Source organism: Glandiceps talaboti, chromosome 13 (genome assembly GCF_964340395.1).
Source record: "Glandiceps talaboti chromosome 13, keGlaTala1.1, whole genome shotgun sequence".
Classification (NCBI taxonomy): domain Eukaryota; kingdom Metazoa; phylum Hemichordata; class Enteropneusta; family Spengelidae; genus Glandiceps; species Glandiceps talaboti.
Window position 1 is genome coordinate 9,858,374 of NC_135561.1, and position 135,358 is coordinate 9,993,731.

Consider the following 135,358-nt stretch of genomic DNA (forward strand, 5'->3'; position numbering starts at 1 on the left):
CGATTTATGCTACACATTTATGTCTGAAATAGTGTTCACGCACTTGAGATAACATCGCATACCATATCTCTCTGTCTGTCTGCCTGTGTCCATCCAACCACCTTTCTCTGTCTCACTCACTCACTCACTCACTCACTCACTCACATATCTATCCCCACCCCACCCCTCTCTCTCACTCAAATACACACACACACGCACAATAAGCCAATCTAAGAGAAACAAATAAGAGAATGGACAGTAATCATTTTTTTAAATTTTATTATAAAATAATAAAATAAAGAAAATGTAATGACCCAGTCTAGACTATAATTATCTTATCTATTCTGCCATCGTTTTTGCACATTTTTCAATCTCTGGTAATTTTTCTGGTTCACATTGCGGGCAAAGTGCCATTGGGTACACATCCATCAATCACATACTGTTATAAGATATGTGCACATACTAGTAGCGTCATACGACCGTTTTACGATCATACTGAAACTTTGAGGTTTCACATGATAAAGTTTAGAGAGATTAATGAGTCTTTGTTCTTATGGGAAGTTGGATCTCGAGGCATGTTCGTCAAGGTTAGGGTTAGGCATATCTCCACATACATATTTAAAAGGAATACGTCACTACACAATATTGAGTGCATCTATGTTTATTGATTCCTTCTCCTGCATATAAGAAACTATATAAGCTGAAAATTTTTTCAAAAAACCCCAAAACTACTATCTACTGCTACACATATGCTAGGCCAGTATCATGCACGTCTGCATATTTACTCTGAATTTAGTAGCCTGGCTTAATTGGTGAAATGCTTGCCGAATAGCGGAAGTGGCCGATGATCTGCTTGGTGGGTGGGTATAACTCTCCACCCCATCCATACACGTACACATATATGCTAGCATGTTCGCTGTCTGTGGTATCGATGGTGACAGTATTGCTGGGCAGTTGTCTTCCATTGGCGCCGATGTGCTCAGTGCCTGCGTTGCAGTCGGGAACATCACAGACGTACTGGGCGAAGGAGCTTAAGATGTCAGTACTGAATACAGTAGACACGATCTCGTATGAAGAAGTGGTTTCCTCGTCGGGACAGAACGAGACATTTAGTAGTACTCCTGTGTGGTACACTAATGATTGTTCAGAGGAAACCAATGCCACCTGCTTCAAAATGACAATGTCATCCTTCAAATTATATCCGAATGTAATCATTGGGTCTCGTGGTTTCAGCTGGCGCTTTAGATCCTAAAATATTCAATGATTTGGTAATTAGGAAAAATATCATTTCAAAACCATAGCATTTCACTTAGTATTGAAGTCACGGTCATCATACACGTATCACTCTGGCCACGTTTTTCCAGGACTGTTTCTGTATCACAGACAACGATGAGGGCACCGTATTGGACAAAAAATGTGGAATGTTAGAAGTTTAAGTCACTGATACAAAGTTTTAGAGTTGTAAAACCGTGCAGGGAACACAAAATGTATTTTACATAACGAGCCTGCTCCTGATGTATGGTAAAACAATAATAGAATCAAACAGTGTACACAAATAATCAAAATACAACATACGTCTTTTAATCGAAGTTTCTTGTCTAACAAACGCACAACTCGTGGTAGGGGTCACGGTGTGAGGTTCCAACACTTCATGTGGGGGTCAATTAAAGGCAAATCCTATAATGAAAATTGAAATTGAGAGTACATTACATGTACCAGTATGAATTCTTGTCGAATTGATAACTTACCGATTCATTCGGTTTGAAAACGACGTTCACCGTTAAAGATATGGCTTCGACACTCCCAGCGGTTATAAACACAAACAAGTCGTTGGTCGAACTCCAAGAAGGCACAGTACAGTATGGTACAGCCTCCCCATCGGTTTCATGATTGTGACAAAGGGCGTCGGTTGCGTCCTGAAATAAAATTATAGTATCATGTAACACATACATACATACATACATACATACATACATACATACATACATACATACATACATACATATGCACACGTACGTACGTGCGTGCATACATGCATACATACATACATACATACATACATACATACATACATACATACCAATGTACATACATACATACACACACATACATACATACATACATACATACATACATACATACATACATACATACATACATACATACAGACATACATACACACATACACACATACATACATACATACATACATACATACATACATACATACATATATGCATACATGCATGCATATACGCACGCACGCACACACACACATACATACATACATACATACATGCATACATACATACATACATACATACATACATACATACATACATACATACATACATACACACATACATACATACATGCATACACATACACATACACATACACATACATACACACATACATACATACATGCATACACATACACATACACATACACATACATACATACATACATACATACATACATACATACATACATACATACATACATACATACATACATACAGACATACATACATACATACATACATACATACATACATACATACATACATACATACATACATACACATACACATACACATACATACATACTTTACATACCTTACTCTTAGCATCTGCCACATAGAAGTAAACAACACCTTTATTAGGGTCCCAAAGTGGGTTGTTATTGAGTATAACAGAGATATTAACAGCCTCACCAATGTGCGACTGACAAGTACTCGCTAAAAGTACACAATAGTTTGATCAGCTGTCAGTGTGTGTACTTCAGTTGTCATATATCGGATTTGCACCAGTGAATCATGAGGACTTCCTTTTGGCGGAGTAGCTGGAAAATAGTGATACAATTGTGGTAACATTTTAAGTATCCCTACATTTGTATTTTCTTTCAGTTTGGTTTCAGATGTACTCGCAATAGTCAACTATTGGTCACTCCTCATGGGCCACGGGGGGGGGGGACGACGACGAGGTATTACCTTGGGGAAAATTGAGGTTTAGAGTCGAGCCATATCACTAGATAATAATAATAATAATAATAATAATAATAATAATAATAATAATAATAATAATAATAATAATAATAATGTACACCATCATCATGTTGTTCAACGTACGTTGACACATTATTTTACCTCTATACTGTACCGCGGAAAATAATAAGTAACGACACCAGTGGAAAAATAACCAACAAGGCGGAGCCAGTGTGCCTGTTACGAGTAGATTAACTTGTATTGGTACTAATGTAGTGTATTGCATTACATGCTAGAAATGTGGGTTTTTATATATAGGTTCGACTGTACGTCGTCTTGGTGATCGTTTCGTGGAACATCTCCGTCTGGCCAAAAAAAAGAAAGACTCGTAACTATCCCGTATCTATGCATTTTATTACCAACGATCACAGTCTATCAGATATGTCCATTTCAGGAATTTGTAAGGTTTCTGGTGATGAGAAAGTATTGAGGTTGAAGGAAGAGGAAATCATTTTCCTTCTCGTACACTGGAACCCCTTGGAATTAATAGATTATTCACGTCATTTCCGGTCAAATCAGTTGTATTAGAACTTTTCACACGTATAACCGTTAATCACGCGCGGTTGTCGCTCTGTTCCATAACATTCAGATATATTCAGGTATTTACCTAATATGCCTGAAGCTTGCTGATAAATACCTTGATAAAGAATTTTTATTCAACACGTCGGATTTTACATCTATTTATACGGACTGATTTACAAGTTCCATATGTATTTCTATGTATGTATGTATGTATGTATGTATGTATGTATGTAGTTGGATGTGTACAACACCAAGGTTGCCGTGCAGCTTCCCTATATCAACCACGGTATTCTCCACGTCGTAGCAACTGTCGCCTGAATATTGCGATAACTGAACCAATATGAACAAACTTCAGAAAGATGGCAAAAATTGTGATCAGCTGCACATTCTCCAACATCAGAACCGTGTCCGCCATGTGCACTGATCGTCTGGCAAAGAAGCAGAAGTGCTATCGACAGGAGTTTGGACGCCAACATCACTGCACTGATGTTTCAATTGGTGAAATAGTGACGATAATATCTAGAGGAGTTGGTGTGGAGGGAAAATTGATTATTATTCACTTTAATGCAATGGAATTAATATTACGTTTTTGACACATGTACACTTCTTTTCTTACTATGTGCATGAGATGCTAAAATAGTGTGTGAATCAGGGTAAACACTAGAGTTTTTGTTTGAGATCACACCAGGAAGACCATCAGGTGATCTTGATAACAATGATAGTTAATAATAGGAAAAAATCAATATGTATGTATGTATGTATGTATGTATGTATGTATGTATGTATGTATGTATTTGGATGTTTACAAAACCAAGGTTGAGGTGTAGCTTGCTAATATCAACCACGGCATTCTCCATGTCGGAGCAAATGTCTCCTGAATGTCACGATAACTGGAACATATACGAACAAACGTCAGACCGATGGCAAAAATTGATCGTCTTACAAAGAAGGAGAAGTGCTATCGACAGGGGATTGGACGCCAACATCACTACACTGATGTTTAAGTTGGTGAAATAGTGACACTAATATCTAGAGGAGTTGGTGTGGAGGGAGCATTGATTGTTATTCATTTGAATGCAATGGAATTAATATTACGGTTTTTTAACACGTCTACACTTCCGTTCCTTATCTGATATGTTACAATAGTTCGTGAGTGAGGGTAAACTTTGGAGTTTTTGTGAGAAATCACACTAGGGACAGACCATCAGTTGATCTTGATAACAATGATAGTTACTAATGCAGAAGAAATGAATATGGCATTATTTATGGAGGTCGGTAAGTAAGTAGGTAGGTAGGTACAAATGTATGTATGTATGTATGTATGTATGTATGTATGTATGTATGTATGTATGTGTGGTGTGTATGTATGTATGTATGTATGTATGTATGTATGTATGTATGTATGTAGTTGGATGTTTACAACACAAATAAATGTTGCCGTGTAGCTTGCTAATATCAACCACGGTATTCTCCACGTCGGAGCAACTGCCGCCTGAATATCGCGATAATAGGAACATATATGAAGAAACGTCAGCGCGATGGCAAACATTGTGATGAGCTGCACATTCTCCAACGTGAGAACCGTGTCCATCATGTGTACTGATCGTCTGGAAAAGAAGCAGAAGTACTATGGACAGGAGATTGGACGCCAACATCATATCGATGCGAGTCATAGTAACAAATTACACGTACAGATTTTGAGATGAGATTAAAGGATAACTTGTTTTTCCTTTTCGTTAACTGTGTATAACTCTGTTCTTAACAGCAATTCTTTTTGTTTTAAACATACAATATATAATTAATTAATCCTCCAAAGCATTGCAATGTTATCATCACCTTTGAATTAAGTTGAACCAAACAAAGGACCTCTGAAGTAGATGTTGGTATAAAACAAACCCAGATGTTCCATTTAAAGTTTGGCTATGAGCATCATACATAAAGATGATAGATCATGGAATATAGTAGCAGCAAAATGGCTGAAATTATTGTGAAGAGAAAGCTATAACAAACAAGAATCAACTTATGTTTTACAGTCAAAATTAAAATAGACGTTAATGATGACATCATTGTATTGAGATCCAAAACCTGTGAGCATTATCAACAAAACGTGTCATTAGTATCTATCCTTCACCAGTACAATGTGCTTTGCATATATTATTTCTATATATATATATTTTTTATTTCGCTGTACTTATTCTCCATATCTGATATTTTCTAAGTATATGCATAATATGAACAGTTGTCGCTTAAATTGTTTGGCTAATTGTTGTACATTTGGTAATGAGGCTGAACTCCATTAGTTGCTAAATGCAACTATTTTCAGTCTTGTCTCTTTTCAACTTTGTACATTGAGTGTATTGTTATAATTTATTGATACGAATTATTCATATGATTTCTGAGATTAAATTATTACGTATACTCTCCCGGTATTCCGAATGAGTGCTACGTCATCGAGGACGAATGATTCCCCTCATGTCGGCTGTATCCCTCCGGGCCGATAGGGGAATCATGAGTCCGAGATGACGTAGCACGAATGAGAAATACCGGGAGATTGTCTATTTATTATATACATAGACCCACTATTCTCAAACTTACACTGAACGCGCATTAATATTATGAAGTGATGGGGCTACAGCGCTCAGCTGTTATGTTCATTCAGTTTTCGGGCGACAGCTGCCGTCTCTACTACAACTAACGTATATGTTTCGATCAGTAAAATTACACCATGGACTTTCTGGTAGGGAACATTTTGCCAACGACGGTATGTTTGTCAAGAGCAATGATTAACTCTTTGACAAAATATAGACACTTCGGAAAAAAATGAGACATATCAAGAGACTGACTAACGAACGTACGGATGTCTACACCGGTTATGCAAAGAACTTGGTTCAGAGTCATACGCTAAAAGCATGAACACTGGCAAGTTAAAACGTCGAAAACATTGTGAAATTTTCAAAAACACGTTGTCAAAAGTCATTCAAAAATTCTATCAATAATTGAATTTAACGGACAACGATTTCACTGCGTTGCGCAACTATCACAACAGGAAGTTTTTACGATGTTGATGTTAGCATGTCTACGTACGTTACTGGCTGTACGAAAGGCGACAGATGTGTCCAAAAGAGGTGTATTTGTTCACTGTTTACACTGATGATGGTCGATGTTCGGCAATCCATGAATAGCAAGGAAACCATATTTTCAAACAACAACGTCGTAACTGTACAGGTTGATGATGTTTACAAATAATTCAAAGTAGTTCCAACCATATTACCGTGATATGACGTCAAAGTATAGTAATATGACATGTATGGATTTCATATTACTATACTTTGACGTCACACCCTGTGAATATAAGGGTCGATGTGTATAATAATAATAAATAATTATTATTATTACCATTATAACTTGAGAGATAAAACAATACTGAGCATGAAATTCAAACGGCCCAATACCAGGAACCATGAACATCTAACAACTTACATTGCACATAAAGATATTACATTTGTAAAATGACACAACCCACTTTAGTATTATATTGATCACATATCACCAAAACATGCTGTGATTGTTTAATCGCAATGAAGTGGGTTGTTAATTTTGATTAATGTTGGTCAATACTACTTGTGATGTGGTTTTAAATTTGACATACAGTCTATTTCACAATACCATGCAGCTTTCTTGCAGAAACCAATAAGAAACTGCACGTTATACTTTAAGATAGCAAGATTGATTGAATACAGTTTCTTGCTACATTTTGTCAATGAAATGAACTACACATGCCACCATACATTCATCAAATGAACACAGTAAATAACACTTTATGCACCCTTCATCGGGTGTTTGATACCAATGTATTCAATACAATTCAATGGGTAATTTCATTTAAACTAAATGTAGCAGAATATGCGATCTTGCGATTGAAGTGTGTGGCATATGCAGATCCTTGTTGGTTTCTGTGTGGTTGTATCAAACAGAAAGGCTGCATAGTATCGTGAAAAAGACTGTAATTGGTCATTAAATCCCAACAAAATACTTTTGCATCAATTTTTCACACTTAAGACGTTGTATTGGTGATGGCTTTGTCTCATTTTTTAATTGTTTGGGTGTTGGTTGCCATATCAATATAGGCATTAACATTCAAACGTGGAAAGCTTTGTTTATCAGTATATGTGGCATTGTAGTATGTTTAGAAGCACACACACACAACTTTTAGTTTTACGCAAACAAATCCCCACTCTAGTTCTGTAATATCTATAAAATAGCTACAACCACATGTAACCCTAAGTTCGATAGTTTAATGTACCTATGAACAGGTGGTAATGTTACCCTAATGTAAATAAGTTTGCATCAATTAACAGGTGACTCTTTGATATCAATCACATATACACAGAGATTTGTGACCCCTGAGGTCAATGTGCTGCTACCACTCACCACGCCATACTTTATAAACCATCAAATAGATACCAGGATATGTGATTACTGGCACCAATCAACTGTAAATACCAGGATAGACATATCTTACATCTAGGCTTCTACTGAGAGTGCCTCTTGCATATGTTAAGGCCTAATAAAAAATATTGTATGGTTTCGATTACGCTCAGCAATTTTAGAGTAAGTGGGGTAGGTAGATGTTTTTAAATTTCATTTTATTATATATATATTTTTTTCTGTATGAGAGTCTAAGGTTTTCCAAATGGTCTCTGCGTTGTTTATTTCTTCTTATCAGAAACAGCCATTGCGGATTGGGAAGAACAGTTTTATTTTGTCTTTTTTTAAGTTGATGACAGTTTCCACATGCACTATTTCTCGTGAGACTTTTTGAGATTTTATTATTTAACTCTCGAATACGTAATATAAAGTTCAGGGTCGGCAGTGAAAAGCTAGGTGGGGTCGGATAACCGGAACCAAATAAATTATTTTTTTTTAGGTCTATTTACGTTCGTTAACTCTTATATATTGTCACTATAGACGCCTAGTGAACTCAAGTTTCTTTATGCCTAAATTGTTTAAAGAGTGGATTTTGTGTTTTATTTCATGTTTTTCTTTGTTTTTGTATACACCCAACATATGAATTCCTTCCATATTAAAGAAATTGAAGGTTTGTGTAGAAACATTTCAAACACTCCGACGTGCCATGCGACGTTGAACAACTACAAATGCCAACATTAATGAGTTTAATAAGGTATTCGTGAGTATGTTGTTGTCGTATTTTTCCTGTTACAGCCACATACAATTGATAGAACAAAAAAGGTAATTTGTGTTTTACTTTTAAATGTTAATAATTCGTAACATCCAAAGTCATCAAATTCTGCCACGACAACTTAAAGCTTTAAAGAAAAAGCACATATCATAAAAATGATAATTGTGAAATCTGTCTGTCTGTCTGTCTGTCTGTCTGTCTGTCTGTCTGTCTGTCTGTCTGTCTGTCTGACTGTATAACCGTCCGTCTGTCGTTCTGATCTCATAATTGAGATCTGTCTGTCTTGAATTGATAGACATGTCTGTCTGTCTGTCTGTCTGTCTGTCTGTCTGTCTGTCTGTCTGTCTGTCTGTGTCTGTGTTCACAACTTTCATATATACAATAGTACACAATCCAACAGTTTGTTAATAACACTAAAAGCGTTCTTGAATATTGTAAGTCTTCACTGCAAAGATAAAACTATCTTACATGAAACACACATATTAGTTGCAGGTCATTCTTTGTAGTTATGTAATAGTTGGAACGTTGTCTGAAAGTTTTGTCCTGAAGGTATCAACTATATTTCTGAGTAAACAAATTCTGCAAGTACCAACTCTTTTAAAAGAATATAGTTCTATTATAAGAAGAGAAATGTGTAATTGCATGCATATAAAAAGAGATGTAGCGGGTATAAAAATCGGTATCATTTGTAAATCTGTGAACTTCTATTTTATAATTTGATAGCTTAGTTTTAGCAATTAGCTTAATAACTTAAACTGCTATAACAATTTAAACCAAAATTTCAAACTCAAGACTACAGCAACACCACAGACAAGTAGTATTATGAGTACTGTTGCTATAGTGATTTTCACACACTCGCCACTGGATGATTGATCATTATCTTGGTCTATACCGACGAGGGCGTGGCTTCTGATAGGTGGACTTTGAAATGCATGGTATGTGTACATCATACTGACACGTTCTGAGGAGGCATTCGTTAGTCGTCTTTCCTTTTCTTCAAGGTGATTTTCATGGGAGAGTTTCTTGAGGTCGTTGATAACCAATTGACTTGCTGTGATGACGGACTCACTTGATGCATCCTGATTGGATAGGAGAGGTAACACATCACCATGAAAATCTATGCTGTTCTTTCCTGTCAATAAAATTGAAAGTAATTAATTTTTAAATTCTTTTTCTAAGTCATTTTTTTCATATGTCAGTGTCTAGTTCAGGTAATGATGTTGTTTTACGTTGTTTTCCATATGATATGGTATCTGTGCAATTGGTCTTTTCCCATCAGATGTACAGCCAATATAAATTAAAGGATTAAAATAGAATAGTTTTATGCTATCTTTTTAAGTTGATGTCAGTTTCCAAATCCACGGTTTCTCGCGAGACTTCAGATTTGTCGCGATCTTATTGTATTTTTCTCGAATTGGTAAGAAAATGCTTAGGGTCAGCAGTCAACAACTAGGTGTGGTCGGGTAACTAAACTAAACAACCATCTCTTTAGGCCTCAGCCGGGGGGGGGGGACCTGATATTGCACACGGACAAGAGGTAAATGAATTGATAAAAGGTTAATATTGTATAACTTTAGGAGATGTACAGTTCACACTGAATGAACGGACATTTTGTATTATGTTATTTTTTCGGACCTAATTTTCAAATTTGTACCAAAGTTTACGGGATGGCACACACAAATTGTCAGGTGATTTCCATACAATATAGTGACATCATCGTCCGGAGGACTTTCAGTTCTTTCAGCAACTTCTTCTACGTTTTTGTGTACATAAGTTAATACATATGTCTGTCGCCATGCTAGATGCAGTACGATTGTGTCTACTTTAGTATCCGGTACGATGAAAAGGTCAGAAGGTATCAAACTATAGCCAAAGTAAATCTGGACACATGTCATGACCCAAAGCTAATTAGAGCTGATACGTATCACGGCGTATCATACAGATCACCCCTACACTTAATTAGTCGATGCTGTTTTATTTGTGTGTCTCTCGTTCAAACAGGAGACAATAAATTGTCAATGCTTGCAGGATATATGTCAGCCATTTAATTTATTAAACAGTGGTTTAAGCTGCTGTATACTATATTGTTCATGACGCCACTCATTTGATAATATCAATTCGGGAATTTTAAACTGAATGATTGCTCCCTACTACTATCACATTTTAAAACAAAATCAGTGAATCAATTATGTGATAATAACTGTTACTACATATACTGGCGGCTTTTTGTTAATATAAGCGTATTTATGATTACTGTAATGAACAGTATTTTGTAACCTTATTTGGATTGGATTGGAATGAACTGTGTATGTATGCATGTATGCATGTATGTATGTATGTATGTATGTATGTATGTATGTATGTATGTATGTATGTATGTATGTATGTATGTGTGTGTGTGTGTGTGTGTGTGTGTGTGTGCGTGCGTGCGTGCGTGCGTGCGTGCGTGCGTATGTATGTATGTATGTATGTATGTATGTACGTACGTACGTACGTACGTACGTACGTACGTATGTATGTATGTATGTATGTATGTATGTATGTATGTATGTGCATGTCTGTCTGTCTGTCTGTCTGTCTGTCTGTCTGTCTGTATGTATGTATATATGCATGTGTGTGTGCGTGCGTGCTCGCGTGTATGTATGTATGTATGTATGTATGTATGTATGTGTGTGTGTGTGTGTGTATGTATGTATGTATGTATGTATGTATGTATGTATGTATGTATGTATGAATGAATGAGGGTGGGTAGGTAGGTAGGTAGGTCAGTAAATGTTGTCTCTATTGGTATGCTTTATATACATATTTCCTCACTCAGAGCTCTGTGTACTAAATGGTTACATTCTATTCCCATCAATTCATTATCATTGTGATGAAATACTTACCTAATTCCGTCCTTATATAATCTGCTATTCTGTTTCTGTCATCACAAATCAGTTGAAAACACACCTTACAGTGCACGATGAGTAAAGCACGATCAATAGATGGTACTTCAACTGTATCCTTCGAGCAGCAAGGACTGCACCAGTAACGCGACTTGTAATTAATTATCTTATGGCCTGCAAGAATTCCTGATGAAATGAATTCATCAAGAATGTTGTCATTCTCACATATTTTCACTGGTCCGATGTGGTCGTCATAAATGATACAAATAGATGGTGCTCTTTTCTGTGGTTCATTGAAGCCCCGATATCGGTATACTGTATTATAAGGCAGGGTCTCCTGTTGTTCCTTGTTAAGTTCCAGAAAAGGGTGTTTGTTCATACAGGCGTACACGCCGGCCCTTCCTTCTTTGCAGCCAAGAAGCAGTGTATTCATACGTAGATTATTTTCGGGAAGAAGAGGAACTATGTCGAAAAAATCGCGAATCCTTTCCTCCTGTGTTTCGTTGAATTTATTGTAAATACTCAAAATTAGTCCACGCTGAGCCCAAGAGTATGCATTTACGTCATTAAACTTCCAAATTGTCAACCAATTATTCGTTATTAGACCTTCTGCCAAGTCTTCTGATTTTTCGTCTCCATAAATGATTATCAAAACTGAACCTGAAAAGAAAACAAATTTAAACTAGAAGATAATCCTTTTTGATGTAAAATTGCTTTTAAAATGTAAGTTAACAGGTAGGTCGGTAGTTAGGTCGCTGGGTATTATATATAAAGGGGTATGTATGTATATGTATGTATGTATGTATGTATGTATGTATGTATGTATGTATGTATGTATGTATGTATGTATGTATGTAGGTAGGTAGGTAGGTAGGTAGGTGGGTAGGTAGGTAGGTAGGTAGGTATGTAGGTGTGTGTGTATGTATGATAATGTGTGTATGTATGTATGTATGTATGTATGTATGTATGTATGTATGTATGTATGTGTGTGTGTGTGTGTGTGTGTATGTATGTATGTATGTATGTATATGTATGTATGGAAGGATGGATGGATGTATGTATGTATGTATGTATGTATGTATGTATGTATGTATGTATGTATGTATGTATGTATGTATGTATGTATGTATTTAGGTGGGTGGGTTAGTGAATGGGTGGGTATGTAAGGTAGACGGTAGGTTGGTGGGTATGTGGGCGGGTAATTAGATAGGTAGGTCCCTTTGTGGGTTGGTGGGTAGGTAGGTAACATGGTGCGCTTGAGGTAAGTGGCTTTTGTATTGAATTTGGAGAGACAGATAAAAAAGGTAAAGCTTAAACACAAAAAAGACACACGATATTGCATCACAAAATAACGGTTAAAAAATGTAAGTACCCTGAGATCAAGGGCATGAGGCAACAATTTTGGTGTCTATAACAATACTGACAAGTTTCGTCAAGTTCTTGTTTATCATTATTTCAGTATCCCGAATCGCTAATTAATATCTAATTATAATACACAGAGAAATACATATATTTAACTCGGTCGAATCGCACTGGAATACAAATAGAATATATACGGGACTCTGCTGCGGAGAGTACCGATTGAATAGCGCCCCCAACGGTCGCCAACGGTCGTAGAATTTATTTCTCTGTCTTGTCGCGAGATCGAATGATTAATGATTCGAATCTTGGAATTTGAAAATTCAACCTCCACGAGCTCTACATTTGCTGAATTTGCTCATTTGCTAAAAAAAAGGAGGGGTAGGACATCTTTTTTTTCGTTGTATGCGTGAAACCACATCGCCCTCGTTCACGGACTCTTTCTGATTCGGGCAAACTTACGAGTATTTGTTTACTCAGTCAAAAGATATGTTGTTACGTTTTCTCTTTCATTCAAAGTGTATATTTTGAAGAGACACAGATATGACGACTAATGTTTTATGATTATTTTTACGTATTTTTATGAAAATAATATAGACCGGAATCGACTGTGTGTTCGAGCCTACCGCAACTCTACGGCACCAAATATCCATTAAACCAAGATATTATCAATTGTGTTTTTGTTTATATCCCTCGCAAAGACGCACCGTTTCGGAGCTTCAGTTCATATAATATGCTGTTTCGGCAATCTGTTTTACTGTCCCGCAAACGCCATAATGTACTGAAACATGCGAAATATATATCTCACCACAAGAGGGCAGCAGGTGGTATCAAGCTTCGAGAGAAAATTCATGGGTCACATGTTCGATTTGAAGCGTCCTGATTGGTTTATTCGATGCCGCGTCCTACCCCTCTGTATATTGCACATGCTGCAAGTTTAAGCAACGAATGCGTTTGAGCTCGAGCACGCCAAGCAGCGCAGCTCGTCAGCTGTCGCGAGCGCACTAAGCATCGATTTTGCACCATGTCTATCCGTATACTTTCTTTTTCATTTTTTTTAAAAGACCATTATCATTTTCGGGTTTCACCAGAATTGTTGCCTCATGCCCCTGCCCTGACATTGTTCAATAAATAAGTTACCTGGTGGTTTTGTGACCTTTGAGGTCAACATGTCAAGCTCATTCCAATGGTCCACGTTTGGGTCTCTTCGTTCCGGAGTTATTAGCGTTCGAGTTTGCCTTGCATCGATGACCACAACAGCAGTCATTGCTACAAAGTGCACGTCTTTCACTTTACTTGGTGTTGTGAAATTCTCAATTATCACACCAGTCTGACCCAACACTCTTCTAAGAAGTTCAGTGACATGTTCTTCAGCCTTCTTGAAGGAATGCAACTTTGCGAATGTGTACACTTTTTGCTCCATACCTATATAAAGGGAAAATCTGACAATCATCGAATTATATGAACTGACAGTAAACAGTATAATTATTGCAGAACAAATAATCCCCAGAAATGAAACCTCGTTTATTCGGATACTGAATATGTTACTTCTCATAATTGACACTAAACTAATCTGAAAAGATTTATTGGCATTACTAGTGCTAGCAATGATATCATGTCTAGTTGTGCAGTTACTATTCTCTGCCTGAAGTAACACACACACACACACACACACACACACACACACACACACATACATACATACATACATACATACATACATACATACATACATACATACATACAGACAGACATACATACATACATACATACATACATACATACATACATACATACAGGCAGACAGAGACACACATGCATACATACATACATACATACATACATACATACATACATACATACATACATACATACATAAATGCATGTATATATATATATATATATATATATATATATATATATATATATATATATATATATATATATATATATATATATATATATATATATAGTTTTGGTAGTACTGGAACTCTTTCTTGGGTGTAACTCGGAGTTTCACGCATATTGCAATCATCAGACACACTCTCTCTCTCTCTCTCTCTCTCTCTCTATATATATATATATATATATATATATATATATATATATATATATATATATATATATACATAAATACATACATGCTATGATACCTACCCACCTACTCTACGTACGTGTTCAAAAGGGGGTTTTACCTCGCAGCACTAGGTGGATGAATGGACGAACAACTCGTAAGTTTCACGTTCTAAAAACGGTCGATAAGAATAGGACCCTTTGGATAAGAATAAAACCCTTTGTGAATTGTTGAATAAAACATGCATTATGTCTATTAAGTTATAGATATGTCTAGCACATACTACATGTATATCATTCAACTGAACGCTGGGAGTGTCAGGGCGGTTTGACATGTTAAGTATTAGCAATGCAATACCAACCCTACTAATAAATTAATTTTGACATAAATAGTATATAGCTTATGTCTGATAAATATTCTATGAAAATACTCACCTCGACTCCAGAAGTTCTGTCTTCAATGTCAACAAACACCCTGACCTGGCAATAGTGGCAATAAATGGTGTATGACTATGTTGTATATGACCAGCTAAGTCGTCATGTGATTGTCGATGTACGTATGCACTTTGAACTCAGTTCAGGTCATGACCTTATTGTATTGTAAAACGAGTAAACAAGGTAATATTCATGCGCAGTGCAGTGGAAGACAAATCTGGCCGCCTTCTGATATATTAACACTAACAGGCGGGTTCAAAGGAGGTGGATGTCATTACTCTAGTCTAGTGTTTTAGAAACACCGAATACGTCATAATCATCTTGGAAATGAGTTTGAAATTTTATCATTTATAGTGAGGGATGAATTCTTGACGCTGTCAACTCCTCAGCCTCGGAGAAAATAATGGCGCTTTACCAAACAGTGTCCAATTATTTTCAGTTACTGGCCGAGAACTTATAACTATCAGATAGAAACAGTGATTTAGTATTCTTAGACACCATTTATTATCTTTAAAATTGCGGCGATGTGAAGCTATTACAAGGTTGCCACTGATTGGATAACATACATATACTTTATCACTCATTAACAATACAGCCAATAGATGTACTTGTTTCCTTTGTTTTCTAGCCAATCAGAATGAACCTTATCAAACGCTTTACATTACCTGGTAAGATCATAAACATGAATACCATAAATGAAAAAAAGAAGAAGAAACAACAGACATCTGCAAAATGATGTGATTGGTTGGAATTGAATAATTCAAAATAGCCGAAGTATTTTATTTTAAAAAAATTAATAAAAATAACTGTGAATTGCAAACCACAAACTTGAATAACTTGTTACGAACTAGGTCAAACTATAGAAGCAAAAGTAATACCTAATAATTCGACTCGCTTTTTCTGATTGTGTCAATTAAAAAAATATATCCAATGTGTTCTTCTTGTGGAATACAATCATAGTGATACAGTCTTAGATAAGATAATGACTGAAATGGAAACTATAAAGAAATACGTACAAACTTATAAAATTTGATGTACAACTGATAACATATATTATATGCAAATTGTGGTGTGAAAAGTAAATAATATAGCTAAAGTATTAAACTAACACAACTACAGTACTTTAAAGTAACTATATAACGAACAATGGTAGAAATAAAACTATATAGCTAAAATTTACCATTATTATGAGCTTAGCACTTGAAAATATATAATGTAGCGAACACTGTAGAAGTAAAACATATAGCAACACTATAGTAAACTTCCACGTCTAAAGTATAAGAAAAGCCGGAGTGTACAGCTGAAATATAAAATTGCCATGTCAACAGTTGTGAAATAACAATAGCTTAATCATCGTAATTAAACAAAAAACACAAATATCTGAAAAAACTAACGTAGAAAACGTCAAATGACGGTTAACCTAAATCATTATTCACATGATTTCGAGGAAATGAAATATCATCTAAGATGTTTGTTAAAGAAAAGAACCAAGGTAGAAAGATGATTGGTATGAATGGTTAGACACGTAACGACTTCGATGTGGTTGTTATTGTCATCAATGGTCGTATATCACTGTATTCTGGTCATAGGTCATTGGTAGGATAAAATGATTTATCGATAATAATTTGAAGTGCTTGCCCTCCAAAATAACAACATCACATGCAGTATTCGTTTTCTGACAATTGGTGGGACTGCGTGTGTACGTCTGTCATGTGTGTATGTATGTATGTATGTATGTATGTATGTATGTATGTATGTATGTATGTATGTGTGTGTGTGTGTGTGCGTGCGTGTGCGTGCGTGCGTGCGTATGTATGCATGCATGCATGCATGCATGGATGGATGGATGGATGGATGGATAGATGAATGCATGTATGAAATAGTAATGATTATTGTTTTTCAACGATTTGACTTGTTTTGAGCCCCGCAGAACGAATGACGTCGACACGCTTTGTTATGACTTGAAACGACCAGGGTAAAAAACTCCCATATGTTTTGCCTTCAATTTGGCTGGCGTGTGGTATATTCTAAATAGGTAAAGATATATACACGTTGTATCTTTGATCTTATGAAAGTAACACCCAGCTTTCATCTATGATTATGATCTAAATATTGACATCTTTATAAGCTGAGATATCGCAAACGATCATGTTAAATTATAACCTACACTTCTGCATTTTGATGCAAATATATTTCCAGCCTCTGCCAGAATTGTCGACGCTCGTCAACTTTGTCTTCTTCCGCCCCGGGCCACGACAGATAGATGTTTGTATTTAGTAAATACTTGATGAAATCTGGGACCTTTTTACGCGGAAGGTCTTCCAACAACACGAATAAAACAAAGTCAGTGTCTTTGTTTTCAATTAATAACTGTGTGGCAAACTGTACTTCGAATTTACACCACTTACTCGCTAGAAAATGTTTCGAAACTACAAACAAAACTTTCCCGCTCTGTCTCATTGCATCTCTAATACTTGCAATAAGTGATTTGCCGATAATAAAATCTCTGTAACATACACATAGTTTGTGTCGAGATTCCGGGCCTTCCAAGGTCGACAAAAAGACTTCATCCACCCAATCTTGGTCGTTCTTGTTAAACGAAATATACGCATCGTATTGTAATTCTGTAACATTACGTTCTATTGGTTGGTATTGTCGGCGTCGAAGTTTGTACAAAAACCAACGATAGCGTAGAGGCCATCTGAATTTATAGATGACTCGCGCCACACTTGCCAGGACGATAGTGACAAATGTTGCAACCCCTACTGCGATATAAATCTTAATTTGAATTCGATCCGAAAAATCAACCATCATAACTGGCTTTCCAGCCACTGACCTAGGGGCCTCACAAATATACGTTTGCCATGGCAACGTGTTATCTCTCACAAAGGAAATATTAACGTATTTTGCGATGAACTTCTGCAATTCATGGAAATTCTTATTACACAAAAATGGGTTACCTTCAAGGTATATCTCCTCCAGGGTAGGAGTATTGTGAAATATGTAAGGATCTATGTATTGAAAATTATTGAAGCTCAAATCAAGCCCTTTCAACTTTGAACTATTTAGGAATAAATCGCTAGGTATATAGGATAGGTTGTTGTGAGAAACATCCAAATATTCCAACAGATTGAGCTTAGAAAAATATTTGGAACAAAGAACTGATATGCGACAATATGAGATATCCAGGGTTCCAACATTTGTGAAATTCTCGAAAAACATACTTGGGGAATCTTCACATGACACAATTTCAAGTTCAATGTTGATAGTGTTTCCACCAAGTCCCAGAATTTGGATGTTTGGAGCTTCTACTGACGATATATACTTTGAGTAATCGTTAAGTTTGATTCTGGAGGAGTAAATATATAACTGTATTGCTTTCGGTAAAACAAATGCGATTGGTAGTGTACTTATGACATCCATTTTTAGTATACGGACATGTGAAAACAAAACTGGTTTCCTGGTGAAGAAATCTGTCCGAATAAATTCGATGGAGCATAAAGAATCATATGAATTAAAAACATCTATATCTGTATCGTGGCATACCAAAAGATTCTGCCCTAAGTTAAGAGTTTCTATTGATGAGTTAGAGAGTTCTTTAAAAGCCATGAAAACCTCGTGAATTCTATTATATTCTAAGTTTAATTCTAACAAGTTATTCAATCCTGAAAAGGCAGTGTCTGCTATTTTCGAAATTTGGTTGTTATACATGGATAAGTACTTCAGGTTACCGAGACCAACAAAGGCCGCGCTATATAGGACCTTAATGTTGTTGTTTGATAGAGATAGTGTTTCTAGTTTACCTAGAGAACTAAATGAGTAAGCTAGAATCTCTTGAAGTGAGTTAAAACTCATGTCAAGTGTAATTAAACTTACCGTGCTATTGAAAGTGTTAGAGTTAATGGATCGAATGTTATTATGAGATAGATCAATCAATTCAACCAGTGTTAGGTTCTGGAAGGTGTAATCTTCGATAATTACAAGCAAATTGTCACTAACATATAATCTTTGTAAGTATCGAAGCTTCTGGAAAGCAAACTTGTTGATTGAAGCAATATAACTATGGTCCATTCTTATTACTTTGAGGTCTTGAAAACACGAAAATGTATCTTCGGTTATAGCGAATGCCCTTGACTGCATAGAGATCAGTGCTGATGTTGACATGGTCTGGATGGTGTTGATTGAGAAATTAATATGTTCCATTTCCATACAAATTGAATTTATATACTCAACATCAAATAAAACCAAGGATTGTACTGCAGAATGCTTTAAAAGAGATCTCACAAACTGGACAACGTCGCATCCTACTTCAAGACACCGGAGATTAAGGGATTGTACGCTGGTGAACACATTGAACGATGGGATATCGATTGCACGCTGGTCGACGAAGTGTACCGAGAGCTTGTTTATAGGTAGAGCAGTCAGGTGTGCATCAGTGACAACTTCCAAGCGAAATAATTCTGGTGAACCAAGAAAAATATCTAAACATTGAAGGTTAAATGCGCTTATGTTCAATGCAATATAGTGAATCGGACCTCCAAGAGATAATGACTGCAAATGTTTGAGTTTTTGGAGGGGTGTTGCCCAAACATGAGTCAAGTCATTACTTTTGATACTAAGGTTCACTAGTTTGTGTAACCCAATAAATGCTTCGTCATCAATATATTTTACTTTACTCCCAGATATATCAAGAATTCTTAAATTCTGCAGGTACTTGAACATACCTGCTGTCATGTTTGAGAATTCATTGTAACCTATGTATAGGCTTTCTAAGTTGTCCAAGCCACCGAATACAGGGGAAATAAAGTGCCTGTTGCTTAGGCCATTGTTACTTAGGTCTAGGTATTTTAGCCTTTCCAACCCATTCCATGCACAATTGCTGATGTTTAGGCTACCTATAGGTTGCGGTCCAGTTGTAGGGTTACTCAAGTCCAGTATTTCCATTGCTGTCATACTGCCAAATGAATTACACGGTACGTGGTGCAGTGCATTAGCAGATAAATTAAGTTCTCGAATGCTCTGCAGACTAAGAAAGTTATCTGGAGAGATGGTAGTAATCTTGTTATTTGACAGGGTGAGTTTTTTGATGTTGGGTACATGGATGAAAGGGTCATGACCAAGATTCCCAATGACGTTAGTGTCGAGGTTTAACTCTACAATAGCTGACGGTAGAAAACTTGGTATTGTGTTCATCTGCATTGACGAGCAGTCAAATCCGGTGCCATCGTACAGTGAAGTTACCGACCGACAGTACTTGAATATCTCTTCACTTCTTATCAAACCATGGTTTGCCGAGGTGCACGTGAGCATAATATCCATTGTTAGAAATATGCCAAAGAGACATACTGCTTCAGCGATACGTTTCCCAAAGCACCCCATCTCTAATGTAGTCTTTGAGTGTTTGTTGCTCAACCTAATCAAAAGAATAAGGTAAGAATATCATACTCAAAGATCTATTGAAAGTTAGAAAACAACGACCCATAAGAGATTATCTCTGTACTAGAGACAAGTCTCTACAATGAGAAACAAGTTCGGGTTATACCAATATCAAAGGCTGGCCATCCGCGGATGAAAATAAAAACCAGAGTAATATATAATACCATTAAACATGACATGTCATAACTATGTCAGTCATCCACAGAAATTCGGAAGGATCTTCTGTCCTTTGCCTTTAACTGAATTGAAAGTCATAATCGGTGTGTCATAAAACTGCACCAAGCGGACCAACGGATTGTGGGTTAATCATTTCTTTTCACTTGCGCTTTCGCCTTAAAGCTCATAGTCTCAAGGGGAATTGAGGCATACAACTTCAATAGATGTCACAGTGCTTTATCACAAAGTATACAGGACCATGCAGATTCTGAAAAATCGTTTACTTTGTTCAGGTCCGTCACCAAAATGAAATGCATGCAACCTTATTGTTGTTTCGTTTCCTCTTTTAAGATACAGAGCTCTTTTTCTATCGTAACTCTACACTTTAATATATTGGACATAAACATCAATACCTTATATTTCTTTCCATTAGATTGCACTATTTTAGCAAATAGCTGCCAAAATCTTATACAGTGTAACAATGTACCATGTTTATTAATAACAATAACACCTCAAGGATTCATTTGCACCTGTTGTACATACATATCTTTATATAAACAGGAGAAAAATTACAGCAATGTTTATAATTAGAGTTTTACCAAGTCAAGCAATACATGTGGCAATGTAAGTAGGATTTTCATTTAGCCAATTAAAATGTTACAATGTTAGTGGGATTTGTACCAGAACGACGCACTGGATCAGGTTAACTGGCTGGTATTGTAACTTGTAGAAAAAGTTAATTAAAACATCTACACTCTAGACATGTATACATTAACAAAGCTTCTGTTGTGACGCCATTACGGAAAATGTATTAATCATTTACGTTAAACCAAACTGTGAAGTATTTCATTAACATCCACTGATCGTAGGACATGTGAAGCAGGTCTCAATGAAGGCAGTATTTGTGTTTACGTTGATAAACGATATACATGCACTGAAAGTAGAATAAGGCAGATGCCACTTCTCCCTGACTTTTCGTCGCAACATGCTGGGGACAAAAACATGAAATAATAGAATTAACACCCTGAGTACACCTGTACATTTTTTGTGCTCTCCATATTTTTGATTAAAACCATCTGGAGCATAATCTTCCTGGAAGTTCAAAAAACTTATATTGTACCTCATTCCATACCTGATATATGATATAGTTGCTTGTATGTCACAGGAAAGGTTGGCGATGAAGTAGCAATACTGCGATGTTACATTCAGTGTACCTACACGTTGTGCAAGCGACTCAAACACACACTAACAATCTGATGAAATTAGTAATGTATTGTTAAGTATTAACCATATACAAACACTGTATTTCCTAATACGTACCCATGGTTCTGAACATATATAAAGCAGGTAAATTCTTTTTCAAGTATGTGACCTCACACAGGAGGGGCAGTTAACAGAGCTGTACTATGGCAATGGAATAGTCCGTCTGGCTTGTGAAACGATGCAACAAACCAGAAGAGTTTTGTTAACATGTTTAATAATACATATTGCATCTGTAAAAATACCCTTGACATTTAATGACTATGGATATTTTAAAAACCAATAATGCTCAATGTATACATTACATACAATACATCAACTTAAAATGCAATATAATTTTGGAAAAATCCATAGTGAACATCTCATACATCAAAGGAAACAACAAGTTTCATCATTCTGATAACATATCCGTGTTACAGCCTTTCTCCGATAATATCAGTCTAGATACTTGAATATGAATGAATTTGAATATCAAGGTTTGTGCATATAAGTAGTGCTGTATCAGCAAGTATACCTATGATGTTATAGGTGTAGGCACTTGAATCTTGTCCCTATGTATATAATTTCAAAGACAATCACAAAAGTACTCTTTCCCGGTCAAAGGTCAGTGTCTAAGCTGCAAGATTACTTCTTTAACAATTTGGTATTGGTGCATGAATAGTGCTAGGGTTCGAGATACAAACTTCTGAAATTATTGAGAAAATTGTTATTTCATCTTGGACATGGTCATATCAGAGATAAGTGGCTTACCTGTATATTTAAATATGTGCAAACTTTTGAATAGTGTTTCTGGGTCATATTTGGAGCGTGTAAAGTATAACTGAGTTACTTGTTTTAAATTCAAAGTAAAGGTTATCGTCAACAACCAGAGTCTGATTACTGGAAAGCATACTTATGTAAACATAGCTGCAAGCATATTCAAGACTTGCGTCTCTAGGTGTAAAGCTGCCAGTTGCTACCTCCACACTGAGAGCGATATAAAACATAATATTGAGAGAAGCTAACGATTACGCCTGCTCTATGACTCAACTGAGATTGAAGATAAAAATCATTTCCTACTTGTTTTCTTCTTTTGTGACCACTTCAGAACCAAGTATTCCAAGAATTCTTTTGAGCTGACGTGAACGTTAATTCCTTAATCTATTGACATCTGATGACATTGTTAGTTTTTAATTTATTTCATGCAATGAAACTGCATAAAGAAGTGCACGAACATATTTGATCATCGTACATTTAATTTTTTTTTTGTCAATGGGTTTAAACTTTTGTGTACCTTGTGTTATGGGCAATACTGTTAACTATTACCTACAGATATAATATGGCAACTGACCAGTCATACTTATCAAAGTAACATGCATATGTACCATATTGTCTTTGTCAATTGTGCCAGGTTTGGTTGAAACTGAGTTTTTTGGTATCTGAAATATGGCTATCCATGAAAACACACACAAACGGATATGGGTAATTTCTGTAGCCCTTTCTGCAGTGGGGCAACATTATAGGAAGTTATCTTATTACAACTTAATTGGTATTTGAATATAATGTCAACTCCTCTGTTTAAGAGAACAGATATGTGGACTGGTGGACAAATTGAGCACATTTTCGGGTTCAAATAAGATTTCAACAAGTTTGTTTTTCAACAATATGTTACTTTACTTGCTAAAGCTGTTTGATTACAGTAAAATTGATTAAACACTACGATTTAGTATAAAAAGAACCGAATTACATTGGGAAGGTTAATTTAGTAATATAATATCACTTTAAATGCAATTAAAACAAAATAATATATGTGAACAATTATCACATAGGACAAACTGTTCTAGTTTGTAAAGGAATGATTCTACTGACCATATTCTTGATAACATTAATAATCATTTTGCATAGACACAATATTGAATATTTTTAAAGGTCTAAAAAGAAGCCATCCACAATAAACTGATCAACCACCATAATGATTTCTGATAAAAAAAATTAAATTGAAAAAAAAAATATATAGCTACAATATATCATTTTTATAAAATATTAAATAGATAACAACCTCTGAGTAACATAAATCCTAAGAATAAGTTAAGCTTCTTTTAAAAATGAATATTTTACATTTACTTGTAATACAGACACAGATAACTTTGAGATATTTTTAAAGAAAAATATATTAAATGAACACTGAATGAGTGAAATAGAAGATATTTGGTATAATAAAAAGATAAGGGTACTGGAAGGTGACTTAAGTAATTTGTGTAGATTAAAATATTCCATTTTAAAGTAAAAATTCAACTTTGTATGAAACAGAACTTTCTCTAAAATACTATAGTTCTCAGTACACACAGGGTAACTTACATAGTTTGTCCTACTATGAACATACTTCTAATATTGGAGTGGCACCTGTCACGTGTTATTAGACCACCTTTCTGCGGTGGAATCTGCAAACATTGTATAACTCAGATTGCAAGGTTCACCTGCCAAAGAGCCCCTCTGGCAACTGGCATATATAAATTGTGTAGATTTGAACAGGCACTGCCTATGTTGTAACAAATTTTGTCAATAAAATGCTCAATAACATATACTGAGAAACGAAACCCAAATTCGTTCAGAATGGTTGTCAAAGCTGGTTGACTTGAAAGTTGGTTGGTTGGGGGAGGGGTGACCCATTGTCTTATATGCACTCTGCATAACGGCTATGTACCAAACATTTGATATCTGGTACCAACTCATCAATTCCTGGCCTACTATTTGCATCAACAAATATCAGATTTATAACATCTACAACTTGATCATCAGAGATATCATCCAATGATGGATACTTCCCTGCAAGTATATTCACCATAATTTCTTGAATTCCTAAACCAAACCACATCATCTTTCTGGAATATATCTCATACAAGATGCAACCATAGCTGTAGACATCAACACATGATTTTAATTTCATTCTGCTTCCTTGCAAACTCTCCTTTGCAGAGTATGTCAGGGTACCTTTAAGACCGTCAGTTGAGCTTGATGATGTTGAAGTAGAAGCCAATGTGTCTCTCTGCTCTGCCAACCCAAAGTCACAGATGAATGTCCTTCTGGTTTTTGTCTCCACCTACATAAAAAATTAATAAATCAAAAGGTTATTTATTTTCATAGCTTTTAAATTAAATTACATTTTTTATTCAATATATCACTAAAATTTCAAATAAAAGTACTAAGGATAAGTACAACAAAAATCATAAACCCAGAAACAAAACGTCGCCTGGCTTGACAAAAATCTCACTTACATTTACAAGAAATGAATTACAATTGTTACATTTTAGTCAATTGACTGTCTCAAAGATGTCAAGGAATGCGGCAATGTTAGGTCTACTAGGGACATACAAATTTGGTAATGGTCTCCTAAGAAAATGGTAGGTCAAGCAGAGAAAGTGTAGCAATATTGGTAAAGATGTTTGTCGAGCCAGACGATAAAATGGTAATGAGATTTTTGTCGAGCCATGCGATGTTTTGTATCATGGTTTATGATTTTGGTTGTATTTCTTATAACAAATGTATTACCTGAGTCATGGATGCTATGTAGGTAAGGAGAATCAACAATTAAGATTGTACAGCAAAAGTACCCAACTTTAGGGAGAGCCTTTGAGTCATACTACCAAACCCATGCAAGGCTTTTATCATGTACCCTATGTTGTGTTAAGGAACATAATTTAAAATACATTTGCCAGGTTAATTGATAGTGAAACATTATAAACTTGAAGATATTTATAAAAAACAGAAAAATGAAAACTGAGCGAACAGATATCGATGAGCATGACAAGCGTGTCAGGGCGTGATACAGAAAATATTACACGGATGTGATGCCCTCACTTTCTATTGAATTACATAGGGAGAGATAGTAAGTATATTATACTTTTTATATATACTCTACTCACCAGAATGTTGGAAGGCTTCAAATCTCTGTGTATTATCTTTTTGGAGTGTAGATACTGTAATCCCAATCCTACCTGATAGGCAACATACCCATTAGCATTGTTGTTTAGCTGCAAGTCAAAAACACAATCCAAAATTAATATTTCATTCATGTATATATGTAGTCTGTAGCCTAGCAGTTGGCTCATTGGCCTCTCACCACTGCAGTTTGTGGTCACACACAGTTATTTAAGAGTTTAATGAATTAGCTTTGTCTGTATCTAAAATTGGTGTGGTTCAGTTTGATGATTGACCTGTCTTTGGTTAACAATAAATGAGGCTTTTAAATATACATTCAACTACTTTCTAATCCTCGGTAATTGACCAAAACACTGTAGCAGTATCATAAGAGATGACTAATCAGCCGCTGTGAGATATATTCCAGCATATCAAAGGGCCATCATTTATGCATACATAAATGGACATAGTAAACAAATTATACCAGAAATGTTCAAGAATTGACCTAACAATCATTTGAGTTTCTATTATCTCTGATTTCATGATAACAACAGTAAATTTAACTTGAAGGATGTTTAAAACATTATTTTAGAAAAGTTGTAATAATTCCCAATCTTACCTGTTCTGATTTTGGTTTGTAATGTAACAACTGAGCCAGGTCATCTCCCTTGATGTACTGATTCACAATGTAAAATTTTACATTGGTGATGACTGCACCAATCAATGTTATCACATTAGGATGTCTTAATTTTCTGACAAGAGTAAATGAAATAAAGAAAGTCAATATAATATATGAAGTTTATTATTGAATGTCATCAGCAGACTAAAACTTAATGAGACAATACATACATGTAAACATACAAGGGAACATTCAACACAAATGTATCATAGTGATCGTTGATCACCATTGGTGATATCTGTGGTACTGAGCAAAATTGTTTTCATTGAATCTCATTTTATTGTGTGTGTGTGTGTGTGTGTGTGTGTGTTTGTGTATGCATGCATGCATGAATACATATGTATGTATGCATGCATCTATATATGTATGTATTTGTGTGTGTGTGTATGTATGTATGTGTGTATGCATGCATGCATGTATGTGTGTGTATGTATGTATGTATGTATGTATGTATGTATGTATGCATGCATGCATGCATGCATGCATGCATGTATGTATGTATGTATGTATGTATCATGTATGTATGTATGTATGTATGTATGTAGTTATGTATGTATATATGTATGTATGTATGTATGTATGTATATGTATGTATGTATGTATGTATGTATGTATGTATGTATGTAAGTATTTATGTATGTATGTATGTATGCAGTTATGTATGTATGTATGTATGTATGTATGTAAGTATGTATGTAAAGGAACAAACATTATGTTATACATACCAATGTACATATAGAATCACACAAACAAGTGCATGACACATGATAATGAATTGGTTCTAAGACAAAATTTCAAAACTTACCGGCTAACTTCCACTTCGTGTGGAATCCTATCCAGTTTCAAGTGTACCTCCTTTATAGAAACTGGGGCACCTTTCCATTTCCCCTTCCAGATTGTTCCAAAGCTGCCTGCTCCAATCTCTTCATCAAATGTAAGATCCTCCTTATTCAATTTAATATCAGCTGTTTGAACAAAAAAAGATTGAAACAAATAGACGTAAAAATACTTAATCACACACTTAATTGGTATAATTAGAATTTTATATGGTTTATAATTTTTAAGTAAAGTTGATCACAAATTGTCCTCTTGGTCTATATAATTTTCCTGTGACAAATATTCATTGTAAAAAGTTGGCAAAAGTCACAAGTTTCCAAGAAACCTTTCAGGGACTCAGACTGCTTACTAAAGAAGCTTCATTGGTGTTATCTATCTCTGACCCTCTTCTTACATAATGCTAGGAGAATACAAACTTATTTACCATTTGTTTTCACTATGCTTATGATATTGACATCTGCTGAATCTTGCAAAACACCATTGAACTCCACTGTACAGCTGTAACAGCCTTCTTCCGAGACATGTATAATTGATAGATCTTTGCCTCTGTCTAACTCCTCACCATCCAAAAACCAGGTGTATACTACACCCTTACCATGGTTTAATACCACACAACCAATCAGATATTCACCAGTCTTTTCATCTCTTCCACCTTGTCTGGACCATAAAGAATTTCCTCTAAGAATCAAAGTACACGTTTAAAAGTATACAATTACACATGCTCGTCATAAATATCCTGAGGTGACCCTAATTTTAGGAGAGATAGAAAAAATGAATATGGAAATGCAGAAACTTTGCCACAATTCTGAATAACTGTCATTACTGAAATGAACAAAACTTTACATTTTTTGCTACAGAAAATGTTACTCGCATGAAGAACAAAGTTAAAAGTCACATCAGTGCGAGTGTGGCATACTGACTGTATTTACACTAGTGCTTTCAGCGTTCTCTGAGGCCATTCACTCACAAGCATCAAGTGAATGAAATATCTGCAGAAAACACTGTAAGTACTTGTGAATATACCCATACACATTAACACCACTAATGCAGCAGGGTTATGTTACTATCACACATATTTATGTGGGACTGGAAGTTACTGTGAAAATCATAGTGAGATCACACAATTTTGTTTAAAATTTAACACTCTTGCCCTCATTTGCATACAGGAATGCAATACTACTTTGGTGCATTGCAAATACAGTATCTACTAGTATTGGTAAAGGAAGTGGTCTGTAGTGGAGAAGCTTAAAAGTAATATAGTTCCTATGCTAATAAAAATTTGGAGAGATGCTATTTGAAAATTCACATTGAATGTTATTTTATTAAGAAATGGCTACTTACCACCTTTCAAAAGTTTCTTTCCAAAATTTGGGAATGTTACTTTTCCCTTATCTTCTGAACTCAACTGAAGAAGAACTTCATCTGCAAAATCAAGTTTGAATATCTATTGGCATGTATTGTAGTTGATTAGGGAGGGATTAATTCCAAGGCAATGGAGTACTATATATGTATATGTTTGAAACTCAACAATTATGTGTATCTGATGTTTTCTTCAGAATTAGCACAACCCCTTACAGTTGAAATATTTTAAAATTATCACAAGCAGCCATTATACACATATATATCAAACATGTATTGGTTACTAAACCACTTTACACCCTTAAAGTGTAATGCACGAGTGTCGCAATGGTAACAAAAAATGATTAAAATTGTTTCCATGGATATTAAAAGCATAATGGTATAGGAAGTGTAGTCAAACAAAACAAGTAAAAAACTAATGTATAAGGAACTTGTGAGACAGTCTGAATAAATAGATGTAAAATCCAACGTTTCGAATAAAAATTCTTTTTCAAGGTATTTAAAGGCAAAAAACTAGTTTCTCCTGAGTATATATTACCAAAGCAGAACTGTCTAAAATAGCTGAGAATAAATAACACCATGACTTTTATTTCAAATAATGAGAAAGAAATGTGTCGAGTGACCTGATAGCACTAAAGGAGTCCTGTCCCTTGCTTTCAACCAGTGCTTCTAGTGGTCCTAATTATAATATATTGATATATTATTTCATTTATACTCTTGAAGAATGACAAATCTATAGTGATCTACTGAGAACACTGATTGATATGTCTTACTGGTGAAATTGTTGATGTTACACCTTAAAGGTGACTGTGTCTCACTAATGATACTAGCAGTAACACTGTTACATTGAACCGCGCAAGTACAAAAGATATCAGCAACCTGAAGGAAAAGTTTTTTCAGATTTATTTCTGTGTGAATTAATTACTGCTTTAAATTTGAATAATTATGATTTTTGCTGATAAAATAGCACCTTGGTAACTTACTCAAGTTTGAAATCTTACAAAGATGTTCTGCTGTATTTGACACGTGCTTGTGTTTGGGAACTTCCTGTATAGGTTTATGGAATAACCTCCTGTTAAGATTCAACTCTTTTTGTTTTTACACTCTTACTGTTAAGACAAAGAGTTTAGGATATTCATGGTGTCAGTTCATGAGGTTTCTCCATAAACCTTTGCAGGAAATCTCAAAATGGTCGAACGCATGTCAATTACACAGTTCAATGCTGAGTGTATTACCAAGGTATGATCGGATGGAAGTTGATAGCAGTAATCAATGCAAGGATACTAAAGGCAGAAATAAACCTGACTGTAATTGTTCCTTAAGAAACCTACTCCCTTACAAATTAACAAACAAACAAACAGAAAACAAATTTGAACCTTACCTCCAACTTGTATTTGTACAACCTGCCATCCCATTTTGACAGGTTCATAGTCACTCCCAGATATAATAGCATTTAGGTGTTTTCTGTCATATTTCAAACAAGAAGCCTTTCCTTGCAAAAAAATCTTTGTCCCACTATGCTTTCTGCTGTACCAAAGTCGAATATATTCTGAAAGTTGAAAAATACAATTGTTCATATAAAAATATGTACTTATTTTTAATATAGAGATTTGAAAAAATAGATGTAATGTCAAATTCAATAACTATACCTATTATAAGGATGGCTAATTTAAATTCCTTGCTATACATATGTAGAATACCTGTGTAAAGTTTTCAAATATTCAGTTCATGTAAAGATATTGAAAATAACAGATACTTATCCAATGCAGTGAACATAAGAGAAAATCAAAGAGTTACTAAACACTACAACATGAATACTGTCTTTTCAAACAGTGCAGGCACAAGTGTATGTAGTATGTACGTACTGATTTAAATAATTATTTATTAATAGTGAGATGGTATACTGATCTCCTCATATCCCAAAGCTTTATATGTGATGAATATGCAAGTTAGAACAAAAGGGTGTCATCAGCAGTAACATCAATTCTACCATTATGATCATAAATATGTTACTGTGTTATTTACCTGACTCGCCATCCTTCTTTATCAGTTCTAATTTTTCTTGTTCATCCTGGAATTTGAAAAAGACAATAAAAAACCACAATGAACTCAACATATGGAAAGATACAGTTCTACTAATCTGATTTCCTCCTTTGTTACCGCACTACTCAAAACTTTACATACCATTTATTGTTTATCATCAAAATACTAATGTTTTAGAGATTTTTTCATGGAAAAAAAAACGATCCTAATATTTGCCTTCCCTGTATCACCTGATGTTGCATCTGCGATTTCCTTACAGTTCCATTTGCAGTTAATCAGCTTTTGCTATGCAGATAGACTAATGTAAGAAAGTTGCCTGCCAAGCTAATAAGTTTTCCATCAGTCAACATCTCTTTTACTTACATCAATCTCTGTTTCCCTGTGTTCATGTGGGCTCTCTGTATCTTTACCTTTGGGTTCAATGTTGAAATCCTTGACTGTAAGGCCCATTTTAGATAAGGAATAAAAAGAAAAGAAAGAAAGTTGAGAGTCTTTAGGATTTGCAGATGTTGCAACTGGAATACCATCTTCTTTTTGTTGATAGTATTGTTTGGGTTCGATGTGGAAATCCTTGACTGTAGCTGTTGAGAAAAACAAGATGTACAGTCTAAAAAGGCCAGGGTTTAGTATTACCTTATCAGTAGATCTATAAGGGTTACAGAGGAACCTCACTTTATTGTCGACCGAGTCACTCTATAGCTCTTGTAAGACAACTGTTTTTCACACATAAATTTTATTCCTTATCTAAAATGGGCCTTCCAGTTTCCATCATGATACAGCGTATGAAATGGTACAAAGATGTATATTTCTCTATGAATATTCACCTTATGGACAATTTAGTTATTACAAAGAATGATGGATGGGTAGCAACTTATTAACTGAAAAATGAAATAATAATATAATTACATTTTAAGACAATGACATCATATCCTCCACACAATGCATTGCACTCTATGTGAATACAATATTGACACTAGCAACTAATGATGAAGGGTGGGCAATAGGGAACTTGCAATCCAGACTGAGCATGCACTAGTAGAAAAAATAGTACAGTTTACGACACTTTCCGTACTATAGTTCAGATTGAGTTCAATTCTGTACTTTTATGCTGATGAGGTGGACGTTTCTGTACTTTCCCATTAGCGCCTGTCTAATCGGATTATACTCGATCTGAAAAATAGTTCAGATTGCGAGTCGGAAGTGATTTGAATACATTTGCATTTAGTTCAGAATATATTCATGAGTTCACCCCCATAACCGGGCAGTAAACAAATGAATATTCAAATCTACCGTGCTTGCAATCAATACGTACATAAACGCTATACGTGTAGCTAGTGTATTCGATACATATGTATGTATATAAGCAGGCTTATGATATGAACTACATGGTTAGGACGTACGTAGATTGTAATATCACAGGGCTCATTTTGAAATAAATGTTCGTAGTACGCCTTTTCATTATGCACTACATACCGCCACCACTAAACGTGTTTCACATTTCTACGCGTTTGATGCATAGTAATACAGATTTAGATGACATGACAATCGTTTCCAATAATAGTTTAAAATTGGGCCACAAATATTGCTAGTGTATGGAGCTTCTTAACAAACCTGACCGGCCAATAGCGTCAACAAACTCACAGTAGAGACGTGCTGACAGATTTGAGTCTGTGGACATTATTTCTAGCTAAGTAAAATTGAGTGACTATTGGGAATATTATATGGCATCCATGTCGTCCATGTCGTCTATAGTTTCTGACTGACCGTGTTATGTACAACGTAACGCTGAACGAAATACGGTCCATCAGGAATTAACTAGACTAACCTCTATGGGAATAGTATTCTTGTCCATGTGTCGTTTATAGAACAATTAAGTGTTAGGGTGTGATCTTCACAGTAATAAACAAGCCTTTAGAAGAACAACAGGTATTCACGCCTCAAATATCTTGGGCATCATCCAAATTACGATCATGAGCACCAAAGTAAAGGAAATACTTAATGACGTTCGGCATGCAGAACCCCCCCCCCCCCCCGGGCCCGTACCTATGGGTACATGCCCGGCATCCATGTAACTGTTATATCACTCTACGTGACGATTCTGAGGGCCCTCATCTCTTATTCTCTTGTTTTATTTCAATTATACTCATAACTCCTGTTTTTATAGTATAACTGTACAATTGGCTTCGAACAGTGCATTCCAGATTTTCATGAGTCATGAGTGCACATTGCACAGATATCTGCAGAATACTTAAAAGGATTATGGGTAATGTATGCATATGCGGGAAAAACAAACTGCTGTAAGGAGCATAGTCTCGCTGCCAGACTCGAGACTATCGTCCCTAATCTGTTTACCGAGCGGCGCAGCCGCGAGAATAGAGGGGGACTGGTCCCGCTCTTCTCGCGGCTGCGCCGCTCGGTAAACAGATTAGGGACGATAGTCTCGAGTCTGGCAGCGAGACTATAAGGAGCACTGACTTTGCCCTCATATCTTCATCCCATTTTGCACTGAAGAAGTTTCACATGGCTCTCATATTTCATATATACTCTTTCTAAATATATGGTGATGCAACATGAGTAAAAATAACTGGGGTTAACTAAGTTTGGTAGTCAATATAGCAGGTTTACCATCAAACTGACGCAAAATTTGTTTCAAATTTGTCTAGTAAAAACCGTTGGCCCAGTTGTCGATTAGGCTTACAAGTTACACAAAGCATGATAAGACACTGTGAATGGTGCAAATAAACAACGTGCGAAATGCCAAATACCAAATGCAAACAATACAAGCGAACAAAAGGGCCTGTATGCACTCTAATAGCCCGATATTTTGCCTAAAATCAGGCTCACATGTGCGAACGGTGTGTTTTTGACGTACCTAGTAGGCAGTGATGTAGATAATAGCCGGTTACCGGTCACAACGCCCAGCTATAACTTATAAGTATAACAGTTGTGGGACCGGCTTAGGAAAGTACTCAAACCTGACGATCATTGAACAAATTCTAAGGTTGGAAAATTAAATATGAGTTGCCCGGGAGTTCTAATAGCAAGTAAAATACCCAAAGTGTAAACAAAAAGATAAATTAATTCATAATTATTTGGAAAACATTAGACGATTACGCAGTAAAACAAGACTGGCCACGCTATCGCTAGCGAAAGCCTTCGAACTAGTTTCATAACGACCGGACGTTGAAGGAAGCGCGAAGCGAAGTGTGAGGTCAATGTGACGTCTCATGATGATGTATGATGCATCAACATGACGTTTACGTAGAGTTGCACTAAATGTTTTCTAAACTTCAGTGGAAAGAATTTTTGTCGATCAGACACTGACTATGTTTAAATTCTTAAAACATCTGAGAAAACTGAAGAGGGGAAGCAAAATGTGACACTGACAGACAAGCCAGACGTACGGCACATGTACAGAAGGCGAGGCACACCCTCTGATGCAAACTGGACAATTATCGTGCGTGTCACGTATAAGGCATCAGATGTAATACATGTAGCTAACCAAATATTCTTGTACTGCAGTCTTTCTTGTAACAGGTATTGGAAATTGTCAGAAACCTGATGATTTTATGACTGAATAAGTTTCGATACGGAGACGAGAGAGAGGGGGAGACGGGAGAGAGAGAGAGAGAGAGAGAGAGAGAGAGAGAGAGAGAGAGAGAGAGAGAGAGAGAGAGAGAGAGAGAGAGAGAGAGAGAGAGAGAGAGAGAGAGCGGAGACCAAACTAGAGTCGGTACTCACCCCACCACGACATATGCATTTTTGTGATTTTGAAACGATAAAGAATGTTAATATGGATATTGGGACGATTGGAAATCGGACGATGTGAATCGTAATCGAATATCTCAGACCATCCACAATATATGTCGTGTTGACTTAGGCGATCCCAGAAACCATTCTTAGTTTACCCCTTTCACATATATTATCAACCATGCTAATGTTTTGAAACAAATCTCGATTAACAGGTAATTTAGCGCTTGAAAGATGGCGACGTCCATACCCCCCCCCCCGGCTGCACATATTTTAATATGCAATTATACATTACCCCCTCCCCATACACGTCAGAGAAGTACAGTATGGTACACTATATGACACACTGTAAGCTAACAGTGGAAATCAACTTCAGTGTCCATACATATCAGACATAGAGATTTCTTTACAAATGGATGTGGGCTCATTGGGCTGTAACCTGTACTTGGAAAAACTTAACCAGCAGAGTTTTCTTTTTGAATCCTATGTCTTGACAGAAACGGCACCCCCCTTCGATAACTAGTGGGGAGGGTGTGTCCCCCTCCCACAGTAGGCAATTGTTTGAAAAATAAGGACATGTAGGAGGCCATTTAGCGGCATAATATTTCAAACCATACACATTATTGGAAGCCATAAAGTACTTGAAAATTGTCTTCAATACCCAAATTGTACTCTCATTAAATTATTTTACAACTGTATTACCTACGCTTTAACTAATACATAGATATTTTGGCAGACACACACATTCGTTTGGCCATTGGCTGCCTAATAATTAAATGTGTGGTAGGTAAATGAAGTGAACAATTTTGCAAAGTACAAGGTAAACGATTGCTCCTGTGGTTTGAATGTTCAACAAAGTCTCCACACAGAGAGATAGAGCAAGAGAGAAGGAGACATGCGGCGACGAGAGAGAGAGAGAGAGAGAGAGAGAGAGAGAGAGAGAGAGAGAGAGAGAGAGAGAGAGAGAGAGAGAGGCATACACTTATACAAATGTAAATTTACTTGGTAAACAACTGCTCCTGAGGTTTAATTTTGGTTCAAATCATGAGCAGAATATTCGGGGGCCCTTTCAGACCATCACAATTGTCATGCCCCCCTCCCTTTGAACCTCAATTTTGTTCATGCCCCCCCCCCCCCCGTAAATTCTGACTCCAGCATAATTTCAAGTTTATTCCGAGCTCGGTATTACAGGCATTCGACTAGAGTCTTTATACCTCAAAGATATACAACAGTCCATTTCTGTACAAGGCATATCAGAAACCAAACATTTGCAGTGTGGAGTGTCACAAAACCCTGTGCTTGGTCCACTCTTACACGCGTATGCTGTCTATACACATCACCACTTGGAAAGCTAATCCGACATCAAAATCTCAATATGCAACAACATGCAGACGACAACCAGATTTACCAATATATTTCCCCAATCACATACGTCAACTACAGTAACTAAGATGGAAACTGTTGCACATGATATTAAACGACCCAAAATAAGCTAGTTTAATGATGGCAAAACCGAGGTCCTCCTTATCACGTCTCAGTTCAACAGGCTTCCTCGTCTCATGAACCACATCAACATGGGATCGTCTTCTGTGCAGTTAGTGGATTCAGCATGTACCATTTGTGTAACAATTGATGACCGTTATAACCTCAAGAAGCACATCTCGTTGACATGTAGATCAGTTCTTTTTCACCCCCGAACAATAGGTCGCATCATTGACAGTGGAGGGGGCCCCTCCACTGTCTATGGTCGCATACGCCAGTATCTTACAAACGGAGTTTGTCAGAACCTTGGTCATGCACTTATATCATCGATACCCGACTACTGAATGGCCCTTCTGTATGGGCTGCCAGCTAAAAACATTGTCCCTCTTGAACATGCCCAAAATACAGCAGCTAGGATTGTGTCAGGTACAAAGAAAACAGATGACGTCACATCGGTTCTTTCAATAACACAGTTTAGTTAGAAATCACACTGGCGTCAAGTGCAGTTACATAATATACCAGTAGGTAGGGCCTACATGTGCATGTAGTCTCAGGTCACTACATTGTGGTCTGAGATGTAGTTTACACCACTATGACCTAAGAACTTGAACCAGGGCTGAGGAGAAGTGGTCTGAGGTTAAAGTTTTGCAGCTCTCGTTCAGCAATCTCAAAACATTTCAGCCTACTTCCCGTAATGAACACTTGTCAAGCATTTTTGTAGCTCCCATACTCAAAGACTACATATATGTTTATATACGACTCAAAATATAACACTGAAATTTACTTTGAACACGTTCAGTTTCAGTAGACCTATTAAAACCCAAAATCTCCACTGTATAATTTAATATCGGTAATAGTTTACAGTCAAAAACTTTTAAATTTAGTTTTGACTAGGAGGTCCCCAAGTTTTGCAAGTTGACTCATGACCGCAATCATTGCTTTACTCGCTTGAGCTGCAAGCGCTAAATACCATAGACCACTGCTTGACATAATCACGCCTAGATATTCATAAAAAGCGAACAACGTCGAGTTTATGACCACCAATAACCACTTTTCAATTTTCTTAAGAATTTCATCTCTTAGTAAATACAATAATTTTAGTTTTGACATACATGTAATTTACTTTCAAAAGACAATGTTAGAAACCCCTACCCCATTGATTCCTGTGGGAACATGCCTTTCGTGAAGAAAAAATGGTTACATAACATGTCTACAAGAATTGTTGGAGAATGTCTATGTAGAATGCCACACTGATCCCATATCCACACCTTGAGTTTTATTTTTATTGTTCTTCAATGATCTCCTTCAAAGTAATAGTCTGGATGCCAATATGGTTTCTAACTAAACCACGTCTAGCCAAAAGCCCCTCAAATAGCACAAAAAGTTGTTCACCCAATCAGTGAAACCTAAATGTTTTGGTGATGTAAACAGTATATAAGTAGCATCATGGGCTGACAAATATACCTCATTTGAACATTACTGTCCCAATAAACACTAACTTTATGAGGGACTGTGTTATTGGTTAGAGTTTTGTGATTTATTAACAAAGACATGATGTTAATGACTGTGTGGGTGGCTGTAAATGAATTTTAAATTGCATCTCATGCATTTCAAGACTTCTAGAGTAACGACTCTGACTATACTTTGAGTGGAGGTATAAATGGTAATGATACAGTATAGGAACTAGACTATCAAAGTAATTACCTTGTCCAAAAGACTACAGTCGGATATTAATCTCACCATTAATGCCTGAATTTATGTCTATCAAGGTGGATCTGATAAGATCATGGAAATCGAGAAACTTTCATCACTTTGGACTTGAGCATTGAATACATTTGTGAAGTACTCAGACCATGATTCATGTTTTTTTTTTAGAGATTAATTCCACTAGATCGTCCACTAAATCGTCCACGAAAACAAATACATTCTATCATTCCACCATGTCACTCAACAACGCGCATCGAATTCTATCACTTGAATTTCCGTTATTTAGTCGTCTGAAGATCGTAACGGCCTCCGTACCATAACTTGTGTACTTTGTGTAAATACAGCTCTACTTCTCAGTATTGAGCACTTTTCCTTCAGTTTATGACTTACCTCTTATATATATATATATATATACTGATCTGATATATATATATATATATATATATATATATATATATATATATATATATATATATATATATATATATATATATATATATATATATTACCATTGCTCGGTTGACGGCAACGCGGTCAAAGATATCGGGTTCTTTGCACAATACACGTGTATATAGAAATGATGTCCCTTAAATTTCCCCTCTTTTCATTCTTGCTCTTTTCAACTACAATATAGATTTTGATAATTTCCATAGGTCTCACGAGATATACTCTTCAAGGAAAAACAAGTTCGTGTCGGAGTTTGACACGAGAATAGTCTGTGCTTGGAGTAATTATACTGTCAGTATAATTTCTCAAAGGTATGTGTTATCGTGGAAGTTTAAACATTATTTATACTTTAATGGCGTTATAGATTTTGACCCAAGCTATGCATGCCACGGTCACAAGCTATATTGCGTCAGATCGATTTGCCAAACAAGTTTGCCAGAATTAACGCATCCCATCAAACCATGGACCCTCCACAAAGGTGGAGTGTCTATGGTCAAACAAATGACAGGTCGCAGAAACTATGGTCATGGAAGTATGAACGTCGTTTATACTTGTACGCCGTGACATACAATGAGCGCAGTGCCATGATTGACCGGATTATTCAGTGTCGACAATCCCAGTTAATATAATCCCAAAGGCAAACTTGTTTTATTTACCACCTTGCCAAGCAACACAGGGTGGTGGCGAGGCGAAGTTGTAATGTACTGTCGCTTTGATATTCACGATTTTGGAAAGGAAATAGATAACATCGGGTTAGATCTTGAGAGTAAATAAGAAGAAAAGAAGAGTTAATTTGAAATCAGTGATAAACGAGTTGTCTATTTTTAAGAAACTAAATATAAGGAAAGCTATGGGTCCTGATAACATATGTGGTAGGTTACTGAATGTCTATGCATCGCAGTTAGCTAGTGTTTCCAGTAGATTGTTCAATTGGTCGTACAATGATCATACGATATCAACCATTTGGAAAACATCTACCATCTGTCCGGTCCCTAAAAACTTCCAAGGCATCGTCCTGTAGCACTGACTTCCATTGTGATGAAATGCTTCGAGCGTATTTTACTTTGTCAAAACCCACAAAAACATTCACACCTTGACCCATACCAATTTACATATTAAAGTAATAGAGGTACTGATAATGCAACTCTCACATTACTTCACGATGCGTATACACATCTTGAAAAACCAAGTTCATTTGTAAGACTATTGGTTATTGATTTTTCATCAGTCGTTAACAGAAGTCAACCAAACATGATGGCTCATAAACTTAGTTATTTAAACGTTAACCCCAAACTCATCCTCTGGATAATGGATTTTCTTGTCAACCTTTCCCAGTTTGTTCGCTACCAAAAATTAAGTTCAGCCTTCCATTCAACATTTAGGGGTGCCTCACAGAGCACGATACTCTCACACAAACTATTTACACTTTACACAAATGACTGCTCATCAGGTACCGATACAAATCCACTTATCAAATATTCTGATAACTCTGCATTAGTTGACCTGTCAAATTCTGACCGTACTTATTTCGATGAAGTTGATAGGTTTGTTACTTGGTGTAAAGAAAACTACTTGGACGAAAGGTCGACTTTAGGAAGAACCCTAAAGTAGTGCCCGACCTTTTTATTGACAATGTTAAAGTTGAACAGGTGACTAAATATATATATATATATATATATATATATATATATATATATATATATATATATATATATATATATATATATATATATATATATATATATAGGAACAGTCTTGGATAATAAATCAAATGTTAAGGCCAACACAGATTTCATTAACAAGAAATGTCAATCTAGAGTTTACTGTCTACAACAATTGAGGGGCCTAAAATTTTGTAAATGCCAAGGTATTACAGACATTCTATCGGAGTTTTGAGTCGGTTTAACATTTTCTTTTTTGTGCTGGTTTGGTAGTCTAGGGACTAGCTACAAGAGTGTCTTGAACAAAATTGTAAATGTGTTTAGTAAAGTATTGAGTGAAAAGTAGACTAATTTGAATGAAATGTTTACATCTCGTGTACAAAACAAAGCTGGGAAAATGGTAAATGACAAAGGCCACATTATGTCCCAACACTTTGAACTCCTGCCATCAGGGAGACGATTTCGTGTCCCTAAATTCAGAACAGTCAGAACCAAATCAAGTTTTGTGCCCACTTCAACTAAATTTTAAACCAAACTAAATAATTCTATTTCAAAGACATCTGCTCTGCATTCCAGATTGGAAGAACCGCGTTTTTTTATTGTCTTTTTTAAGTTGATGACCATTTCTGGCAAGACTTCACTCACAATTTTCTCGATTTTACTGATTTTTCTTCTTTATTAAAAAGGTTTAGGGTCGGCACCGGATTTCTAGAATGGAAGCGTTTGGGGAGTTATGTGTGATTTATTTGTTGAGAAAGGTTCAAAGACAATAAATATCGCCATAAGGTGGCACTTGCCGTTCCAGTGAGGAACGACTAGTGCCACCACGGTAGTACTCGACAATTCGATGGACCACGGCCAAGTCCGCCATTCACAATTTTCAAATCACTTGAAATAAAGCAATCTGGCAAAACTCGCCCATGTGCATTTACAATCTTGTCGCAACTAATTCTAGTAGGTAAAACCATAGACCCTCCACCCTGTCTATGGTAAAACCTAGTCGCATTCATAACTTTCATCGAGGGTAAGGTAATTTTAGTCATCAACTTCTATAAAGTCCAAAATGAAACGATAAAACATGTACATTTTGGAAATTATCCCATGTATAATGCCAGATTATAAAGTGACAAAGAGTGGTTCATCTGAGTGGATAGCTTAACCTCTTGACGATTTATAAACAATGGGAAATAGGCAGCTATCTTGATGTTCATTTTAACCTATTTTCCCGGAGAATATTTTCAGAACTGGTATCCAAATTACCAAGATCACGTTTTTCATATTTACTGATATGCCGCTTTAGTTATGGCCGGTTTTGTGGGATGTTTTGCGTGCACAATGTAAACCACAGACAAGGCATGTAAACTTCTACTTGCCGCACAACCCGTCTATTTCAGGCTTGGCCTCTTACCACTCTTGGAGGAATTGTACTGACTCCTCCAAGACCACGTCTGACACAGTGGCCTGAAACCCATAGTCTATCGCGAGTATATTGTCTACCCTTCAAGAGACACACATTCTCTGCCAGTCACCCTTTTAAAAATACGCTTGTTAAACGTCTGCTCCTGGAGTTAAATTTGGTTCAACTCATGAGCAAAATATTTGTACGTGACTCCGGGCCCCTTTCAGACAATCCGAATTTTCACGCACGTCCCAATTCGTTTTTTTCCCGTGACAACAATTTTTCTCCTGAGCCTCCCCCTACCCTAATCTAGTTCCTGACGACCGTATTCCAATTTTACACTACATCTTTACATATTACGTATAGTCAATGTCATTACTCTCGTTGCCGATGTGTTGGCAATTATATACATGTATATATATAATATCCATAATCACAACATATTTCCTGCTCAAAGAAGAACTGTTTCAGCTTATTCCATTTCGATATAAACAGACAGAGAGTCCAGGGATAAAATACCCATGTACTACTCCTTATATTACTGGCTAGGTAATGTCAACCGTAAAATAATCCAAGCACCAGCGTCCCTAAAATCCGTGAAACAGTGTCGATATTACAGTATTTTGCTGACACTTATTACTTTCTGTAACTGGTCTATATTTGTGATATCATGGTAAATATGCTTGGAATTTATGGCCTAACAAACCAGACATTACGTAGATTTGAATATTGAAGAAAATCAAAAACAAAAACAAGGCCATGGCCATGGCCGGTCAGGTACTGATATTAGTACTTTAGACATCAGTGGGGGTCACACTTGGTCATTGAAACTATATTGACCGACCAAAATTCTAAACATCACGGATAAATAATTTCATATCGAAATGTATGTACGGAGATTCAGGTTTTTAGACCACGTGGCTTTGACATGACATCATCAGCTAAATTTGCAATACGAAAGTAACGTAAAACATGGATGTATCTAGTAGGGAGCAAAGTCCGCATGTCTGTATGGATGTTTGAAGATTTACTATCGGTATATGGGAGGCATAGAGGGAAATATTTGAATAGCGTTATTTAACGTTACATAATTCATAACTGACTACTAAACTACCGTCAAGAGGATTGTTTTTGCTTCCATTTATCTGTATTAATTTTTTTTAAAGGCAGTGATGTTGACTGCCAATGCCGGTAGTGAAAATATGGCCCGCACATTCTGAAGATTTTTGTATCATACAAGTTCAATGTTGTAGCTGAGAATGTGATTTATATTTATAACTCAGTAGAATGGGTACCGGTACTGATGCGAGGGATGTGAACCAACCTTTGTGTTGCGTGCTTTTTAATATCACCGTGTGTGTGTGTGTGTTGTTTGTTTGTTTGTTTGTAATGTAGATTCGTCGTTGATATACTGCTACTAGATCAGACCGTGGGTTATACTTCCATGATCAGAACATGACCAGACACAACTCTCCACGGCACCATTTTGGTTTTACAACTTTGATTACTTTGTTTTGAATAGCTTTTGTCAAGTTCTTGACTTTCCTGATATGACAATAAAGCAAGGGCGGTGAAATATTATTATAGTAGTCCTTCAAAAAACAAGACAATTTTGAAACTTTTAGTGGAAAATGTTAGTGAAGACACAGTTTACCCGCATAAATTAACTAACAAAAGACAAAAGAAATGTACACATGGTTCATTTTCTAGGTGTCGACCTCATGAATATGCACCAAGATTTAGAACCGAGTCAGCTTTAAATGCGTTCACACCTCCAAATCTGGTCTGGACAATATTGTCTGGGCTTAGTCACCCTTTTATGCGGACTACAGAGCGGCCCTGGTGCGGACTATTTCTGCCACCTATTAATGCCTGAAAGTCAAGTGGCATATGCTGAGGTTGTGTACAACCAGCAACCCATAACATTTTAGCAATCTACAGTTCTACCTCAGTATGGTTATTAGCCATGCTAGGTAGTTACTATAATGATTAATATAATGGTTGTCTTGGTAAAAGTTGTCGACCCCCCCCCCCAAAAAAAAAAGGAAGAAAAAAAAAAAGAAAAAAAGAAAAAAAAAATCAACAAAACATTCTATGATATTGAAAGCGCTCCTGGCATGTAATTCCATAGAACAGTTTCCTGTAGGGAATGGCAGCGATTTCATTCAAACTCAAAGACAGAGATGTTGCTAACCAACGTGAACAGCCATAAAAAATTGTATGTGAATGAGTATGACTCTGAGATCCCGCTAACGGTTTCATTGTTGTCGGTCTAACCAGAGACACTGGAGAACTTCACTGTCTATGATCTAATCGTATTGCTCAGTGTGAAAACCGTGCAAAGCGTTACTATTTTGGCGTTGTATTTTCGCACATTTTTGGTTCACAAGGGTCCAATAATTTAAGCTTGAGTTAGGAAATAGGCCTATTAAAAAAATTGTGTTGTTCCGATTAGGCAAAATAAATAAATAGGTGGGGTAGGTAGATTTATTTTTATTCATGTGCGAGTGTCTAATTCTGGTTTTCCATTTTTTCCAAATGATCTCTGTGTTATTGGCTTCTTTCCATTAGATGTACAACCATTACAGATTGGAGGAACAGTTTTATATTGTCTTTTTAAGTTGATGTCAGTTTCTGCATCCACTATGTCTCGTGAGACTTCACAATTGTTGCGATTTTGTTAGTTTTTCAAGAACACGTAAAAAAAAAGTTAAGGGTCGGCAGTGAAAAACTAGGTGGGTCGGGTAACAGAAACCAAACAGTTATTTTTTAGGCCTAAGGCATAACGTAGCATATAAATCTACCCAACCTGCGCGAGCAAGATCTGCATCGGTCAATGTAATATTTACATGGTCTATTACAATTTGGTAAAGTGTACCATTGTATATGCTTGTGCGAGACGTAAAAAACATCATGCCGTCTAATTGTACGAAACGATTTAGTCACTATGGTTTTGAAGTCAGTGAGATAATGTTTGTGAAGTACCCGGTATCGTGATGTTATCGCTTGTATAGAAAAACCATCACTGAGGCAAAATCTCACTTTTATCATCATTCATTTTTTAAAGTCTTCAATCATGCCAATTAAAAATATGGATACTGCAGTCATTTATGTGACTTTTTTTCCAAAAATGTTTATCGTGCATCTCGATTATATTTTTTTTCGTCTTCGTAACATCTTTTTTTTTATTGTGCCAAAAGTAGTAGCTACCACATATAGAACAGTGGAAAAATACCGAATGAGACTCAGAAATGTAAAATCATTTACTTCAATGTCCAAATCAAATGCGGACATCAGAAAATGATGCATGCACGTTGTGATGGACTCGTGATTAGCTCTAGTCCAGATGCCAATTGGTATCTAACTAAACCATAGACAATAGAGAGGGTCCTCTCTATTTTCTATGACTAAACCAAGTTTAGTGAGTGGAGGTGTAAATGGTAACGATACTGTTTAGGAACACGGTGATAGGAACTAGACGAGATTAGCACTGACAACACACGCTCCGCGAACTCCAGCAAAGAGGCCTGGTGGGGTATATAGAGACTTGTCAGAGTTGTCGGAGCTACTGTTCATGTACATATAAGTTCCACGTATTCTCAATTTATTTCGTGCTGGATAGAAAACAGTCAGTATAGTCCTTGTGTTCTCCAGTGTATAGCCGATGGATTGGATAGTGAGAGTCATGATATGTGTGATACATTGTAGTTTATACACCAGAACTGAATTTTAGACTGATCCCGTCGGCATCTTCAGAGAAAGCATCAAGCGGGTACCACAATAAACTGAAAACGTAACGACTATAAGCATAACTATAAGTTTTAATTTACATGGAACTACGGTCATATTTGATAAGCTTATCCCCCACTTCCACATATGGTCTCATACCCCTTGGTCAGCGAAAAGCCAATCATGTTCATGTCCGGACATACGAGTTATAAATGGGGCGGTCATATGGGTTAAGTTAGGGTGGAATATAATATATGGAAAAAGTCTGATTGATGCTGGCTGTGATGGGTAGTAGAGCATTTTTTAATTGTCAAAAACAGGGTTGGGGGCCGAATGATATGATTCAAAACGTCATGACTTTCTGGTATATCTTTGTTGTCATGGTGTGTTTCCAGTTGAGGATGGCTGTCTTTGACTGGCTACAACAGTAAGTGACTGATTTTGAAAGCAAAGAAAGTGGAAGAACATTGGTGTTAGTTAAAAAACTATTGTTATTAAAGATATACAAGTAAACGCAGCAAAACAATTGAGAGTCGGTACGGAAAGGAACAGATGACCACAGGAAGGTGTTCAGCTGTTCTTCATTGTTCTTTGCAATTTGACGACCGGGCGATCACATACTAGTAGTTGTCAGTGTTTTCGCTAAAGCAAAATACACGGAGATGGTTCAAAATCACTTGACTATCATTTCACTCTTATTTAAATCTACAAATATCTCATTAATATTTTCTCCCAGCTTACTTCAAACTATATGACATTTTCCATGAAAAAAAGGTGCGTATCTGGAGCAAAGAAGTGTTTCAGATATCAGAGTGTTCACGTTTGCGTGACCAAGACATAGACATAGACTGGCAAGCGACGCCATGAATTGTGATCGAATCCCAGGGTCGGATCGGTTGTAGATCAGTGTTCATGATAATTCATTTGCGTGTTCAATTACTAAGTCATCGATGTAGGGTTATAAATTCAGTGACTACACCATCAACAAAGTTACTTCTTACTATAAATCATGTTGAAAAAGACCCTAGGAAAATGTCTAAGCAACAATGACGGGTGTTACTTTTTTGCAGTGTTTATCCAAATAGTAATCGTCGAATAACGTGACCCTGGCTGAAAACTGCGACAGTGAGTGTACCATAAATTCCCAAAACAGACTGACCAGAACAGACATATTGACACACAAAAAGTGTGCAAGTTTACATCTTGTGACAGGTTTGGTTGGGGTCACCTCCATCGGCTAATGGTCGAAATCGTCATTGTAAAATATTTTTAATTACCCTCAACTACAAATCAGCGTATCGTTGACGATCATTTCAATCGTAAGTGTTTAGAACTGATTCAGAAGTAAAACGTAGAATTATTAATGACAATGGTATGCAAAGTTTTGTTGTTTAACAATCATCAGCGATTTGGCATGTTTGCACAAACCACAGATACTTGTTAGTGCATACACTTTTGATACTTCTATTCTATAAGGTAAAGGCTAAATTTAAAAAGACATGATCCCAGTATTAACTTTTTTGTTGCGGCTATATTTCCTAAGTGAGGTGTGCCAAAGAAAGTTTTCCCATGATACTTTGCGCCAGTGCGACTTTTTGACATTGTACGTTCGATGTTCCCAATGAGTAAATGGAATTTTATCGAGAAGTCTATTCATATTTGTTTATGACAGCAAGATATTTTCAATTTTCTGTTTTTGGTCATTTTTGGGGTCAAAAACTGTCATTTGTTTTGTAAATAAAAGAATTCAAAGTAAAAATGAATGACAGCCGCAAAACTAATCGATTGAATGGGCTGACATTTGGTGTGCAGGTATGTTAGAGTATCTGGATGAAGAATTCTTCAAGAAAATTTGAAGATGACATTGATATGCAAATACGTCTAAAACGTGCTGTGTAGTATCATATTATAGCCATGTTATTTTACAATACTCGTGAGAAAGTAGAATTTATTGGTGAAGTAAAGTTGCTCATACACCTAAGAAAATTTGACTACACTTGAATACATAATGAGCAAATGAAATGATCACAACAATCACATATCTTTGTAATGTTATGACTATACAAGATCTAATACAGGGACGAATGGGGTACTTATCAAATAATGCCCTCCGGAACTCAGAAATAAATGTAGATGCGCTGTACCATGCAGTTACGATCAGCGGTTTTGAACTATGGAGGTAGGAAGGAAGGAGGTAGGAAGGATTATAGTCCTACCACCATTTCTGAACAAAATCGTTGTCCTTGAATTGGATGGTATGCTTTTAATACAAAAGTTGCACAAACATATGTTCTTGCTTTCAACAGTTTTAGAATTAACACCATGATTTCACCGTCGCCCATACTGAGGTTTTCCTGCATCTATTGCTATGGATTTTGTTGGTGGGACTTTGCTGTACTGTATGAACACTTGTTCAGACTCAGGCCACTAAAACACAATTGCAAAAAAAAACCGTAAAGACACGAAGTATCGTTTTGCACAACGTTCGGCTTGAAGCAGGTTTGAAGGGTAACCATGCACGACAGAGAAGATGGGTTTAGAGCCCCATTTACACCTAAAACAAAAAGCGATTCTAGTCTGTTCCTATTATAGTGGTCTGAGGTTCAGATCAAAGTGCCGCATTCATCCACAACATAAAAAATCATAGACCCTACACGACTGGCGTTTGTAAAAGTCAGTTTTAAACCATAATTACTACACCTCTTTATCTTCTCGGCAAGAACATGCAGTGCTGCAATCCAACGTGAGGACCTCTCACCAACTTTCAGATCACTTCACATTGGGAACGTTGGTGAGAGTTCTACTAATATAATTCAGACTGAGGCAAAAAATATAGCCTTTCTGAGTTGAAATCCGAGGTTTAAATCCTGATATCTGAAAATTCCCAATCAACCCAGATTACATTGAATAAAAAATAAGTCTAACAAACAATTTATGATTTTTCAGTCCCGAAACTTGCTATTATCCATACACTGTATACAAAGCTAAATACACGGTGATTGGTGTATCGCACTCCTTGACTGAGTGGGTCGGAAAAAAAATAGGTAGACTCACTTGTCATAAATCGATTTATAAATCCACAAAGGCACTGTGACAACTAAAGCAGTCCCTTTACAGACCATTTTTCTTTAGAAATAAATAGGCTAAAACAATACTGAATGACAGGCAGTCCAAGGTATGCGAAACCATAAGCGAGCGCGTACTCACGATGCTAGATTAACACACTATTTTACCTGCGCATTGAAGACGCACAGTAAAAAGACCAGTTTTCAACATTAATGCAGGAAATACAAAGCTAACAATTCAAAATTGTATAAAATGTAAGAAAACAAAAAACAGGCGACAGTCAGAGCATGCATGAACTTCGATTTACAATACCATTATTAAGTTCTTGCATTTTGGGGCTAATGAAGTCATAGAGACTAGAGTGGGCGAGTTTCATCACAGTTAGTATAATCAATGGCACCGTGATAATTCTGACTTTCACTTGAAACTGGACCAGAACAGTCTAGGTCGGACGAGTCGTCATCATCAATTCAAAGGCGACGTAACCAAATATACACCGTGAATTCATCTTAGATCGCACCGAGTTGAACAATCATGTCTGTCATTGTAGAATGTAGACCTTTACGCTGTTTGACCGACTATTGAAGTATAACCCACATAGGTGATATTTCATTGACCTACATGGAAATGCTTGTAAATACTTTTTGCAAGTAGTAGTAGCTCAGACCACTCTAGTATTTTAGTGGTCTGAGGTAGTAGTAAGAGTTTTTGCTAACGTTTACATGCTAGCGTAGTTGTACATGTACGTATACATGTCAGTTCGTATGTACATGTACATTAAATGTAGCTCTCATCATATCATACACTGTACATGTGTGTAACCCTTTTCTTTTGCACCCTCCCCCTCCGCCTTCATGTGGTCAAACACAGACAACTAACTAACTAAATAGTGTTACTGTTAGTTTTCTGTGGGTCAAACAATTAGTGTACACGCCTTGAATCACATGCAGGCGAGATAGATTTGAATATTCATTTGTTTACTGCCCGGTTATGGGGGTGAACTCATGAATATATTCTGAACTAAATGCAAATGTATTCAAATCACTTCCGACTCGCAATCTGAACTATTTTTCAGATCGAGTATAATCCGATTAGACAGGCGCTAATGGGAAAGTACAGAAACGTCCACCTCATCAGCATAAAAGTACAGAATTGAACTCAATCTGAACTATAGTACGGAAAGTGTCGTAAACTGTACTATTTTTTCTACTAGTGATGCTCAGACGCAAAGGACTATGGGATTATCTGTGGTCATCGTAATATCTTATCTGGAGCTACTGGTCAGGGTAAATATGAGTTGATTATTGGTGGTTATAAGCAATGTAAAAATATTGTTTATAATACTATTTGATTAGTATTTCTTATCACATTTCCCATGATGCAACATTCAACATGGCGGGTTTGCAATTTCCCTATTAACATGAAATCTTTTTTCTTTATACCTTCCAATGATGGTATTGAGTGAAAGGAAGCTTGTGAGCATAGAAATAGTATCTCCTGTACCTTCAGGTAGAAGCTGTCTCTGAATATCACGATATGGGGCAGGGTCTTTTTGTGGTTTTGAAGGAGTTACAAATATATCTTTGACAGGCTTGGGTGGTTGTGGTTGCGTGACAGCTTCTTTGTTGATCTTGAGTCTCATGTCAGGTGTACCATCCACATTGCAACCAGGTGCCAGGCAGGCCCTCCGGTTTACTGCAGACCTCATATCAGGTGTACCATCTTTTTTAGTTGGACTATGGAATGTTGATGGATTCGAAGGACTGTACGTCTTAGTAGGTGCATAATTGTTAACTCGATTGGCTGTATACCTCATATCTGGGGTACCACTCATATTGCAACCAGGTGTTAGGTAGGCACTCCGGTTTACTGCATACCTCATGTCTGGTGTACCATCACCTTTCAATGGTCCGCGAGACATTATGATCTAGCTGAACCAAAACATAACAAAACATACAGGTTATACACAGTTAGAATGAATAAATCATAGAATAATACCTTTACTAGATTTAGAGGTGATCAACATACAGCCAGGTGCTTCTAGTTTTGAAACATTATGAAACCCAAATTTTGCATTTATGTATTTCTCTTTAGATCTGTTTATGACGAAAAAGTAATAAAACACCCCCCCCAATGACGACGACAACAACAACAACAACAACAACAACAACAACCTTGTGTGACATGCATTGGTTTGTTTGTGATCAGCATTATGTAAGCAAAGCTACCAACAAAAGTTCATAGTATCCACCAGTATAAAGATATGTAATTCTATAATTCTAATCTCCATATGGTCCTTGATGTATAAATATTATTTTATATTTACACATTATGACTACACAACATTATATTTAGACTTTACATTTTTTCTGTATTTTGATTTCTGGTTACTGTTACATTGTATGTATTCATGATATGTTTTGGGCCAAAACCAGGCATATCACAAACAATAATCTGGACATACAAAACTGACATATGTCAGACAGCGAACATTAAATTTCAGGGGCAAAATTGCTTATTATCTATTTTTAATTTATTTTCATATTCATTTGTTTATCAAAAATCAAATTTGAATTAATTTTGCATGCATGCCTGACAGTCCTGCTTTGAATAATTCAGTTATATAGACTTCTTGGAGGTGAATTCCATATAATTATTTACACCAGAGCTATTGTAATCCCAGTATTTATCCTACAGAGGAAACTGAAAAACTCAAAATAATTCTATAAATAAATAAATAAAAAAATAAATAAAAATAAATAAATAAATAAAATAGAAAAATAATAATAATAATAATAATAATAATAATAATAATAATAATAATAATAATAATAAATAAAATTGAAATATGAATTAGTTTATAAATGGTTTAAATCTGATCTGCTGAACATGGCTTGATTTTTTTTTATTAACCTCTGTTCTCTAAGTATTTATTGTCATTTATTTTCAACTTTATTTTTCGGGGGATTGATTGCTCCCTACATTATAACAAACTGTAAAAAATGTTTAATGTTCAAAATGTTTTTAAAATGTTTAAGCTATTGTGTTATAAACACAGACTTGGTCTATGTTGTTCCACATTGATTTTTCAAGTAGGAAGCCATGATAAAATTGTTTTATAAATATTGAAAATTACATATAATATCCCATCCTCATCCACATGGACACTAACATCTACAGATCAAAGTTATTTAAGGTTGAGAGTTGAATTACAACACAGCTAATTTTTTGACTTGTTATTTGAAATTTCTAATTCAAAAGCTATGCCATTGATGATTGAACAAAATGAAAGTGAAAATGGAAACTTCCGGGTTAGTTCTTGGTAGGCAAGTGTTGGCATGGATGACATAAGCTATATTTTGTATTTCAATTAATTTGACATTTTTGCAATAAAGGCAGGGGATGATCATGATTTGCTGTCAGTGTTCGCGACCGTAATGAAGAGACGATGAAGATGTGGGTCATTGACCAAGGCTCGTGGACGCGTCTTGTTGACCAGTAATTTATGATATCATCCTAATCGCGAGGTATCGATTATCGTACGTACGATCATGTTGTACCGGGGCCGTTATATATAATATTACTGTAGTCATACCTATGTACTGTTGATAATTATATTAGAACTGAACAAATAACCACATCAAAGTATGTATACAAGTTACGAAGGTGACGAACTACTAGTAGTAGTAGTACTACTACTTTGTTATGTTATGTTATGTTATGTTTATTTATTAAAGTGTCATGTGTGGACTTACCCATAGCCACACCCAGCCCCTAGGGCTTACAAGACACTATAAAAGTAATACAAATCTTTAACTTATGAATAAGTAAGCGTACATATTTAAACATTGTACATAAATTCCTTTCTCTTACAAAAAGCATCGCTAACAAAATTTGCTAGGTCAAATGGCATGTTTGTCATTAAAAATTCTAGGTTTTCGACAACGTCTCTTGTGTCAAAGTGAGGAGATATTTCCCTAGCTTTTGAAAACAGAAACTCTCGAAACTACTATAGAATTTGCACAAGAAAACCCCCGGGAGAAAACCCTGCATATATGTATGTAAATATATGAACAACGTAACAGTAAATTCCTAATACTTACGTGTATATGTACGCTGTACACTTCTCTGTCGCGGTGGTAAATTGTTACGAATTGAAATCTTGAAGTTGTTTGTGATCTGTGTCGTAAACAACCGCGTGCGACTATATATATCGTGTCAGTGTACGTGTAGGATGTTTCCGCACTGGACTAGTTTACCCACTCCCAGGGTTTTTAGCGGGGAAAACCCATACTCACAGCGCAATGGCTTATGGGAGTACTAGGTAAACAAACAAGTGCTTTGGCATTGTACATGTATACATAGCCGTCGGTTGTCACGATAGGCTTTGTATAATATAAGAAAACCTGTACATATAATTACAATATATTAACAACGGAAAAGATAATAAATACTACCCACGCTCCACATTGATACACTTCTCCGTCACGATCAATGTATGATACGGTGTACTACTAGTTGACTAGCGCGGCGCGGCGTGGTTCTCAGGAAACCCCAAGCTATAGCTAGCAATGAGTAACATGGTGCCTCTGCAGGGTACTAACTAACTACTACTACAACTACAACAACAACAACAACAACAACAACAACAACAACAACAACAACAACAGAAAGACTATACAGAGGTTCCAGGCGGCACATGTAATAATTGAATAAGCCTTAATTGTAGCGTTAGCCTTGAATTTGAGTTATTGGGGTATTTTTTGTTACCTTTAAAAACGTTGGGAAGGGGGTGGGTGTTAAACTCAAACTAAACGTTTACAGTTCCAGCTGGGCAAGTAACCTCAAATAGGTGGCTGCCAAGCAGAAAGTAGAACACGAATATATATTGCCCAGGACCGTTATGGGTCACTAGTCTATGCAGCCTGACACAATATTTAAGCCAATCACTGAAAACTGCTTGAAATTAGTAAATTGCCGTTGCTATTGTGGTATTGTTTATTTGTTCTTTTTTAAAGTCAAACAATTAAAATACTAGGCTAGTAAATTGATGGGGTTAATGTTGGGCGTTTTAAATCGGGAGCACCTATGAACAAATTATCTCTCATATGGAGTTTATGTATCAGGATTTATATAGAATCAAGAATAACTAGTTATCAAATTATTTGAGGCTGCCATTCGTAATGTATCTAGGAAATACTTTCTGAAGAATTATGCCCTCAGTAGGAGATATAGACTAGCAGTTAAATATTTAACAGCCGATGTAGACAGCTAGGGGATTCCCCGAACGTGGATAAAATCATCCACCTTTGGGGAATCTCATGGTAGTCTACATCGGCTTATATTACAACTGTTGTTATTTACATTTAATTGTTGTTATTTACATAACGTGAAGCTAACGTGTTCTACTACCGAACATTGTAAGTATTATCTTGCGTTTAACTAGTTTTACTGTTCACTTGTGAATGACATAATCATTCAACTTTATAGAAATTTACAAGTTAACGTAAATTGTTTTTGAAAATAATATTAAAATTGATTATATATAACTATAGTGTTTGGATTTGAAAGAAGCTGTTGTTTACTTCTGTGAAATTCCAAAAATTGTCCCCTGCTCTAGTAACAAATCCATGTTAAAAACACCCAGTAGTTACTTTAATTTGATATGAATTTTATACATTAAGGTTTAACAGTGTAAATATTTTTGGATGTGGACGACTATGTCATTGTAAGAGACAGCGATAGGAATGAGGAAAGGTTCCTCCGGACAAAAGCTACTCCTAGACTGATATACTGAGCATTCAACCTTACAAATATCCCAAACAAAATAAGGTATATCATAGGGGATAGAACTGGCATGCTGTATGCTAGAAATAAATTCACCCCTTTCGATGGTATTTAACCTAGCATGATAATCGTTCTTAACGGAGAACAGTCTATTCGTAAAAGGTTAGCAGTGTTGTATATTATACATTGATTATGTGGATCATTTTAATATTGTTTTCTAGAAACACACGCACTCTAACCATTCATCCATCATGACTGCAAACCCCATCATGCACACAAACACACACACACACGCATAGCATGAATGATTTGCATACATAAATACATAGTATACATACATAGTATATATACATACATACATACATACATACATACATACATACATACACACACACACACACACACACATACATACATACATACATACATACATACATACATACATACATACATACATACATACATGCATGGTATGAGAGGAAACTGTAAGGTTTTACAATTCATAATTATTGATACCATGCTTACAATGAATTAAGAGCCAGTCATGTGTCACATTTAATGTATGTTCAAATAAACATTCACAAATTACACTCGTAATCATCTGCTGATGACACCCTATGTAATGTGTGGAAATTTGTTTTTAAAGCTTTCAAGCTCCAGCTAAATTAAATTTCGTCAATCACAAGTGTTATGCAATATCAGAGTTTTCCAAAAGTTCAAGATCAGTAGTGAATTACTTTGTAAATAATATGACCTTTGTGTATTATATATAAGTTTTAAAACACCGATCTGTAAACTAGTATTGTATATTTTTGTCTTTGTTTTTGATTCTGGTTTTCGAACCTTTTACACATGGCTTCGCAATACAATGAAACAATACAGTACATTACTCAAAACAATTTTACATCCCGAAATAAACTAACATAAATATGCAGCCACTAGTCGACTCAATGGAATTGACTGCCTAACCTCATAAAGACCAATCTCACATAATGAGATATCCATGTATGATTTTTATAACAATTTAGTATCTTTTATAATTCAACCTGTTAATATTATTGTTAGTATCATCATATCATATTAATTAGTCTATTTATTTCCACCACTACTGTTGGCATTATTATTTGATGTTTTATGCAGTTATGTATTTGCATTTGTTTCTTGTGTATATTTATTTTGTCTGGGTAACGTACTAGACTAGTTCAGGTCATTCATATCTGGTGCCCTTACATGATCCCATAATATAATGTCTTTCAGTCTTTAATATATACCTATATCTTTTAATGTCTGATGGAATAATTGAGTCAATAATTCCTAGTCAAGTAACTAGAAACGTTGTTAGAGCATTTGTAGTCTAACAAATGCTAATCAAGTTTACATGCTACATGTGTCCATGCTCAAGGCCATATCAATGTTTGCATAATCAAACATCTTGCTGTAAGTATAGTTTTACAACAACGTTAAAAGTTCGCTACATCTATTGCTGTATATATTCATCACTGTTAAATGTGTAATGTATTGTACTAGCTGCTCTTCTTCGAAAAAGTCGAATAAAAGTTAACGAAAATGTCCTCCTCAGATTTATATGTGATAAAGTATTTCCCATATTGTTGATTCCCTGTGACGCCCGCTATTGAACAGACTTTCGATGTTTCCATTCCTATATTAATGAGAGAAATAAAAAGTTCAGATTAATGTTTATGGCAGCCAGTTGTCAGTATGAACACAATGTATTTCAGTATTTTGTTCATACATTTATTGTGTGGCTATGAGTCGTCTATTATCACGAGAGCTGTGACGTAGCCAATATTTCAGCCGAGGGATATAGTTTATATAATGAACAACTCGTATTAACGTATACCGTGAACAGTATGGCATCAATTGTGAATAGACGTATATTTGTGGCTGTATATACGATAAATCAAATGGAAATTATTTTGGGGGTTCGCACCAAAAATCAGCGCCCTCAATGGCGATCATGATTTCAACCTGTTTCTGTACTACTTATGGACCACTTGTTAGTGTACAATGCCTAATCATTGGTATGTTAACAATGTTCAATTTTTCAATTTTACCCCAGTTACACCAGTACAGTTTCAATATGGTGACAGATTCAAAATGATGCTTTCGCGCAAGATTTAGACCAGTACTATGCAACCTACAGATTATTTTGACCGCTAATTAACAGAAATAATGTCGTTTTATAAATAACTGACCAAATTCAGTGACTATATCTTTGGTTATTTGATGAAGAAAATATCCCATTTGTAGCTAGTGCGAGTTTAAGTTCTAAAACCATGCTCTTGTTTTTGCATTGATCAAGCGTAGTCGTCAGGAATGAATGCTAATACTACTTACGGTTTTCTTGTGTGTAGATTTAGCTAAACTTAGTAATGAATGAATGTATGGTTGTTCTCCATCCTCCACCTTTGGCCTTCTTTATGGTTTCGTCGCAAGTTTTCACTTGGCGCTGCAAATTTTTTTTTTTATTCTCCACCTGTAGATGTAAAATAGTACCGCAAAAAATCACAAAATTGAACAACCCCAGGAAATTTTAAAATATCTCGACGCATGAATAATAAATTAAATTTTCATGTCACAGTGTTCGATTTTGTGAGAAGAAGTTTGTTTAATGGACTTAAGTGCGTTTTTTTAAATGTTAAAACCAGAAGAGTATCAATTTAGCTTACCACTAAAAAGTAGAACAGAAAGTGATGCATGGATTTTGACAACCAAAATTAACAATCATTATAACGTTGTCCAAAACAAGATCGATAGCTAAAACGCCGTACGTACACACACACAATAATGTTGTCCAAAACAAGATCGATAGCTAAAACTCTGTACGTACACACACGCACGCACGCATATGCACACTCCTCCAAACGGCGCGGGAAACTATATAAAGTTTAGCAGGGAAAATAAAAGAGAACAATACTACCATAGTAAGACAAATCTGTTGTGTTTAAATATAATCTTTATTAACTGGATACCGTTGTCAGCTATCCACAGATTCCATCATTTTTGAAACCTCAACTCATTTTATTAAGACTCGGTTTTTTTTGCTGAATATTTGAACAGTCCTTCTCTTTCTTGCCAATGGATGGAACTTTGTTTGATTTATTGGACAGTTCAATTTTGCAGCCTTTAATGTTGTTTACTTCAATTTTGATTCACTATTTACGCAGTGTGATCTACATGTATGTGCCTCTCGAAGTGTCGACAAGCTTTTCTAATCTGTGGCAGCCAGAATACAGAAAAGTGGTGTTCCCTACCTTTTGAATTTGATGCGCTATGCTTTCTTCATCTCCTTTTTCGCGGTCACGGTCTCCAATAAAAAGAAAAGAAAAGAGAAGATACAGGATAAGTTTTAGTCTGCAAGGATAAAAGGGTCACAATATGAGTTTATTTATATTTGAGTGTAGTTATTGATATATATATATATATATATATATATATATATATATATATATATATATATATATATATTGAGTAATTATTTTAATATATATATATATATATATATATGTTTTGAGAAATTATTGAGATATATATATATATATATATATATATATATATATATATCAATAATTACTCAAATATAAATAAACTCATATTGTGAAATTCTAACCTTGTAGACTATATAGATAATGTAATATTCTACCTAATGAAGCATACCTAATCACCACTCGCAATTGACTGAACTCAAAGTTACAGTATTAAGATATAACTCATAAACGATCTGATGACGTGATATTTCATATGTGTCCATAAATGTTCAGGAAATTCCGACTATTGCAATCAGCTGTTACAACAATGCGACAAAAAACTATCGTAGTGTTATAGAACAAAAGCATTAGCTTTGACATTACACCGGAGAGTGCTTTTATTTACTAAGCATTTTAACTTGATGAGTAAAAGGCTTATAAACTCAGCCTGTGCAACTTTTAAGTGAGTATGCCATATTTTAATCAGTTGCCAGTTCATGATACTTTCACCCACCTGTACGTGTATATAAATCGTATTCAAGTACAAGAAAGACAACATAGAGCGTTATTAATTAATTAATTGCAATTAATTGTATTACTTTTTATATTTTTATATATCATTAGACGGAATGATATATAAATCGTCCGAATGTTACTAAATAATAGTAACTATTGTTACAGTAATATCAGTTTTCCACACACAGGCAAGTGAGAAGAAAAATAATGGTAAGATGACTTCATTTGAAAGGGAAATGCATAGTTTTCATTGGTAGAGCAAACATTCGTGTTATAATCTTAGACACAAATAGAACCTGCTTAATACATACCAAGCAATGCGGGTATTTGAAGTATATGATAGATGTACATTGTAAGCATTGTCCTGCGAGTAGCCCCCTCCACTAATTTCAGTCTTTGTGTTGGGCAAATTCTATTAAACAATAGCTGATCATCAATAGGTTGTTCCATGTCGCCATCATTGTTATGTTGGTTTGCCAGGTGTTCATCATTTGTGACGACAGGGAACACATCACCCAAGAAGGGGACTCCGTTCTTTCCTGTAAATTTGAAGAAAAACAAACAAACTTTATCTTAACGCTTTGTAATACGTTACAGTTCAATGGTCGTCTAGTACGCATGTCCGGATTTTGTTTATTGACAAATACAATGCATCTTGTCGTGATCACTGTAGCAGTAGGTAAGCACTATCCCATCCAAACTACTGACCGTCACCCTCGATTTTGTATTGTATTCAGCAATTATACGACTGTCATAATTGAGGCTATACAGACACAAACTAAGACTAGTAATAGACACAAACTAAAACTAGTGATGTTCGGTGTGGTTCATTACTCAAGTGAGTGACAGTGGTTCGCCTGTTGTTCCAATGAAATTATTATTATTATTTATCATTTGACTTTATTTAAACTCGATAAATTGTTGAGCCAAAGGCTCTTCTCACACAATGTCGAGCATCTTTAAAATATTTACAATATATACACTGTGATTAAGATATCATAAACATCTGAAGTTCAAAAGCAGTACACTGTAGGTTTATGAAACGTGCTGCTAGAAAGCCGCCCTTCTGAGACTATAATTAAATCAACGTCCATTCAATAACTTGTGACTATATATGGTATAAACATATTCTGACAGTAGTTATACTTAGCGTCTATCTTAGTAAACGGAAGCCTCGATTACCAGGTTAGTAAATATTTACTAAATTGTACCATGCAACCATTGCTCTTTGCATACATGCATGTACGGTTATGTTGTACTGTATAGCTCTAAACATTTACGTTTGCAGAATTGTATGGAGAGCACCAATAAGTTACCATTTCCTTTCGCGATATTTTGCTTTATCTTTGGTTTGACTTTTGTTTTTACGATTTTGTTTTTTGTCTATCTAAGTTGTTTTGTTTTTCATTCACAGTGTTTTGTTTTATGTCACAAACGTTACTCACTTAATTTAGCTCCAATGAAATCACATATGGCGACCAATTCTTTAGAAGCAAGATATAAACACTTTTCACAGTGACAGGCAAATATGACTCGATTAATCTTATTCAGGTACGAAGTAACACCGGACTCGGATTCCTGGTTTATTAGAATTTCGGTGGAAACTACTTTTTCCAACTCTTGTTTCAGCTCACTTCCACTACAAAGGTGCAATACGCCACTCTTTCGATACTGTATGAATATTGATGGCATATTAGTTGGGGGAAATTTTCCACGATAGCGTACAAACGTTTCATCGTCGACCTTAGCCTCAGTGAGGACTGGGTGTCTCTCCAACTGTCCTCTCAATGCTTGGAAAGTACTTTCGACCCCTAGATATAGAATGTTGACGTCACTCCTGAAGATTGGGAGTAGTGGGACTTCGGCAAGATATCTTTTTATTCTCTCCTTTTGTGAATCGTTGAACACCTTGTCAATAGAGAGACATAAGCCTTTTAATGCACATGCGTATGCCCATGGGTCATTGAACTGCCAAGCTGTCAGCCATTGAGGGGACACCATCTTTTTTCCTGTTAGATTTCTGGACTTGTCGTCTCCGTAAATCACAACCAATACAGAACCTAGAGGCGATAAACGGATACGAAGAAGTGAATTAAATGCTATATCACAAAATATTGCACAATATTTTCTTGCATACATACATACATACATACATACATACATACATACATACATACATACATACATACATGCATACATACATACATACATGCATGCGTGCATGCATACATGTATCGGTGAATGTATACATACATACATACATACATACATACATACATACATACATACATACATACACAAACACATACATACATACATACATACATACATACATACATACATACATACATACATACGATCAAATCTGTAGGTACGCACGCATGCATGCAGCCCAGCCCCCCCCCCCCCCCCCCCGTCATAGATACTTAAATACGTATACTCTATGAGGAAGGGTGAATTCCCTACCTTGCTGACTAACAGATGGACTAGAAAGCATATCCAATTCTTCCCAATGGTCGACAGCTGGATCTTTACGTGCAGGTGTAATCAATGTTCTTGTCGGATTGCTGTCGATAACAACAACAGTCGTCACCACTTCATTCTTGGTTTTGACTTTCAGCTTTTCTTTCTTCATTTTTTCTGTAGCAGTGGATGATTTGCCATGTTCCGGATTCTCATCGATTGGAAACATCTCTACTTCAAAGATATCAGAGTCCAACATTTCTGTGAGTATTTTTTTCACTTCTAACGCTGCACTCTGGAACGATTGAAGCTTTGCGAAAACATACACTGTGTGCTTCATTGTGAAAAAGTATAGCCCTGAAAACAAATATAAAGATTTAAAAATGTCGTTCTAATGGTGTATTGTTCTTCCAAATTAAATTCCATAGGAAATGTTAGGAAGAATTCGCATACGAATAGCCTATGACAGATCTTCAGTATGCATACATGTAACTAACTTGATGTCTACACCTGACAGTCACACAAACTGCTCTCATAGTCAGAAGAATATAGCCCCTCCCCATCCCCACGGACAACTGGATAATTCTGCTGGTGGAGTAGATGCAACCGTGGAAACGTTGCGGCTTTAAAGAGTTTCTGATGACAAACTTGCCACCCTTGTGTCAGAAGGGATTGGGAATAAACATCTTAATTATTAAAGTAGTAATCTTGTGTAGAATCATGTGTTGTTTTCTTAACTATCTTCACTGGTGTGAAATGGTAACCCTACGGCGACATGTACCATATACGTTTTATGCAAATCATGCAATGGTGGAAATGATGTGGTGTGTTACAAAACACATGTTGACTGATCGTACTCGTGCAATATCATATGTCAGTATCCCTTGGGCCTATGGGTCACCCCAACACACACTGTTACTCTTCGGCTTCGTCCTCGGGCAAGTCTTTGTTGGGGCGACCCACTGTCCATGTATGGTGTTGCCCTCGTGATCACTGAACATGTATCTATATAGTTGTGTTTCTTTACAAATCACACTCAATACATGGATGAGTAGCATCATAATTTTTTACTTCCATATATCCATAAATACACAGGAACCATCGTCGTACGTAAACGATTGTCCCACTTAAAGCAATTCTAATGACGAGGACGTACTCCCGGCCTGCCAGATTACTCGCTAACTGGCCAATTTATTTAAAATGTTCTGTTCATATTTTATTGATTTGAATAGGATTTCCAAATCTGGTGTATTTTATCATCAGTGGTTATATATAAATTAAAATATCGTGTACAGGTATTTCTGTTATAAATTGGATGAATTCCAGGACAATGAGTGTGAAGTTGCTATATGACGGCAATAGTAAGGATTACGACAGCATTTGTGTATGTTATTTGTTGTTCGCGCGATCAAGCATGTTCTATTGGAGGCGCTGTTCTGTACACCTCTAAATGTTAACCCTGCAGCTAATAACTGACCCCATTACATATAACACTTCCTGGTGAACATAAATGAATAATCTCCTCTGTTTTTCACCATGAAAAGGAAACCATACTGATACTACATAGTGCATATTAATCATTTTACTGATTATTGTGGTGATTTATAAATAGCTATACATAATTCTTAGAAAAGTATGCGTCATTGTGTGGTCGATGGTGTACAAATTCATGAGTCATTTTCGCTTTGAATATATGGGACATGTACTAAGCTATATACGCAAATGAATGACTGAATCTTTGTGTAGTGATTTTGTACCGGCATAATGGCATACCAAAGTCAAAATACTGTAGTGTTTAGGGATACTAACCTTCAAATGCAGGAACGTTGCTTTACTGTGTTTGACTGATTGGAGTAACTATGTCACTGATCTGACATCATCACTTGCTCACATGTTTGGTCGTCAATAGCGCCCTCTTGACATAAACAACAGACGAGTGCAGCACCCAAATAATATCAACAAACAAACAAACAATAAACATCGAAAGAGTTTGATGAATAGAGACAGACAGAAAGACAGACAAACAGACAGACAGACCGAAAGATGAGGAGCCTCAGACTGTTAGGCAAAAAATAACACGATACGATAGTGACATAGCAACTGTTTAATATTACAATTCTTGGCATTCAGTTCGGTATCATGTTTCCATACTTATTATCTCGACACCCAATCTGATGATAATCTGATCATGATGTAGGAAAATTGGCGGCGAGATGATTTAACCCCGTTTTCTACCTTTAGTGTCATTTGTTCTTTTTTGTTCTGCAAGTGCCTTGTAGCTACAACGTACAAGATACCCGCAGAACAAAAATATATTTTTTTTAAAACGACAACAAAACTAGGAGGTAAATCAAGAAATCGTGCGAAGTTCCCAAAATCATATTTTTATCAGATTGGTAGACACACATCCATGTAGGTGTCTTTGGCAGAAGCCGAGCTGACTGTTGCTATCGACGAACTGATTGTTATAGACATAATCATGGAGGACACGGTCCTGATTGCTAGATGTATTTCTAGAATGTTCGTACACATGACTACTGAAACAGCTGACTCATGGTTTGAAGCTTGACCAAGGTACTAGTAACAGTTCTTTTGACACTTTGGCCAGCAGCACTTTGACTTAATATATCCAGCCAACCAGATTCTTCTTCACAGATCACGAATTAACATACCGGATGACTTAGATTATGTATGTAAAAATCTCAATATACAAACGATATCTGGTTCAACGAAGGCCGAGCTAATCCCGCTCGGTTGATTTTAATTCATTTTATCTATAGTATTAAAATCCTTGGCCAATGCAGCCTAATATACATTTCCAAGATTACATTTTATTCTAAGGCCAAAAAAAATGTTTGGTTCTGGCTACCCGACCCCAGAAAAAAATAATAAAATCACAAAAACTGTGGAGTCTCACAAGAAATAGTGGATGCGGACCGGAAACTGACATCAACTTAAAAAGACGATATAAAACTGTTCTTCCAATTTGTAATGGCTGAACTAGACACTCGCACGAGAAAATAAAATAAAATAAAATAAAAAATCTACCTACTGCCGACACTCGTTCGTGCCTTTTTTGCTACGTTTCATCTAAAACTAAAGTCGCCCCCTTGCTCCGATCCGGAGCATGCTAGCAATACTAATATGACCGTGTACTAGTGATAGCGAGGGTCGTTGGTACGAGCTCGGGCCTACGGCCCTCACTATCAGTAGTATGCGGTTATAGTAGTATTGCTCAAGATCGGAGCGAGGCGACGACTTTAGTTTTAGATAAAACGTAGCAAAAAGGCACGAACGACTGTCGACAGTCTATACCTACCCCATCTATTCTAAACTTGAAGGTTGCCGGAACTACACAACATTTTTTATTAGACTTTAGAGTAACTAAAATCTTAGATCTTCCAAAACAAACGCAAGATAAACTTCGTACATTTAGTATATACAAATGTAAAAGTAATGTTATTTAACTTTTCGATGTCATATTTGCCACCTTACCAAATCTCTAAATAGAATGGCTATATTGTATTCTGAAACTGTACATTGTTAAATGAAGTCGCTGAGTATAAATTCCGAGAAAACACCACAAGATGTCAATGAACCATGGTGTTTTGCACCATTATGGATCCAAGACTCGTTACAATACGCATAATAGTCTTCAACTGTATGACGTCCCTGCTGCAACATAAATCACTGACATCTCTAATCGTGAACCAGAATTTTCTTCTCCCAATTTTTAGACAAAAAATAAAATAAAGTATATGAAATATGTAAAGCTACAGTAGCAATCAATTCAATTTAAGAAAAAATATTTGATAAGGCAATAATGTCGAACAAAAGTGGAAATTGTTCACTCAATCGAATTAATACAATATGAAAATCAATCAAAAAGTTAAAATACAAAAATATACTTGTTGACGCACGTATCTTCAGAAATAAATGTCTCGAGGTTATGCTATAAACTTAATTAAAACAATGTAACCCTTCATAATTCAACATTACACATAGACAAATAAGAGATCGTCATGCAATACATTTACACAGGTAAAACCCCATAACATACCTCAAAATGGCTACCAAACACAAATCCAATTATATCCTGTGGTAAAAGTAATGGTGTGATGAATTTATTGAAAACAAGTATTGGCTGAATCACTTGAAGATTTAAATACATCCAAGCATGATTGCGACTGTAAGTAAGATGGCACAGTCTCACTACAATATGGCCTAAATGACAAATTTTGACAGTTAATTACATATTGAACAAACACTGGCGTATAGAATCTCAAACTCCTGACCTGATTTGACAAGGTGTTTCACATACTTCAGAACACGAAATGCGAATGATGTTGATAAAGAGAATTTTACCTGGACTAAACCCCACATGATCACATTTACATCTTAAAATTATTTTTTTTTGTTCCTTGATTATTCAAGGATCCTTCACTAGACCCGCCACTTGCTTGATTTTGTCGGTATAAATTAAAACACCCAATTGTTTTATACCTACCCACCGTGTCTGATGACGTCAGGATAAACTTCGTACATTTAGTATATACACATATAAATGTTATTTAACTTTTCGATGTCATATTTGCCACCTTAGCAAATCTCTCAATAGAATGGCCATATTGTATTCCGATACTGTACATTGTAAATGAAGTCGCTGAGTATAAATTCCGAGAAAACGTCACAAGATGTCAATGAATCATGGTGTTTTGCAGTCAGTCATTCTCAGAATGACACTGTGTTATACGAAAGCGGTTGAAATGAAACTGCCACATTTTATGAATTTTCAAGGGAAATGGCCGAAAATGCCAGGAAAAATAACATGGGTCCAAGACTCGTTACAATACGCGTAATAGTCTTCAACTGTATGACGTCCCTGCTGCAACATAAATCACTGACATCTCTAATCGTGAACCAGAATTTTCTTCTCCCAATTATTTAGACAAAAAATTAAATAAAGTATATAAAATATGTAAAGCTACAGTAGCAATCAATTCAATTTAAGAAAATATATTTGATAAGTCAATATTGTCGAACCACAGTGGAAATTGTTCACTCAATCGAGTTAATACAACATGGAAATCAATCAAAGATTAAAATACAAAAATATACTTGTTGACGCACGTATCTTCAGAAATAAATGTCTCGACGTTATGCTATAAACTTAATTACAACAATGTAACCCTTCATAATTCAACATTACACATAGCCAAATAAGAGATCGTCATGCAATACATTTACACAGGTAAAACCCCATAACATACCTCAAAATGGCTACCAAACACAAATCCAATTATATCCTGTGGTAAAAGTAATGGTGTGATGAATTTATTGAAAACAAGTATTGGCTGAATCACTTGAAGATTTAATTACATCCACGCATGATTGCGACTGTAAGTAAGATGGCACAGTCTCACTACAATATGGCCTAAATGACAAATTTTGACAGTTAATTACATATTGAACAAACACTGGCGTATAGAATCTCAAACTCCTGACCTGATTTGACAAGGTGTTTCACATACTTCAGAACACGAAATGCGAATGATGTTGATAAAGAGAATTTTACCTGGACTAAACCCCACATGATCACATTTACATCTTAAAATTATTTTTTTTTGTTCCTTGATTATTCAAGGATCCTTCACTAGACCCGCCACTTGCTTGATTTTGTCGGTATGAATTAAAACACCAAATTGTTTTATACCTACCCACCGTGTCTGATGACGTCAGGATAAACTTCGTACATTTAGTATATACACATATAAATGTTATTTAACTTTTCGATGTCATATTTGCCACCTTAGCAAATCTCTAAATAGCATGGTCATATTGTATTCTGAAACTGTACATTGTAAATGAAGTCACTGAGTATAAATTCCGAGTAAACACCACAAGATGTCAATGAATCATGGTGTTTTGCAGTCAGTCATTCTCAGAATGACACTGTGTTATACGAAAACGGTTGAAATAAAACTGACACATTTTATTAATTTTCAAGGGAAATGGCCGAAAATGCCTGGAAAAATATTATGGGTCCAAGACTCGTTACAATACGCGTAGTAGTCTTCAACTGTATGACGTCCCTGCTGCAACATAAATCACTGACATCTCTAATCGTGAACCAGAATTTTCTTCTCCCAATTATTTAGACAAAAAATAAAATAAAGTATATGAAATATGTAAAGCTACAGTAGCAATCAATTCAATTTAAGAAAATATATTTGATAAGTCAATAATGTTGAACCACAGTGGAAATTGTTCACTCAATCGAGTTAATACAACATGAAAATCAATCAAAGATTAAAATACAAAAATATACTTGTTGACGCACGTAGCTTCAGAAATAAATGTCTCGAGGTTATGCTATAAACATAATTAAAACAATGAAACCCTTCATAATTCAACATTACACAGAGACAAATAAGAGATCGTCATGCAATACATTTACACAGGTAAAACCCCATAACATACCTCAAAATGGCTACAAAACACAGATCAAATTATATCCTGTGGTAAAAGTAATAATGGAATGATGATTTTATTGAAAAGAAGTATTGGCTCAGAATGATTCAAATACGTCCTCGCGTGTATGCGACTGTAAGTATGATGGCACAGTCTCACTGCAATATGGCCAAAGTGACATATATTGACAATTAATTACATATTGAACAAATACTGGCGTATAGAATCTCAAACTCTTGACTTGATGTTGACAAGGTGTTTCACATACTTCAGAACACGACATGTGAATGATGTTGATAAAGAGAATTTTACCTGCAGATTAACCCCAACATGATCACATAAATTTACATCTTAAAATCATTTTCTGGTTCCTTGATTATTCAAGGATCCTTCACTTGACACGTCACTTGCTTGTTTTTGTCTGTATGAATTAAAAAAAAATTGTTTTATACCTACCCACCGTGTCTGATGATGTCAGGACCATCGCCATGTGGCATCAAGGGAGTAGAGCTGTTGGGTATCAACATGTAGTCGGTACACAGGGTCAGCCATAATAACCAAGACAAATAGTTTGAGACGGACTTAGGCGTATCTAACTTGGATGAGCTGTTCTTAAGTGAAATAATGTTAGGTGTGAGTACAGAACTGTTGGGTAAATGGCTTAGCTAATGTAGAGAGCTTGGACATATCTGGACCTAACCACGTGAAGGGTATGTGCTATTAAACGTTGATTAAATTTTGACGATTAGCAGTCACGTAGCTAGGCTATAAACTTGGGTCATTTCGTGTTACTCTTTTGAAAATGATATTTGTATATTTTATTGTGAATATTAAATAAGTTAAATATAACTTGAAAAACAAAACAACACAGGTCCTTACATAACTTGACATGAACTACCACTGCTTTTTGCTTCGCGTCTTTCACCTCTTTCTACTTCGCTTTTGTACATTTTAGCAGATGATAAAATTTGTAACAACATTTCTCGTATGTAATTTTCTCTCTGAGGATCTTCTATGTTATACTGGTGCATGTGATCATAGTTTGCTATACAAAAAGTTACACTTGGAGTTAGGCCAGCTAATTGTGCGAATTCTTTCTTTTTGCGATCCATGCCAGCTGCATCCAACTGATGTTGTGCAATCAATATGTCTGCATGTGTCATGATTAGGAAAACTGGAACACTACGACCTGTTGAAAGTGTGAAAATGGACGATTAGACTATTCAATATTACTAAAACTTAAAATTACGGAGAAATAAAGCTGAGACTAATTTCATTCTATCTACGTTTACATACATACATACATACATACATACTTGTACTCCGGTGTGGGCGTTAAATTTCGACTGACAGTTACATATGAGGGTATTGACCAATCAGGGAAAAGCGTGAAGACCGGTGTATCAGAAGAGTAACAAATTTATCTCATGTTGGTGGCGGGAGTGTATTTTCTGTGTATGAGATCCAATTAATGTCATCTGGGGAAGAGTGATTAGACACAGCCAAGCATAACACAAACATGACCCCTGACTGTGACTCAACAGATAAGACTTCCGTTCACATGTTGAACACTATTTTGGTAATAATAAACATTACCTCACAGTGTACTACAACTTGTAAGTGATAGACGGTATAGTGGCAGGGAGAAAGCAACATTTCGTAATAATTGAAGTCTGTATTTTTGTAGTTTGATGACGGACTTATGACATATCAAGTGTTATTGTGTTTCAGCTTGATGTACACTATATTGCTTCGTAATACACGACATTTGAAAAGTTTGAAGGTGTAGGCTATTTTCGTCACAACGAAGCGATATATGTGTGTCACATCGAATGTTGACACAGGCGTGTATCCACTTTGTTGACACATGTCGGCTTAAGCGTCAGTCTTCTTACCAAAAATCAAAACATAGACGAAGAGTGTAGGGGATTCTTTCTGGGAAGAATATGACAAAAGGGACTAAATAGCCGGAGTACAAGACAAATGCCATCCAGGCAATACACGCCTCCTACGTCGGCGTGTATTTACCCGGACGGCATTTATTACTTGTATACATACATACATACATACATACATAGCATACATACATACATACATACATACATACATACATACATACATACATTTATTTCAGGCGTGTTCTATTGGGTTCTATTTGGTGCGTGGGAATTTTAGAACTTTTCACACCTATAATCGTTATTAGATATTAGGGACAATGTAAATAATGTCTTAATTCCGTTGGGTTCAAGCATTACGACATGGAAAATGATATCCTCCTCATTCAACTTCAATAGATTCGCATCGCCAGACACCTTGTAAATTCCTGAAATAGACCTATCTGATACACTATAATCGTTGGTAATAAAATGCATAGATGCGGGATAATTACGAGTCTTCTGTCTGGTAGGATGGAGATGTTGCACAAAATGATCACCAAGATGACGTACAGTCGAACCTATATACAAAAATCCATCCACATTTCTGGCATGTAATGCAATGCACTATGTTCGTACTGATACAAGTAAAACTACTCGTGACACCCACACTTTTCTTAGGGCCAAAAACATCTCAAAACAAGGGCCTTTCTCATTATCTCGAGAAGTTAACTCGAGATAATGAGATACTTTCTCGAGATATGACATAACCTTTTGTTTTCTGAAAGCAAAAAAAAAATATATCCAGATCTCGATATAGTTTCTCGAGATAACGAGAAATTATTTTGAGATAACGAGATAGTTTCTTGAGATCTCAAGATAGTTTCTCGAGATAACAAGCTAACTTCTCGAGATAATGAGAAAGTATCATATTATCTTGGGATAATATTTTTTTTTGATTCGGTGAATGTCCCTAATGGGCTTTCATACTATTCAATAACATTTAGTTATATAGTCGGGTGGTAACCTGCTATATATTGTGCCTTGACATATGTTACAAACAATTGTGATTCGAAACGTTGAATTGTGTTTATTTATTCGGACTCTATAACTCGTTCCCTATGCATTTCTTTGTACTCTCGTCCTACCAGCTTCTCTTTTTATTATTCTACTACATACACACACATACATACATACATACATACATACATACATACATACATACATACATACATACATACATACATACATGCATACACAGATACATAGATACATACATACATACATACATACACACATACATACATACATACATACATACATACATACATACATACATACATACATACATACATACATACATACATACATACATACGTGCGTACATACACATACATACATACATACATACATACATACATACATACATACTTGCGTGACTGAATACATATCAAGTGCAGATTTGCAAGTTTTGTAAACGTAATGATATCTTAATGATGTCACCCAAAATCATCTTTATGTTCAAGGCTGTAATCAACACAAATATTCTGTAGACAGAGCGGAGAATTTGAAACATTCCCGGCAAGCACGTCATAATTTAGAAAAAAAGTTGTTTTAAATATAAATAATTTTCCTTGTGTACTTAAGGTGACACAAGCTGCATTTACCTATTTTTCACTGAGTGAAAGTAGTAAAAGTAATTCTATAGTCCAGTATATTGTCAATGTTAATGCATGCCTTCTATGATATGGTATTGTTAGAACAGTTGCATTCATAGTAGGGATTTCTAGGATATTTTAGTATTATTCATTAGTCAGAGGAGAGTTCAGCCGATTGGAAGTGGTGATTAAGTGTGCTTCAGTTTGAACTCCTTTAATTTCCTCTCTACATGAGATACAGTTTACAAATTCGACCCCACAAAGGAAAATAAAGACCTATTAAAAGTTACATCAAGTTCGAAGCTGATTTCGACAACTTACCATCTTGTCTCAATACTGCATCAATGACGACTCTATGCAAACCGTCTATCTCTGCGGTTGCATCTTGTACACAAACGACTGCATGGATTCTTTCGTCCCGTTTTGTACGTCTAATATCGGTGTCAATAGGCTTATTAGCAGGCTGGCAACCGTTCACAATGTTCTTGATTATTTTCTTCTTCAATTCTTCAGGTCCTCCAGTTAATGACTGTCCAGGTACGTCCCATAGAGTAAAGGACAAGCGATGTTCATCAATGTGATATCTTGTATATACCATTGTTCCTGCCACACTTCCTAGAATTGTCGTAGCAATTGGCCCCCTGTATCCTAATGACTGTAAGTCCAAAAGAAAAGAAACATTGCCCTTTATTAGTCTTATACACTTCTAAAACAAACAACTCCTTCCATATAGTGGTAACCTTGTAACATTTATGGCCGCATAAATAACACCATAGACGTTTGAGACGTCTATATGGTAGCACTTGGACATCACAAACATACTACATTTTAATTACTGTCGTTTATGATAAAATATTCCAGGCTCTCCCCATAACAATAAATAGGCAATACTATATATACCCCAAGTTAGTTAGCTTTCCATTTTGTAGATTGGTTTTAAACTTCAGAAAAGTAACAAACACGTCAGTTGATATTTAGCAAAATGTAAAAACTACATTTTTTCCCTACATCACATCTGTGAACTTGTTACATGTTTTCGGTTGTCACGTGACTCAGTATTGGAATCTAATATTATTCCTGCTTATCATGTGACCTTGGCACACAGTTGAAAGTGTGGTACTTGGACGCTGGTATTCTGTTTACAAACTGATGAATGGACCACATTTTTATTTCACTACAACAGTTTTCATCTCTGCGTCGACATATCACTGAGTAGCACTTAACAGGTATCGATTGAAAGTTCAAAATTTTGATTGTTTTGACTAACGATCAACACTTATGTGAAGGACATTTCTTACCTTTGCAATTTAATTGATGGTCGAGGACTTGCCATGTCCAATAGGTCCAAAAAAGGCAATGTTCTGATTACAGCTGATTTTCTCAAATTTTCCTAATATGTCAATTTACAGATATTTACATATAAGTTCGCTCAGAAATATATAAACACTGGTTATTATATTTAATTCTAGCCCATTTTTCTGAATAACAAGAACAGTGTAAAGTTGAATTGATCAATTTTCCTTTATTGTGAATCAAAGAGTTACAGCGAAGGAATTGGTAAAACAACGCCTAGCTACGTAGTTTACCTAAGTACTCCAAATGTACTGCTCAGATCCCCTAGCACACATGCCTTCATCAGGCCCTTTCATCCAGCTTGTCATTGAAAAAAGTCTAACAATTGTATATTTACTATTTTGTTTACTGACATTAAAAATAGGTAATAATTCTAATTCATATTTTCGATAATGCGATTGGTCACAGAACATTCTCTTCTTATCGGATTCTAGAAACTGTCCTTAACAGCTTTGAGAAACTGATTTTCTAAAGCCTTGTATTCTGTGGTTTAAAACATGACAACATACTTATTAAGGTTCCAAATGAGTGCATCGTAATATAAAAAATTGCAACACAGATGTTACACCCTATACGACGAGATTCGCTTCATCATGAATATACTTACTTAGGTCTGGGTCTGCACCTCTGACATGATAAACAAAGTTCTTTCTTTCATACATCGATAGTAAGTTATTGTTTTCAAGCATAGGACTAATTGATCCTTTGATTACTGCACGCTCGAAAATCATGATTTCGTCATCATCATCCATTTTTTTTTCTTCCTTTACTTTTGTTATCAGGTCATAAACATTACTACCATTATCGAATTTATAGGGTTTTGCAGTGACCGTATCAACTTTGTCTAAATTCACTTGCAATCCTGGAACAAAAAAGTAATGCGATTATAATTAAATGATGCATGTATTCGTGTAGTTTAACTGGCTTGGATAGTAATACGAATTAGCTTTTGGTTAAATATATATATTTATCTTGCCCGATGGGCTATATCGCCTGAAGATCGTGCAACAATTCTTCGTTAACAACCTTCTAAAGCCTTGAAGTTATTTTGAACTTGGTACCTAGAATGTTTACCAGGAGAGTGCGTTACATGGACTGTAAAATGACTGTTCTACTTTTAGTCCGAGACTCATGTCATGCATTCTACAAGGATGGGCAGGAGGTTATTTTGCCAAAAATCCTTATTGACTATATAAGCATGAAAAAGTGAAACATTAGATCATCTTGACTACAACAAGGATATGCAATGTATGAAAGTGAAAGCAAATCCTGCCCTGTATGTTATATCGCGAAATATATTATAAATACATAGATACACTCAATGTATCATACATTTAATGGGAAGCAATTTATTGTAACAGTATCAATGGCTGCGTAGATTTGGATGATGAGTAAAAATATTTTTTTATGAAACTGAAATATTTAATCTTGAATCAGACAGGTTTTGTTGTACTATTAAGAAAAGCAGGTCACCATCCAGAAGATCTCGGCCTGTCTACACTGAAATGGCAACCTAGATAAAGATGTCATAGGTTAACGGCATCACTATAATAACATAATGATGATAATATTAATGTGAATTTATAATGCGCCTTTCCTCCTGGGAGCTCAAGGCGCTCACAATTATTACCCCTGGCACGGATCAATGGCAGCACAACGGGCCTTTATACTTCCTCAACTCTCTGGGGAGCATACAATCAATTGCAGCCTCTATAAGCGCATAGGACTGAGCATTCACATAACATCTATCCTACCAGGTTCCCAATTATACAGCTGGGTTGACTAAGGCACATTCATGGTTCAAATCTTGCCAAAGGACTTTAGCCTTTCAGAAACAAACGGCAGTGATGAGCCTCGTTGCACAACCGAAATGTTTTAGGAGGGTGTGCTAATTCCTATGCATACAGAACCCCTAACAGCACAACTTGACATGTATGTGAAATTGGGGGTTATATATGGGACGTGTCTAATACTATGCGTACGATAGCTATAGTAACAACAAAAGGTGAAAAGGGAAAGAATAAGGTGAAACATTTCGAGTTCATGTACATACAACATATTCTTACAGTTCACTTGATATTACCTAGGTGTTTTACCCATGGGACATGACGGTTAGTTTTGTATAGAGATTTCGACATTTCCGACTATTAATAACAAAGGCACCACACAACACCTCTCATAGCAGGATCATTCCCGTATAATCCCATTAAAAGTGATACGCATATCCATTATTTTACTGTAACAGTGCAGTAGAACCAGACTAGTGTGAAAGTGATGTCACTTAAACTTGATGTTTACTATCCGACTGCTAAACAACACGAATATCTGCGTCTACACCCCTGCCAACTGTAAGTGGCACCGTTGCTATTGTGCATTGTGTATTGTACATTGTGCGGGTGAAAGAGCTTGTGTTTATGTGGCTGCAAAAAAACATACCATATCTCACGAGAAAAACACCAAAATAACCAATATTACACTTTAAGTAGTACTAGCAATAATATCACTAATATGTGTACTTACTGTTGGCCATTGCTACACCAGCATTTACAGGTAAAATATTCGGTACTGTGCTTGCACTGGTGGTCCTTGTTATACCTTAGTACCAAGTGGCAGTTCGTTCTCGTTCTCAGGTCGTAATGTCTCTGCCGTCTTTATATTCTGGTTGGTAATTTCCCATCATCCACAGGGGCAGATAGAATAGCAATGTTACAGAATTACATACAGTTCAACATCCAGTTTATATATGCTCACTAGTTGATATTATTTTCCACAATATCCACCAGTTCAGCGTCCAGTTTATATATACTCACCATTTGTTTTTTCCACAATATCGATCACGTTATGAACATGTGTTTATATCAGTTCTGTATAGGTACACACGTATAGACCTTCATTGACCGTTTGACAACAATGGCAGTATATTTTAGCAGAACACTATGTTGTATGTCAATATGAATAAAGCCGAATATTGTAATTTCTTTCCTTCTAGAGGCAGCAGTGATACATCATTATGTGTAAGTAGTGTTTTGGTGTTTTCTTAAGTATGACTGGTAGGAGACAGTTGCCGCTCCGTGAGAAATTGATATTTGGGGAGACCATAACTATACTCTTCTGGACACTGTGTTTTAATTACCCCACAAACACAAGGATTCATGGGGGTTTCAAAATATAGACATTTAGGTTTTTTTCAATATCGAAATTAGATTTAGTAAAAACTGTCTCCAAGAAAACCAAACTTCCAATGCTATTTTTCCATAGTTGTTTTGCAGTCATCTTATAGCATTGCTACGGAACAACAATATGTTTGTCACTGTATGTACCGAGTGTGAACCATATTACCTTAAGCCATTTTCATACCGATAAATTATTTTTGACCGCTGTTGACATAGAGTTGTCAATAGATTTGATTACTGCAGAGTGCCTCTATTTGTGTTTACATAATTACACAATTTAGTTAGATATAGTTAGATTATTTTGGCCAGGTGCTTGAAATCGAACTGAAATTATATATTTATTATTTTCATATTATAAAATCTAGTATGGCTTGTACTTTCACTTTTCCTCCCCTGTTATTGTCATGTATGTATGTATGTATGTATGTATGTATGTATGTATGTATGTATGTATGTATGTATGTATGTATGTATGTATGTATGTATGTGTGTGTGTATGTATGTATGTATGTATGTATGTATGTATACGTATGTAGGTATATATGTATATATATATGTGTGTATGTAGTAAATAGTATCAAACTCGTAGAATAGAGTGCTCGATGCTTGGGTAAGCAGGGCTGGAATAATCAAAGTGTCCGAGTTTCACGCTCAATGCGTTCATCAGACATTGTCTGATGAACGCATTGAGCGTGAAACTCGGAGTTACAACTTAGCACCTCAAGTTCCAACCAACTCACTTTGATTATGTGTGTATGTATGTATGTATGTATGTATGTATGTATGTATGTATGTATGTATGTATGTATGTATGTATGTATGTATGCATTAACTTTGTCGTTCCGTGACAATGCTATCTATATACTCCTGTGGTTGATGGGAAATTACCGACCAGAATGTCACGACAAGGCAGAGATACCACCACCGAAGGACGACGACGAACTGCTACTCGGTATTCAGGTATCACAAGGACCAACGGAAAGTAAAAGCACAAGCTGTCCCGGATATTATATCACTGCTGATATGATAAATAGATAGATACACTAAATCAATCAAATTTTGGATTGAAAATAATTAATCATAATCATCTCTGCATAGATTTGGATAATTAATAAAATATGTTTTCATGAAACTGTAAAATATATTATTTTGAATGTAAATCAGAAAGGTCGCCTTTGTAGTATTATGAAAATCACGTCGCCATCCCTGGGATTGATGGCCATCTAAATTGAAATGGCAACCTAGATGAAGAGGTCACACCTTAACTACATCTGTATGCTAACGTTCTGTACTTAAAGCATTCATTTACGTTGTCAATGTATCTGTTTGTCGTAACGTCCAAAATCTCGGAGTTTCGATGACGACATATTATTGCAGACCTCAGACTGTCACCTGTACAGAAACAGACGACTGAATACTGTGAATGACTAACGTATAGAGAGGTTAGAGGTGGAAACTGATCTTGATGTATTGTCCGCTCCCTAGGCTGACATGGCAGCATTATACTTTTCACAAACAGGGATAACATGGCTTTTCACAGTAGCCAGGGATGTGGGACAGCTAACAAACATCGAAGGGTACTTCTATAGCTTTCTTTTTTTAAACTCAAATTAAAACAACTGGAGTAGAATAACGACATGCATAGTAATTATGTAGTTATAACAGACATAACCAATAATACTACGACGAAAGTGAAAGTATAATATGCTCTAGATTTTATGTCGCGAACAAAGCGATAGACAGAAATTCATATCTTTCATGCACTCGGTCGAAATAAGTCCAACATTCTTAAGGAAAGTGAGCGTTACAGACAAATTTAGTTACAGTTTATATCGTCATACTATCCCTCATCCATCAACAGAAACCTCACCCACCATTTATTGCACTGCCACAGTGATAACCAGTAGCTGCTTTGCTAGCTGCCATATTGTTTGTACACATTTGTAGCGTGGACAGTGACTTGACAATAATGCACAACACTTGCTTATTTTGTTCGGGTTTCACTGATGCAGTAGTAGAAACCGACCGACCAGAATGCAACGACGGCAGAGATACCATCACCTAAAGACGAGGACGAACTGCCATTCGGTATTCAGGTATTACAAGGACCAATGGAAAGTAAAAGTACAACCTGTCCTGGATTTTATATCACTACTGATATGATAAATATATAGATACATTAAATCTATCAAATATTTGATTGAAAATAATTAGTCATAAACATATCTGCATAGCTAGATTTGGACAATTAACAAAATATGTTTTTATGAAACTTTAAAATATATTATTTTGAATGTAAATCAGAAAGGTCGCCTTTGTAGTATTATGAAAATCACATCGCCATCCCTGGGATTGATGGCCATCTAAATTGAAATGGCAACCTAGATAATGAGGTCACACCTTAACTACAACTGTATCGTAACGTCCTGTACTTAAAGCATTCAATATATCTGTTTGTACTAACGTCCAAAACCCCGGAGTTTCGATGACGACATATTATTGCAGGCCTCAAACAGTCACCTGTAGAGAAACAGAATGACAACGTATAGAGAGGTCAGAGGTGGAAACTGATCTTGATGTATTGTCCGCTGCTTAGGCTGACATGGCAGGGATTATATTGTTCACAAACAGGGACAACATGGCTTTTCACAGTAGCCATGGATGTGGGACAGCTAACCAACATCGAAGGGTAGTTTTGTAGCTTTCTTTTTTTAAATCTCAAATTTAAAACAACTGGAGTAGAATAACGACATGCATAGTACTTATGTAGTTAAAACAGACATATATAACCAATAATACTACGACGAAAGTGAAAGTACAATATGCTCAAGATTTTATATCGCGAACAATGCGATAGACAGAAAATTCATTTCTTTCATGCACTCGGTCGAAATAAGTCCAACATTCTTAAGTTAGCTACAGACAAATATAGTTACTGTTTATATCGTAATTCTATCCCTCATCCATCAACAGAAACCTCACCCACCATTTATTGCACTGCCACAGTGATAACCAGTAGCTGCATTGCTAGCTGCCATATTGTTTGTACACATATGTAGCGTGTACAGTGACTAGACAATAATGCACAACACTTGCTTATTTTGTTCGGGTTTCACTGATGCAGTAGTAGAAACATCACTAATTCTACTATTTATCAGTGTTTTGTCGACAAAAGATATAATTTTGAACTTAATAAAAATGCCACCAATTCATTCGAATAAGGGTTACGTCACATTGCCAACTGGGTTGAAGTTCATCAATATCTGAATTCGTAAATGATGATGAGGTATGTTTAAATAATATTCTTAATGTTGCTTGGTACTGATAGGGGAGGGTGACTTAAGGATGGAGGAGGGGGTTACCGGAAGCAAGGTATTCCATTCTGAGTCATTTGATGTCAATTTCAAAGTAATAAGAAAAAATCAGTCTCTTCTATTAATAAAATGATGGCCATGGTAAGTCCAGTGTGAAATGGCTGATTGACAAACGGTTAAGCGACAAGTTTAAAATACAATGTGGCCCTTTTTAATTCCGATAAAATAATTCAAGAACTAGCATTCGTTCATTTTTGAGTAAAAATCCAAAATAAGCCAAATGACAATGGTATATTGAGTTAAAGTTTTTTATTTTAATAATTGTACAATGAAATTATTACTTTCATCAATTTTAGTATATGTTTTTTCCTCCTGCTGGAATAAAATTCAATAAAGAAGTCAAGTTTACTTGAGTGTATTTCGGATATACCCTGGCAATAGAATTGTATCCTTGACTGAATTCTGTCTATACTACATGTGACGTGTGGATGGTAGCAAATCAATTCTTTGAAATTACATGAAAAAACACATCAATATGTTCTGCATATAAGGCATAAATACAGTTTAGCGTTAACTGAAACCATCGAGGGAAACATGGTTTCTTTGTTGTACCTGCTTTTTGTAACAGTTTAAATCCACGGAAATGAAAATTGAAGATTAACTAAAATTATAAATGTTTTATTATTCGTGATATAAAATCTATCACTGCTACATAAATCATTAACGCATTTTCTTCTCCAAGTTATTTAGAAAAAAAGAAAGTATATGGAATATTTAGAAAGTGAAAACATTTGATTAGCCAGCGTTATTGCAGTATTGTCTAACCAAACTGGAAATTGTTCACTCAGTTCAACATGAAATTTAAAACCAATCAAACATGAAAACACAAAAGTAATTACGTGATGGCGCACCTAACTTCTTAAATAAAAGTCTCGAAGGTTTGCTAATACTGAATTCAAATAAAAACTATATCCCTTCGTTATTGAACATCACCAAGATAAATAAGAGATTGTCATGCAATATGTAAAAAAATCATGCTATACCTCACATTGGTTACCAAACATAGATTTAATTATATCATGTTGAAAAATATTTGAGTAAAGATTGTATTGAAAAAGTCTTGTTTTATTCACTTGAGTGATTTAAAAACGTATGAACTTTCTTTTCGTAAAATTTGTATGATTTGAGCTACTTTGAATTGTTCCTCAAATTTAGCATCTTTACTGATCTTATGTTTTCGACTATCAGTAAGATGGCACTGGCTCACTACTATATGGCCAAAATGACATATTACATTTGACATAGTAAATAAACACCCTATGTATAATCCCAAACGTTTGACCTGATGTTTCACATACGAAATGTGTATGCTGGTGGTAAAAACAACTTTAACCGAAGACTAACATCCACACATGAACCATATAAATTGACATCTTAAAATTGTGGGTCATTTTTGTTCCTTGGTCATGCAGCCTACACCCTTCACTTACGCGATTTTGTCAGTGTCAAAGTCTCAATGTTTTGTATCTCTAGCCGCCGTATCTGATGGCGTCAGTTAGTGTCTTCAAATGGGATCTGAATAAATGATGAGAGTGGAACTTTAGAAGAATTAGCCAATCCCCAAGGGACATATTTTGAGATAGACTTTAAAGTATTGAACTTGGGTGAGCCATTGTTATTTTGATAATCTGATTTTAGATGTGAGACAGAACCAGTCGGCAAATGGCTAAGCTAATGTACATTGAGCACTCGCAAACTAATAAAGTCACTTGTGTTACATATCTTTTGAAAATGATTTACATTTCTATCGTTGTGCATATTGTGCTAAAATATAACTTTATTCGAAAAGATAAAAAAGGGTGTTTTACATAATTTGACAGCTACTATCGCTGCTTTCTAATTCGCCCTTGTACATTTTCGCCGAGGATAAAATGGCCAACAACATTTCTCGCATGTATTGTTCTCTTTGCGGATCTTCTATGTTAGATTGGTGCATGGAATCATAGTTTGCTAAACAAAAAGTAACACATGCATCTAGGCCAACTAATCGTGCGAAATCGTCCTTTCTGCGATCCATGCCATCTGCATCCAATTGATGTTGTGCAATCAATTCGTCTGCATGTGTCATGATTAGGAAAATTGGGACACTACGACCTGTTGATAGAGGGATAAGGCAGATGATTATATTTTTATATTCAATAAATTACAACAGTTACTAAACATAATGGTTTCAAATTAAAAAGAAATAAAGCTGAGACTGATCGTATTGTAGCCGATATTTTCAATACATACATACATACATACATACATACATACATACATACATACATACATACATACATGCATACATGCATGCATGCATGCATGCATGCATACATACATACATACATACATACATACATACATACACTTACACACATACACATGCATACACACATACGTACGTACGTACGTACGTACATACATACATACATACATACATAAATGTATTTCGAAGGTTTTTATTAAGTCATCACAGGAGTTTTTCTCCTTAATTCTTGCAGGATGTGACAAAATAAGTCTGAACACAGGTTTCCAAAAAAATATTTATTTGTATTTCCTCGACGTTCTCATGTACTGAAAAGGCTAAGCTCTTTTGACAACGTCACCACTATCGAGCATTTTGTCTATATTTGTTGGAATCAAACAGGTTACCGTAGTTGGTATTATTAAAATTTAGAATGAATGCACCACTGACCTGGCAACCTAGTGACCTTACATTGATGTAAGTATTGTTTGGATATGAAGCAAAAATAAAGACCTAATGTTACATCCAGTTCGAGATGATTTCGATAACTTACCGTCTGGTCTCACGGCTGTATTAACGATGACACTATGCATGACGTCTACATCGGTGGTTGCCTTTTGTACACAGACGACTGCATGGATTCTTTCATCACGTTTAGTACGTCTGATACTGGTGCCAATACGCTTATCAGCAGGCTGGCGACCATTCAGAATATCCTGGACTCTTGTCGCCAATTGTAGTGGTCCTGCAGTTAATGATTGTCCAGGTACGTCCCACAGAGTAAAGGACAAGTGATGCTTATCAATGTGATATCTTGTATATACTCTTGTTCCTGATGCAGTTCCTCGAAATGTCGTAGCAATTGGTCCCCCGTATCCTAATGACTGTAAGTCCAAACGAAAAGAAACATTGCCCTTTATTAGTCTAACGCTTCTAAAACAAACAACTCGTTCCATATATTGGTAACCTTGTAACATTTATGACCGCATAAATAACACCATAGACATTTGAGACGTCGATGGTAGCACTTTGGCATCACAAACATATTACATTGTAATTACTGTCGTCTATGACAAAATATTCCAGGCTCTTCCCATTACAGTAAATAGGCAATACTATATATACCCCAAGATACTTAGCTTTCCCTTTTGTAAATTGGCTTTAAACTTGAGAAAAGTAACAAACACGTCAGTTGATATGTAGCAAAATGTAAAAACTACATGTTTTCCTACATCACATCTGTGAACTTGTTAGATGTTTTTGGTTGGTCACACGACTCAGTATTGGAATCGTGCGACAAAAATAGAATCCAACATGAGTTAAAGTTTACAGCGACAGCGTGCATGTTGAAATCTGGTTTCCGATAATTTCCTATTCACCACGCTTAAACCAACGTTTCCTAGTAAGCTAATATTATTCCCGTTTTCATATGACACAGCTAAAAGTGTGGTACTCTGGTATTCTGTTTACAAACTGATAAATGAACCAATTTTTTATTTCACTACAACAGTTTTCATCTCTGCGTCAACATATCACTGAGTAGCACTGAATAGGTATCGACTGAATGCTCAAAATTTTGATTGTTTTGACTGACGATTAACAATTAAGTCAAGGACATTTCTTACCTTTGCAATTGAATTGATGGCCGAGGACTTGCCATGTCCAGGAGGTCCAAAAAAGGCAATGTTCTGATTACAGCTGATTTTCTCAAGGTCGCCTAATATGTCAATATACAGATATTTACACATACAGTGTAAAGTTGAATTGATCAATTTTTAATTATTGTCATTCAAAGAGTTACAGCGAAGCAATTGGGAAAACAACACCTTGCTACATAGTTTACCTAAGTACTCCAAATGTACTGCTCAGATCCCCCAGGACCCATGCCTTCAACACGCCCTTTCAATCAGCTTGTAATTGCAAATAGTCTAACAATTGTATATTTACTATTTTGTTTACTGACATTAAAATAGGTAATAATTCTAATTCATATTTTCGATAATGCGATTGGTCACAGAACATTCTCTTCCTATCGGATTCTAGCAGCCGTACTTAACAGCTTTGAGAAACTGATTTTCTAAAGCCTTGTATTTTGTGGTTTAAAACATGAAAACATACTTATTAAGGTTTCAAATGAGTGCATCGTAAAATAAAAAAATGTAATAAAGATGTTACAACCTTTTCGACGAGAATCACTTGATTATGAATATACTTACTTAGGTCTGGGGCGACACCTCTGACATGATAAACAAAGTTCTGCCTTTGATACGTCGATAGTAAGTTATTGTTTTCAAGCATAGGACTAATTGATCCTTTGATTACTGCACGCTCGAAAATCATGATTTCGTCATCATCATCCAGGTCATTTTCTTCCTTTACTTTTGTTATTAGGTCATAAACATTACTCATATTATTGGGTTTATAGAGTTTTGCAGTGACCGTATCAACTTTGTATAAATTCAATTGCAACCCTGGAACAAAAAAAAATGCGATTATAACTAAATATATTGATGATGCATGTTATTTCATTCGTGTATATTCTCTGGCTTTGATAGTAATACGAATTAGCTATTGGCTAAATATATATATATATTTATCTTGCACGATGGGCTATAGTGACTGAAGATCGTGAAACAACTCTCCGTTAACAACCCTTCTAAAGCCTTGAAGTTATATTGAACTTGGTACCTAGAACCTGGAGAGTGTACTGTAAAATGACTGTTCTACTTTTAGTCTGAGACTCATGTCATGCATTCTACAAGGATGGGTTAGAGGTTATTTTGCCAAAAATCCTGATTGGCTATATAACCATGCAAAAGTGAAAAATTAGATCATATTTACTACAACAAGGATATGCATTGTATGAAAGTGAAAGTAAAACCTGCCCTGTATGTTATATCGCGAAAAATATTATAAATACATAGATACACTCAATGTATCATACATTTAATGGGAAGCAATTTATTGTAACAATATCAATGGCTGCGTAGATTTGGATAATGAGCAAAAATATTTTTTTATGAAACTGAAATATTTGATCTTAAATCAGACAGGATTTGTTGTACTTTTAAGGAAAACAGATCACCATCCAGAAGAATTTGGACTGTCTACACTGACATGGCAACCTAGATAAAGATGTCACAGGTTAACGGCATCACTGTAGTAACATAATGATGATAATATTAATGTGAAATCATAATGTGCCTTTCCTCGTGAGAGCTCAAGGCGCTCACACTTAGTACCCCTGGCACGGATCAATGGCAGCACAACGGCCCTTTATACTTCCTCAACTCTCGGGGGAGCATACAATCCATTGCAGCCTCTAAAAGCGCATACCAACATATATCCTACGAGGTCCCCTATTATACAGCTGGGTTGACTAAGGCATAGTCATGGTTCAAATCTTGCCCAAGGAATTTAGCCTTTCAGAAACAAACGGCAGTGACGGGCCTCGTTGCACAGCTGAAACGCTTTGTGAGGGTGTGCTACTTCCTATGCATAAGGAACCCCTATAACGACTTGACATGTATGTGAAATTGGGGGATTTATATGGGAAGTTTTCGAGTTCCTATAGAGACAACATAGTTCACTCGGTATTACCTGGATGTTTTACCCATGGGACATGACGGTTAATTTTGTATAGAGATAGCCACATTTCCGACTAATAATAACAGAGACACCACACAACACCTCATACAGCAGGATCATTTGTATAAACCCATTAAAAAGTGATACGCATATCCATTATTTTACTGTAACAGTGCAGTTGAAGCAAGCTAGTGTGAAAGTGATGTCACATAAACTTGATGTTTACTATCCGACTGCTAAACAACATGAATATCTGCGTCTAAACCCCTACCAACTGTAAGCGGCACCGCTGCTATTGTACATTGTGCAGATGAAAGAGCTTGTATTTATGTGGCTGTAAAACATACCATATCCCATGAGAAAACCACCAAAATAACCAAGATTACACTTTAGGTAGTACAAGCAATAATATCACTATAATGTGTACTTACTGTTGGCCATTGCTACACCAGCATTTACAGGTAAACTATTTGGTATTGTGCTTGCACTGGTGGTCCTTGCTATACCTAAGTACCAAGTGGCAGTTCGTCCTCGTTCTTATGTGGTGCTGTCTCTGCCATCTATATATTCTGGTTGGTAATTTCCCATCATCCACAGGGGCAGATTGAATGTCAATATTACACAATTATATACAGTTCAACATCCTGTTTATATACAATGTATGCTCACTAGTTGATCTTATTTTCCACAATATCCACCAGTCCAGTTTATATATGCTCACTATTTGATGTTTTTTTCCCACAATATCGATCACATTATGAACATTTGTTTATATCCGTAAAGGTACACACATATAGACCTTCATTGACCGTTTGACACCAATATGGCCGTACATTCTTTCCAGAATACGCTGTCGTTTGTCCATATGGATAAATCCGGATTTTGTAATTTCTTTTCTTCTAGAGGCAGCAGATTTTAAGTGACAAATCATTATGTGCAAGTAGTGTTTTGGTGTTTTCTCAAGTATGACTGGGCTGGTAGGAGAGAGTTGCAGCTCCGTGAGAAATTAATAATTGGGGATATCAGAACTATACTATACACTGTGTTTTAATTATCCCCCAACCCGTACACCCCACAATCTCTATGATTAATGGGGTTTCACAATGTAGACATTTACGGATTTTTTTTCAATATCGAAATTAGATTTAGTAAAAACTCTCTCAAAGAGAACCAAACTTTCCATGCTAATTTTCGACAGTTGTTTTGCAGGTTTTTTTATAGCATTGTTACTGAACAACAATATGTTTGTCACGGTCTGTACCAAGTGTGAATCATATGACCTGAACCCGTTTCATGGCGATAAATCATTTTTGACCGCTGTTGACATAGAGTCGTCATTAGAATTGATTACTTCACAGTGCCTCTATTTGTGTTTGCATAATTTCACAATTAATTTAGATATGGTTAAAATATTGTGACCTAGTACTTCATAGAAAACTGAACTTATATATCTATTATTTTCATATCATAAAATCTAGGACGGCTTGTACTTTCGCTTCTCCTACTATGTTATTGTAATGTATGTATGTATGTATGTATGTATGTATGTATGTATGTATGTATGTATGTATGTATGTATGTATGTATGTGTGTGTGTGTGTGTATGTATGTATGTATGTATGTATGTATGTATCAACTTTGTCGTTCCGTGACAATGCTATCTATATACCCCTGTGGTTGATGGGAAATTACCGACCAGAATGTCACGACAAGGCAGAGATACCACCACCGAAGGACGAGGACGAACTGCCACTCGGTATTCAGGTATCACAAGGACCAACGGAAAGTAAAAGCACAACCTGTCCCGGATATTATATTACTGCTGATATGATAAATAGATAGATACACAAAATCTATCAAATATTTGATTGAAAATAATTAATCATAATCATCTCTGCATAGATTTGGATAATTAATAAAATATGTTTTCATGAAACTGTAAAATATATTATTTTGAATGTAAATCAGAAAGGTTACCTTTGTAGTATTATGAAAATCACGTCGCCATCCCTGGGATTGATGGCCATCTAAATTGAAATGGCAACCTAGATGAAGAGGTCACACCTTAACTACATCTGTATGCTAACGTTCTGTACTTAAAGCATTCAATATATCTGTTTGTACTAACGTCCAAAACCCCGGAGTTTCGATGACGACATATTATTGCAGGCCTCAAACAGTCACCTGTAGAGAAACAGAATGACAACGTATAGAGAGGTCAGAGGTGGAAACTGATCTTGATGTATTGTCCGCTGCTTAGGCTGACATGGCAGGTATTATACTGTTCACAAACAGGGACAACATGGCTTTTCACAGTAGCCATGGATGTGGGACAGCTAACCAACATCGAAGGGTAGTTTTGTAGCTTTCTTTTTTTAAATCTCAAATTTAAAACAACTGGAGTAGAATAACGACATGCATAGTACTTATGTAGTTAAAACAGACATATATAACCAATAATACTACGACGAAAGTGAAAGTACAATATGCTCAAGATTTTATATCGCGAACAATGCGATAGACAGAAAATTCATTTCTTTCAAGCACTCGGTAGAAATAAGTCCAACATTCTTAAGGGAAGTGAGCGCTACAGACAAATATAGTTACTGTTTATATCGTCATACTATCCCTCATCCATCAACAGAAACCTCACCCACCATTTATTGCACTGCCACAGTGATAACCAGTAGCTGCTTTGCTAGCTGCCATATTGTTTGTACACATTTGTAGCATGTACAGTGACTTGGCAATAATGCACAACACTTGCTTATTTTGTTCGGGTTTCACTGATGCAGTAGTAGAAACCGTCCGACCAGAATGCAACGACGGCAGAGATACCATCACCTAAAGACGAGGACGAACTGCCACTCGATATTCAGGTATTACAAGGACCAATGGAAAGTAAAAGTACAACCTGTCCTGGATTTTATATCACTACTGATATGATAAATATATAGATACATTAAATCTATCAAATATTTGATTGACAATAATTAGTCATAAACATATCTGCATAGCTAGATTTGGACAATTAACAAAATATACATATGTTTTTATGAAACTGTAAAATATATTATTTTGAATGTAAATCAGAAAGGTCGCCTTTGTAGTGTTAAGAAAATCACGTCGCCATCCCTGCGATTGATGGCCATCTAAATTGAAATGGCAACCTAGATAATGAGGTCACACCTTAACTACAACTGTATCGTAACGTCCTGTACTTAAAGCATTCAATATATCTGTTTGTACTAACGTCCAAAACCTCGGAGTTTCGATGACGACATATTATTGCAGGCCTCAAACAGTCACCTGTAGAGAAACAGAATGACAACGTATAGAGAGGTCAGAGGTGGAAACTGATCTTGATGTATTGTCCGCTGCTTAGGCTGACATGGCAGGTATTATACTGTTCACAAACAGGGACAACATGGCTTTTCACAGTAGCCATGGATGTGGGACAGCTAACCAACATCGAAGGGTAGTTTTGTAGCTTTCTTTTTTTAAATCTCAAATTTAAAACAACTGGAGTAGAATAACGACATGCATAGTACTTATGTAGTTAAAACAGACATATATAACCAATAATACTACGACGAAAGTGAAAGTACAATATGCTCAAGATTTTATATCGCGAACAATGCGATAGACAGAAAATTCATTTCTTTCATGCACTCGGTCGAAATAAGTCCAACATTCTTAAGTTAGCTACAGACAAATATAGTTACTGTTTATATCGTAATTCTATCCCTCATCCATCAACAGAAACGTCACCCACCATTTATTGCACTGCCACAGTGATAACCAGTAGCTGCATTGCTAGCTGCCATATTGTTTGTACACATATGTAGCGTGTACAGTGACTAGACAATAATGCACAACACTTGCTTATTTTGTTCGGGTTTCACTGATGCAGTAGTAGAAACATCACTAATTCTACTATTTATCAGTGTTTTGTCGACAAAAGATATAATTTTGAACTTAATAAAAATGCCACCAATTCATTCGAATAAGGGTTACGTCACATTGCCAACTGGGTTGAAGTTCATCAATATCTGAATTCGTAAATGATGATGAGGTATGTTTAAATAATATTCTTAATGTTGCTTGGTACTGATAGGGGAGGGTGACTTAAGGATGGAGGAGGGGGTTACCGGAAGCAAGGTATTCCATTCTGAGTCATTTGATGTCAATTTCAAAGTAATAAGAAAAAATCAGTCTCTTCTATTAATAAAATGATGGCCATGGTAAGTCCAGTGTGAAATGGCTGATTGACAAACGGTTAAGCGACAAGTTTAAAATACAATGTGGCCCTTTTTAATTCCGATAAAATAATTCAAGAACTAGCATTCGTTCATTTTTGAGTAAAAATCCAAAATAAGCCAAATGACAATGGTATATTGAGTTAAAGTTTTTTATTTTAATAATTGTACAATGAAATTATTACTTTCATCAATTTTAGTATATGTTTTTTCCTCCTGCTGGAATAAAATTCAATAAAGAAGTCAAGTTTACTTGAGTGTATTTCGGATATACCGTGGCAATAGAATTGTATCCTTGACTGAATTCTGTCTATACTACATGTGACGTGTGGATGGTAGCAAATCAATTCTTTGAAATTACATGAAAAAACACATCAATATGTTCTGCATATAAGGCATAAATACAGTTTAGCGTTAACTGAAACCATCGAGGGAAACATGGTTTCTTTGTTGTACCTGCTTTTTGTAACAGTTTAAATCCACGGAAATGAAAATTGAAGATTAACTAAAATTATAAATGTTTTATTATTCGTGATATAAAATCTATCACTGCTACATAAATCATTAACGCATTTTCTTCTCCAAGTTATTTAGAAAAAAAGAAAGTATATGGAATATTTAGAAAGTGAAAACATTTGATTAGCCAGCGTTATTGCAGTAATGTCTAACCAAACTGGAAATTGTTCACTCAGTTCAACATGAAATTTAAAACCAATCAAACATGAAAACACAAAAGTAATTACGTGATGGCGCACCTAACTTCTTAAATAAAAGTCTCGAAGGTTTGCTAATACTGAATTCAAATAAAAACTATATCCCTTCGTTATTGAACATCACCAAGATAAATAAGAGATTGTCATGCAATATGTAAAAAAATCATGCTATACCTCACATTGGTTACCAAACATAGATTTAATTATATCATGTTGAAAAATATTTGAGTAAAGATTGTATTGAAAAAGTCTTGTTTTATTCACTTGAGTGATTTAAAAACGTATGAACTTTCTTTTCGTAAAATTTGTATGATTTGAGCTACTTTGAATTGTTCCTCAAATTTAGCATCTTTACTGATCTTATGTTTTCGACTATCAGTAAGATGGCACTGGCTCACTACTATATGGCCTAAATGACATATTACATTTGACATAGTAAATAAACACCCTATGTATAATCCCAAACGTTTGACCTGATGTTTCACATACGAAATGTGTATGCTGGTGGTAAAAACAACTTTAACCGAAGACTAACATCCACACATGAACCATATAAATTGACATCTTAAAATTGTGGGTCATTTTTGTTCCTTGGTCATGCAGCCTACACCCTTCACTTACGCGATTTTGTCAGTGTCAAAGTCTCAATGTTTTGTATCTCTAGCCGCCGTATCTGATGGCGTCAGTTAGTGTCTTCAAATGGGATCTGAATAAATGATGAGAGTGGTACTTTAGAAGAATTAGCCAATCCCCAAGGGACATATTTTGAGATAGACTTTAAAGTATTGAACTTGGGTGAGCCATTGTTATTTTGATAATCTGATTTTAGATGTGAGACAGAACCAGTCGGCAAATGGCTAAGCTAATGTACATTGAGCACTCGCAAACTAATAAAGTCACTTGTGTTACATATCTTTTGAAAATGATTTACATTTCTATCGTTGTGCATATTGTGCTAAAATATAACTTTATTCGAAAAGATAAAAAGGGTGTTTTACATAATTTGACAGCTACTATCGCTGCTTTCTAATTCGCCCTTGTACATTTTCGCCGAGGATAAAATGGCCAACAACATTTCTCGCATGTATTGTTCTCTTTGCGGATCTTCTATGTTAGATTGGTGCATGGAATCATAGTTTGCTAAACAAAAAGTAACACATGCATCTAGGCCAACTAATCGTGCGAAATCGTCCTTTCTGCGATCCATGCCATCTGCATCCAATTGATGTTGTGCAATCAATTCGTCTGCATGTGTCATGATTAGGAAAATTGGGACACTACGACCTGTTGATAGAGGGATAAGGCAGATGATTATATTTTTATATTCAATAAATTACAACAGTTACTAAACATAATGGTTTCAAATTAAAAAGAAATAAAGCTGAGACTGATCGTATTGTAGCCGATATTTTCAATACATACATACATACATACATACATACATACATACATACATGCATACATGCATGCATGCATGCATGCATGCATACATACATACATACATACATACATACATACATACATACATACATACATACATACATACATACACTTACACACATACACATGCATACACACATACGTACGTACGTACGTACGTACATACATACATACATACATAAATGTATTTCGAAGGTTTTTATTAAGTCATCACAGGAGTTTTTCTCCTTAATTCTTGCAGGATGTGACAAAATAAGTCTGAACACAGGTTTCCAAAAAAATATTTATTTGTATTTCCTCGACGTTCTCATGTACTGAAAAGGCTAAGCTCTTTTGACAACGTCACCACTATCGAGCATTTTGTCTATATTTGTTGGAATCAAACAGGTTACCGTAGTTGGTATTATTAAAATTTAGAATGAATGCACCACTGACCTGGCAACCTAGTGACCTTACATTGATGTAAGTATTGTTTGGATATGAAGCAAAAATAAAGACCTAATGTTACATCCAGTTCGAGATGATTTCGATAACTTACCGTCTGGTCTCACGGCTGTATTAACGATGACACTATGCATGACGTCTACATCGGTGGTTGCCTTTTGTACACAGACGACTGTATGGATTCTTTCATCACGTTTAGTACGTCTGATACTGGTGCCAATACGCTTATTAGCAGGCTGGCGACCATTCAGAATATCCTGGACTCTTGTCGCCAATTGTACTGGTCCTGCAGTTAATGATTGTCCAGGTACGTCCCACAGAGTGAAGGACAAATAATGCTTACCAATGTGATATCTTGTATATACCCTTGTTCCTGGTGCAGTTCCTCGAAATGTTGTAGCAATTTGCCCCCGGTATCCTAATGACTGTAAGTCCAAAAGAAAAGAAACATTGCCATTTATTAGTCTAACGCTTCTAAAACAAACAACTCGTTCCTTATATTGGTAACCTTGTAACATTTATGGCCGCATAAATAACACCATAGACATTTGAGACGTCGATGGTAGCACTTTGGCATCACAAACATACTACATTGTAATTACTGTCGTCTATAACAAAATATTCCAGGCTCTTCCCATAACAATAAATAGGCAATACTATATATACCCCAAGATACTTAGCTTTCCCTTTTGTAAATTGGCTTTAAACTTCAGAAAAGTAACAAACACGTCAGTTGATATGTAGCAAACTGTAAAAACTACATGTTTTCCTACATCACATCTTTGAACCTATTAATTGTTTTTGGTTGGTCACATGACTCAGTATTATAATCGTGCGACAAAAATGGAATCCAATATGAGTTAAAGTTTACACCGACAGCGTTCAGGTTGAAATCAGGTTTCCGATAATTTCCTATTCACAACGCTTAAACCAACGTTTCCTAGTAAGCTAATATTATTCCCGTTTTCATGTGACCTTGGCATACAGCTAAAAGTGTGGTACTTGAACGCTGGTATTCTGTTTACAAACTGATAAATGAACCAATTTTTTATTTCACTACAACAGTTTTCATCTCTGCGTCAACATATCACTGAATAGCACTGAATAGGTATCGACTGAATGCTCAAAATTTTGATTGCTTTGACTGACGATTAACAATTAAGTCAAGGACATTTCTTACCTTTGCAATTGAATTGATGGCCGAGGACTTGCCATGTCCAGGAGGTCCAAAAAAGGCAATGTTCTGATTACAGCTGATTTTCTCAAGGTCGCCTAATATGTCAATATACAGATATTTACATATAAGTTCGCTTAGAAATATATAAACACTGGTTATTATATTGAATTTTCGTCCATTTTGCTGAATAGCAAGAACAGTGTAAAGTTGAATTGATCAATTTTTAATTATTGTCATTCAAAGAGTTACAGCGAAGCAATTGGGAAAACAACACCTTGCTACATAGTTTACCTAAGTACTCCAAATGTACTGCTCAGATCCCCCAGGACCCATGCCTTCAACACGCCCTTTCAATCAGCTTGTAATTGCAAATAGTCTAACAATTGTATATTTACTATTTTGTTTACTGACATTAAAAATAGGTAATAATTCTAATTCATATTTTCGATAATGCGATTGGTCACAGAACATTCTCTTCCTATCGGATTCTAGCAGCCGTACTTAACAGCTTTGAGAAACTGATTTTCTAAAGCCTTGTATTTTGTGGTTTAAAACATGAAAACATACTTATTAAGGTTCCAAATGAGTGCATCGTAAAATAAAAAATTGTAATAAAGATGTTACAACCTTTTCGACGAGAATCACTTCATTATGAATATACTTACTTAGGTCTGGGGAGACACCTCTGACATGATAAACAAAGTTCTGCCTTTGATACGTCGATAGTAAGTTATTGTTTTCAAGCATAGGACTAATTGATCCTTTGATTACTGCACGCTCGAAAATCATGATTTCGTCATCATCATCCAGGTCATTTTCTTCCTTTACTTTTGTTATTAGGTCATAAACAATACTCATATTATTGAGTTTATAGAGTTTTGCAGTGACCGTATCAACTTTGTATAAATTCAATTGCAACCCTGGAACAAAAAAAATGCGATTATAACTAAATATATTGATGATGCATGTTATTTTATTCGTGTATATTCTCTGGCTTTGATAGTAGTACGAATTAGCTATTGGCTAAATATATATATATTTATCTTGCACGATGGGCTATAGTGACTGAAGATCGTGAAACAACTCTCCGCAACCCTTCTAAAGCCTTGAAGTTATATTGAACTTGGTACCTAGAATCTTTACCTGGAGAGTGTACTGTAAAATGACTGTTCTACTTTTAGTCTGAGACTCATGTCATGCATTCTAGACGGATGGGCAAGAGGTTATTTTGCCAAAAATCCTGATTGGCTATATAACCATGCAAAAGTGAAACATTAGATCATCTTTACTACAACAAGGATATGCATTGTATGAAAGTGAAAGTAAAACCTGCCCTGTATGTTATATCGCGAAAAATATTATAAATACATAGATACACTCAATGTATCATACATTTAATGGGAAGCAATTTATTGTAACAATATCAATGGCTGCGTAGATTTGGATAATGAGCAAAAATATTTTTTTTGAAACTGTGAAATATTTGATCTTAAATCAGACAGGATTTGTAGTACTTTTAAGAAAAACAGGTCACCATCCAGAAGAATTTGGACTGTCTACACTGACATGGCAACCTAGATAAAGATGTCACAGGTTAACGGCATCACTGTAGTAACATAATGATGATAATATTAATGTGAAATCATAATGTGCCTTTCCTCGCGAGAGCTCAAGGCGCTCACAATTAGTACCCCTGGCACGGATCAATGGCAGCACAACGGCCCTTTATACTTCCTCAACTCTCGGGGGAGCATACAATCCATTGCAGCCTCTAAAAGCGCATACCTACATCTATCCTACGAGGTCCCCAATTATACAGCTGGGTTGACTAAGGCATAGTCATGGTTCAAATCTTGCCCAAGGAATTTAGCCTTTCAGAAACAAACGGCAGTGACGGGCCTCGTTGCACAGCTGAAACGCTTTGTGAGGGTGTGCTACTTCCTATGCATAAGGAACCCCTATAACGACTTGACATGTATGTGAAATTGGGGGATTTATATGGGAAGTTTTCGAGTTCCTATAGAGACAACATAGTTCACTCGGTATTACCTGGATGTTTTACCCATGGGACATGACGGTTAATTTTGTATAGAGATAGCCACATTTCCGACTAATAATAACAGAGACACCACACAACACCTCATACAGCAGGATCATTTGTATAAATCCATTAAAAAGTGATACGCATATCCATTATTTTACTGTAACAGTGCAGTAGAAGCAAGCTAGTGTGAAAGTGATGTCACATAAACTTTATGTTTACTATCCGACTGCTAAACAACATGAATATCTGCGTCTAAACCCCTACCAACTGTAAGCGGCACCGCTGCTATTGTACATTGTGCAGATGAAAGAGCTTGTATTTATGTGGCTGTAAAACATACCATATCCCATGAGAAAACCACCAAAATAACCAAGATTACACTTTAGGTAGTACAAGCAATAATATCACTATAATGTGTACTTACTGTTGGCCATTGCTACACCAGCATTTACAGGTAAACTATTTGGTATTGTGCTTGCACTGGTGGTCCTTGCTATACCTAAGTACCAAGTGGCAGTTCGTCCTCGTTCTTATGTGGTGCTGTCTCTGCCATCTATATATTCTGGTTGGTAATTTCCCATCATCCACAGGGGCAGATTGAATGTCAATATTACACAATTATATACAGTTCAACATCCTGTTTATATACAATGTATGCTCACTAGTTGATCTTATTTTCCACAATATCCACCAGTCCAGTTTATATATGCTCACTATTTGATGTTTTTTTCCCACAATATCGATCACATTATGAACATTTGTTTATATCCGTAAAGGTACACACATATAGACCTTCATTGACCGTTTGACACCAATATGGCCGTACATTCTTTCCAGAATACGCTGTCGTTTGTCCATATGGATAAATCCGGATTTTGTAATTTCTTTTCTTCTAGAGGCAGCAGATTTTAAGTGACAAATCATTATGTGCAAGTAGTGTTTTGGTGTTTTCTCAAGTATGACTGGGCTGGTAGGAGAGAGTTGCAGCTCCGTGAGAAATTAATAATTGGGGATATCAGAACTATACTATACACTGTGTTTTAATTATCCCCCAACCCGTACACCCCACAATCTCTATGATTAATGGGGTTTCACAATGTAGACATTTACGGATTTTTTTTCAATATCGAAATTAGATTTAGTAAAAACTCTCTCAAAGAGAACCAAACTTTCCATGCTAATTTTCGACAGTTGTTTTGCAGGTTTTTTTATAGCATTGTTACTGAACAACAATATGTTTGTCACGGTCTGTACCAAGTGTGAATCATATGACCTGAACCCGTTTCATGGCGATAAATCATTTTTGACCGCTGTTGACATAGAGTCGTCATTAGAATTGATTACTTCACAGTGCCTCTATTTGTGTTTGCATAATTTCACAATTAATTTAGATATGGTTAAAATATTGTGACCTAGTACTTCATAGAAAACTGAACTTATATATCTATTATTTTCATATCATAAAATCTAGGACGGCTTGTACTTTCGCTTCTCCTACTATGTTATTGTAATGTATGTATGTATGTATGTATGTATGTATGTATGTATGTATGTATGTATGTATGTATGTATGTATGTATGTATGTATCAACTTTGTCGTTCCGTGACAATGCTATCTATATACCCCTGTGGTTGATGGGAAATTACCGACCAGAATGTCCCGACAAGGTAGAGATACCACCACCGAAGGACGAGGACGAACTGCTACTCGGTATTCAGGTATCACAAGGACCAACGGAAAGAAAAAGCACAACCTGTCCTGGATATTATATCACTGCTGATATGTTAAATAGATAGATACACTAAATCTATCAAATATTTGATTGAAAATAATTAATCATAATCATCTTTGCATAGATTTGCATAATTAAAAAAACATGTTTTTATGAAACTGAAATGTATCATTTTGAATATAAATCAGAAAGGTTACCTTTGTAGTATTATGAAAATCACGTCGCCATCCCTGGGATTGATGGCTATCTAAATTGAAATGGCAACCTAGATGAAGAGGTCACACCTTAACTACACCTGTATGCTAACGTTCTTTACTTAAAGCATTCATTTACGTTGTCAATGTATCTGTTTGTCCTAACGTCCAAAACCTCGGAGTTTCGATGACGACATATTATTGCAGACCTCAGACTGTAACCTATACAGATACAGATGACTGAATACTGTGAATGACATAGTAAAGAGAGGTCAGAGGTGGATACTGATATTGGTGTATTGTCTGCTGCCTAGGCTGACATGGCAGGCATTATACTGTTCACAAACAGGGACAACATGGCTTTTCTTAGTAGCCAGCGACGTGAGAAAGCTAACATCGAAGGGTAGTTTTGTAGCTTTCATTTTTAAACTCAAAATTAAAACAAATGGAGTAGAATAACGACGTGCATAGTACTTATGTAGTTAAAACAGACATATATAACCAATAATACTACGACGAAAGTGAAAGTACAATATGCTCAAGATTTTATATCGCGAACAATGCGATAGACAGAAACTCATATCTTTCATGCACTCGGTCGAAATAAGTCCAACATTCTTAAGGAAAGTGAGCGTTACAGACAAATTTAGTTTCTGTTTATATCGTCATACTATCCCTCATCCATCAACAGAAACCTCACCCACCATTTATTGCACTGCCACAGTGATAACCAGTAGCTGCTTTGCTAGCTGCCATATTGTTTGTACACATTTGTAGCATGTACAGTGACTTGGCAATAATGCACAACACTTGCTTATATTGTTCGGGTTTCACTGATGCAGTAGTAGAAACCGACCGACCAGAATGCAACGACGGCAGAGATACCATCACCTAAAGACGAGGACGAACTGCCACTCGATATTCAGGTATTACAAGGACCAATGGAAAGTAAAAGTACAACCTGTCCTGGATTTTATATCACTACTGATATGATAAATACATAGATACATTAAATCTATCAAATATTTGATTGACAATAATTAGTCATAAACATATCTGCATAGCTAGATTTGGACAATTAACAAAATATACATGTTTTTATGAAACTGTAAAATATATTATTTTGAATGTAAATCAGAAAGGTCGCCTTTGTAGTGTTAAGAAAATCACGTCGCCATCCCTGGGATTGATGGCCATCTAAATTGAAATGGCAACCTAGATAATGAGGTCACACCTTAACTACAACTGTATCGTAACGTCCTGTACTTAAAGCATTCAATATATCTGTTTGTACTAACGTCCAAAACCTCGGAGTTTCGATGACGACATATTATTGCAGGCCTCAAACAGTCACCTGTAGAGAAACAGAATGACAACGTATAGAGAGGTCAGAGGTGGAAACTGATCTTTATGTATTGTCCGCTGCTTAGGCTGACATGGCAGGTATTATACTGTTCACAAACAGGGACAACATGGCTTTTCACAGTAGCCATGGATGTGGGACAGCTAACCAACATCGAAGGGTAGTTTTGTAGCTTTCTTTTTTTAAATCTCAAATTTAAAACAACTGGAGTAGAATAACGACATGCATAGTACTTATGTAGTTAAAACAGACATATATAACCAATAATACTACGACGAAAGTGAAAGTACAATATGCTCAAGATTTTATATCGCGAACAATGCGATAGACAGAAATTCATATCTTTCATGCACTCGGTCGAAATATGTCCAACATTCTTAAGGGAAGTGAGCGCTACAGACAAATATAGTTACTGTTTATATCGTAATTCTATCCCTCATCCATCAACAGAAACCTCACCCACCATTTATTGCACTGCCACAGTGATAACCAGTAGCTGCATTGCTAGCTGCCATATTGTTTGTACACATATGTAGCGTGTACAGTGACTAGACAATAATGCACAACACTTGCTTATTTTGTTCGGGTTTCACTGATGCAGTAGTAGAAACATCACTAATTCTACTATTTATCAGTGTTTTGTCGACAAAAGATATAATTTTGAACTTAATAAAAATGCCACCAATTCATTCGAATAAGGGTTACGTCACATTGCCAACTGGGTTGAAGTTCATCAATATCTGAATTCGTAAATGATGATGAGGTATGTTTAAATAATATTCTTAATGTTGCTTGGTACTGATAGGGGAGGGTGACTTAAGGATGGAGGAGGGGGTTACCGGAAGCAAGGTATTCCATTCTGAGTCATTTGATGTCAATTTCAAAGTAATAAGAAAAAATCAGTCTCTTCTATTAATAAAATGATGGCCATGGTAAGTCCAGTGTGAAATGGCTGATTGACAAACGGTTAAGCGACAAGTTTAAAATACAATGTGGCCCTTTTTAATTCCGATAAAATAATTCAAGAACTAGCATTCGTTCATTTTTGAGTAAAAATCCAAAATAAGCCAAATGACAATGGTATATTGAGTTAAAGTTTTTTATTTTAATAATTGTACAATGAAATTATTACTTTCATCAATTTTAGTATATGTTTTTTCCTCCTGCTGGAATAAAATTCAATAAAGAAGTCAAGTTTACTTGAGTGTATTTCGGATATACCCTGGCAATAGAATTGTATCCTTGACTGAATTCTGTCTATACTACATGTGACGTGTGGATGGTAGCAAATCAATTCTTTGAAATTACATGAAAAAACACATCAATATGTTCTGCATATAAGGCATAAATACAGTTTAGCGTTAACTGAAACCATCGAGGGAAACATGGTTTCTTTGTTGTACCTGCTTTTTGTAACAGTTTAAATCCACGGAAATGAAAATTGAAGATTAACTAAAATTATAAATGTTTTATTATTCGTGATATAAAATCTATCACTGCTACATAAATCATTAACGCATTTTCTTCTCCAAGTTATTTAGAAAAAAAGAAAGTATATGGAATATTTAGAAAGTGAAAACATTTGATTAGCCAGCGTTATTGCAGTATTGTCTAACCAAACTGGAAATTGTTCACTCAGTTCAACATGAAATTTAAAACCAATCAAACATGAAAACACAAAAGTAATTACGTGATGGCGCACCTAACTTCTTAAATAAAAGTCTCGAAGGTTTGCTAATACTGAATTCAAATAAAAACTATATCCTTTCGTTATTGAACATCACCAAGATAAATAAGAGATTGTCATGCAATATGTAAAAAAATCATGCTATACCTCACATTGGTTACCAAACATAGATTTAATTATATCATGTTGAAAAATATTTGAGTAAAGATTGTATTGAAAAAGTCTTGTTTTATTCACTTGAGTGATTTAAAAACGTATGAACTTTCTTTTCGTAAAATTTGTATGATTTGAGCTACTTTGAATTGTTCCTCAAATTTAGCATCTTTACTGATCTTATGTTTTCGACTATCAGTAAGATGGCACTGGCTCACTACTATATGGCCTAAATGACATATTACATTTGACATAGTAAATAAACACCCTATGTATAATCCCAAACGTTTGACCTGATGTTTCACATACGAAATGTGTATGCTGGTGGTAAAAACAACTTTAACCGAAGACTAACATCCACACATGAACCATATAAATTGACATCTTAAAATTGTGGGTCATTTTTGTTCCTTGGTCATGCAGCCTACACCCTTCACTTACGCGATTCTGTCAGTGTCAAAGTCTCAATGTTTTGTATCTCTAGCCGCCGTATCTGATGGCGTCAGTTAGTGTCTTCAAATGGGATCTGAATAAATGATGAGAGTGGAACTTTAGAAGAATTAGCCAATCCCCAAGGGACATATTTTGAGATAGACTTTAAAGTATTGAACTTGGGTGAGCCATTGTTATTTTGATAATCTGATTTTAGATGTGAGACAGAACCAGTCGGCAAATGGCTAAGCTAATGTACATTGAGCACTCGCAAACTAATAAAGTCACTTGTGTTACATATCTTTTGAAAATGATTTACATTTCTATCGTTGTGCATATTGTGCTAAAATATAACTTTATTCGAAAAGATAAAAAAGGGTGTTTTACATAATTTGACAGCTACTATCGCTGCTTTCTAATTCGCCCTTGTACATTTTCGCCGAGGATAAAATGGCCAACAACATTTCTCGCATGTATTGTTCTCTTTGCGGATCTTCTATGTTAGATTGGTGCATGGAATCATAGTTTGCTAAACAAAAAGTAACACATGCATCTAGGCCAACTAATCGTGCGAAATCGTCCTTTCTGCGATCCATGCCATCTGCATCCAATTGATGTTGTGCAATCAATTCGTCTGCATGTGTCATGATTAGGAAAATTGGGACACTACGACCTGTTGATAGAGGGATAAGGCAGATGATTATATTTTTATATTCAATAAATTACAACAGTTACTAAACATAATGGTTTCAAATTAAAAAGAAATAAAGCTGAGACTGATCGTATTGTAGCCGATATTTTCAATACATACATACATACATACATACATACATACATACATACATACATACATGCATACATGCATGCATGCATGCATGCATGCATGCATACATACATACATACATACATACATACATACATACACTTACACACATACACATGCATACACACATACGTACGTACGTACGTACGTACATACATACATACATACATACATAAATGTATTTCGAAGGTTTTTATTAAGTCATCACAGGAGTTTTTCTCCTTAATTCTTGCAGGATGTGACAAAATAAGTCTGAACACAGGTTTCCAAAAAAATATTTATTTGTATTTCCTCGACGTTCTCATGTACTGAAAAGGCTAAGCTCTTTTGACAACGTCACCACTATCGAGCATTTTGTCTATATTTGTTGGAATCAAACAGGTTACCGTAGTTGGTATTATTAAAATTTAGAATGAATGCACCACTGACCTGGCAACCTAGTGACCTTACATTGATGTAAGTATTGTTTGGATATGAAGCAAAAATAAAGACCTAATGTTACATCCAGTTCGAGATGATTTCGATAACTTACCGTCTGGTCTCACGGCTGTATTAACGATGACACTATGCATGACGTCTACATCGGTGGTTGCCTTTTGTACACAGACGACTGCATGGATTCTTTCATCACGTTTAGTACGTCTGATACTGGTGCCAATACGCTTATTAGCAGGCTGGCGACCATTCAGAATATCCTGGACTCTTGTCGCCAATTGTACTGGTCCTGCAGTTAATGATTGTCCAGGTACGTCCCACAGAGTGAAGGACAAATAATGCATACCAATGTGATATCTTGTATATACCCTTGTTCCTGGTGCAGTTCCTCGAAATGTTGTAGCAATTTGCCCCCGGTATCCTAATGACTGTAAGTCCAAAAGAAAAGAAACATTGCCCTTTATTAGTCTAACGCTTCTAAAACAAACAACTCGTTCCATATATTGGTAACCTTGTAACATTTATGGCCGCATAAATAACACCATAGACATTTGAGACGTCGATGGTAGCACTTTGGCATCACAAACATATTACATTGTAATTACTGTCGTCTATGACAAAATATTCCAGGCTCTTCCCATAACAATAAATAGGCAATACTATATATACCCCAAGATACTTAGCTTTCCCTTTTGTAAATTGGCTTTAAACTTCAGAAAAGTAACAAACACGTCAGTTGATATGTAGCAAACTGTAAAAACTACATGTTTTCCTACATCACATCTTTGAACCTATTAATTGTTTTTGGTTGGTCACATGACTCAGTATTATAATCGTGCGACAAAAATGGAATCCAATATGAGTTAAAGTTTACACCGACAGCGTTCAGGTTGAAATCAGGTTTCCGATAATTTCCTATTCACAACGCTTAAACCAACGTTTCCTATCTAGTAAGCTAATATTATTCCCGTTTTCATGTGACCTTGGCATACAGCTAAAAGTGTGGTACTTGAACGCTGGTATTCTGTTTACAAACTGATAAATGAACCAATTTTTTATTTCACTATAACAGTTTTCATCTCTGCGTCAACATATCACTGAATAGCACTGAATAGCACTGAATAGGTATCGACTGAATGCTCAAAATTTTGATTGCTTTGACTGACGATTAACAATTAAGTCAAGGACATTTCTTACCTTTGCAATTGAATTGATGGCCGAGGACTTGCCATGTCCAGGAGGTCCAAAAAAGGCAATGTTCTGATTACAGCTGATTTTCTCAAGGTCGCCTAATATGTCAATATACAGATATTTACATATAAGTTCGCTTAGAAATATATAAACACTGGTTATTATATTGAATTTTCGTCCATTTTGCTGAATAGCAAGAACAGTGTAAAGTTGATCAATTTTTAATTATTGTCATTCAAAGAGTTACAGCGAAGCAATTGGGAAAACAACACCTTGCTACATAGTTTACCTAAGTACTCCAAATGTACTGCTCAGATCCCCCAGGACCCATGCCTTCAACACGCCCTTTCAATCAGCTTGTAATTGCAAATAGTCTAACAATTGTATATTTACTATTTTGTTTACTGACATTAAAAATAGGTAATAATTCTAATTCATATTTTCGATAATGCGATTGGTCACAGAACATTCTCTTCCTATCGGATTCTAGCAGCCGTACTTAACACCTTTGAGAAACTGATTTTCTAAAGCCTTGTATTTTGTGGTTTTAAACATGACAACATACTTATTAAGGTTCCAAATGAGTGCATCGTAATATAAAAAATTGCAACACAGATGTTACACCCTATACGACGAGATTCGCTTCATCATGAATATACTTACTTAGGTCTGGGTCTGCACCTCTGACATGATAAACAAAGTTCTTTCTTTCATACATCGATAGTAAGTTATTGTTTTCAAGCATAGGACTAATTGATCCTTTGATTACTGCACGCTCGAAAATCATGATTTCGTCATCATCACCCATTTTTTTTTCTTCCTTTACTTTTGTTATCAGGTCATAAACATTACTCCCATTATCGAATTTATAGGGTTTTGCAGTGACCGTATCAACTTTGTATAAATTCACTTGCAATCCTGGAACAAAAAAGTAATGCGATTATAATTAAATGATGCATGTATTCGTGTAGTTTAACTGGCTTGGATAGTAATACGAATTAGCTTTTGGTTAAATATATATATTTATCTTGCCCTATGGGCTATATCGCCTGAAGATCGTGCAATAATTCTCCGTTAACAACCTTTCTAAAGCCTTGAAGTTATTTTGAACTTGGTACCTAGAATGTTTACCAGGAGAGTGCGTTACATGGACTGTAAAATGACTGTTCTACTGTTAGTCCGAGACTCATGTCATGCATTATACAAGGATGGGCAGGAGGTTATTTTGCCAAAAATCCTGATTGACTATATAAGCATGAAAAAGTGAAACATTAGATCATCTTGACTACAGCAAGGATATGCTATGTATGTAGGACAATGAAAGTGAAAGTAAAACCTGCCCTTATGTTATATTATAAATACATAGATACACTCAATGTATCATACATGTAATGGGAAGCAATTTATTGTAACAATATCAATGGCTGCGTAGATTTGGATGATGAGTAAAAATATTTTTTTTTTATGAAACTTAAATATTTAATCTTGAATCAGACAGGTTTTGTTGTACTATTAAGAAAAACAGGTCACCATCCAGAAGATCTCGGCCTGTCTACACTGAAATGGCAACCTAGATAAAGATGTCATAGGTTAACGGCATCACTATGGTAACATAATGATGATAATATTATGTGAATTTATAATGCGCCTTTCCTCCTGGGAGCTCAAGGCGCTCACAATTATTACCCCTGGCACGGATCAATGGCAGCACAACGACCCTTTATACTTACTCAACTCTCTGGGGAGCATACAATCAATTGCAGCCTCTATAAGCGCATAGGACTGAGCATTCACATATCAACATCTATCCTACCAGGTTCCCAAATATACAACTGGGTTGACTAAGGCACGTTCATGCATGGTTCAAATCTTGCCAAAGTACTTTAGCCTTTCAGAAACAAACGGCAGTGATGGGCCTCGTTGCACAACCAAAACGTTTTAGGAGGGTGTGCTATTTCCTATGCATAAAGAACCCCCTAACAGCACAACCTGACATCTATGTGAAATTGGGGGCTATTTATATGGGACGTGTCTAATACTAAGCGTACGATAGCTATAGTAACAACAACAAGTGAAAAGGGAAAGAATAAGGTGAAACATTTTGAGTTCATATACATACAACATATTCTTACAGTTCACTCGATATTACCTAGGTGTTTTACCCATGGGACATGACTGTTAGTTTTGTATAGAGATTTCGACATTTCCGACTATTAAAAACAAGGCACCACACAACACCTCTCACAGCAGGATCATTCCTGTATAATTCCATTACAAAGTGATACGCATATCCATTATTTTACTGTAACAGTGCAGTAGAACCAGACTGTGTGAAAGTGATGTCACTTAAACTTGATGTTTACTATCCGACTGCTAAACAACATGAATATCTGCGTCTACACCCCTGCCAACTGTAAGTGGCACCGTTCCTATTGTGCATTGTACATTGTGCGGATGAAAGAGCTTGTGTTTATGTGGCTGCAAAAAAACATACCATATCTCACGAGAAAAACACCAAAATAACCAAGATTACACTTTAGGTAGTACAACCAATAATATCACTAATATGTGTACTTACTGTTGGCCATTGCTACACCAGCATTTACAGCTAATATATTCGGTACTGTGCTTGCACTGGTGGTCCTTGTTATACCTTAATACCAAGTGGCAGTTCGTCCTCGTTCTCAGGTGGTATAGTCCAGTCAATCTAGCGGAAAAAATGGCCGAACCCAAACATAATTGCAACAGAAATAATTTTTAGTGCATCTTGCTCAGAATTTTATGCTGAATAACATATCAAAAGTCTAGAAAAATCTAAGTGGTGGAACATGGTCAAAAATGACATTTCTTAATTAGCATAATTAGTGAAAAAATAATATTCATGAGATATCATTTGTTCAAAAAACCTATGCAAGTAACATGTCTATGGGAAGGTCTGAAGGTGAGTAATTACTTTGGAGTCACTGTACGATCGTGCAACCATTCCCATAGAATTAATATGTGTATTTTTAATTACTTTAATTAAGGACACTGATTACTTGTAACGTACAAAAACTATACATTTTTTGAACGCCCCTGTTAGTTGTATGTCTATCATTAGGTATTAGAGTATTTGAATCCCTTACTCTCATCATTAAATACCCCCTCCCTTGTTAGACAAACATGCATGCTAAACAAGTGTTAATTAGTGTAATTAACATGTAAAACAATACATTAGTAAGCATACGTGATATTTTTTGTTCAATAGTTATTGACACTTGATTTTGAATGAACATAACTTTTCAATCATCAAACCACTCCAAGGTAAGCTAAAGAATAGTTAAACTTTCCTAATTAATTAATTGATTAATTAATTAATTAATGTAATTATCGTCAAGATGTTGAGAAGTTTTTTCGATTTAAAGTATGCAAGTAATATGTCTTTCGATAGGTCTTGACTTTATCAGTCAGATGAACATCATTATCAAATTGTAAAACCTGCGCGGGAGTACCATTCATGGGTTGTTGGTTTTATAAATATTCACCCTATTAGACATTGTATAAGGAGAAGATTCTGTTTTCATTATGTGATTTTATATCACCGCGTGTGTCCACGGATCGTTCAAAAATGATGTATGGTTCCAATCGTACCTACACCATAATTATACAACCTCGACGCTGGCAGTATCTGAGATGCTGTACTCCTAGACTTTTTTGTCTTCTTCCCAATAGTTTTGATATCTCTCAGAGAAAGAAATGCCTCTTGATTCTATCAATATTCCGTCACTGTTTGTTTACATAGGATTTTATGCATATCTATAAATATGTCTTCTTTGGGTGGGTTTACCAGTGCTGCCCTTTGTCTTTCAATTAAGGCAGCACTGATTGACTTGTTTCTAGATCCTGTTTTACCTCATATGTGCTATTATTAGTGGTACCGGTTTAGGAATAGGTTGTGATTATCTGCTTATCACAATTGTATATTTTTGTAGTTTTCTTTATTTTCAGTCATTCTAAATGAACATACTATATTTAAAAAGTACAATTTGTGTAGTATCAGTGTGTTTGTTATTTCTTGCGATGTTGATACCTTTTGGTCTTTATGTTCAATATGTTTAAAAGTGAAAACAAAAACATGTTCACATTCTGTTCTGTCTCAAAACCTACCAGTTGAAACTTTAATTTCTAACTATGAACTATGACATCCTATGAGTTATTGCATTACATTTTACAATAAAGTTTGGCTTTATTAGTAATTACTTGGCATGTTCTACCCTTTATATTTCGTTTAAAGCTCGATTACTGACAACATGGTCTTCAGTTTGTACATTGAATTGTACCCTGTTTTTAGTAAAAGATATCTTTCATATCTAAATATAAATTAGCTTATAAAACTTGAATCTTTTGAATTCCGCGCTATGTAACATGTACACATATTACCCCTACAGACAAGTATTCAGATGAGTATTATACATTTGTAGATTTCGTTACATCCCTCTGTGAATTGTTTGAATTCAGCTGTGTTTTTATTTCAATGTTACAAAAATATAGATATCTTTGAAATGACATGAAAGGCAGCATTATAGGTCCATTTTTTGCACATTACATGTATTATTACCACTGTTCAAAACATAAGACGGTTTTAGGTGATACAGGACATTAATAATTTCTTTGGAGGGCCCTTCCTCTATTATCTTCTTTCTTTTATTTCTGTACCATTACCAGTCATCTGACAGTTACATATCATTTTGAGTGCAAATCTCACTTCGTCTTTAAAATTAATTAATTTAATATTTGAATATGTTACGACCACAAACTAACTTTATCTTTGACCTGGAAAAGTCATTTTTTCTAATTCTGCATACTGTGACATCTCAAATATATTTAGTAAAACATTTGGCAAATTTGGCTCAGAAGATGCCTTCTGTACAATGAGACGATGTCACAAAAGCTCAGTAAAGTATAACTTCGTTCGTTTGGGGGGGGGGGGGGTCTGGCATCAATGCGATTGCTGAACTTCATTCTTGCACTTCTAACCAAAGTTCGAAAACTTTCACAATCACGCCTTCAATGATAACTTCTATATTTATACTAAGATGTTCATAAGTTGATTAAAATTTACTTCTTATGTGATATATAACTGCTAGATTTCCAATATAGTATTTAATGTGTTGTCCTAAATGGACAAAGTTCATTTATTGAGCTTGTGAGATATATTATGCGATTGTCCCTTAATCCTTGCACAAACAATGCTGATGATATCGTTTCAACAGATTTGTAACTCCTATTTTGTGTTTGAAAATGACCTCTTCTATTAAGTTCTAAGCTTTCCACGATTGTACGACTCTATAAGGGGTCGTGTGATGCAGAATACTATAGGTGAAACATAGACCAAAGCTAATTGTAAGCAAAATGAAACACAGCTACAATAAATCGCCTTTGTAATGTTAATAGTCTGGCTGATAATGACTATTATAATTATTTCATTTTTCTTTTATTAGTTTTATCATCTAACTTTATTCATATTTTCTGTGTTTGTGTTTACATTGTTACACAATCATCACAACCTTTGTTCTAATTCCAGATGACAATGCTAATTCTTTCGAAATGATATTTAAAATTATCTATACTTTTGTTAAGATATCAGGGGCAGGTAAATGTTGCGAGTACTTTATCTTCCCTCATTTTGTTTTCAATTTCTACAAAATCTATGGTATATTTGTTTAGATTTCAATTGATTAATTTTTATTCAATTTTGATTACATTTTGTGAGGGTAATTTAATCATTTTTTATTTTATAATTTCTTATTCCCAGTAAAACATGTGCACAAGAACTAAGCATTTATCAACCATGCAGTGCCTGTTTTTTTTAAAATGAAAACTATTTGGTTTCCTTAGAATCAGTGAGAATTTAAATCCTTTTAAAGTTTTGTCATTCATTTTATGACAGGATTTTTGAAATCTAACAACTGAATTTGATAGCCTTCTTGACATGTCATTTGTTTCAAACAGAATTTTTACCGTATGTTTATTCCTGTTATATCAGGCTAACCATTAAGTTTGACTAATTATTTGAGTCACTACATAAATAATTGCGGGCTAGGTTGAATTGGAAGACGATTGTGGTAAATTGACACAAACAAGAGATTGATGATGTTACTTTCAAACTATATCAGTGTTGAAAGGGGTGTTTGATTAATTTATCTTTCTGCACTGTTAATAATAATATTTATAGAATTGAATCAGAAAGTTTGAAGATGGGAATGTGTTAAAAAGAGAACAATATGATAAGAAAGAGATTGGCTGTTTAGTTTAGTGATGAGAATGATGAGGGGAATAGACATCCCATAATAGTTTCATGTCCTTGTCGACTCTCAGTATAAGTACATCTTAATCTTGTGTTCCTCCTAAGTTAACAACTTGATATCAGTGCGGTATGCGAGAACAATATGTACACATTAGTATAGAGCGATACATTGGTATTAGAAGTACATAGTGATCCAATGCTATAAGTAGTAACTTTTGCAACATTGTTGGTTAGATGCATAAAGATCATTATACCTATACTATTGGGTGGAGGTTTCAGGCAAGATGCAATTGTTAATATTTATTGCCTTGATTTCTCTGTTGCATAACTACAAAACAGAAATATGAGTTAGCAGACTGTCTTTGATGATATTAAAAGGTCCATTGTAGCCTATGTAATTTGTCATTTCAAGACCTTCCCAAGGACATATTACTTGCATAGGAGATTGATAAACCATGTATATGCTAATTATGCTAATTACTAATTAATTAAGAATCTTTGATACATTTTACATGTAAAGTGTTTGATGATGACAAGCACACTAAATTTATTTCCAACTGTACTACAAGTCAAATGAAATATAACCTGCAAATACTTGTGTTAAAATGTTATCAAATTTGAATATGCTGATTGTAATTTTTCATAATTTACATATTAATTATGCTGATGAGATGTTGAGTCATCATATTGATGGTCCTAGTATGCTTTTTCACCCTTAGACCTATCCATAGACATGTTACTTGCCAGGTTTTATTGCGAAAACAGCATTTTAAGAATATAATATTCTTGCTAATTATGCTAATTAATAAAAATCTTATTTTCACCATGTTCCACCACTTAGATTTTTCTAGACTTTTGATATGTTGTTCAGCATAAAATTCTGAACAAGATGCACTAAAAATTATTTCTGTTGCAATTATGTTTGGGTCAAACCTTATTTTGACTGGACTAGTAATGTCTCTGCCGTCTTTGTATTCTGGTTGGTAATTTCCCATTATCCACAGGGGCAGATAGAATAGCAATGTTACAGAATTACATACAGTTCATCATCCAGTTTATATATGCTATATAGCTGATATTATTTTCCGCAATGTCCACCAGTTCAGCGTCCAGTTTATATATACTCACCATTTGATGTTTTTTCCACAATATCGATCACATTATGAACATGTGTTTATATCTGTATAGGTACACTATGTCGTATGTCAATATGAAAAAAGCCGAATATTGTAATTTCTTTCCTTCTAGAGGCAGCAGTGATACATCATTAAATCTATCAAATATTTGATAGAAAATAATTAATCATAATCATCTCTGCATAGATTTGGATAATTAATAAAATATGTTTTTATGAAACTGTGAAATGTATCATTTTGAATATAAATCAGAAAGGTTACCTTTGTAGTATTAAAAATCACGTCACCATCCCTTGGATTGATGGCCATCTAAATTGAAATGGCAACCTAGATGAAGAGGTCACACCTTAACTACACCTGTATGCTAACGTTCCGTACTTAAAGCATTCATTTACGTTGTCAATGTATCTGTTTGTCCTAACGTCCAAAACCTCGGAGTTTCGATGACGACATATTATTGCAGACCTCAGACTGTCACCTATAGCTATACAGATACAGATGACTGAATACTGTGAATGACAACGTATAGAGAGGTTAGAGGTGGAAACTGATATTGGTGTATTGTCTGCTGCCTAGGCTGACATGGCAGGTATTATACTGTTCACAAACAGGGACAACATGGCTTTTCACAGTAGCCATGGATGTGGGACAGCTAACTAACATCGAAGGGTAGTTTTGTAGCTTTCTTTTTTTAAACTCAAAATTAAAACAACTGGAGTAGAATAACGACGTGCATAGTACTTATGTAATTAAAACAGATATAACCAATAATACTACGACGAAAGTGAAAGTATAATATGCTCTAGATTTTATATCGCGAACAAAACGATAGACAGAAATTCATATCTTTCAAGTACTCGGTCGAAATAAGTCCAACATTCTTAAGTTAGCTACAGACAAATATAGTTACTTTTTATATCGTCATAATATCCCTCATTCACCAACAGAAACCTCACCCACCAGTTATTGCACTGCCACAGTGATAACCAGTAGCTGCATTGCTAGCTGCCATATTGTTTGTACACATATGTAGCGTGTACAGTGACTTGACAATAATGCACAACACTTGCTTATTTTGTTCGGGTTTCACTGATGCAGTATTAGAAACATCACCAATTCTACTATTTATTAGTGTTTTGTCGACAAAAGATATAATTTTGAACTTAAAATGCCACCAATTCATTCGAATAAGGGTTACGTCACATTGCCAACTGGGTTGAAGTTCATCAATATCTGAATTCGTAAATGATGATGAGGTATGTTTAAATAATATTCTTAATGTTGCTTGGTACTGATAGGGGAGGGTGACTTAAGGATGGAGGAGGGGGTTACCGGAATCAAGGTATTCCATTCTGAATCATTTGATGTCAATTTCAAAGTAATAAGAAAAAATCAGTCTCTTCTATTAATACAATGATGGCCATGGTAATTCCAATGTGAAATGGCTGATTGACAAGCGACAAGTTTAAAATACAATGTGGCCCTTTTTAGTTCCGATAAAATAATTCAAGAACTAGCATACTTTCACATTTGAGTAAAAATCCAATATAACGCAAATGACAATGGTGCAGTGAGTTACAGTTTTTTATTTTAATAATTATACAATGAAATTATTACTTTCATCGATTTTAGTGTATGTTTTTCCTTCCTGCTGGAGTAAAATTCAATAAAGAAGTCAAGTTTACTTGAGTGTATTTCGGATATACCCTGGGAAAAGCATTGTATCCTCGACTGAATTCTGTCTATACTACATGTGACGTGTGGATGGTAGCAAATCAATTCTTTGAAATTACATGAAAAAACACACCAAAGTGTTCTGTATATAAGGCATAAATACAGTTTAACATTAACTGAAACTATCGAGAAAGACATGGTTTCTGTGTTGTACCTGCTTTTTGTAGCAGTTTAAATCCACGGAAATGAAAATTGAAGATTAACTAAAATTATAAATGTTTTATTATTCGTGATATAAAATCTATCACTGCTACATAAATCATTGACGCATTTTCTTCTCCAAGTTATTTAGAAAAAAAGAAAGTATATGGAATATTTAGAAAGTGAAAACATTTGATTAGCCAGCGTTATCGCAGTAATGTCTAACCAAACTGGAAATTGTTTACTCAGTTGATAAAAAAATAGTACAACATGAAAACCAATCAAACATGAAAACAAAAAAATAATTACGTGGTGGTGCACCTAACTTCTTACATAAAGGTCTCGAGGGTTTGCTATTACTGAATTCAAATAAAAAATTATATCCCTTCATAATTGAATATCACCAAGATAAATAAGAGATTGTCATGCAATATGTAAAAATATCATGCTATACCTCATAATGGCTACCAAACACAGATCTAATTATATCATGTGGAAAAATATTGGCGTGAAGATTGTATTGAAAAAGTCTTGTTTATCACTTGAGTGATTTAAAAACGTATGAACTTTCTTTTGGTAAAATTTGAATGTTTTTGAGCATAAAGGTCACTTGCGTTAGATATCTTTTGAAAAAGCGATTTACATTCCTTTAATATACACATTAAATGTGATAAAATATATAATCTCATGTATAAATGTTTTTAAAAAAACAGGTCGTTACGCTAGTGTGCACCAACTGTCACTGCTTTCTAATTCACGTTTGTAGACTTTAGCAGATGATAAAATTCCCAACAACATTTCTCGTATGTATTGTTCTCTTTGAGGATCTTCTATGTTAAATTGGTGCATGTCGTTCGCTATACAAAAAGTAACGCAAGCATCTAGGCCAACTGTTCGAGCAAAATCGTCCTTTCTGCGATCCATGCCATCTGCATCCAATTGATGTTGTGCAATTAATTCATCTGCATGTGTCATGATTAGGAAAATTGGGACACTACGACCTGTTGAAAGAGGGATAAGGTAGATGATTAGAATTTTATATTCAATAAAGTAGAACTAAAGGTGAAGGCTTTGAATTACAAAGAAATAGAGAGATGACACTGATGTTATTATAGCCGCAATTGCACAAACATACATACGTACGTACATGTACGTACGTCCATACATACATACATACATACATACATACATACATACATACATACATGATACATACATACATGCATACATACATACGTACATACATACATACATACATACATACATACATACATGCATAATTGCTTTTAGCAAAACAAATAGTTCTCGTTTTTGTTATGTCATCAGAGGTGGTTTTCCCATAAATTCTTGTGGGAAGTGACAAATTCCAGATTTGTTTGAAATGGCACATATATTTGTATTACCTCGACGTTCTAGTGTACTGAGAAGGTGTTTGGTAAGGTCCGCTCTTGTGACAACATCACCGCTGTCAAGTAGTTTGTCTACTTTTTACAATTACTTATTTTTGAAATCTTTAAGATGCTTTGATGAAACAGGTTACAGTAGTTGGTATTACTAAAATCTGGAAAGAATGCACGACTGGCTTGGCAACCTAGTGACCTTACATTGATGTGGGTGTTCATTGGATATAAAACAAAAAGAAAGACCTTAAGGTATATCCAGTTCGACAACTTACCCTCTGGTCTCACGACTGTATTAAGGATGACACTATGCATGACGTCTACATTTGCGGTTGCATTTTGTACACAGACGACTGCATGGATTCTTTCATCACGTTTAGTACGTCTAATACCTCTGCCAATACGCTTACCAGCAGGCTGGCGACCATTCAGAATATCCTCAAGTATTCTCGCCAATTGTAGTGGTCCTGCAGTTAATGATTGTCCAGGTACGTCCCATAGAGTGAAGGACAAATCACGCTCATCAATGCGATATCTTGTATATACCCTTGTTCCTGGTGCACCTCCTCGAAATGTCGTAGCTATTGCTCCCAGGTATCCTAATGACTGTAATTACAAAAGAAGAGCCACGTTGCCTTTTATTAGTGTGACACTTATGAGAGGAATGATGCGTTCCATGTACTGGTTATCTTCTAACATTTTGGTCGCATAAATAACACCATAGCACTCTGGCATCACGGACATCACCAAACTCTTCCCACAACAATATTGTATATGTATTTCGTGAAATAGGTAATACTATAGATAATTTAAGGTAGTCGTTGTATTTTCCCCTTTGTAAATTGGCTTTAAAGTTAATTCAGTTGATATTTAGCAAAATGTAAAAACTACACTTTTTCCCATATCACATCATTCTGTGGACTTGTCAAATAGTTTTTGGTTGGTCACATGACTCGGTATTAGAATCATAAGACAAAAGTGGAGTCCCACCTGTGTGACAGTTGAAAGCGACCGCGCCCAGGTTGAAATCAGGATTCTGATAGAGTTTCCTATGCACCACGTTTAAAATAACGTTTTCTAGTAAGCTGGCATTATCATACCCCTTATCATGTGACCTAGGCGCACAGTTGAAAGTGTGCCACTTGAACACTGGTACTATGTTTACAAACTGATTAAAAATCATAAATGGAACAAATTGTTATTTTACTACCACATTTAGAGTTTTCATCTCCTCATCAACGTACCACTGAGATGCACTGAACAGGATTTCCATCGAGTCAAAATTGATCAAAGTTAAAAGTGTTGATTTTGTTGACGATCAGAAATTATGTGAAGGACATTTCTTACCTTTGCAATCGAATTGATGGCAGAGGACTTGCCATGTCCAGGAGGTCCAAAAAAGGCAATGTTCTGATTGCAGCTAATTTCCACAAGGTCGCCTAATATATCAATATACAGACATTTATATATAAGTTCGCTTAGAAATATATAAGGCTAAATTTACGGAAGGGGGGGGGGGGTGAGGAGAAAAAATATTTTTTCAAAACAATTTTCGCAGCCCCTACCTTTGCGCTCTCATAATATTGCATGCCCCCCCCCCAAAAAAAAACAACAACAAAAAACCCAACAACAAACAAACAAACAACAAAACCACCCAACAATAACAAACAAACAAACAAATAAACAAAAAAAAAACACCAAATAAAACCAATAAAAAACAATAAAAAACCAATTGAACCCAAGAACTTCCGTAGCCCCTCCTCCTGGCTACACATATTTTAATGTGTTAGTATACAATACCCACCGTCTACTTCAGAGATGCACATCATGGCACACTACGTTAAACTAACAACTTCAGCGTTCATACAGAACAATGAGAGATTTCATTACAACTATATGTCGGCTTTGCGATAAAAGTCTCACGTTGGACTGTACTTGGAGACACAAGGGTTTTACCTTTCAATGTTGATACTGGGCAGAAAGAGCATCCCCTATCAGAATTGTCTTGCCCCCCTTGAATCCTCAGTTTTTTCATGCCCCCTCAAATTTCTCCCCAGGCCCCTCTGTCGTAAACTCTTACCCCAGCCTAAACACTGGTTATTGTATCCAATTCTAGCCCCATTTTTCAGAATAATAAAATTGTGCAAAGTTGAATTAATTTTGTCGATTACTGTCAATCACATAATTACAACGAAGTAATTGGTAACACGAAACTTAGCTAAGAAGTTTACCTAAGTGTTCCAAATGTACTAGTCAGATCCACCACATCCCAGCACCGTACTCATGCTTTCATCAGGCCATGTCAGCCAGTTTCTAATTCCTAATAGTCTAACAATCGTGGCTCCGTAAAAAGTATTGGTCAATATATTTACTACGTTGTGTATTGACATTAAAATATGTAATAATGCCAATTCTTATTTTCGATAATGCGGTTGTTCACGGAACATTCTATTGTTATCGGATTCTAAAATACGTCCTTGAAACATCTGAGAAACTGTTTTTTATAAACTCTCGCATTTGTGGTTTAAAACACGAAAACAAACGTATTAAGGTTCCAAATGAGTGTCTTGTCATATAAAAAATAAAAACGATTTGACAACTTAAAAAAGAGGCACACACACACACACACACACACACACACACACTCACTCACACACACACACTTTATTATGAATATACTTACTTAAGTCTGGATCCACACCTCTGACATGATAAACAAAGTTCTGCCTTTGATACATCGATAGTAAGTCGTTGTTTTCAAGCATACGACTAATTGATCCTTTGATTACTGCACGCTCAAAAATCATAATTTCGACATCCTCCTCCAGGTCATTTTCCTCCTTTATTTTTGTCATGAGATCATAAACAGTACTCCCATTATCGAGTTGATATTGTTTAGCAATGACCGTATCGACTTTGTATATATTCAATTGCAGCCCTGGAACAAAAATATATGCATTCAGTAAAAATTGCAAAAATAAAATATTATTACAAAACAGTAGATTTCACAACAACATGTGACAGCTATCCGTCATGTGTGGACCAGAAAATAGTGAATGTGTTTAAATAGTAAGTAGTTGTTTTCAAGCATACGACAAATTGATCCTTTGATTACTGCACGCTCAAAATGTGTTTTAAACACATGGCAAAAAAGTATCTGGATCTGTATCTGTAAATAATTCTCTTATTCTGTATTACCTGTTAGTACAATATAAAGGATTAGACATTAGCCACGCTTAAATGCCATAGCATGTTGACATTCAAATAGAATAGATACAAACTGTGGTTTTTAGTTAAGCAGTATATCATATATTTTTGTACTACTACTATGGCGAATATTCTGTAAAAATTGATATGAACATCATAACTAATGAATGCGTTTTTCTCTTCCTTCTTTGTATTTAAGGGAAACAAACAAAAATGTAAATAAATCAACCCCAACACATACACATTACCTGCAATATCACAAAGTGGTTTAAATGGTTGACTATGAAGATGTGTCAAGATCAAAGGTCAGGACTGAATGGAAACATTACTCCCATCAGACTCCCATCAGAGTGTTAATTTTGAGTTATAAATTTTGATCTTCAATTACAAATCCGGGTGTCATTAATTAATTAAAACGGATTTGAGCAATAAGACAGTGTTTATTTTGTATTCCCCCGAAATCTTAAAAGACACTTCCCACACTTGAATACTACCAATTGAATGCATGTGATATGCTTTGATTGAGATATTTGACCCTGAAGGTTATGTCAGGGTGAAGTTCAAGGTCTCAAAAGAAAGTGTACTCCCGATAACACAGACTGGGTAAACTATTTTACCTTGATCTTGATCATTAACATTGTACAATTACACAGGGTCTTATCATTTCTTGGGTAGTTCATATAATTGTTGATCTTAGGCAGAGCAAGTTTACTCATCTATTTTTTTCAAAATAACTTTCTAATCGTCCCTTGTATACCAGCAATAGGTTTAAATGCGTCGTATTTGCGTCACGTGATTCGAAGCAACCCACGCTTTCTGTATCAGACGATGCTACGTCAAAATGGCGGCGTACATAAAGCTATAAATAGATGCTGAGTTTTTGTCATTTTCTTCCCTTAAATGTCATATTTTTTATATCAAAGTTCGGAAGCATAACTGTAAAACTAATTGCTCGACACAAATACTGAGATGTTTAAAAAACAAAGTCATGCGTGTGTCCTTCTGGGCAGAAGATCAACACGCTCGTGCACATTCCACTGTTTTTCACGTCTGTGTTCCCAACGCGTAACTAAACACAACTTTGTATGTAACGATAATGCTACCGTATACGTAGGCGTTCAAACGTGTATCTAAACCTCTCTCTTCACTACCATCAGTAAACGTCTATGCACGGGGGAGGGGGGTACCACTGGTCAGATCTGGTAGGGGTGTTTTCTCACTATATTTGCACATTTACGTTTTGACATGACAACCGAACAGTGTACACAACATTTTTTTGTGTTTGTTTATCGTATGTGATTTGTCGTTGGTAAACGTCGGGCATAAAGACGTTTAAAACGGAGAAACAAATCAAACTATAAAGTCGTGACACGGCGTTATCGTTGCGGTCGCTGACGTATGTAAATCGTCACAATGGCGGTTCATTTCACTTACGCGAGTTGCCGAGGAGTACAGAAAGGGGAATGGTTATATCACTTTCGATTTAAACAGACAGCTTAAAGCAATACTTACTGTTGGCCTGGGCTGCAACCCTCCTCCCAGGTGCAACTGTACGTCTTGCTGCTGTTGCCATTGGGGCTGGAAGTTCAGTTTCCTGAACAGGGTTACGCGTAGCTATGGGTAATGGTGCTCTCGCCATATTGGTTTTAAGGTGCTGTCCTTTCATAATGAGGAAGGGTGCCTTTTACTTTATGATTCATTAAAATCTGTTTAATCAATAGATTTGATAGCTATTTGATGTCATGTCTCAAGTAATAGTAACATCGTAGAAGATTAAAAAATGGAAATTTGAATTCTGTCGCAAAATTAAAGTCAGACACTAATGTTTTAAAAATGAATGAATATAAATAATATAATAGAAACATCGTTTGTGGCAGTATTTTTGCATTTATACAGTAATCTGGTTTTCACTGTCGCCGCCCCCTTTCTTTGCTTAACATGACGTCAGATACAAGTAGATTAGCACATTGCAATTTATGGAAATCAGGAGAGCAGTTTACAATTCAGGTTTTTTTTTTGGAGTTACAACCATAATGTTCAAAACCCGTTTTCATTGGATTTGGGGTGGCCCTTAACTTCAACAAACAGAATTGTTTGCCTAGATAGACATTTTTTCTATGAATTGACGTGCACGTGGCTAGGTTTCCGCTAATTTGTAACGAATGTTTGTGTATTTACTAGCCCTATAACACCAGTCATGGCATTGCGTGAACATCAACATGAACACACATTTGTATTTCTAGTGTTTTCTACTTTCCACTGAATCCCTGCGTCATCACGGATACATTTATAATTTTGCACTTTTATGATATTTTTTTATTTGGGCAGTATATGAAAATTAAACGTCCTGTGTGTCTTCTCGGTCGGTAAGCAATGGTGACGTATACTGTGAGTGGTTATGCAGGTAAATTCACGTTTGAGTAATCTACTACCAAAACAATTTATAAGAGTTGTCGATACGTTAACTGAAATAATTGGTTTGTGAGGTACTTCTTTGTGGACGAGTGGTAGTATGACGACATATGTAGTAACAATATTTGTGTGTAGTCCTCAAATTCATTTCGAAGATGCTTGAATAAAGAAATGAAATTTTGTCTGTCATAGTTTTCACTATATAAAGTCTGGGACATATTGTACTTTCACTTTCGTCGTAATGCTATTTGTGATGTTTTGTGTTCTGTACATAATCATATTTGCATATCATTACCCCCCCCCCACTCCCCAAAGTTGTTTTAATTTTCAGTTTCTAATGATACAAAACTATTCTGGGCTGTTGGCAAGTTTTCTCTCGACGCAGTCACCTGAAAAGATCCGTATTCATACAGACTAATGCCTGCCATACCAGCCTATAGGGCAGTAGGCAATCCACCATGTTCAGTATCACCTTTGGCCTCTCTCTATATTGTCATTAATAGTATTCAGTCGTGTGTTTCAGCATAGGCGATAGTGTGACTTAAAATAGTATGTCGTCATCTAAACCCCGAAGTTTGGAATGTTGAGATAGAAGAATATATTGACAACGTAATCGAATACTTAAGTATAGGACGTTACCATGTTAATGTATTTAAATTGTGATCTCTTTATCTCGGTTGCCATATCAGAGTACAGTCCGTCATACCCTTGATTGTGATTTTGCCATAATAAGACAAGAATAACCTGTCTGGTTTGCACTTAATATTAATACTTTACAGTTTCAATAAAAATATGGTTGTTCGTCATCCTAATCTACGCAGCCAATTGACATCATTATAACAAATTGTTTCCCTTAAAATATATGATAGATTGAGTGTATCATGATATAAAATACAGGACAGCTTGTACTTTCACTTTTGTTGTCCTACATATATTGTAGTCAAGATGATTAAACCATGATTTCATGATTAGATAGCTAGTCACGATTTGGGGCCAAATTTGTCTCGTGACCTGAATAGCCTTGTGTTACTATAGTCTGTGCGGTGTAATTGTCATGTACACTTTCCCAGTCTAAGTTCTGTCATTCTTTTTGGTGAAAATAAAATGAGTTATTATTATTATTATTCCTGCCTTGTCAGCCAATTGTAGACTACAGTACAATCAAATGAGTAACCACATCTCTGACCTGTATACTAGTGTTTCCATTGTCTGTGTGTGGTCAGTCACCTGTTTCGGTATAGGTGACAGTATGAGACCAGAAAATGATATGCTGGCATTGGCACTGTGAAGGTTGGAATAATGGCACAGACAAGTAAATTTACAACTTAAAGGAACTAGAGGAGAGTACTTGCCATACCTATGTCACTAAACTGTGACCTCTATGTCTCTGTTGCGATTTCTCGGCATGCGCGGTAGACGACCCCATTGGATGATGATTTACAACATTTGCAGCGTATCAATGTTTGTGAATGTTAGTCATATGATATATGGCAATATGACTAACTTTTACATAAACAGACTAACAAAATATTGCGTAATCCTACATCAGAGGCACCCGGTTATTTTGTATCATGTCAATATCTCAGTTTGAGAGAGAGTGATGAGGATAAGACTTTTTTAGCACATTGAAAACCAGTTTTACTTGAATGTCTACTGCTTATAGACAATTGGTTTAGGAGTTGTGTCTTTCTCTAAGATAATAATGTGACTGGTATTAACAATTTAATGCTTTGCAGCTTCATAACCTTGGAATCTTTATCCAAATTTACACAACCATTTAATATTGGTTTGAATGTGCATATTGCTTGGTACGTATACTGATAGAGGAGGGTGGCATAAGGATGGGGGAGGGGCTTCCAGGAGGTAATTCTGGTAGTCCATTATGAGACATTTGATATTAAGTATTAAGAAAATACAGTCAAATGACGATCACAATGATGGCAAGGGTAACACCAATGAGTAATTGCTGATTGAAAAACGACTAAGCGTCAAGTTTAAAGTAGAAACAATTTTTATTACGATGAAATATATCAAGAACTACTATTCTTTCACTTTTGATTAAAAATCCAATATAAGGCAAATGACAATGGTATATTGAATTACAATAATTACAATAATTTTACAAAGAAAGTATTACTTTCAACGATTTTACTATATGTTTTTTCCTCTTGGTATATATAGATAAAAAGGAATATTTTATTCTCAAACGCTTCTTTCTGTTTACATATCTTGTTAATAAAACACGACTGGCAGAAGATTGAAATCTTACAGTGCCTCAGAAGTAAAAAATCTCAAGAAAAGGCACTACATTTTCTACCTAAAATTAACACAAAATACCATGTGTCACTGACAAGTACAAATGTGAAGAAAATTTTTTTTTTTTAGAATCCAATAAGGGCTCCGAGTAAATGCATATTGTATTAATCTGAAGGACCGTGAACAAGCATTCATGTCACTATAAGTTTGGAGAGGATTGTGAAGTTCTCTGGTTTTAAGAGAAATTGGTACACTAAACAGATTATACCATGACCTTACTATAAAGGAAGACGACAAAATGAAATATTAGTAGTATTATTAGTAATTTGACAGGCCGTCCCACAAGATCTAGCTCTCTGTCTCTTCTTTGTAGTGTTTTGCCGCCGACAATATATCCAGTAACATCACACTTGATTGGACAAAGGATCCTGCTATTTGTTGTGTCAAAAAAAGCGGCTCATGCGTGAAGTACCAAACCAACTTCATTGTAACTGTAAGGCCTTTGATTTTGCAGAGAAATTGGTTCATTAAGCATATTCTGTAATCTTAATTGATAGTAGTATTGTTACATTAATAAGCAGTTGTCGCTTTCTATCTCTTCTTTGTAGTGCTTTGCCGCCGACAATATATCCAGTAACATAGAACGGGTGTATTCATCTCTCTGTGGGTCTTCCCGATGGTAGTCTGTTTCGTAATCGTAATTAGCAATACTGAAAACAACACTGGGATCAACGCCAAGATATGTTGCCAAATCTCGTCTCTTTTGCTCCATAGCCACAGGGGTCATCTGTCGTTCGGCTATTAAGATGTCGCAGAATGTCATCACCATGTATACGGGAACACCTCGGCCTGTAGAGGTACAATATGTGCATACAATGAAAACCATTAATCAAAGAATACCAAAATTCCTCGTTCGTTTTTTTAAAAAATGTTTATACATGACTTGAAAGACATTGGGAAGTCAGCCTTTTTTCCTACCGATATATATTTTAGAATAAATCCGAAAACATCATCCGGCTTAGCTGAACTGAAGTCAAGCAACAGAAGACCAATAGGACAGGTCCTATACTGCAATTGAATCTCAAACTTACCACAACGTAAATGAAAACTATTTTATCATGTCGCATGCCATAAACTATTAAAAAAAAAAATAAGTCATACATATATAGAAACCCACCTAATTCTCTGGCGGTATTTAGGATGGTGAAATGCATACCATGCAGAGTGTCGACTGTGCCGTTTTGTACACACACGACTGCATGTATACATTCAGTGCGCCTAGAAAACCACCTTATACCAGTATTAATTTGATTGTTAGGAGGTTGATATCCGGACAGAATATTCTTCAATATTTTCTGTAGTCCATTCTGCCCAATATTACTGATGGCTTGACCAGGTACATCCCATAGTGTAAAAGACAAGCCTTGCTGGTTGAAATGATGTGGAGTATATACCATTGTTCCAGTAACAGCCCCTCTAAACGTCATGGTGATTGCTGACCGACATCCAAGGGACTGAAATTTAAAATTAACCAGAGTTGATCTTAATGCATTTCATAACGTAAGTTACATATAATATATATATATATATATATATATATATATATATATATATATATATATATATATATATATATATATATATATATATATATATATATATACCATTGTCATACAATTTTTTCTAGTACAATGACCGACTATAAAGACAAAAAGACGTGCTCTATTACAATGGAGGGTTCCAAAGCAAAATGTTGGGTTCCCATTCGAAATGTGGTTTTCGCAATCAAAGAGTGGAGTGCTCCCATCAACGAGAAAACGTGCTCTCGTCAAGAGTGGCTCCCATAAAAAACTCGTACTCTCACCAAAGAGTGGCTGCCATCAGCAGGGAGACATACTCTCACCGCAGATGCGGCAGGTGGTCGTATTAAACATAACAGGAGAGGAAACTACCAATTTCGATGTACTTTCTTGACCAAACTCGCAGAAGGGATGTACAATATTAATATGTATTTGCATATAAAGTCAAAGGTCACCGTAAACTGGAAGTAAATTCGTACACAGGTTTGATAAGGGTACAAGGCCTCATCTGAAGACAAGGAAGGATAGGTACAAGCCAGGTTAGGGCATTTCGAGATACGTTGAACTCTCCTAGATCAGGTTATGTCAGATCTCTGAAATTTGGCCAGTAATTGGTTTAAGACAGCTATATACTTTATCACCATTCGATCGCAACCACTCTTTGGTGAGACCATCTCTCAAGTTTTTTGATAGGGAGCCCCGGGGCCCACTTTGATAAGAGCACGTCTATGTTTTGATCGGGAACCTCAGCTTGGTGAGAGCACGTCTGTTTTTATAGGGAGTCACTCTTTAGGGTAAGAGTGCGTCTCTTTTTTTGATGGGAGCATGTCTCTGTTTCATTTTGAACGCCACCTCTTCATTGGGAACCTACAATTTTTTATAGTGGACCCCTCATGATCATTTTGAGAGAGCATGCCTTTTTGTCTAAGTCTGCCAACGTACTTTAGGGTTTAAACCCCACTTAGAATGCTATATTTCAATGACAAAACATTGATGATAAAAATGTATGATATATCAAACATACACAAATGAAAATGTAATTGAGGACGATTATTTTGGTGAAATATTGGTAAATAGTCTTATTATAACTGAAAATATTGATTTTACCTCCCGTATTAAAGGGTACGGGAGGTATTAAAAGGGGTATGTCTGTCTGTCTGTCTGTCTGTCTGTCTGTGTCATCATTTTCAAAAAATCGGCTGGCTCAATTGTAATGAAATTTGGGATATATAATCTTTAGGGTAATAGCTAGACCTGATTAGGTTTTGAGCGAGATCTGTAATGTTTAATTAGAGAAATTTGCATATTAATGAAATCAACTAATTATGCAATATCTTAAGACTGCATACTTCAATTTCAATATAATTTAGTATATTCGTTAAACATAACAACATACATTTGTCCGATAAAATTCGTTTATGTATCTTACAGCGTTAATGAATAATTTGCATAATTGATTATTTTTGGTATTAGGCTATATCTTAAGAATACATACTTCAAATTCAACATAATTTAGTACATACGTTAACCATAAGAAAACACATATGTCCTATCAAGTTTGTTGATGCACCGTACACTGTTAATGAATAATTTGCATTATTAATGATTTTCGGTAATTAGGCTATATCTTAAGAATACATACTTCAATTCCAATATAATTCAGTACACACGTTAACCATAACAATCGCATATGTCCTGTAAAAGCGTGTTGGTGTACCTTTCAGTGTTAATGAATAATTTGCATAATTAATGATTCTTGGTAATTAGGCTATATCTTACAACTGCAGGCTTCAATTTCAATACAATTCAGTACATACATTAACCATAACAAATTGTGTATGTCCTATAAAGTTAGTTGATGTACCTTACAGTGTTAATGAATAATTTGCATAATTAATGATTTTCGGTAATTAGGCTATATCTTAAGCAGTATCATACACTCTTACATACATTAACCTAAGAAAGCACGCTTGTCCAAAAAACAAAGCCTGTTACCATAGTTTTTTTTAGTTTAATGAGTTATTTGCATAATTAGTGATTCCCTTACGGGAGGCATTCAGTTTAAATCTGGTAAAAACTGTAATTCTACTGTAATCCCTTTTAAAGTTTGGATCATTTATTCATTTGACCTACAGATATTATAAGTACGTAATACATGGCATACGTCAGCATTTTAGCCCACAATACCCGAATTCATTTATAAGTATATTCAGTCAACCTCTTTATTATAGCATTCCATGTTCATTATTTTATTCTCCTGGTTTCCACAGACTTCAACGGTTGTACAGTAGGTTTGAATTTTAAAAACTATATCTGAGATGGATAGTACTTAAAATTCTCCTCTCACCTTTGCTATTGTATTGATGAGAGAGGATTTTCCATGTCCAGGTAGTCCTATGAACACAATGTTCTGGTTACAGCTACAATTCACGAGGGCTCCTAAACGCATAAAAAGGGTAGTTACTTTTAATTCATTTAAAACAAATTTCTTTCTTTCTATTAGAAAGTCTTCCGTCATAAAAATATATAAAGTCACACGCCATAATAGATGTAAATCCATAATCCATGGTATGAATATAACTATAAGTATATGTAAATTATTAAACAAAATTAAACACCATACTTACTAAGATCTGTCGCTACACCTCTGACGTGGTAGACAAACTGTTTCCTATCATACTTCGAAAGTAGGTCTGTGTTGTTTAGCAGACGACTGACGTTTCCTGGAATCGCATTACGTTGAAAAATTAATACTTCGGCTTTGCTCGGTAGCTGCTCGGTGACCCTTATTTTGGCTTTGAGGTTAGAAACGGTACTGCCACCATCGAGTTCATATAGTTCAGGACTCTGAGTATCGACTTTGTATACATCTACCTGTAATGCTGTAATGAATAAGTTAATGCTATTTAATGTATTGTAAAACGTCTGCGGGTCACGTGATATTTGCTACAGTATGCAAATAACTTTGTCCAGTTCGGCAAGACTACAACAGTCGATTTGCTAAATTGCCCAACTTTTCAATTTGCTTATTTGTAGTTTTCCAGCCAAGCGCATCAAGGTGTGAATAGTGTTTCGTTCAGCCGTAGATTGAACTTTCGCAAGGATAACAAAGTCCAAAGCATTACCAAATACAAACCTATTTAATATCTAAAAATGTATTCGGAAAAATCGTGAATTTCTACAATATATGGTAATGGTCCTTTTAGATGAACAAGTGGTCGCAAAAATGTAGACATAATTATCGGAACATAGCGTAGGGTGTACAATGGGTATACATGCACAGCTGAAACGCTCTGGGAGGGTGTGATATGTGCCCAAGACATATCTGTGAAGTTTGGGTCTATAAAGGGAAATGATTAATACTATGCATACGACAGCTATGGTAACAACAACAACAAGTGAAAGGGGAAAGAGTAAATAAGGGAATAACGTGAAATATTTCGAGTTCATACAAAGACAACATAGTCTTACAGTTCACACGGTATCAAGTAGGGACATGTCGATTATTTTAAATTTTCGACTGACAATAACAGAGACACCACACATCACCTCACATGGTAGGACCATTTATATAATCACATTCAAAAGTGATAAACATATTCTTTTACAGTGCAGTAGAAGCAGACTAGTGTGAAAGTGATGTCACATAAACTTGATATTTACTGTCCGACGACTGCTAAACAACATGAATTTCTGCGCCTACACCCCTGCCAACTGTAAGTGGTACCGCTGCTATTGTACATTGTGCAGATGACCGTGTGTTTGTGAGCGTGTAAAACATACCATACCCCCATGAGAAAACCACACAAGTAACCCAGATTGCACTATAAGTAGTACTAGCAATAACATTATTAATATGTGTACTCACTGTTGGTCATTGCTACACCAGCATTTATTGGTGCTTGCACTGGTGGTCCTTGCCATACCTGAATACCGAATGGCACCTTGTCCTCGTCCTCAGGTGCTGATGCCCACGCCATCTTTATTTTCTGGTTGGATAGTTCCCATCAACCATTGGGGCAGATAGAATGTCATTATTACTGTATTACACACACTTCAGCGTTCAGTTTATATATGCTCACTATTTGATGTACACATTTATATACCTTCCTTGACCTTCCGTCGACGTCACCGTTGACAATATACTGGAGCGGAAAACTAAGTACAAATAAACTGAATATTGTAAATTCTTTCCTTCTAGAGTACGCTAGTTTAAAGTGACAAATCATTAGTGTAAGTGGTGCTGTTGGTGTTTTCTCAAGTATGACTGATGGGAGACAGTTGTCATTTGTTTCCGCTCAGTGAGAAATTATTAGTTGGGGATATCATAAATATAGTCGTCTGGACACTGTGTTTTATTTATCACCCACATCATACATCTCACAATCTCTGGGGTTAATGGCGTTTCACAATATAGGCATTTAGGTGGTTTTTAACATCGAAATTAGGCTTGGTAAAAACTGTCTCAAAGAGAATCAAACTTCCCATGCTATAATACTCCGCAGTTTATATTGCAGTTTTCTTATAGCATGTTCACGGAACAACAACATGTTTGTCACTGTCTGTACGGAGTGTGAACCGTATGACCTGAAGCAATTTTCATGGCGATAAACTATTTTTGACCTCTACATCTGGTAACATAGAGTTGTCAATAGAATTGATTACTTCACAGTGCGTCTATTTGTGTATACATAATTATACAAATTGTATAAATGTGTTTAGACTATTTCGACCTGGTGCTTGAAAGAAAACAACAACGTGTACTGTAAGTGCTTATATTGGTCAACTCACGTCAGTGTGACCTACTACCAACACAAATAATGTAGTATAATGTAGTCGTCTATAGAGCTGCTTTGTTTCAAACAATGGCCACAAACTGAACAAACTTCAGCACCGGTTTGCAATGTGAAGTAACCCTGAATTGGGGACATTTTTTATAAAGTTCAATATTATCAGTTTTGTCGACAAAACACTGATAAATAGTAGAAATATTACAGTTTCTACGACTGCATCAGTGAAACCCGACCAAAATAAAGAAGTGGCGTGCATTACTGTCAAGTCACTTTACACGCTACACATGTGTATGTGTACAAACAATATGGCAGCTAGCAAAGCAGCTACTGGTTATCACTGTGGCAGTGCAATAACTGGTGGGTGAGGTTTCTGTTGGTGGATGAGTATGACGATATGGTATGGCGATATATGTAGTAACTATATTTGTCTGTAGCCCCGACTTTCATTAAGAATTTTGGACTCATTTCGACCAAGTGCTTGAAAGAAAGGAATTTATGTCTATCGTATTTTTTGCTATATAAAATCTAGGGCATATTATACTTTCACTTTCGTCTGAGCGTTATTGGTTATGTCTGTCTTAACTACATAAATACTTTGCATATCGTTACTCTCCCAATCGTTTTAATTTTAGGGTTTTAATGATAGAAAATCACCTTTGGCTGTTGGTTAGCTTTCTCACATTGCTGTCAACTAAACAAGCCATGTTGTTTGTGTACAGTTTAATGTCTCCCATGTCAGCCTAAGGCAGTAGACTACGCCAAGATCAGTGTACGCCTCTGACCTCTCTACACGTTGTCATTCACAGTATTCAGTAGTTCGTTCATCTATAGGTGACAGTTTGAGGCTGAAATAGTATGACGTCATTGAAACTCAAAAATTTGGAATGTTAGGATAGACAGATATATTGACAGCGTAAATGAACGCTTAAGTACAGGATGTTACCATACTAACCTGTGACTTCTTTATCTAGGTTGGCATTTTAGTGTAGACGGCCATCGATCCCTACGATGGTGAGCTGTTTACTTAGTAGTACAAACATGACCAGTCTGATTTGTATTCAAAATCATATCTTTTACAGTGTCATAAAAAATATTTTGCTCATCATCCAAGTCTACTCTGCTATTTTGATAATGTTTATGATAACTATTTTCCATAAAACATATGATAGAAAAGTGTGTCTTTGTATTTATCATATTTGTCATGATACAAAATCCAGGACAGGTTTTATTGTCACTTTCGTTGTCCTTCATTTTTTGCATATAATTATTGTAGTCAAGGTGATTTAATGTTTCACCTTTTCATGATAACATGGCTAATCAGGATTGTTGGCACATTTTAAAATACCAATGTGTTACAATTGTCTAATGCCTGGCTTGTCATCCAATTGTGGACCATAGGACAACTACGTGTATATGGGTTATTGCATACAAATATACTATCGTTGCCATTCACGGTGAAAGTTACCTTTTTTGTACAGCCGACAGTTTTAGACATAAAATAATATGTTATCATTGGGACTGTGAAGGTATATTTATGTATTTAATACATGTCGTTGTACATTAACGCCGTCAGGGTCGAACATGGAAGAAAATTTAGAGGTCACTAAAAAGAGTGTTTAGGAGGAATTTCCATTTCCATAACAATATATGAATACATTAAGTTGTTATGAACATTTGATCAAAATATACATGTAGTAGGTGCAAATAATAACTGTGATTCTTATGTTTTGTAATCATGGTAATTTCAGTGATTAATTTGGTTTAATTGGTATACAGGTTGGCCGAAGCAATTACGGACGTTTTGTAATGTTATGTTTTTGTGATATTCTACACTAAACTAATAACAAACAATGCGTCTGCTAATTGGCAGGACATTTATTTTCTCACTGAATCCGGATTTACCTGATTCCGGACAGTACCATATTAACCCTACCATCCAAACACCCTCCAAATCACCTACCAACCTAGCTACCCGCCCATACATCAATCAATCAATCAATCAATCAATCAATCAATCAATCAATCAATCAATCAATCAATCAATCAATCAATCAATCAATCAATCAATCCATCCATCCATCCATCCATCCACCCACCTACAAACCAACCGAAACATCAATCAATCAATCAATCAATCAATCAATCAATCAATTTAATCAATCAATCAGTCAGTCAGTCAGTCAGTCAGTAAGTCAATCAACCATTCAATCAACCAACCAACCAACCAACCAACCACACAGACAGACACAGCCATCCGATATCCATCCATCCATGTCAATCGTCCTATTGATAAATTGAGCAAAGGCAACAAGTAGGCAATTCATTATCAATAAACGCAAACACTTACCTATCGTTCATTCAGTCCTTCGAACAATTAGTCGATTTATTTATCAATCAAAACAATAACGTAAATTTTCATTCAATCTGTTCACTGAATTAAATAAAAAATAAATTCGAAATGCAAATATATCTTATGAGTCTATATCCCTATGTACTTTATTTACAGAAAACAAAGTCAAATGAAATGAATACAACGTATAAGTTGACTAACGATGTAACAAATAAAGTACATACAGTGATTGTATTAATTTGAATAACACCCTAACAGAAAATACCTTAATTATGTTGTTTTTTCTCGCAAAGATAGGAGTTGAATCAGGAAAGAAAACACTTGACCATTGGTAAATTAAAACTCATAGAAATAGCACAGAAATGCAAAGAAGCCCGAGTACATCACGTGCATTTGGCACAGCCAATGGGAGGACATTACAGACATTTATGCTATTAAAGGCCTAACAAAAAAATTATGTGGTTTCGATTACGCTCAATTTTAGAATATTTTTAATTTTTAAATATATTTTTTCATGTGTGTCTAGTTAAGGTAGTAATGTTTTCCGTTATTTTCCATATGGTCTCTGTGTTATTGGTTTCTTCTCATCAGACGTACAACAGTTTTATATTGTCTTTTCTAAGATGTCAGTTTCCGCATCCTCTATTTTACCGCGTGACAGCACAATTTTTTTTCTTGAATGCATAAAAACAATTTAGGGTCTGCAGGTGGGCCGTGTAACCGGAACCAAACAATTTCTTTACGTCTAACGAAAGTGGCCACGATTTGTTTTTACTCTTTCATCAAAACACAATATATCAATCCAAACTGACTTCATGAAATAGTTACTGTACGTCTGAAGTTAAGAATATCGAACACTTTGCCTTTGCTATGTTTTCCATCAGCTGTCCCTTACATTACGTGACAGGCTGCTGAAGTACCAACCTGCTCTTTATACGTTTTTGACATAAGCAATATTTGTGCTACTATACTACGAACGTGGTGTTCTCTTTGTGGGTCTTCGGGGTACCCACCGTCGTTGATATCATTGTTTGCTAGCTGGAAGATAACGCTTGGGTCAAGACCAACTTTATCACGAATGTCTTCTCTTTTCTGTTTGACCGCATCCTCTGTCATTTTGTCTATGTGTGTAATTATGACAAATACTGGAATATCTCTAGCACCTGAAAGTTTTAAGAATATGTACACTACTTTTACAATGCTGACTTCCACACAACGCACGCACCATACAGAGACACTGACATACACACATACAGAGAGACATACATACATACATACATACATACATACTGACAGACAGACACACCAACACAACAGACATAAATACACACACCAACACACAGAACAAGACAGACAGACAGACATCCTTCCTACATACATACATACATACATACATACATACATACATACATACATACATACATGTACATACATACGTACGTACGTACGTACGTACATACATACATACATACATACATACATACATACATGCATACATACATACATACAGAGACACAGACACACCGACAGAGAGACAGACAGACAAACAGACAGGCAGGCAGACACACACACACGTCTCGCTTTTTACCTCCCCATATATTGGATTGTCACAGTGCATAATCAAGCTGCGTAGCGACAGACACATGCACAAAGTGAATATTACGCAGTGACTACTTCTTGCTTGTTATTCCCAATTCACCTCCAATATACATACACATTTTAACATTCAATTTATTTGTTTATTTGTTGGGGGCGGTTTGTAAATTCAAGGTAAATCGGAAGCCATAGTAAAGATGTTTTGAATTGATTAGAAATCCAAAAAATTGATTTCTCATCCGTACGACCATTTGGGTGATATTATGTTGATTTATAGTTTCACTCACTTGTTTCCTTGGCAGCAGCAATAAGAGATGCATGCATTTTATCAGTGTCAGCCATTCCATTCTGAATACAAACAAGTGCATGTATTTTTTCATGTTCCCGGCTAAACCATCGTGTTCCCTTTCCAAGATCGGCGTGTGGAGGTTGTTTACCAGACAACACATATCTCATCTGTGTCTCAAACTCGTTAGTGGGTATTTCTGTGAGCGTTGCTCCAGGAACATCAAATATGGTGAACACTGTATTGCCTTCCCCATTCAGCTTTATTTGGTAAGGTGTATATACTTTGGTCCCTCGAACAGTTGACTGGAATGTCTGAGCAATTGTTGATGGATATCCTAAACTCTGAAAACAAGATTTTAACAAAGGAGCCCACATATTACGAAATCTTAGTATGGCAAGTATAACAGTTTACTATTATGATGCTATTATGTCCCAATTCAATGACTTAAAGGCGAGAGTGATCATAGTATGACAAACTGTAGGTTTCATGATAGATGTGTGTGTTATTAAATAGCTTGCCAAATCCTCATTTATATGCTTGGCAGTTTAGAATAAAACCCCGTTCTCTACATTTTGATCCACATTCATGAAAATGATGTTTTTCTCTTATGTAACTACGTATGTATGATAATACATTTACCTTGGCAAATGAGTTTATTGTAGACGATTTTCCATGTGTAGGAGCTCCTACGAATACAACATTTTGCTGGCAAGAATACTTTTCAATACAACCTGTAAAAATAAAGGGTTGAATGAATGAAGGGATACACTGTTTATTTTAAATACCTGATGGATTTGCGTATTCCTGTTTTAATATATTCATTTTCACATCACGAAATTCGACACGTCATTTACCAATTTTAGAAATATAAATTAATACTCACTGAAATCAGGTTTTGTTCCAAGTACATGGTACACGAACTCAGAACATTTCAATGTGCTGATAATGTCTCTGACATCCAATAGTTTGCTCTTGTTACCATTTATTAAGGCCCTAGTATAAACTGCTATTTCACCTTTGACCTCACAAAAACGTCTTATTTCATGGATGAGGTCCTGGATTGTGCTGATAGATGTTATTCGGATCTCCTTCAAGTTCACCTCATGTACTTGGCGAGCATAGACCTTGAGCGCTAATTGTATAAATGTGAACATTACACAACAGTTACAATCAACCGTTTGCTTTTTAAGCTCTTTAAAATAAGTTATGTGTCAAGACATGGTGATTTGCAACTTGTTGTTCTCGTTTCATTTCGTTTCGTTTCCTTTCATTTCCATTCATTTCGTTCAGTTGCGTTTATTTTGTTTAGTTTCGCCACAGCCATTTAGCCAAAAAAAGAATTGTTTGGTTCCGGTTACCCGACCCCACCTAGTTTTTCATGCCTGGTCCTAAACTTCTTTTTACGTATTCGACAAAAAAGATAATGTACAGTCTCGCAAAAAAATAGTGGATGTGGAAATTGACATCAACTTAAAAAGACAAAGTAAAATTATTCTTCCAATCTGTACAGGCTGTATATTTTATGACATGAAACCATATGAAAAACAACGCAAAACACAACTACCTGAATTAGACACTCATATACGAAAAACATATATTTTTTTTAAAAATCTACCTACCCCACCTATTCTGAAATTGAGCGTAATAACCACACATTTTTTTTTGTTAGGCCTAAGTTTACATTTCTTATTAGGCCTAAAAGTAAATTGTTTTGTTCCGGTTACCCAACCCCACCTAGTTTTTCGCTGCCGACCCTACATTTATTTTCACGTATTCGAGAAAAAATAATAAAATCGCAAAAATTGTGAAGTCTCACGAGAAATAGTGGATGAGGAAACTGACATCAACTTAAAGAGACAATATAATATTGTTTTTCCTATCTGTAAAGGCTGTACATCTGATAGGACAAAACAGATAATACAGAGACCATTTTGAAACAATGGAAAACCTGAAATAGACACTCGCACATGAAAGCAAAAATATGATTAAAAAATTAAAAAGTCTACCTATTCTAAAACTGAGCGTAATCGGAACCACACAATTTTTTTTTATTACGCCTTACGTTAAAATTTCGCCTGTAATCCGCACATTTAGGCATGGTGTTGGAGCCCAACTTCGCAACTAAACAGTTTTACAGTTGCCTTTGATAATTCAAGATGGAAAGTGAATATGAAGTCACTGTAGAATACTTCCACTATCAAACTTTACATTCAAATTGTTGAAACTATAACTTCCTTGAACTCACGTATTGGATCTCCCGTCTTAGACAAGCCCTGCGTATTACAAAGGTAATGACCAAAATCACCATATTGACCTTGAAATTAAAGAAAGAACGAGATGTGAAACCTGATTAATAGTGACAAAATAGTTGCATGACAATATTATAGGGTAGCAATATTCCTCATATTCAATCACCCATGACCGAATAACGATATTTAGCATGGCTCACCATGACAGTTTTACAATTCACGTGATTATGTGTACTCCAACAGCTGGCCTGTTAAAATGTAACGTTTCACACTCTGTATATCCTGTCAGACAAACGTTTGTTTCGATACTTCTGAAGCTCTGACAGACAACTCAGTAGAAGTAGTACAGGTTAACCACTTAGATTATTTAGTTCTCACAAAGACATTCAGCTCGAAACTTTGTATTACAATATGTTTATTTATTAGAATATGATATTTATAATTGTCTTATTGAATATACTATTACACACAGTTTATTATCTAGATAGTGACAATGCATTGTTGTCAGATTGACTTCATTAAAGGCCGGGGTTCCAGTCCCACGTTCTCGTATAATTAAGGAAACCCATTCTGTGGTTCGACCTTTTCTATAATTCTGCCAGGAGACTTTTCGTCGACGCCTAAGGTTTCATCTTAATCTGAACAAGGAGGTAACATGAATTCGTTTGGTTGTAGTTTTTCAGTATTTCTGATAAAAAGGGGGACATTTGTTTGTACAGTAAGTGGCCATTTCTTAAACCATTGCGTATTTTATTTTAATTTGTTTTAGGAGTGGTGCAGTGTTTTGTTAAGGGTGGCATGTAGGTAAAATCCTATCCGGGTTACCCAAACATTTTACCGGGTTCTCCACCAAAATTATGGTACGATATATTGGAAGCCATGCCAGCTCTGCCATATTCCCTTATTCTGTTACCGGGGTTCCCCAACCTTAGCAAACCACTGGGATGGACTATTAATTTAATTTGACTACTTCCTCCTTCTCATTTGTGGTTAGAATACGTGAAAAACTTATATTAGCATATACAGGGGTGCTTGACCACCAGTATGTGAATTAAACTTTGACCAAATGTTTTTTCGACATATGATACAATAAAACGTCTAGCGCGTTTTGATAGTTTCCTCACAGACCACTATATAATGGTCTGAGGTTTCCATTAGCTGGCTCACTTGATGTACAAAAATATTGAGTTACGCCGTTTCTTTACAGAGGTCTTTATTGTAAATAGTATACATGACCAGTCACAGTTTGTGGCGTAGTAGTTGTACAATAACGAGACTAAAATATTACTGTTTAAACAAACCAAAAAACACTTACGTTCACAATCTCCCGCCATTGATTGTAAAGGTTCCGGTACGTCCTTTATGTTATCAAGGGTAACATTACTATCATGACCTTGTAATGCAGAATGGAAAATAAAAATAAAATTACACAGGTGGTTGTCGACATGATATTAAGTAACA

The 135,358-nt window shown here is 35.6% G+C and overlaps 10 protein-coding genes and 1 long non-coding RNA gene across 12 annotated transcripts in view; all 11 read right to left on the minus strand.

The window, feature by feature from the left end:
• Positions 1 to 8,747: 8,747 nt before the first annotated feature.
• Positions 8,748 to 15,617, minus strand: LOC144444963 (uncharacterized). Its single transcript, XM_078134514.1, has 4 exons — positions 15,501 to 15,617; positions 14,133 to 14,417; positions 11,634 to 12,293; positions 8,748 to 9,880 (listed from the first exon to the last, which is right to left on the minus strand). The coding sequence occupies exons 2-4, from the start codon at positions 14,413 to 14,415 to the stop codon at positions 9,507 to 9,509; spliced, it is 1,317 nt and encodes a 438-aa protein (XP_077990640.1). The 5' UTR covers positions 14,416 to 14,417; positions 15,501 to 15,617; the 3' UTR covers positions 8,748 to 9,506.
• A 9,388-nt stretch (positions 15,618 to 25,005) lies between these two features.
• On the minus strand, positions 25,006 to 26,792 carry LOC144444205 (serine/threonine-protein kinase nekl-2-like). Its single transcript, XM_078133622.1, has 3 exons — positions 26,760 to 26,792; positions 26,255 to 26,362; positions 25,006 to 25,431 (listed from the first exon to the last, which is right to left on the minus strand). The coding sequence occupies exons 1-3, from the start codon at positions 26,790 to 26,792 to the stop codon at positions 25,006 to 25,008; spliced, it is 567 nt and encodes a 188-aa protein (XP_077989748.1).
• A 1,581-nt stretch (positions 26,793 to 28,373) lies between these two features.
• LOC144444500 (uncharacterized) lies at positions 28,374 to 30,586 on the minus strand. Its single transcript, XR_013481845.1, has 3 exons — positions 30,506 to 30,586; positions 29,107 to 29,187; positions 28,374 to 28,443 (listed from the first exon to the last, which is right to left on the minus strand). It is a non-coding gene; the product is annotated as an uncharacterized LOC144444500 (long non-coding RNA).
• Positions 30,587 to 54,737: 24,151 nt separating this feature from the next.
• Positions 54,738 to 62,700, minus strand: LOC144444675 (uncharacterized). 2 transcript variants are annotated; one of them, XM_078134180.1, is made up of 7 exons: positions 62,472 to 62,700; positions 60,666 to 61,019; positions 59,645 to 60,259; positions 58,511 to 58,738; positions 57,471 to 57,523; positions 56,554 to 56,692; positions 54,738 to 55,855 (listed from the first exon to the last, which is right to left on the minus strand). In XM_078134180.1, the coding sequence occupies exons 2-6, from the start codon at positions 61,000 to 61,002 to the stop codon at positions 56,573 to 56,575; spliced, it is 1,353 nt and encodes a 450-aa protein (XP_077990306.1). In that variant the 5' UTR covers positions 61,003 to 61,019; positions 62,472 to 62,700; the 3' UTR covers positions 54,738 to 55,855; positions 56,554 to 56,572. The 2 variants fall into 2 exon arrangements, with proteins under 2 accessions (XP_077990306.1, XP_077990307.1); XM_078134181.1 differs by lacking the exon at positions 62,472 to 62,700 and adding an exon at positions 61,520 to 61,631.
• A 5,308-nt stretch (positions 62,701 to 68,008) lies between these two features.
• Positions 68,009 to 72,028, minus strand: LOC144444206 (uncharacterized). Its single transcript, XM_078133623.1, has 3 exons — positions 71,964 to 72,028; positions 70,987 to 71,320; positions 68,009 to 68,322 (listed from the first exon to the last, which is right to left on the minus strand). The coding sequence occupies exons 2-3, from the start codon at positions 71,261 to 71,263 to the stop codon at positions 68,009 to 68,011; spliced, it is 591 nt and encodes a 196-aa protein (XP_077989749.1). The 5' UTR covers positions 71,264 to 71,320; positions 71,964 to 72,028.
• Positions 72,029 to 78,851: 6,823 nt separating this feature from the next.
• On the minus strand, positions 78,852 to 84,943 carry LOC144444748 (uncharacterized). Its single transcript, XM_078134272.1, has 5 exons — positions 84,812 to 84,943; positions 83,009 to 83,263; positions 82,418 to 82,509; positions 81,346 to 81,676; positions 78,852 to 80,659 (listed from the first exon to the last, which is right to left on the minus strand). The coding sequence occupies exons 1-5, from the start codon at positions 84,819 to 84,821 to the stop codon at positions 80,370 to 80,372; spliced, it is 978 nt and encodes a 325-aa protein (XP_077990398.1). The 5' UTR covers positions 84,822 to 84,943; the 3' UTR covers positions 78,852 to 80,369.
• Positions 84,944 to 88,844: 3,901 nt separating this feature from the next.
• LOC144444706 (uncharacterized) lies at positions 88,845 to 95,013 on the minus strand. The gene is made up of 5 exons (XM_078134227.1): positions 94,882 to 95,013; positions 93,079 to 93,333; positions 92,417 to 92,508; positions 91,331 to 91,661; positions 88,845 to 90,636 (listed from the first exon to the last, which is right to left on the minus strand). Exons 1-5 carry the CDS (start codon positions 94,889 to 94,891, stop codon positions 90,347 to 90,349), a joined length of 978 nt encoding a protein of 325 aa, XP_077990353.1. The 5' UTR covers positions 94,892 to 95,013; the 3' UTR covers positions 88,845 to 90,346.
• A 3,871-nt stretch (positions 95,014 to 98,884) lies between these two features.
• On the minus strand, positions 98,885 to 105,099 carry LOC144444779 (uncharacterized). Its single transcript, XM_078134313.1, has 5 exons — positions 105,047 to 105,099; positions 103,132 to 103,386; positions 102,475 to 102,566; positions 101,375 to 101,705; positions 98,885 to 100,692 (listed from the first exon to the last, which is right to left on the minus strand). Exons 1-5 carry the CDS (start codon positions 105,054 to 105,056, stop codon positions 100,403 to 100,405), a joined length of 978 nt encoding a protein of 325 aa, XP_077990439.1. The 5' UTR covers positions 105,057 to 105,099; the 3' UTR covers positions 98,885 to 100,402.
• A 6,900-nt stretch (positions 105,100 to 111,999) lies between these two features.
• Positions 112,000 to 117,998, minus strand: LOC144445114 (uncharacterized). Its single transcript, XM_078134667.1, has 5 exons — positions 117,885 to 117,998; positions 115,849 to 116,103; positions 114,513 to 114,604; positions 113,441 to 113,771; positions 112,000 to 112,766 (listed from the first exon to the last, which is right to left on the minus strand). Exons 1-5 carry the CDS (start codon positions 117,943 to 117,945, stop codon positions 112,483 to 112,485), a joined length of 1,023 nt encoding a protein of 340 aa, XP_077990793.1. The 5' UTR covers positions 117,946 to 117,998; the 3' UTR covers positions 112,000 to 112,482.
• Positions 117,999 to 120,939: 2,941 nt separating this feature from the next.
• On the minus strand, positions 120,940 to 126,754 carry LOC144444772 (uncharacterized). The gene is made up of 5 exons (XM_078134306.1): positions 126,489 to 126,754; positions 125,248 to 125,502; positions 124,968 to 125,059; positions 122,218 to 122,554; positions 120,940 to 121,889 (listed from the first exon to the last, which is right to left on the minus strand). Exons 1-5 carry the CDS (start codon positions 126,598 to 126,600, stop codon positions 121,606 to 121,608), a joined length of 1,080 nt encoding a protein of 359 aa, XP_077990432.1. The 5' UTR covers positions 126,601 to 126,754; the 3' UTR covers positions 120,940 to 121,605.
• Positions 126,755 to 129,874: 3,120 nt separating this feature from the next.
• The window catches only part of LOC144444760 (uncharacterized), a 6,167-nt gene continuing 683 nt past the window's right edge, over positions 129,875 to 135,358 (minus strand). Inside the window, exons 2-7 of the mRNA XM_078134290.1 lie at positions 135,213 to 135,290; positions 133,894 to 133,962; positions 132,532 to 132,780; positions 132,288 to 132,379; positions 131,647 to 131,989; positions 129,875 to 130,926 (exon numbers count right to left, since the gene is read on the minus strand). Of these exons, the coding sequence (XP_077990416.1) occupies positions 130,655 to 130,926; positions 131,647 to 131,989; positions 132,288 to 132,379; positions 132,532 to 132,780; positions 133,894 to 133,962; positions 135,213 to 135,290 (1,103 nt within the window). The 3' untranslated portion in view covers positions 129,875 to 130,654. The remainder of the gene's footprint in view (positions 130,927 to 131,646; positions 131,990 to 132,287; positions 132,380 to 132,531; positions 132,781 to 133,893; positions 133,963 to 135,212; positions 135,291 to 135,358) is intronic.

Coding starts and splice junctions, on each gene's coding strand:
- LOC144445114 (XM_078134667.1), bottom strand. CDS start 117,945: ATGGCAACAGCAGCAAGACGTACAGTTGCACCTGGGAGGAGGGTTGCA. Junction 116,104..117,884: donor GGTTGCAGCCCAGGCCAACA/GTAAGTATTGCT, acceptor TTTTTGTTCCAG/GGCTGCAATTGAATATATAC. Junction 112,767..113,440: donor TACAGTCGTGAGACCAGAGG/GTAAGTTGTCGA, acceptor CTCTTTCAACAG/GTCGTAGTGTCCCAATTTTC.
- LOC144444772 (XM_078134306.1), bottom strand. CDS start 126,600: ATGGCGTGGGCATCAGCACCTGAGGACGAGGACAAGGTGCCATTCGGT. Junction 125,060..125,247: donor AGGTGTAGCGACAGATCTTA/GTAAGTATGGTG, acceptor TTATGCGTTTAG/GAGCCCTCGTGAATTGTAGC. Junction 122,555..124,967: donor TCATCAATACAATAGCAAAG/GTGAGAGGAGAA, acceptor TTTAAATTTCAG/TCCCTTGGATGTCGGTCAGC.
- LOC144444206 (XM_078133623.1), bottom strand. CDS start 71,263: ATGGTATATACAAGATATCACATTGATGAACATCGCTTGTCCTTTACT. Junction 68,323..70,986: donor TGCAGTATTGAGACAAGATG/GTAAGTTGTCGA, acceptor CACTTTCAACAG/GTCGTAGTGTTCCAGTTTTC.
- LOC144444205 (XM_078133622.1), bottom strand. CDS start 26,792: ATGAAATCAGAGATAATAGAAACTCAAATGATT. Junction 26,363..26,759: donor TAATAGAAACTCAAATGATT/GTTAGGTCAATT, acceptor TTTGACTTGCAG/CTAAACAACAATGCTAATGG. Junction 25,432..26,254: donor TGAAGCCTTCCAACATTCTG/GTGAGTAGAGTA, acceptor TTTTTTATGTAG/GTGGAGACAAAAACCAGAAG.
- LOC144444748 (XM_078134272.1), bottom strand. Junction 82,510..83,008: donor AGGTGTCGCCCCAGACCTAA/GTAAGTATATTC, acceptor TTGACATATTAG/GCGACCTTGAGAAAATCAGC. Junction 80,660..81,345: donor TACAGCCGTGAGACCAGACG/GTAAGTTATCGA, acceptor CTCTATCAACAG/GTCGTAGTGTCCCAATTTTC.
- LOC144444706 (XM_078134227.1), bottom strand. Junction 92,509..93,078: donor AGGTGTCTCCCCAGACCTAA/GTAAGTATATTC, acceptor TTGACATATTAG/GCGACCTTGAGAAAATCAGC. Junction 91,662..92,416: donor CCATCAATTCAATTGCAAAG/GTAAGAAATGTC, acceptor TTGGACTTACAG/TCATTAGGATACCGGGGGCA.
- LOC144444963 (XM_078134514.1), bottom strand. CDS start 14,415: ATGGAGCAAAAAGTGTACACATTCGCAAAGTTGCATTCCTTCAAGAAG. Junction 12,294..14,132: donor AAAGGTCACAAAACCACCAG/GTAACTTATTTA, acceptor TTTTCTTTTCAG/GTTCAGTTTTGATAATCATT. Junction 9,881..11,633: donor TTATATAAGGACGGAATTAG/GTAAGTATTTCA, acceptor TTTTATTGACAG/GAAAGAACAGCATAGATTTT.
- LOC144444675 (XM_078134180.1), bottom strand. CDS start 61,002: ATGAAGCACACAGTGTATGTTTTCGCAAAGCTTCAATCGTTCCAGAGT. Junction 58,739..59,644: donor TTTCATTGGAGCTAAATTAA/GTGAGTAACGTT, acceptor TCAAATTTACAG/GAAAGAACGGAGTCCCCTTC. Junction 56,693..57,470: donor TAGCGCATCAAATTCAAAAG/GTAGGGAACACC, acceptor TTACATCTACAG/GTGGAGAATAAAAAAAAAAA.
- LOC144444779 (XM_078134313.1), bottom strand. Junction 102,567..103,131: donor AGGTGCAGACCCAGACCTAA/GTAAGTATATTC, acceptor TTGACATATTAG/GCGACCTTGAGAAAATCAGC. Junction 101,706..102,474: donor CCATCAATTCAATTGCAAAG/GTAAGAAATGTC, acceptor TTGGACTTACAG/TCATTAGGATACCGGGGGCA.